This window comes from Gasterosteus aculeatus, chromosome 10, assembly GCF_964276395.1.
Source record: "Gasterosteus aculeatus chromosome 10, fGasAcu3.hap1.1, whole genome shotgun sequence".
NCBI lineage: Eukaryota > Metazoa > Chordata > Actinopteri > Perciformes > Gasterosteidae > Gasterosteus > Gasterosteus aculeatus.
The window spans coordinates 8249499-8393677 of record NC_135697.1 but is presented as its reverse complement, the minus strand read 5'-3'; the positions used below and the strand labels follow the sequence as shown (position 1 = coordinate 8393677).

The window sequence follows — 144179 nt, the reverse complement described above, 5'->3', positions numbered from 1 at the left end:
ATTGACGGATTTCAGAATCTTTGTAAAATCTGGTTTAGTGGGTTTAGGAAAACGATTGTTCTCAAGAGCGATTAGTGAATAAAGCTCAACGTTTCCGAGTGGTTTTAATCTGCTCATTTAAATGTGCCGCTTGGACGAAAAACACGAGATGTATTAAATAAAGTGCATGTGCTGAAAGAAAGAAAAAGACTGATAGACGTTGTGGAGTGAAAGCAGGAGCAGAGTCAGAAACAAACAAAAAACTTGGTGCCGGGTTTCCCTGAGTTCCAGCCTGTCTCATTGTGAATTCCCTCATTTAAAAAATGGTGAAATTCATTTCTCACACAGATGGGAACAGGCAAGGCTGATTTCATTAAAATACCCCATCTGTTGGAGTGGGGGAGAAAAAGAGGGAGCGAGAGAGAGAGCGAGAGCGAGAAACGGAAAACAAACAGGGGAGTACCAAACAAAACAGTTCTCATGTCCTGGAATAAATTGTCCCCTCTCGTGTGTGTGTGTGTGTGTGTGTGTGTGTGTGTGTGGGGGGTACTGATGGGAGCTGAATTTGAACAGACACGCTGCCATTTCTAGGGCGGTCCAGAGAGAGGGTGTCAAATGGAAATATGTGTACGGCACGGAGAGATGGTGAAGGACGTGAGACAGAGAAATGGCTCGCCGAAGCGATGGAGTGGGTGGAAGAGCAGAAGACATAGAGGGAGAAGGGTAGAGAGTCATAACTTTCCTGTTATTATGGAAAGAAGGAAAAAGAGCAGCCAAGAATTCAGATATCGGACGACTCAACTGGACCTTTGTTCACTAATAATGTCTTTTTCAATATTTTTACATCTAATATAAAAGCTCTTCAAGTTTCAGTTCTCGCTTCCTACAATATATGCCACGCTATAATGTCATAAGGTCTTGGTTATGAAAAATAAACTGTGTCGGTGGTTATACAACTGAAAGACGTGGTCAAGGTTCGAAAGAACCCATAGAGCGAGCTTGTCGTAAACATTCAACCACACGGGGTGAATGTGAAAACAACACCGGAGGCTGCACACGTCTCCGCACACCGTGAGATGATCAGGAGGTAGCTGCTACCCAACCGAGGGTCACGCCAGCGCTTCACCGCCGCAACGCTCCAAGGTCAAGGAATTTAACTGTCGAGCTTATTTTCAAACGGGGGAATGTGTCTACTACGGTTGAGAAACGGTATCGATAATCGTGGCGAGCAGAGCGGCGGCTAAACCAGCCGTGACCAGACTGTAGTTGCTCTCCGCCCCCCCCGTCCTCAGCTGATCAAAGGGAGATTAGGAAATTTGATTACGAATGCCAGTTGCTTTTTTTTTTTTTTTTTTCATCAAAATGCCCTGAAGATAGAATTTTCTAAATGATCTAACGCAGGCTGGCAATACTCTGTTATAGAATTAGCCAGACGTGCAATTTAATAACGGTTGGATGGATGGATGTGAAAGAATGAGAGAGATTCAGGGGGGTGAGAGACTGGATTTTACAGTTGATTTCAGTTTGCTTTATTGAAGCCTGGTCTCGTGTGTGTGCGTGTGCGTGTGCGTGCGCGTGTGCGTGCGCGTGCGCGCATGGGTGAGCGTGTGATTGATGTCGGGCTGGGAGTGAAGGTTGAGGTCAAACTGCTGCGCAATTCATCTCGAAATCCTTTTTTATTGCATTTGACCAACAGATTTTCAGTAGTAATAAAGTGTATCCTCTTAAAGGCATAAACCGGCGAGGAGGACTAATGAGGGGAGGAAGAAGAGGAACGCAGACGGAGAAGCGTTATTAACACCTCCTGCTTCTGAACCTTTGGCTCGGGTCAGCCAGCGTGTTCCACCTGCACGGGATCATCTGGTACAAGCCTGAAAATTCAACAGAGACGGCGAGTTCCGGCTCTTCAGGGTGAACCGGCGTGACCTCATTTTGCCTCCTCGGGCCTGGGGGGGAAAGAGAGCTGTTGTCCCATTTAATGCTTGTTTTCACGGACAGCAGTTCAGCTAAACGGTGTCTTCCTGTAGGAAATGGAGATATAATGCTGCAAAACAAGAGGAGAGGATGTTCATTCGCTACAAGCATCAACACGGGGAGAAGCTACATTACACTACCGATTACATATGCGTACACATACAACTTGTTAAATTTTTTTTTTTTTTTTTAATGAAGTTGTCATTTAATCAAAAGTATCCTGCACACATCAACATCACACTGACTAGAGTCAGCAGGACACACAAACTGGTCTCAAATAGGCTTTGGTGAATCAACTATTTTGACTTAAAACGTGATATTTCAGTTGCCTTGCTATAGTTTGCATACTTGTTTTAAACATTTAGGTTGGATGAGATACTCTGGGACTTCAATGCCAAGTTACGTATTACTACTTTGAACTTGAGGGGCTTGCAAGCTGAGTTTTTGTCACATACTTTGTTTTTACAGTCCAAACATATGGGTGGAGTATTTCAGTAAACATACTGCTGGCTCCACTTTGTATTATTTGTCCAGAATTAACCACTGCTAATACATCAGCTCTCTTAAGCTGACACACATCTGGAAAGCTCGTACTGCACGGTGTGTGGGTGACTCGCACAAGTTAAAAAAGTCCTTCTTTGCAATAAAATCAACTCTTTCTTGTTTCGCCTTCATCTTTTCTGGCAGTCGTGATACAGGGGCGTCTTTGTATAATGTAATGAACCTTCAAAACATACAAGAAAAACACCCCTGAATACTTCACAAACATCTCAGAAGGAAAAGACATTAAAATAAATCCACAGAAAAGCCCCTTGCTCTTTAACCTAAAAACTTGCCTTCACTTATTGCAGTTCCAGGGTACTATATTTCTCCCTCAACCCCTCATCAAAGGCAAATTCATTTAAGTATTTGAAAGTTTCTGACATGTCTGTCTGGGAGATTCCAACCTTAAGTTTCTTTGTTCCCCGGCAGAATCTTTAATGCTCCCCAACATGAATAAAAACCCCTAAAAAATTATGTCCAGGGAAAAAAAGATGGATGGATTTAAGTTTTCATGATCGCTAATAGGTGGTAAGAGCTGGTTTATAACATCAGGACCATAACCGTGTGTTGGTCCTGATGTGCTGACGTCATCCCATTAAGGAGACTGAGCAGGAGGGACAACACACACACACACACACACACATGCCAGAAGCCAGCCGCACAGACCCAGTGATAATGCACACTGGGCATTTATCTTTACAGTGAATTATGCTACACTGCGGTCTCATTGACTGTGCACAAATGTGTGTGTGTGTGTTGAATTATGGCCCACACTGTGCGGTGTGTTTGTTCAGGGCTGCGTGTGTGCATGAGTTGTGCTGAAATGAATTATGGCGTTGGACTATCTCATTGACTTCAACTTAATGTCATTCATCACAACTTAACCATGGAAATAGACTTCACGGACAAAATGCTGTTTTAGCACTGTGTGCGTGTGTGTGTGTGTGTGTGTGTGTGTGTGTGTGTGCGTGTGTGTGTGTGCATGAGCCTGCGCGCATAAACAAGTCTTTGTCTGCGTGGCCATGGAAACACGCCTAATGACCGTTACCTCATGGTTGTGTGTCACAGAGAGAAGGAATCCGTGTGTGCAGAGGAGGTGTACGTGCGTGTGTGCTAAAAAACGCATTTCACTCTACCTGCTTCAAGACATCATTTTCTTTCCAGCCACGATGTTATTACAGGTCAAAAACCTGTAAGTGAACACGCACACGCGCACGCGCGCACACACCATAAAGAAAGTTGGTTCAAATAATTCTGAGGACACACAAAAAAAGGATTAATGAAGCCGTAAACTAAAATGCATGTAGGTGTGCCTACACACATAGTACAGTATGTACAATCCATTCTCACTGACCTTTTCCTTTAATAATATAGTTGCTGTGTGTGTGTGTGTGTGTGTGTGTGTGTGTGTGTGTGTGTGTGTGTGTGTGTGTGTGTGTGTGTGTGTGTGTGTGTGTGTGTGTGTGTGTGTGTGTGTGTGTAAAGGTCAGTACGTCCATGTGAGGCTTGGAGACACTGCAGACGGCATAATTCATGCTTCCTGCAGTGTGACAAGGTTATAATTTTAAACTCAACATTTAGTGTCCTTTCAAAGAATTTAATAGTAGCAACCATTTCTGCCCCACCTCCACCCCCCTTAAATAAATACGCCCCGTGAGTTTTCAGAGAGATGACGGGACTCAGCACGACGAGATCACTCAGCGAACCAGCGTCTTCTGTCACTGACAGTGTATTTTCTGTACAGCGAGGAAATGTCAGCTGATGTTTTGCACGGTTACCTTTTTTTCCTCTTATTAATGTTGTGTGGGGGAAAAAAACAACCAGCAGTATGGGTTTGAATGGCACAAGGAGTATGTTTTTATTTAGAGTTTGCCACCACAGTGACAGCTGAATAGCAGCACGGGTCTCTGAGGTTTATGGTTGGCAGTACAAGCACACCTGCACTCTTCAGAGGCTCCGCTGTTAACCGCGGAGCCGTCGCTCTTCTGGAATCCTCAACTAAAGCCTCCTCTCATCTGTCCGTCTTCTGCGGTGGTGTTTATATCTTGTAAACTCCCCCGTTCCCACCTGCATGACGGCCACTGAGGAGTTTTCATTCGTCCTGTTGAAGCTAAAGTGTTGGTCGATTGGCCCTTACATCTCCATCCAATCTCTTCTTTCCCCCGTGTTTATACTGGCTGTTAAAACTCTCACCCCTCTTGTTTAATCTTTGAATCTCTTTTTCTGCAGGGGGGGATGGTTAAATAACGTATAGACTACTTGAATATAACATTCCTACAGAATAAAGTTCTTCTGAAGGATGAGGAAGAAAGATGAAAACTCTAAAATCCGCATCAATAAAAGTGTGTTTGTACACACTGAAAATATGATGGTTATCTTGGTGAGTTACAGGTTGTCGGAGAATAGACTTATTGTATCAGGCTGCAATCAGAAGAGATTGTCTGTGATCCTCAAACCGAGGAGATTACAAATTCTGCACTTTCCATTTAACGTCACGTTGCCTAAGTGGACTTTGCCTCAGATATGAAGACGTATCTGAGATTGAGATGAAGAAGTAAACCTTGAAATGTGTCCCAGGATGTAGCGCTTGATTCCCGATCGGTGCCTTTTGGGGACACAACGCTTTCTTCGGTTCGGAACAATTTACAGCATGTGAAAATTTGTACCACAAATCTCTGAACATTTATACATTGAAAAGAATAGGATAAAGACACACCCACACACACACACACACACACAGACGCTTTGTCTGTCTTTTTTCTTTTGACTTCCCCTGACCTCAATTTACCTGCTGCAGGCCTCCAAATGTGCAGCACCACCTCATACATACACACAGACAAACACAGGCGAAGACACAGGGAACGAGGAATGTGAGTGAAAGAGTTTGTGTGTGTGTGTGTGTGTGTGTGTGTGTGTGTGTGTGTGTGTGTGTGTGTGCGCGTGCGCGTGCGCGTGTGTCTTTATAGTTACTTAGTTTATTGTATGACTGACTTTCTGCACAACGTCACACACACTGTGCAGTGATGCATTTACCTCCGACTCTCTGCAAGTTCTCTGCCTCGTTCTCCGAAAGCTGTCAGGTCGCATATGCCCACTGATGGAACTGATCTGTGTGCGCACGTACGCCTGTGTGTGCGTGCGTGTGTGTGTTTGTGCGTGTACGTGGGCGCGATGACCTCTATGCCCGCTTAAAGTGGGTCCTCTGTTTCGGGTGGTGATGGCCCAGATTTGTCTTCCACTTGTCAAATTCAGCCTCCCTCGGAGACATCGAGAGTGAGAGGGGGAGAAGGGTGGCGAGAGAGGGGGAGAGGAAGACGGAATTGAGACTAAAAACAGTGGACATGTTTGTAAAAGTCAAAGTTTGCCTGCTGAAGCACCTTTTTCCGTTTGCAAATTCAATGTGTTGACAGAAATTCCTGTTTATCTACTTGAGCTGTCGGCATAAAACGAGAGGGATGAATATCTGTATTGTCAAATCAACACTAAAATTAATTTCTTAGTAGTCTGTAGATGATGGGGAGCGATTGTTGTAAACAGCTTAATGTGACAGCTTGATCTTTCATTTCACTGGTGGTAATTTATCAATTCATTACTAATAGTACATTACTGTGACTGATTTATATTAATGTTCACTTAGAAGTTAAAGTTCCGTGTATCTAATGTTGAGTTACAGAAGATCAGATACTTTACAATCCTGCTCATTTAGAAATGCCATTAGCTTCCATTAGTTCTGAGGATGTATTGCAACATTTTGCTAAAGTAGTGTTAGTTATTTGTAGTATACAATCGGTCCACCATCACAGGAGGAGCAGAGCAGCAAAGTGTAACTGTTCAAACCGTCGAGTGTAAACTAACAGCAGAGACGCTCCATCCATCACACTGGTACCAAACCGCTCCCCATGTTTAGTCACCATCTGGTACCAAACGCCAGGGGACTGTGTTCTTTGTCTCACTTCCGCCTTTGAAGCATGATGCTGTTTAGTAACCGTGTGAGGCGTGTGTGTGTGTGTGTGTGTGTGCCTGTGGATAATAGACAGCGAGATTGATTGTGTTTCCATTGTTTAGGTGTCAACAACACATGGTGGGTTATGCGTTTGCATATTGTTAATTCCCCCCCACTGTGCACGCTTCTGCATCTCTGCATGTTTCCACCCGATTTGTGTCTACATGCTTTTGCGTGTGTGTGTGTGTGCGCGAGCATGAGTTTGTGAGTCAAGTGTGTCCTGCCAAGTCGAGAGGTCCCTCCACATTGACTCTCGATCTGACAGGCCTGCTGACACTCTAGCATTTAGCCGTGCGCGTGTGTTTGTGTGTGCTTGTGTGTGTTTGTGGGGTGTGAGTGACAAGTTGTGACACACTAGCATTTGTCTCGTAAATGCCAGGACAGAGAAGTGACACCAAAGGGCAGGCAGACAGCGAGCGAAAGGCAGCGAGAGACACTGAAATATGTGTAACCATTGAGAAGTTCAGTCGAGGTGAGGAGAGAGATGAAGGGAAATTGTTTAGCTGTGATCTCACAATTAATTTGTGGTTTGCCCGTATTTTTTGATTAAAAAAAACAGAAAGTAAAAAGAGAGAACCTGCACACTGCAGATCACCCTCGTCTGCCGAGGTGTCTGTCTGGCTTACAGCACTTTTGCACACAAATCCTTTTCTCCCGTCTCGGTGCAGACACACTGCAACAAATCCCAGTCTTAACAAGTCTGTTATTCGGACCTACGCTAGAGGTCTTACTTTGTCACGCAGGTGAAACATCATGGCGGCGCACTGATTTGTATAATGTAAATGTTTCCGGATGTTGTTGCCGTCAGCAGCAAAGGAGCTCTCCGAGGTGCTCGTCTGCCCCTGTTTCACCACATACTACTCAATATAATCATGGTTAGTGCTGTGCATCTCTTTGTGCTCGGATCACCAAATCCACGGAGACTGCATACACACCAACAGCGTCCTGATCACAACAAATCCGTAAAAACTATTTGAAAAAAAATAGAAATAAAACTGAGCTGAGATGTTTTATTTTTCTGAACTATTCTCCGCCGTGCTAACATTGAATTCCCCCCTTATCCCAGTCATTTCAGTGTTACATGTGTACATATTCCATCTTGTACCTACATGTAACAGAGTCACGTGGGTCAAATGAGAGAACTCATTTAAAAGCTGCTTCCATAGTCGGGCTTAAATATTGCATGCGATGCCAGAGGCTAAATGGCCTCACTCATTCATGTTTAATGGACCGATCCATCGGTTCAAGGATACCACATCGGAGAGCTGTGCCTCTGGTCCACCATTTGCGTCTGGCGGCATCAGCTTCCAGCAACCTGCAAGTGTTCAAAAGCAATCAAGACATCCCAGCTTCCATTCAGGGACCTCGGATTGTGTGGCTGATGTGATTTGTACAAATGACATGAAGCTGATGTTTGTATAAGTAACGAGCGCTGGTGTCACACGTGTTCTGCTAACTTAACTGATTCACGTTCACCGCACGTGGAGAATGATCTGAACATACAGGACCGATTTGATGAATGAAATAGTACAACACCCTGTAACTTTTGAGAAAACACACTTTCAGAACTTTGACAAATCCAAGAGGCCCTTTGAACTTTTCTGTTTCTGCTCTGCCGAGACGGCATGTTGGTGTTGAACTGACTCGGCCGGTGCAGAAGTCATTTAAACAAGAGCCTCTCAGATCTCAGCCTGAGAGCCGTGATGAATAAATTTAGTCCCTCTGGCTGGCGCCGACTCATTAAAACATATTACTACTGCTGTGGTGCGGGGAGCCATACTGTGTAAATGCAGTCCCTCCCCCCCCTCCGGGACCGAGTCTCATTAAAATAGAATGGCACTTGTGTAATGTAGGGACTCAGCATACGCTTCCCATGACCCGTGTTGAGCTTGGATTATACGAAAGAAATGTTTCTACCTGGGCTGAAAATGTCTTTGAGTTCAACAAGAAACAAATCGGATACTGTTTGTAATATTATTTTAATTTGTTGACTACATGAATGAGGATCAAAATGCTTTTTGAAGCATGAAATTGATCAAATGCAACAGGAGTCACAAATTGAGAAAAGTTTGGTCATTTTGGTTTGTGCCTGTCTGTACAAACTCCTCCTAAGGTCCTACACCAGTCTTTACCACATGATTTACTCTTTATAATGGGCTCGTACAACAAAGAGCAGTTAGTCATTTCATTGAGGGTAAAACGATCTGTACAAAAAATCAGATGCAGAAGAAGCAAAATGTTTACTATGTTCTTTTTCTTCTTCTTTACTTTCCGCACATCATCTTCGTAGCCCACAAAACCTTTGCATTATTTTATTACACTTAACCTAAACCTAAGCTTAAGCCCTCTTCAACCTAAAATGTATTGATTTACTTTACTTAGAAGGTCCTGCAATTTTTCTTATTTTGTACCCAAAAAGGGCACAATTTGACACAGTATTCAGATTTATGTCCCTACAAGATAAATCCCTCACACAAACACACACACAGTGTGCTCTCCCTCTCTTTTCTGTGCGTGTGCGTGTGTGTGTGTGTGTGTATATGCTGCTGCTTTTATCCCATTGTTAAGACAAAAGTGTGTGTGTGTGTGTGTGTGTGTGTGTGTGTGTGTGTGTGTGTGTGTGTGTGTGTGTGTGTGTGTGTGTGTGTGTGTGTGTGTGTGTGTGTGTGTGTGACATTGCCTTAAGGAGACATGGGACAAAAATGACAAATGTTTTTTTAAACTCTTAGTGACAGACTATAGAAATGTGTTGTGTGTTTTTATGTGTCAAGAGAAGAGAGCACATACTATACAATAGATGTGTTGTAGCCCCAGTATGATCCTTCCCTAATGGGTCATGCTTAATCTCCACAGCCAATAGAAGTCTCTTCAGGAAACTGCAATATATCTACTGCCAACTTGAGCAACTTTGGGATGAACTTTTTAATATCATCCTCATCTTTTCAATTCTTAACTGTTATATGTCTGATGAAGCAAAAGGCCCGTCGCAAAATTATTATCTTTCTGAGACTCATTTCAAGAATGACCTTGAAAATTAAATCGTTATCATTTATTGGTGAGAAGATCATTGCTCCTCCTATTTCATTTCATTTCATTTACTTTCTAGATTCACAGTGCAAAAGTAAGAGCTGTGATTCAATTTCCTTTTATTATCCTCTTGGAAAGATTTCAGAAATTTAATTTCTCATCTATTTAAAAATAAAAATGTTTTCAGTAGAAGTGATTTTCACCCTAACATCATGTCCATGCACAGATATGTTTATAGTTGTATCTTATTCACAGTTATGGAAAATAAAAGAAAGAAATTTCTCAACCTCCTAAAAAAAAAGTATAAATAAGTATCTATCTGAGTTTACGTGTATTCTAATTGTTTGTTTTTAACCAAAGACTCATTGAGTTAAAAGTTCAGTCAACAGCCGTGATAGGCCCTTACAGCAAGGCTTCACTGGGAATAGTCCCTCAATTTTTCAGTTCCTACTATTAACTTACCATTTAAATACTGTGTCTGTGTGTGTGTGTGTGTCAATGAGTTTGAGTCGTTTTATATTTGTATGTGTGCGTCTGTAAAAAATGATCTAATGCAACCCTTAAATTTATGACAAATGTTTCATACAGTTAAATCGCTCAATCGCATTCAGTTTTCATAAGAAGCCTGAGACCACATGCACGCACACAAATGCACACAAGAATAATAACCCTTAAAAATAATAATCATCACTCATTGTGGCTTCCACTCCTCAGAGATTCTTGTGTCCACCGTGTGTGTATTTGTGTGTGAGGTTGTGCATATAATTTCCTTGTTAAACAATCACGTTTTGTGGTTCATCCTGTGTGCGTGTGTGTGTTTGTGTGTCTGTGTGCTGGTTTTTGATGTGGCTTTGTTCAACAGAAAAACAAGCTTTTAAGTTTCACAGAGAAAATCCTCAAATCCCCAAATGGATTGATAATTACAAACAGGACAAGACCAATACGTGTAACTGTGTGTGTGTGTGTGTGTGTGTGTGTGTGTGCGTGTGTGTGTGTGTGTAACTTTGTGTGTGTGTGTGTGTGTGTGTGTGTGTGTGTGTGTGTGTGTGTGTGTGTGTCGTGGGGTTGTAGCCAAACATGTTTTATGCGTTTCTATGGAACTATAATGACAAATTCCTGCCACCGCTCAAGTAGAAGTAAGAAAGCTTCAGGAGAGAGGACAGAGAGACGGCCGGTGATTTACATTGTGAGATGAGCAAAAACAATAGAAACCAAAGAGATGGAGAGAAAACCAGCAAGATGGGGAAAAAAACGTGATAAAGACATTCTAATAGAGAGGAAGTGAAAATCTTGAATAATATTAACTAGCTCTTTGATGCCAGATGCTAAGCCAGGATGGTTTCATTTAGAGCCATTACAATGTTTCTTTGCATTACCGAAAGCCTCTGCCTTGGCAGAATAGGCGATTCTTAAGTGGTTTCAATCTTTATATGAGCCAAAAATCTATTAATTGTAACCGTAAAGAGCTTTTGTTGTGTGCGCGTAATCTGTTTCCTTTCTCAATTTCTGTAATGTTTTGATTTAAATGTGCGAAACTGCAGCACATTCAAAAGGGCTTAAGAAGTATTGTTGATGGTTGGCTGTCATGCCGAGGAAGCATCTTTTGATGAGAAAATGAAGACGTTGCCTGAGAGAGACGGCGGCTGAGGGAGGGGAGAGAGAGAGAGAGAGAAAGAGGGAGAATAGAGGGGATTCTTTAGAAGAGACGTGTTGACGAATGAGCGGAGTTTGGGGCCAGTGGCAGTACAACTAAGCCAGAAAGTGATGCACTTCCAAACAAATTCACACAGAAAGAGAGAAAGATACCTTGAATTCGGCAGAATACAATAGAAGAGAAGAGAGCAGAATATAAAATAATATTTTGGAACATAGAAAAACGGGCGGAATAAAACACTTTTAAGCAGATTTAACAGCACACATTTAGTAGGGCTGGGCAAGTTATCACGTTATTAGCAATTAATTAACACTAATTATTAGATTGCTTGTTAAAGCAGTTTTTATAAACGTATTGTTAAATTGAAAGTCCCAGGAGGCGGGATGTTGATCAGGATTGGTTTGGGAGGGGCCTTATCACGCATCCCAACCAATGAGAGCAAGAGTATCACAAGTTTTGTTCTTTAAGCTTAATGAATTTTTTGCATATTCTCTCCCTAAAAAGGGTTATTTATTTTAAAGAAAAGACAATCCTTTAAAAACTATACATGCTAATACGCTATATTACGTTTGCATACAAATATACAGTATGTTTTGTCTCACAGTTTTATGCCTTTTTTTGCCACTGGAGGTAGCAATGGCCCACACATTGCCACTACCCCCCCTCTCCCCCCTCCCCTCTCCCTCCTCCCCCTCCCGCCTGCACCCCTTCACTCCCACAATCACATGGACACATGCACGCGACCATCCGTCAAGTGTGTGAAAGACCCTTAAGGCCTCGGCATTACTCTTGTTTGGTGTGATGGAGTGCTGGACAACTCAATCCCTCCCTCTGTTTAATTCTCTCCTTCTCTCGCCCGCTGTCTCTCTTTCATTCTCTCTCGTTTCGCCGCCTCTCTGTCTCTTAATCTCGCCTCCTCACGTACTCTCACCCTAAATCTCTGCGATGGCCCTGTCTTAGTCACTCCGGACCCCTCCATCGGTCTCCACCGCCTCGTCCACTCACTCTTCTCTTTTTCCTTTAATCCTCTTAGTGCTTCACACACAAATGAACACACACGCACACACGCACACACACACACTGGCGTGCACACCGACCATGGAAGGTTGTAGTAATCAATCATGACGATTATGATGTGTATCGTTGCAGTAACATCAATGAGGCTTTTGAGGAATGGTGACATCATCCATCTACGGGGAGCATCTCTGGTAATATGGTCTTCATTTGGTGCTCTTGAAGTGGGGAGGGGGGACAGACAAAGAGACAAAGAGACAAAAGCTCCATTCGGATGGGATTAGTTTCCTGCACGACGTCTGAGGTATAATTACTAACAAAGGGCGACGCTGCTTTCATGTACCCATTCAGAAGTGATTAGAACCACTGGGGCTTCCAACCATTATGAAAAGAAATCTTGTTATGTTTAGAGCTTCTGACGTGAAGGTGAAGATGCTTCTTGTGGGGACAGCGACTCTCCATCGATCATGATTTTGTTTTTTAATGGGCTCCGAGCCAAGCAGTGCAACTGGTTGCCATTTTTCCCGGACATGCGTTCAAGACGGTTGTTTCACTTCTATGATATTCAGCAAACTGTTGTTTTTTCTCCGCAGTGTTTATTTGTGAAGAAGTCTGTACTCACAGTCAATTATAAGTTTTGGCAGTTTTTTCTTTTTTGGCATGTAATCAGGATCATTTTCTAAAGTGTTTGTTGTTACGATGCTGTTGTTCTCTCAGTTTAATGCTTAAGTCCTGATTAAAAACACAATAATTGCAAAATATAAAAGAACAAGTGTCATTATGCCAAACACCATCTAGACTGGTTTTAGTTTTCTTTCGGGTAGTTGTGAATCGTGGGAATCCTGTTTGCATTAAAGATGGTACTTCCAAGTGCAAAACTAGGAAGGTTTTTTTTTTTACAGAGAGGGAGCATTAAAAACGCAAATATGGTGGTAATCGCAGATGTAAACAGTGCTATCAACTAATTCTAAAACTAAAGAAACTAAATATATCGTGAAGAAACCACATTTAGGCTAGAAAGTAAATAAATAAATAACGTGAGCCCAACTCATTTTCAAATTCATCAGGAAAAAAATGCTGAAATTCATCAGATTTGGTTCTCAGCTTTGGATCATTGTATTTTAGAGACACTTCACTGCCAGTCTTTTATTTTGAAGACAAGCTAAACCAAGGCAGAGCTAGTACAACAACAAAAGACAAAAAGACATGCAGAGTCTGAAAGGGATGAGAGAAAGCGAGACCAAACACAGACTGAGAGCGGGTCGAATGGGAAAGCAGGAGAACCAGACACCCAGTGAAGAGAAAGTGGGGAGAAAGTTATTCAGAGAGGAATGAACTTGTGATGGATGCTGCAGCAGTGCAACCTGGGATTGATTTGATGGCTGTCTGTCATCGAGCCAACGAGAGAGAGGAAATAGGTGGCAGTGGAGTGATGATTGATTACCATGGTAACGGCCATTAGTACTGATCAGTAAGTGTTTGGGTAGCAGTGCTGCTCTCACCTGAAGTCAGGAAATGTACTTTTATGTGCACGAGCTCACTGTTTGTACCGTTGTGTCTTTTCCTTTGTGACTGCGTTCATTTTCAGGACCATTCAATCGCTTTTGGGGAGAAATAAAATTTTACGACCATCATTTGTCTTAAATGTTTCTGTAAAGGTGTCCTCCTTTTTTAATTTATTTTTTTAGAGTCAAAGACATTAACGTGTTGTAGTTATTTCTCACTGTTGACACTTTCACGTTTACACCTTTTTTTAATCATATTTGATGAATTCAGTGGAATGGTTTGAATAGTTTCCATGCTGCTTTTGTTCCTCCCACTGTGTAAAACTATATTGCGCTAAAATGCAGAAATCATAAAACAGTCAACTTGAATTCCAGCCTTCGCATTTGGTATAAGATTGTTTTTTTTATCTTGCTGGTCAGGACTTTGAGGTCCTGCTGGTTTTCATTCCAGTCAATCAATGAATCCAGAAATGGGTCACATGTCGCAGGTAAATGCGGTTAACCAGGCGGTCGGATAGAAACGTAACAGTGCTCTGCACCCGCAGGACGGCGACTGAATTAATTCATGAAAACTAGGTTTGGTGGCTTTGATCTATTTCACACCTCTCGAGCTGACCTCATCTCGAGCCTGCAAAGAGAATATCTTCACTTCTCTTTGGCCCCGAGGGAGTATTTCACAAAAAATGAATATGTACATATTGCCTCTGCGTTATGCAGACGTGCGCCCTGTTTGCGTTTTGATGTGATAATGTTTAGAGCAACAAACTAATTCATTACCAGTCACAACAATCTTTTTTTTTAATGTTGTCTCAATTCGGGAAGACAGATACAAACACTTGAAAAAATTATTGATGCTTTATAAATATTTCCAGCAAAATAAGTTGGATGCTGCTGTATTTCTAATGATCAAATGGAGCTGCTTACTTTGATGTCGCGCTGTCTCCATTTTGTGTGTTTGTATTTTGCTGGAAGCCTGAAGATTTTAGTAACTTTCTCTATCTTGTATAGTGAAAGATAATTTAAATTGGAAACACACTATTGACAACATGTAAACCAAAACGGAGGACAACATATTTTCCCGAGAAAGAACAACATTTAACATTCAAAACGGATTGACTGCGTCGAGCTCTCTGGTCCACTTTTTCCTCTCAGTAAACTTGTTTATTTATATATTTTTTGTCTTTTTCTCAGGTGCCACTGTAAATATTTTCCATCTCTGCGTCTCTTTCTTATGTCTGATCTTATCTGGACCAATGTCAGGCTCCTCTTTATTTACAGCATTTATGGTAATGATTATGGATTTTCTGCTGGCGATGAGATTTCACTGCTAACTTTTCTGGCTGTTTCAGCACAAAAAAAAAATGCTTGGAGTTTAGAGTGACATTCCAAATGAAAGTGAGCTGTAAATGAAATGCTGCATAAACATGCTGTATCCAAATTAAAATGTTATATATCCATCCATCCATCCATTGTCAAACCGCTTATCCTGCACACAGGGTCGCGGGGGGGCTGGAGTCCATCCCAGCCAACTTCAGGCGATAGACAGGGTACATCCTGGATTGGTCGCCAGCCAATCGCAGGGCCACACAGAGACACACAACCATTCACACTCACATTCACACAACTACGGGCAATTTAAAGTCCCCAATTAACCTGATCCCCAGAGCATGTCTTTGGACTGTGGGAGGAAGCCGGAGAACCCGGAGAGAACCCACGCAGACACGGGGAGAACATGCAGACTCCACACAGAAAGGCCACTGGGCGGAATCGAACCCAGGACCTTCTTGCTGTGAGGCGACAGTGCTAACCACCACGCCACCGTGCCACCTATGTTATATATTAAATAAGTAAAAAGTTACTATTCTTAAAAGTATGCAAAGGCGCATTATAGAAGTAATTCCAGCAGCATGAAGACAATTATGATTTAAAGTTAGTTAATTAGGATTAATACAAATCAATGTGACGTGGAGATTAGAAAAGAAAACCAGATAAGTTATGATATTAGTAATTGGTCAAACAAAGTATATAAAACGCATACATTATCATTAAGATACTTTGATCGTTATTAAGTTCTATTCATTCTCCCTTGAGTCCACAGAGGAGATCAAAGGTCATCGCCACGTGGCGTTTGGCCACGATAGGACACAGAGAAACAGGTCGAGGGTGGCCGACAATATCTCCCCCGGATTTAAAACACAGTGAAGGAAATAATGTGTCCAGGAATGAAATAACAGTGCGCCTGTGTGTATTTAAGGAGGCGAGCTGGCATGGTACCTTGTCTGCTGCAGCGACCCGCCCATATGGGAGAGGACTGTGGAAAATCCATCTGGACCCAACACACACCTAATGACGTCACCGACGCACACGCTAACCCGCACACACACACGGGGTACAACCGTTTTATTTTTGTTTCTAAATTGGAAGTAAAAGTTTCGCAGACCAAACTCACTGAACCGAGAGGGAGGGAGGGAGGTAGGAAGGGAGGGAGGGAGGGGAGAGGAGAGAAGAGAAGGAAGATGAAAAAATGAGAGACGGGGACAAAGATAAAAATGAAACACATCGACGTAGAAAAAAAGACAGATGATACAAGTGGAAGAAGACAGAAAGGCTTGCTCTCATTTTTACACACACACATGCGCGCGCACACACACACACACACCTAATCAGTCTGTATATGACCACCCCGATCCCTTTTCTCCCCATACATAAATATCAAACTATGTTCTGCAGGTACAACTAATCCCCTGTGTGTGTGTGTGTGTGCGTGTGAGAGGGGGGGTTCTGGCACTGCATGGTAGTCATTTCCCTTCTAGACTCAACATCATACAGATAGACACTCACACACACACGGCAAGCGTTGGAATATCATTACCGTAAGAGCTGCAGTGAGCAGGCCCCTGACACAAGCGGCCCTTTGTTCGATTGCAGACGCGCACAGCAGCACGCACACACGCACACACACACACACACACACACACACAGCAGACCCAGACTCAGGCCTTCCATATCGCCAATATAATTACAGCTATTACATCTGACTCAAATATAACTTTACATCTCAGCCTCTCTCTCTCTCTGTCTGCGTCTCTCTCCTTCTCCCCCATTTTCCCTCTCTCTCCCCCCATGTCTCTCTCTCTCTTACTGTTGAGTCCCCCATGTTGGAGCCATGTATAACGATGTATGTGTGTTTGTATCTGTGTGTGTGTCTGTGTGTGGTGTGGTATAATGCTATATAAACATTACCTCAACTAACGAGCGGTAACTGGTCTGGCCCAAGCCTGTGTGTGTGTGATTGTGTGTGTGTGTGTGTGTGTGTGTGTGTGTGCGTGGTTTAACTTAATGACCTGTACAGTCCGTTTTTGTTCAGAGGCCTTTCACTGTGAAATGAGGGTAAAACTCTTTCTCTCTAAGTCAAACATGGAACAAGGGACAGCGAACGGTTGAAGGATTGGTGGATAAAAAAAGGGAGGACGGATGGACAGATGGACGGACAGTAGATTTTCTACCAAAGACGAATAAAACTCAACATTGACTTTTCATTTCTTACTTTCTCTGTCTTTATCTTTGCATCAGAGCTGATGTCTGTTTCATCACTTTTGGAAATTAATACTTTATCGTTGCGTTTGGGACCGAGTTTGATTCAACAAGTAATTTGTCACTACGAGATATTTCCACTAAACAACTATTAACCCTTCTATTGTTGATAGATCTGTTTCTATTTGCTGTTTTCAAAAGGAAGTTTTGTCTGTGTCCATCTAGATTTGAACTTTTTTGTGTATTTTCCGAGGGGACGTCTATATTTAATAATGTTGTTAATTAACGCAGGTCAGGGATTTACAACTCCAAATTGAGCTCTGCGTTTGAGAAGTTTGTACTACAACAAAAAAGTTTGTTTATTCAACACTCACTGAGAGAAAAACCTTTAAGACATCCATTAAAGAAATGACAAATATGAAAACCAGACACTGAGCAGCAACAAATAGGGTCATTGAAGACATCATATTCCAGGAATAGAGTAATCTGGCTAAATGTTCCATTGTACAGCCTATGACTCACTAGCTGTTTGGGAGCCAGCGTGTCACCACTAACCACCGTTAGTCAGCAGATATTCAACCCACCACCGGCTCTGCAGGACTGACCAGCAGAAAAGCTCAGCGCTTAATCCGCTGCACCTTGCGGGATGGTGAGTGCCTTTAGTTGAGCTCGAAGACACTGAACGCCTCCTGTTTGCTCCACCGTGTTCATTGACCAGTTCACACTGTCGCCACGACCAGTTAAAGCAGATTTTATGGACTGAAGGTGAAAAAAAGATATATTTTTTAAAATATAATGGGGGGACAAATGTCGCGCAAAGAGGACTCAGACGACCAGCAGCAGCCATGTGTGCCCGCCTCCCTGCTGGGATTTAAATAGAAACGTATGTCTTGGCTGCAACCCCCTTTAAATCCTTGATATTTAAACATCTCCAAGGCCTTTTCAAAAGCCACTTGGGCATCAAAAGAAAGGGGACGGATTAAACTGCAGCAGTGTAAAAAGCCCGAAGACAAGACTTCACTGGCTTTCATTCCTCCGGGACACTTTGCCAACTAGTAGCCGTGACATCTGACGTTTTCTTGCAGAGCGCCACACACATGTCTCCTGTTACGTCGAAAGTCGTTGGCTTGTTGTGATCGGCAGTTTAAGTTATTCTGTAATCTCTCTTTCCCCCTCAAGCTTTGCTTAGTTGTCTTTTTTTCCAGCGAGTTTCTACTGAGATGGCAGACTGTGTGTGTGTGTTGTGTGTGTGTGTGTGTGTGTGTGTGTGTGTGTTTGTGACAAATTAGTGGCTTGAGACGAAAGGCCTCTTCATGTGAGAGGGCTATGGGAGAGTGCGGGTGGGCGCTGATAATAGAAAACAGTCATCTACCGCAGCGTTTGGCAATATGTAAGATGATATTGTAGCGATATGATGATATGAGGCTAGAAACCTCTTAGATTTAGAATATCATTGTTGTATGATGGTATCAAAAAACGGTATTAAATGCTGCGTAATGTTAAAGTGATGTGATTTATTCACTTACCAGACGATGATCCGCTTTTATTCACTTAAGTAATTTTGTCCACGTTATTGATAATTGTTTGACGAAGATCTCATCGAGTAAATATTTATAAATCTCTGAATTACTCCAGTCCTCAAATCTTTTCCCCCACAAAATGTTTCCCTTATTAACATGTCATTGCATGATTTATCGATTGTTTTTTTCCTGCTGGTTTTGAAAATATTTTAGCTCCACAGTCATTGCTGAGTAGTTTAAAAAAATATATATTTGTTTCTGTTGCGTGTTTTGTAGGTTTTCTTTTCATTGAATCTTTCCTGACTGCTTCAGTTTATGTTGCTCAAAGCAATATATTTAAACAAACTAAACACGCACACTCACTCGAAATCAATAAAGCAGATAAACTGCGCTAACTTATTATTCATCAGCAACAGGTGTGTGTGTGTGTGTGTGTGTGTGTGTGTGTGTGTGTGTGTGTGTGTGTGTGTGTGTGTGTGTGTGTGTGTGTGTAGGTGGTGCAGGGGTTTGCCACTGGATTTAAATCCACAAAATGATTTGAACGCGCTGACAGATACGAGAAATACTCATATTACTTGGATAATGTTATGACTGATTGTATTGACAAAGGAATCAATTAACTTAATCCGATTTAGGTGATTTTATTCTTTGTCTTTTATCTTTGTGCCACTCACTTCAACTCTTAAATTTGAACTTTAACTTCTACAACAACCAGGCTCAAATATGACCTCACACTTTTCATGAACCAGGAAAACAAAGCATTGCTTTGTTCTGCACTCGGTTGCTCTTTCTTTACCTCTATTTCCTCTTTTTTATTTTCTAATTAGTTGGCACTTATTTTTCTCAAGTCATGCTCGAGTTGTTCCTGATGCAAAGGAACTACAGTGTTTCAGACATCAGCGCGGCGGTATTTAACCGAGTGATTCAAACACACATTCAATCTCCACCGATGCAGGTCCAAGAGGCAGCATTGGTTTAAAATGTCACTTATGCTTTAATCTTTGCTCCTCCTTTTCTTTTGTGAAACAAGATTTCTTGCTTCACTGATTCTGTTTGACTCTTTTTCTATGACTTTTTTCTTTCTTTTCATATTTAATGTGTCCAGGCCTGCAGCTTCATTTTCTTCTGCTTTTCTTTATTTGATTATTTATCCACGGTGGGCTCATTCAATAATGACTGTGTTGCACAAACAACACACACACACAATCAACACAGATACACATAAAACAACGCACACACACACACACACACAATGCTTGTGCATCTGCGTCAAATATCTTGACAAATCAATACTTTAATTAAGATGGTGTACTCTGATTAGATCAAATTGTATTCAATCTGTGGGTCATCTCAATAAATAAATAAATCAACTTGGGAAATAGGTGCTGTTGAAACGCACGTGTGTTCACTCTGAGCAAACTGTGTCGGCTCTTTAGTGTTTTTCGCAGTAAAGACGTTTCTTATAACCGCTGTGAATGTGTGTTTCACAGTTTACTGTTTTTTACTTTTATAGCGATCACATTCAGGAAATCTGAGCAGGGATGTTTGCTTTGTGAGACCTATGAAAGTGAAGAGATCTGTTTGCTTTCATTGGGTTGGAGGCTTTTTCCTGGACCAGACGCACACAACCAAATATTGCGAGGTCCTCTGGTAGGATGTGATGGAAGTACATAGTTTTGCGATAACCTCAACATAAAATCCTTGAAGTAATTTGCTGTCAGCTGAACAAAGATTTATCATAATGTTTACTGGTTATGTTAGCGCATGCATATGTGAGAGTGTGCGTCTCTGCAGGGAGCATTACACGCACACACGCACACACACACACCATCTGGAGTTCCGGAACAGCTGTGTGTGTGTGTCTGTGTGTGTACGTGTGTGTTGGTTTGCGTGTGCATGCGTATGTGCTATTGCTTGATTTGTTTTTCGTCATATTGGGATCAGTGTGCACACGTTCATCATGACGCACTGTATTTTACAGCAGTCGTATCAACTCATCAGCTACAAACTTAATAGCTTGATGGTACATTTCATTATTACACAAAACTGGTATATTTTCAATGATTTGACGGAGATAATCTGACAAACGGTCTCCGGCTGGCTGATACGGCTTATTTTACCAAACTCTGGTGCAGACGTCTTAATAGCTGATCGCTATAGTTGATCGCTCTCAGTGATTCAAATGGAAAGGACCAGTCGAGGTTCTTTGTAAATGTGTTGAAAGACTAACCTTTTTTTGTAAACTGGCTTTTCGGCTGATTTACTGTAATATAGACTGGGGGCTGTGTGGTCATTGCCTTCAGTTGTTGCCGACATCATCAGTCTGCAGCAATTAATATCTATAAGGGTTCTTAACCTACTTCCTCGCCTGCATTACCTCATTGTTATTGCTGTGAGGCTGACATTATTTATAATGCACATTATGCCGCTCTCACGTGCTCTGCCACAACAGGTAATCAAATCTTCTATTTTCCTTTTCTAATTGCGATTCTTATTATTATTGCCAAGCTACAGCAATTACACCATTCACCTCCATCCATTCAGCTGGTTTTGCCCAGAGGTTCACTCCCTCTCTCACTGAAAAGTGGTTATTCCGAAATGCGCGGTCGGAGTGGTGCAAGTTGAGATGCAGCTTTGCACTCTGTGATTTTGTTCTGGCAATAAGTCGGTCACACACTCATCCGATTGTGTTTCCAGTCAATCGGTCATTTCTCAAAGCGGTCAGTCGGCCAGAGAAACAACCAGCCAAACATTTTGCCATCAAGCCAGAGAGGGAATTACCCAATCCAGACAGACAGACAGCCAGACAGACAGACAGGCACAAGTGTAATTAGTGATAAGTGATTAGGATGTTCTAGTCATTGAGGAAGAACAACTGTAATTAGGGTATCTCCCTTTCCCCTTCTGTTTCTCCACTCCGCTCGCTGTTCAATACTTTCTGCTCTCCAGTTACAGATGTGTGTGTGTGTGTGTGTGTGTGTGTGGCCAGACACACACATCACAAACACAAACATTAGTCGGCTCTCTGGTGCACTTAGAGAAACTTCCATTGAGAATGCATTAGCTGCCAAGAAGCACTTAGACTAATTATGAATATAAATTGTACTGATGTTAGCAGATGCAGTGTCCATGTACACAACAAAAGTGTATTCATGAAAGAAAATATTTCACTTTTTGGGTCAGTGCAATGTTGTTTAATAACGGATACCGAAAGTAGAGTTCTGCTTTTAAATACATGAATTAGCAACTCAAAGGTAGGCTGGACTGTATCAGTGTTGGGAAATAAAGAAGTTATTCTTCAAATTATATTGTTTATTCAATTAATTAATCCAGCAATGGAGTTTTTTAAGTTGTTGTTGAATTTACTTGGACTTTGGAACTCAGAAAGACGTTTCATCTTAAAAACATACCTTTTCATGAATGCTCACTGTTTTTTTTCTGGGCCACATATCAACCTTTTAAGAGAAACAGTTAAGATAAAATAGTAGCAGTAACATTGTTAATTTTTGCATTTACACTTGATTTTGATTTGCGTTAAATCAATAAACCACACAGAGCATAATACCGACCCTTTATATAAAACACAATTTAATAACCCTTCCACTGATCTAAAAGCCTTAAAACATTTTTTATCCTGTTCCTTCTCATGTGTCTATTCTCCAATCATGCCTTTCTGTGAACCTCTTAACCCCAAAGTAGAAGAGGGGAATGCTGGAATATTGGGTTTCTGCTGCTAATGGGACACATTTTAAAAGGGCCATCAGAAAACGGCTTTTTTTTCATCTCCATTCTCTACTTACTCAGGTAACATCTGGTATCCTAAAGAGAGGAAGGAACAGCTTGATGATTTTAAGCTTAGGGAGTCATACGTTAAGATATTTATGAAAATAAATATGACTATTTTTGGCTTGCATTGCTGCAGGAATTTACATTTTTCTACCATCCTGTGCACAGTTGGTGTTATTTATCGCAGTTATTTGTTTGAGATCTCTCAATGTCAAGCAGCCACTCTATAGAGGTTTTATTGCTTCATCCTCCTCGCTCCCATGTCCACAGAACCCCCCTTGAAATGATGATGTTGTAAACACTTCCTTCAAATGATGTGTTGTTGATTCAGTACCAGAGCTTTTCACTTGGCTGCTCGTGTAACCATGAGAGTTAACCTCTAGGCTACAAGGTTGAGTCATTATTTGTTGAGGAGACATTCTGCTCATTCATTGAAACAGTCTCAGCCCGGAAACCGTTCTGGTCTGAGGGATGTCGCCATATTTACCAAACCTCCACACAGTAGTGAGGACAAACGTGCTTTTTTTCTCTCGGCATGATCGACTAAAGACTCCGTGTGGTCACAGGAGATCAAAACTGAGTCAACAGACGCAGCAGATTTGTGCCAGACCCAAATATAATGGGATTAAAATGTTCCTTCGTGAAAGACGTTAATGATCCCTGTTGACAAAAGACAGACGGAAAGATACGAGACAAGAGGACATTTGGAGAAAATTCCTAACGCAGATTTCAGTGTAACATGCACATGGTCGGATCGTTTAAAGCTGGCAAATCCCAAAGCTTTCATATCCACTCTCGTCCTTTCTCTCAGTAACTACATCACGGCAATAACACGATAATGTTGTTATGTTACAAACTGAATAAAGTCATTTTTACTCAGACCTCCTCTGTGTCTGCTGATAAATAGAGCAGATCGAATATCAGTGCTTTACGCTGAAGTACACACGGACAGACAAACATGAAAATCCGATACGACCAGTCAGAGGAATCGGGAGTGAAAGTAGCAGCACAACTTTACTGACAACTTTTTGTGCCTGGATCTTTGTCTCATCGATCCTCTGGCTAGTGACCCGGAAATCCATCTCAGTGTTGCATCTTGGAGGACGTCCCGAGTCCTAAAATGCATCTTGGGGGGAGAGCTGTAGGTGCTGTAGGTGCTGTAGGTGGGGTATCTTTTGTGAATGTGTTAGCGGCACCTTTGACTGGCGGCACCCGCCGCTGCTGAGAATGAAGCCAAAGGGAAACTGCCACGGTTTTGTCATCTAGGTGTCCCTGTTCATGTCTATAGAGGGGGATTTTTTAAATATTTCCTATCTTTAGAACACATTTAACTGTTGTAATTTACAGCGTACATGTCCACGTCAAATTATCATATTATTAGATCGTGCACTTTTGTGTATTTCAGTTAATGGAGAGGAGGCAGATGATAGTAAAGGTTATTATATGTGTATGTACTGATATGTGAATGTTAAATAATAGAATAACTTTGAAATAATATTTATATCTTACTCCTTAGTCTCATCGAATGTTACTCATTTTCTGACTAACAAATAAAACCCATTTTAATAATCTGACAGACCGACTGGGATGAGTAATTCCTTTGGCTGCATTCATCAGGCTCCTTGTTTGGCTCAACCTGTTTGTGTGAAGGTGTGGATGGGTTTGTTTGTTTGAGCCTTAGAATGTAACCGCCCTGAAAGAACCAGAATATTACCTTTTATTCCTAGAGTTTTGTTCTCACGAACGCCTGGTAAGCAGTGCATGCAGGGAAATTAATCGAGGATATAAAAAAGGGGAAATGAGAACGGCCTCCAGCCCATAAACAGGAAGGATACAGTTAAGGACATTATTTACTTAAACGGAAGAGGTCCAAACCAAAATGATTAGTATGCAGTAATGAAGTATTTAATGTGGCCTGCTTTAAACCACTTTGCAGAGTGCTATTTATACACATTGCAAGTGTCTTATGAATGTAAAAGCTAAAAGAAAAGGGATACATTCTGAGATTTACAAAACTCACCACAATAAATGAGTGATTAAGAAGTTTCTTTTGTAATGAAGTGCTCCTCTCTTCACCTTGGCTGAACTTAAATGACACAAGACAATGTTTTTTCATTGAAATGTCCTGCTACAGGTACATTACATCATTCATCTTAGTGGATCTTCTATTTTTGTATATTTTAGTGCATCAACATTGTATAAAAAACTTTGTTCATTTTGCAGTTGATTAAACCGTTCCATTAGCGGGGGGGTTAAAAGACTGGAGGGTTTTGGTGTACTGGAGGTTTATTTAAAAAATGTTGATGTGCTCTTTTAACTCCATCCCAACTCCAAGTTTGAGTTGTTTTAAAGAATAGCCCATTGTTTTATCATGAGGTTCATGGTTTTTTTCAGTGCAAATGAGGTGCAGTAAAGAAGAAATCAGATTTGGAAAGCTTTTGAACATACAAGCCCGTATTCTATATGTTTGTCTTTGTGTGTCTGTCAAATGCAGGTCAATGGGACATCGATACAATGTAACAAATGAGATATCTCGATAAATTATCATTATCCTCGCCCTTGATTAGTACTGTAATTCTGATATAAGGTGGAACATAAAACCCATCAATGTGCTCAGGTGCGAAGAGGGAGAAGGAAACCGAAAGGGGAAAACGGAGAATTGAAAATGCAAATCATAATTGGGCTATAAAGAATATTGTTAGCAGCAAATGGTCCACATAATGTGATGACTCAGCAGTCCTCGGATCTTCCAATGTGCCAGCAGTTCTGTGAATGCTGATGTCACTCTTCAATGGACACACAGGACTAAAGGTCAGAGCAGAAACAACTCAACCAACATAGTAAAGTTCTCCAGGATGCACATGAACTTCTGTGATGATGGTTTTGTTTGTGGTTCAAAAAGGCCGACGTAGAGACCCTCCGCTGAGATTACAGAGTTTATTACAACCAGAGTTTATTTATTTACAACCAAAGAAGAGTTCTCAACTTGCTGCTGGGAGAGTGCAGGATAAACCAGTTGTTGCAGATGTTCCAAGTTCATCTTGCCACCAGATCCCTGGAAGCTAATCTTCATTTATTTGTCTTCATTTGTCTGAATTTTAGAAGCTAAATTTTAAATGCACCAATTGCTCCTGAAAGCTGGAATCTTATACAGGAATTTTAAAAAAGTGTCTACAGATCTGTGTGTGTGTGTGTGTGTGTGTGTGTGTGTGTGTGTGTGTGTGTGTGTGTGTGTGTGTGTGTGTGTGTGTGTGTGTGTGTGTGTGTGTGTGTGTGTGTGTGTGTGTGTGTGTGTGTGTGTGTGGTGACATCTGCGTTTCATAGTTGAGTTTGTTTATTTGTGAGTTTTGTTTCATCTCTGAATCACTACCTCCTTTGGGGCGAGGCTGGCGGCTACTGCACATTCTTATTTCAATTAAATAAAATAAAAAATGTTTAATTGATTCCATCAATAAGTTTAAATACAGAGAGCGTGTTTACAGGCTGTAGCGCCGGAAGTTGTCTTGAGAGACAAAACATCTTGTAGCTTTTGAATGTGTAAACAACTGGTACAAGCATTAGAATGTGAATCCACGCCTTTGGGCCAGATGTTGGAAGTACAGTAAGTACTCTGTGGAAGGATCTCGTAGCCGGGTCCGTCCCTTATGATGGTGCCAACGGAAGCTGCTCTGGTGTTTTTTTGACCCCTGATCAGTTGGCCTATTGAATCATTTGTCTGGAATACAGAGAATTGATTTGTATCGGTGAGGGAACGCCGTGAATGGAGGCTTGTGAAAAAGATAAACCATCATCTGTTCATGCGTGTGTTTGTGTTGAATTCATAGAGGGCTGTTGGCTACTGAGGATATTCAAGCTGTTATTGTTGTAGCTAAACTGCATGAGATAATCACAATCTAGCGTGTATCAAATACCCAAACAGCACACACACTGCAGTAGAAATGAGTGCAGAAATCCCCAAATGGCTCCAGGTTTCGGTGTGACGGCGAAGTTTGAGGATAGCGCCGCATCCAGCTGCCCCCCGACACGCCTCGCGCACGTGAATCATTCACGAGAAGAATTATGACCGCGGGGACTCTTTATGGTCCAATGCAGAGCTGGCCGGCGTCCCCGTAAGCCCCTCGAGTTGGAAGTCGTGTCCCCCGCCGTATTGGGTTTGATGTCACAGCTCCATCTGGATCCAGTTTTCAGGCAGCCATTTTGTTTCTCTCATTTCACCCATTTAATTTGGATGCAGGAGGGGATTCGGGCCATATGGGGGAGGGGGAGAGGGTGGGGGGGGGGGTGATTAGGACGGGTTCAGACATTCCAGTGGACTCACCGGGTAATCAGTCCTTATGTTACCGCACTCATCTGTGTAATGTTTTGTCAAGAAATCGACTTTTGTACAAGTGGAATCTGATATGCGCTGCGGTGCTTTTTCTCTGCCCCGTACAAGCTCCGCAGCTTGATCCTTCATCCCCATTCTGTTTTTATTTCTCTCCTAATCCCTGAATACCTTCCCTCCTTCCTACGCTCCTTCTCTCCTATCCTCATCCTTCTTCCTCCCCTTTCTCTCTCTCTCTCTCTCTCCACGCCTCACTTCTCTGCAGCATCTCATTCACTCGCTCACCGTCCTCCCCTCTACTTCCACATGTGCAACGGGTCTCCACGGGACACGTCTCTGAATAATATCTCCGTGTCTCCATTCTTAATCTCTGCCGCTAGTTTTACCCTCAATTTGTTGCGCGAGAGACCAAAAGCAACATGGGATTCCCTGAAACGTGCACGGACCGCAGAGGATGCGATTACGGCCGATCCATCTCTCTTCCTGTCCTTCTCGCTCACTTTTGAAAACGACATGGGAATCGCGAAACGTGCTCCCACCTCAGACAGGATCACTTTTCTACTTCTCGCTCTCGTCTCCTGCTCCCCTCAGCCCGTCCCTGGCGGTTTTTGCCTCACTTTCTGTCCCTTTTATTTCATTTCTCCCCCCCCCCCCCCCCCCCCTCACCCGCCTCGATCCGCGTTATCACTCCTTCTGCCCCGACCGGTGTTTCTCTTCCTCTTGCCTTTCTCTTCGTCTGTTTATTGCTCCCTCATGCTCAGAGGTAATTCTCTCGCCCATCTCTCAAGTTTTTATTCATCATCATCATCATCATCATTATCATTCTTATATTTCTCCCTCTCTCTCTTTATCCCCGTCTCTCTCTCACTCACTCACTCTGTCACACACACAGACACAAATCCAGGCTGCATACCAGTGTCGAAGCCTCTAAACGATATAGAGGTCGATAGAATTTGGGTTTCGACGGAAGAAGAGAAAAGTAGGAGGGATCGGGATTAGAAGACGAGGAAACATAAAGAAATTCATATTTCTGAGTGGGCACAAGTTTGTGTGTGTGAACGTTGTTATCTTTTGCAACACTGTTGTCAAAAACCCATTTAAACAGGATGACAAGGATGATTGCAATCAGAGAAACAACAGAGACGGCAAAAGAGAAAGAAATGCTGACGAGAATTAAATGAATAAATGGCTTTTGGAATTGGTCAAATTCACTTAGAATTTCAGAAAAAACAACAACCGACGCAGAGAGCAAAGGCACTTAAACAAGACAGGGGGGAAATGTTTTTTATCAAACAAGGCAGTCATTTCCTCTCAAAGTCTCCATTGTAGGGGAATTCTCCTCATTTTAAAATGAAGAATCCTGTTTGTATGAAAGTGTTGTTAACCAAGCTCTTAATCATCTTGTAACAACAGAAAACAAATGAGGGGCTTCACGGGGAATTCTATGGCTGCATATTAGCAGGCAATATTGTATTCGGTTTAACCTTGATTGAATCAAAACAGATCCGTCTCGGGTGATTCTCCATTTCAGCGGCCTTTAATCATGACGTGCATGAAGGGGTTTAAGACGTGAGTCTTTTTTAATACACTGAAAAGATTAATAAAGGGAAATAACTGTATGAAGAGAGCAATGCACTCAGAATGGTTAACCAGTACAACTATGGAAACCGGACTTCTGTGTCATGAAAGTATCATCGCTCTTAGCCACAGATGTGCAACAGCAGGAGAATAAACACATCTATTTCTTTTGCATGAATTACCTGGTCATCAAACCCTAACCGTATATTTACAATACAAAAAACAAAAATTGTTTACTCGATTGTTAACAAATACATGGACCCACACCTATCGATCAAAGTCAGTCTATCTCGCTGCAGACCGATGATGTCATGAGAATAGGAGACACCGCTAGAAGAGCAGGGGATGGAAAATAAATGAGAAACGTATCGAGAAGACCATAAGCACACGCTGGGGAGGGATGATAGATTATCATTGTGTGTCGTCATAGACAGTTTACCCATGTGACATTAGCTAAGATGATGGATGAGCGCGGTTTATAGACAAAAACATGTCCTTGTGTGCGTACTTACAAAACAGGCGTTTGTGTGTCTCTGGCTTGTGAACGTGCAAATATGTACGTTTTTCCCCCACATTTCACAAACTAAACCCACTTGTTGTTCTGGAAGATATGTATTGTTGCACGCTGTTCTCCCCCCATTTTTCCCCCATACATCCAGCCCCTCGTCCCTTCTCACGAAGTTTGTACCAAATGCTTGAGTCAAATATTTCAGTCAACACTCTTTTCTGCATTAATAATTTACAATTATGAAATAGATCACAGCAAAGCCTTTTAACGCTCCCATACTGCATATGCCTGTGATGGTGTGAGTGCTTGAGTAGATCTATTAACAGGATGTATCATCAAATGTGCATTGAATCCATCCAGATAAATTAGCGAATGAGATCTTCAAGAAAACACCGAGACGTAAAAACAGTAATATTGTGTAGCATCGTGTGATCTATTTATAGCTTTGAGATTAGCTGCAACTGTTGAACAACTGAGCAACATCTGGTCTAATTCTTATCACTGACTCCAGATGACAACAGGGACCCTCTGGTGCCGTCTACCAAGGAGACGTCTGATTGGTTGTGTGCTGGTTGGTATATCTTCAGTATATCTACAGCAGTGTTCACAGTCATGGGCGCTGCCTCATTCTGTGTGTGTGCGTGTGTGTGTGTGTGTGTGTGTGTCCTATTCCCCCAAAACTGACAGTGGCAATGTTCATAAATATGGAAAAAGAGGTCAAGAGGAAAACATCCCAAGTCCAATTAACCCTTTTAAAACTGCTAATCCCCCCACTTTAAGTACGCAGTCTGAGGATAATCGTTTGTTTGTTGCACAGCACGTTGTCAGTATGAGCGGACTAAAAGAAAAGTGCTGCCGAACTTAAAAGTGAAAAAGCGTATTGGAGAGCTGAATTAGATCTTGCAGAAGTGGCTTTGATATCAATGTGTAAAAGCAGACACTGGTAGCGTGTAGACAGCTGGCACCACGAGACAGACAAAGACGGAGAGAGAGAGAGAGAGAGAGAGACAACCCATCAAGAGAGACAGAGACGTTGTGGTTTTTCTTCCCATGGATATATAATCAGTTTAAGAGGACAAGTTTTTTCCCTCAGCTTTGCTTTGATGCACAATCACACTGCAAGTCTCTCTCCCTCGTTCTTTTGTCGGTGTTTGATGTGGTGGCACCCTGGCATTGTTCTTGCTATTGTGCCAGTATGGAAAAAGGGAGGAGAGACAGGGGAACTGGACGGAGATAGATGAAGGGATGGCATTGCAGTATTGATGTGGCATTGTGGCCCCAGTAAAGAGGAAAAATCTGGATTTAATTGACAGCTACACTGGCAGATCTGGGATTCCCATCAGAAAGCAAAGGAATGTTCTAGAGTGCTCTGGAGTGACCTCTGGGAACTTTCTGGTAGGACCAGCAAGGACTCATGTATCATCATCACGAATACCCAGACATTTACGTTTCAAATGAGTCCTCCTGCTTTTCCGTCAGAGGGAAAGAGGGAGCAGCAGTCGGCAGTTTGTGCACCTTGTTGGGTCCTGACCTCCAAACTGTTGATGGCGAGTGTCCTACTAGATCTACGGACTGTTTGACCCCCTCCGTGTCCTCACGCAAATTGGGCTCCCGCATGAGCCTACGACTCCCCATTAAATTACTGGTCCATTATTTTTGCAGCCCCACTTTCCGTGTGTGTGTGTGTGTGTGTGTGTGTGTGTGTGTGTGTGTGTGTGTGTGTTTGACTGGCTGCTATTGCGTGGAGATTGACTGCAGAGATGGCAGACATGTTTTTCCATTGAAAATACATGCAACTAACACTCACTGTCATAAAATAATAAATAGAAACAGAACCTTTTACACTTGTTTTGCCTTTTGACACGGCAAACGTTTGTTCTTTGCAACCCTTTGTTGTTTTGTCCACTTTGGAGTCTTTTATTTGTGTCACATAAGACATTTTGTGAAAAAAGGTCGGAGTTTATTAAGACCTCATCTGTTGACACACTTTCTGATTGTTTTTATTTACAACAGCAAGCTGACAAATCTGTTTAGGCGCTTAGGCTCTTCTTCATAATGGCATACCATACAATGAGCAATCAGCGAGAGAACATTTGCACCAACACAAGAGGCAGAATGTATTTAAGGCTATTTGAATCAAGTCAGGCTGTATAATCCCCTCAGACCTTAATTATGAAACGATAGTCTGTTGAGTAAAGCTCCAGTTTCCTCTTCATGTCGCTCATAAACTTGTTTCCTGTTGGGTGTGTTGATGTGTTGATCCCCCGGTTCTCATGCAAACATTTATTTCCCAGTTTCACACTGATTCTCTGTTTGATCCCCTACTTTCTATCAACCTCGAGCAAATGACTAATGCCATTTAAATAACTGCGGTTGAGTACAAAGGAATCCTTTTACTGACGCATACTGAATACTGACAAGACAATCCGGAAAGCGACAAACCAGATGAATCTCTGTGTTAGCCGACACCAAATAAAGTAATAAAAGACAATACCAGCTTTAGTGAATACTGAATAAATCCAGCCAACAGATCTCGGTAGAGTAAAACCTTTTTCCTTTGGATAAAAGCCTCCTCCATTTTCTACAGTGAACTGGCTTTTTATCCGGACACCTTCACAGAAACTTTCCTTCAGTCAATCAAGGGGTTAAGTGTTAAGTGCCTTAAGTCCATGGTTCCCCAACCTTTTCTGTCAGAGCTCCCTGTGAGGGTAAAGGGACGTTTCTCTCCCTCGCTCGCTGCCTTTTTCCCCCGAACACACTGTATGTCAAGCCCTCATGTCGGCTTCGCTTTAGTTTTTATTTAGTTTTTAGGGTGGGCAGTTTGGGCACGACTGTCTTAAGTGTTACCAAGTGTTACCTGGGCTCTATCTCCTTGGCGCGTGTGCAACTTCGTCCTTCATTATTGTTATAGTGAAGAGATGGTGCAGGAATTACTCTTTTAGTTGAAGGAGCCCACTAAGCAGATACAGAACTTTTTTCCACCAAATGCGTAATGACACCAGGTAAACACACCAGATGGACCCTTTCAATGAGCTGGTAAAAGAGACCTAACTGTACAAAACAGTTGGTTCCTCCATTGTTGTACATCTTACTGTCTCAGGAACGTTTAATCAAAGCTGACTATGGAAATGCATCAGATGTCGTCTTAATGATTCCAATGTGTCTTTGCTCTGTCTTTGAATATACATTGAAGGCCTTTGTTGGTGTATACATGACATTCTGCTCCCTAGGAAAATATAAAAAGTCGCTAAAATTGTCACTTGTAACTGTCAGGCGTAACTGTGTTTAGTGTGAAATTCAATGGTTCAGTGGCGGATTCAAAAGAGGACACAAAGCGTGGTGAGAAAGATAAAAGGGGGTTGATGGGAGACTGGAGGAGAGAGAGAGAGAGAAACCCAAAGAGAACGAGTGAGCCCAAGAGGAAGGAAATTGAGAGAGACGGGGGAGAGAGGAGAGAGACCGATGATTGATGGAGCCAAAAAGGCGATTTCTTGCTTCATCTGATCTGCATTACTCTGCAATCAGCAGACAAGCACACACGTACACGTACACACACACAGACACAGACACACACACACACCTTGCAATCAACACACATACACGGGCTTAATGTCTCCCTCACAGACTATAAGTTTGCAATCAACATACAGTTTGCTGATCAGAGACTGTTGTCGACACACCTGCACGCACGCACGCATACGCACACGCACACACACACACACACACACACACACACACACACACACACACATGCTGCCACTGCTGGGGGAGGCACAGTCCAACGGAGACCAGTTATACACATGTCAATCGTAACACCTCTCACCTGACTTTACAGCTACTTTGGCAATTCAACTAATCGTAAAAGGATGACATACTTATGAAACTAGTTCAGCCAAATTAATGCTGGCGTCCTTTAGGTTTTAGGCAGACAGACGGCTGCACGGGAACCCCGGCCGAGAGAGCTCTGCTTCATTTGGTTCACTGACCGTCCAAGTACGTATGACTTGTGATTTCAAGCTGGTTGGATCTTTAGAATATACGCAACCTTTTCAACGTTGAATAGTGACATCTCCTGATGCCTTCTGTTCGTATTAGACCTTTACCATTAATAGATTTGCAGCTGCATACAAATACAGTGTTTCTTATTGTGCATTTTGCACCACAAGAAAGTGTTCAAATGCACACTCCGTTTACCAAATGTTGACCAAAGTGTGTTTGGTGGAGCACAGGAAACAACACACTTTAGTGCATAAAAATACATTTGCAGACACACAAAGCAATTAACCTGCTTAATATGACAAATGAATGCACGGCTTTTAAAACATTCAAAAGTCAGTGAAACAAATCTCAAGTCTCACTCTCGCTTTTAAGCCAACATCCACACACATGTACACTCACACACAACCACACACACAGAATGACTTATTAGTAGTCTAATGTATGTGAAGTCTGTCAAAGCAAATGCCTGCAAACGCACACACTCCACGTGGATGAGTGATTAATAACTTAATGTTAGTGAAGCGTCATCATTTTTCAGTTGAGCGCTGGAGGCTTGTTGGTATGAATTATGACCTCTGTATCGCCATACATCTCTGTTTTCACTCCATTCAGCTCTCTACCCCGATGTGTGTGTGTGTCTCCCGCTTCGCTTCTGCCCCCCCCCATTCCCTCCCCCATCTCATCGCTCATCTCTCCTGCGTGCCCGATCATCATAATCAGATATGATTTATAGCGACGCAAACACGCACACACGCGGCCTGCCGCGCACACGTATCGTTAATCAGGTAGTTGTCCCGCGGTGGGCTATCGTAATTCTAACGATAACAAAATCTCTGAGAGATTAAAAAAAACACACTGCAACAAGATGCTGTCTGATAAATGACTCGAGTGGTTAATATGCACACACACACACACACGCACCTGTTTAACAAACTGCTCACACGAATCTAAAAAACGACAATGTTCATGTGTCTGTGAGGGAGAGTGAGTGTGTGTGTGTGGGGGGGGGGGTTCATGCGGATGGTGACAGGTCACACACCTGTCACCATCCGCTCATCCTTTCGTGTTCTTGATACGCTGCATGCCGCCTCATGGTGAACGAATGGCGCTCACGCTGCGAGCGCGCTAATGACCAGCCGGCAGCCGATGTTAGAGGTGCAATCAGTAATATTACACCGGCACAAAATGAGTGTTATTTATGAGCAGGAGGGGGGGGGTCTGCAAGTGTTGCTAATCAATACCAGCAGCTCAGCAGCCACTGAGATAAAAGACAAGCTTTCAAATGTCCTAAGAGGCCGGTCTGTTTAGACAGCTTCCGTGTGCGAATATGAAAGTAATGGCATCTGGAGAGGTGATTAGGCCTTAGAGGGCTTCTGCACTCTATTGAACTGAATGATTTCATGTTCGAAAATGATAAAGCCACAATTTAAAAACAACTAACAACTGCCATCTCTGGATGCTGGTGGATGTGAAAATATTTAAGGTCTGTGTTGGATATTAGGTCTTTGCTTTGAGATTACCGCTGATTAGAAAACCACTGCTCCAGAAAATGTTTTCTCAATTCACTTGGATGAGAGCAAATCTAGGAGCTTTTCAGATATTCACCCAGCTTGAGCGGCTGGATTTTTTTTTTTTTTTTTTTTTTTTTTTTTTTACAAAGAGTGATTTGCAGAGACACTTCACACAGAAGCTGAACTCAATATCACCATATTGTCTGCATCATCTGCATTATCTACAGTAAGTGTGAGTGACGCACAGCAGAAACTATCCAGTGAGATCAGACAGAAGACGCAATCTCATGTCCTCCTTCTTCCTTCATCTTCGACCCGGCGTCGCCCTTTAGAGCGGGTTGCTTTTCATACATACAACAAAACTGATGTTGTGGTTTTTGAATTCTGTTAAGTGATCCCGTCCCCCTGCTTTCGGGTGGCAAACGAGACCATGAGAGCCAAGAGTTGAAAGCGTCCACACAGACAAGACTCTGAGCTTTTTGGTCAGCTTGCAATTCTCCATCATGTGTGAGAGCCTCGCCTCACGGAGCAGAGAAAAAGCCACACGCTGTATTTTACTAGTTAAATCTTGTCCAATGAAATTATCTCTGACCCCCTGATTAAAAAACTTGAGCTTAGTGTATCTTGAAATGTAGTTTTCCCTCTCTCTCTCCCTCTCACACACACACGTGAGCTGTGTGTGTGAGTGTTCCTCTCCTCTCTGTGGCTTCATAGCAGAGGTAAAATCATAGCAGGAAGGCGTGAATTTCAATCTCTTCTGCGATACCTCAGGAGAAGCCACAGCACTCGTTGCTGTGCGGATGGAGGATGGAGTCGCCTCTCCCACTTGACCAGAAGGAAATCAAAATCTCTCCTGCCGAACCCACAAATTGGAATTATCGGATCATGTTCGATAATTTCCTTTCCATTTCCTGTTATCTGGCTCCACTAAACACATTCTCACACATGAATGCACACACGCCTGTGTAAATCACGCTAACGCACAGAGGTTTTAATAGATCTGTGTGTACGTCACTCAAAGCGGTGATTTCCTTCCGGGTCAACTCCGAGCATCTATCTTTCAAGGGCCTCTAAGTTTTTCCTGATGTACCTCAGCCTCCTTTCATGTAGGAAAATAACCCTTGTTCTTCCTGACCATATTTTTCTCTTCCTATCACCTTCTGCATCTCTCTTTTTTCTTTCTATGACGTTTTCTTCATTCCATCCCTTCCAGGCTTCATCTCACTCGCTTCCATTCACATTTTCTCTTTTATGTCTCTCCCTCTCTGAGTCCACCTGTCATCCGTCTCTAATCAGGATTCTCTTCCCCTGGTCCACATCTTGGGAGCATGTGATGGAATTTTTTTGTTTTGTTTTGACACTTGATGACTTCATCTGCGTCTCATCACTGATGCTTGAATTCCTTGGGTCTCATATGTCACTTGCCAAGAGGTTCACGGGCTCACTGGACCGTCCGCTCTGCAGTGGATGAGTGTTGGACCATCGGATTACCACCTGACTGTCAGCATTTCATCCCCATAACCTAGAAACAGCATCTGATTAGAAGCAGCAATACAAAGCAAGTGAACTGAGTTTTTTTTCTTCTTTTCTCTCCATCTCGCACTCTGTGACACCGCCTCCTCCCACTGTGGATGTTGTGCTGCTTGGTTCTATTATGTCTATTTAATAGTCTGTATCTATTATGTTCTAATATACTTATATTCTAAGGCCCATGTAACTTGTGTATTTCAGGCAAGGTCAATTTAATAGTTATCTGGAACCGTTAATTCTCAATGCAGGGTGTCATGTTGCTTTTGATTGAATGTGTGAAAACGTTCTTCGATGAATGAAAGGTTTTTTGTTCATCTTAACATGTTAACTGGACTGAAACAAATAGCATGCTGTGTGCAAGAGAGAACACCACACACGACTCTGGCGAACGGTTCCCAGAGGCAGTCACTGCACGTTCCAGCCAGTGAGGAAGCTGATATGACCTCAGGGCTTGCGTGTTAATTTCCTCAGATGTAACAGATCTGCTTTTATTTGTTTGTTATTTGTTATTTGTCATGTTTGCAGAACTGCTTTCTTCATTCCAAGAAAATCTATTGTTTGCACCGTCAGTTGTGCAAGTTTCTCATATTTTTAACAACCACGTGTGTTGATGGTATCGTTCACATGTACATATGCATCTCAGCAACTCTTTTTTGCTTCCTCTTTTGAGGTTTAGTGAGAACCTTGGTTGAATTTTGGGTGCAAGTTAAGCTACAATTCATATTACTGTGTTTCGGTTGTATCTAGTGAGGACTTTCTTTATCCTGCGTGAATGAACACTTAAAAACTGAATTTCTAATCTAAATATTATTTGCGATCATTTTAAATGCATAACACTGATGACTGAACATACATTACCAGTCAAAAGCCTGTCAATTTCTGTCTGGACTCACCACATTAAGTCGTTACCAGCGTTTCAAATGAAATCTGACATTGTGAGAGCTTCCACTGTGGAGCGACCTTGGAACAACATCAAGACACGTTGGTAAAAACAAGTTTTTCTGCAGAACACAGACTGAGTGGTATCATAAAATGGGGCCGGCCTTCAGGGTCACGATGGTTCATTGTCGAGAGAGACAGTCAGGGACTAAAGAGAAAAACCTACATCAGAAAGGCGTAGAGACGGGGGGGTTGGGGGTGGACAAAACCTCACGAAAACCTAATTTAAAAACAGTTTTATGAGGACAAGAAGCAGAAAGAACGAGGAAGCGAGGAAGGCGTGGAGGCCGGGTTGATGGGCATGCATGAAAACAAGTACAAAGGAAAAAGAAGGAACTTTACCACAGAGAAGCCATGATCTTTAACTGGACAAAACACACAAACACACATCAATACATGCATGCAGAGCCCGGAACACTCAGAACCGGGTTATTCTAAGCGATAATGTCTTTAGCAGTGCGGAGGACTTTGGGGGATTTTACTTGTGTGGCTGGGAACCTCTGAACCCACAACATATCACAGTAAGCTACTTTTGAGACATGAAAAAGCGAAATCATCGCCGTTATATTGTGACAATAATGGACATGGCTTTTATTTCCCAAACAAGGCAGAGCAATTACACGTCGACCTATGTTTCTTTTTGCAGATTATAGTGCTCATGACAGACTGAACCTTGATCCAACAATACAATTACTTCTACTGGGCGTCTGACGTTAAATACTATGGATTATGCCAGTACCAATGCGACTAATACTCAAGGAGAGAGAGTCACAGCAAACACAGCGATATGGCAAATGCAAAACTTTACCACAGAATACCCATCAGTTTGATTACTAATGTAAGAATGCATCAGATCAGAGTGGAAAAAAACCTCCTACCTGCGTCTTTAGCGGTATGATAAACATACAGGCGTATTTCACTGTGCCAAAGGCCCGACGCTGGGCCTGAAATCTTTCAGCAAGTTGTTTTCTTCTCACTTCTGGTTGTTCTGCTCAAATGATTTATTCATGCATTTATGTATTACTCCTCTAATTTGGTTCCTATTAGTTATTTCACAGTTATGAATCTGAGATCGTGAGCACTCCTCTGTGATTGAGGGCCGCTGGTTTGCGTCTCTCCTGATCCTGATGCACAAACCTCAGCCTTCCACTTGACAGCCACCTTTGAAGCCTTTTGCTTCTGGGGACCAGTGTTGATCCAGTCCGTGTCCATTAAAGGTCTGTGGCCTCCATGTTGAGAATGTGCGTGTGTGTGAGTGGTTGTGTTTGAAAACAGCATTTCACAGGGAGGCCCTTTCTCTTTCCTGTGGTCTCTCTTTCTCTCTCCCCATCCGTCTTTTTGTGTGTATCAGGCGATCTTTTTGTGTGTTGTGGTTGCTGCTCAATTTAGCCTAAGGACACCCCCCACCCCCCCCCCCCCCCCTCCACACACACACTCACTCTCCCTCACAGACACAGTTTTTTGGCATAAAGCTCAAACAAAACCACAGTGGTCCAGCCCTTGGCAACACAGCCGAGATGAACTGACCACTTTGACGTCCGTCTGTACACAAACAGGGACAAACAGAGCTGGACACAATAGAATATTTTTCATTCCATTTAATCTGTCGGATGATACACACTATTTCACGTGGCCATCTCTCAATGGAGATTTCTAAAAGAAAAAATAAATGCACAGTTATATCATTGTTTTTGAATGTCTAGCTGTGAGAGGTTTACTCACAGCAAAGCTTTACGTATTTCTTTTTGGAATCATTTTTAGATATGACTCAAGCCTGGAAACACAAGGCGGTCCGATGGCTTTGCTTCGCTCTGAAGAAAAAGTAGTGAAAAGTAACCCTTCACTTATTGACGTGTTTGAGTAGGCAGACCACGCTGTGACACACACACACACACACACACACACACACACACACACACTTTGTGCAGGGCCCCAGCTAAAAGCAGAGGGGACTGTTTCCTGTCTGTCGAGCCACGCCCTGAGTGGAAAAGGGAACGAGTGCAGGGCACTCATACAGTTTATCTGTTTCCAGTGTGGCATCAGAGAAAGGAGCTAGTGTAGTACTAAGGTGTGTAAACACATATTGCGTAACGTGTAAGACATTTGACATATTCGTACTGTAAGATGTCAGACAATGTTCTGAGTGGGAAGGTGACAGTAAGAAGACCTTCAGGTTTCTAATGGAAGCTTTTAAATCTCTGTTCTCTTTTCTATATTTTCCATCTACGTTTCTATCTTTTCTTTTTTTACTTAAATGACCAAAAGTATGTGTATGTGATTGTGTTACATTGCTGTTTGGGCTAGGGGGGAATAATGATCGAAATTAGGTTATTTTAGGCAATACTGCCAGCTTTTATCCCACACGGTTTGGAAGACCTCTTGCTGCGATGACTTGGCAATGCCCCCGTGCATACAGTGAGGTCCACACAGTGAGGACGACCTTAGCCGGGCAGCTCAGAGTCCTGACATCACCCCCATCCAACACCTTCGGGATCCAGGCCCCCTATCAGCATAACATCAGTGGTCGCCCTCACTAATGCTCTTGTGGCTAAACGGAGTGAGTCCTTGAAGCCAAGTTCTAAAATGCAGCGGAAAGCCTTCCCGAAAGAAGGGCGGAGGCTTTCATGGCAGCATATTAATTTCCATGGTTTTGGAATGAGATGATCCGCACTCACATTTGGGTAATGTATCAGCTGGCCCAAGACCTGCCATTAGAGACATAACAGATGAACTGTTCTCACGTTTGTGTTTTCTTCTATGCCGCTCATCCTTCGAGGGTCGCAGGGGGGGAGGGAGGAGGGGGGCTGGAGTCAAACCCAGCTAGCATCGGGACGGGGTAAACCCTGGACTGGTCTCCAGACAGACCATCATCCACTCTCCCTCACACGCCTACTATCCTGCAGGAAGCCAGAGAACCCGGAGAGAACCCACGCAGGCACAGGGAGAACATGCAAACTCCACCCAGAAAGGTGCTGGGCGAGTTTGAACCCAGGACCCTCTTTACTGTGAGGCAACTGTGCAAATCACCACTCCACTGTGCCACCCTGTGTGTGTATGTGTGTGTGTGTGTGTGTGTGTGTGTGTGTGTGTGTGTGTGTGTGTGTGTGTATGTACAGCTAGTCTTTTTATTTCTATTATGAAGACCCCTCAAAGTGAGTACGTTTTTACTTGTGTACCTGTGGGTGTCCGTTTGTTCATATGTAGACTCTGTGTGAATGTAGGTGAGTTTGTGCGTGTGTTTTTGTGTGCGAGCGTGTGTGTGTGTGTGCGTGTGTGTGTGTGTGTGCGTGCGAGTGTGTGTGTGTGTGTGTGTGTGTGTGCGCGCACGCATGCTCGGGTACGTAGTGTATGAGAAAACGTAGCCATGTATAAAATTGCCTTTGCTGGCTGGTTGCTCATATTCACTCAACCAGTCATGTAGCTCCACAGAGAAACCATCGTTAAAATCACCTTGGATGGTGATTCTCTCTCTCTCTCTCTCTCTCTCTCTCTCTCTCTCTCCCCCTCCAGTTCCAAAGGGTGAGCTCTATTTTAGCAGCCAGCCATACGAGTGTGCCCGAATTCAAATTGAAACCTGCCCATTTATGAATCAAATTGGTTCCGCATATACATTTTCCATAGCACATTGCCCCGCATCAGAATGTGTTTAGATAAGTCTGCCTGTGTGTTTTTGTGTGTGTGTGGGTGTTTTTATTGGAGGACTTTACTTATAGTGTGTGTGTGTGTGAGCGCGTGCATTTATAAATCATGCCATTATTACCTTCATCAACTTTGTTTACAGTACACTTGACTTATGAAGCATATACATGCATGTATTACTTTACCCCAGTATGACATTGTTTATCCACAAAATAGTGATAATACATACGTGGCTTGTCATCGTTCCCTCAGTGGACAATATATTAGTTTCACAAAGCTGCACTGACCCCTAATTGGACTTAAGTTGAAATTCTCCCCAATTAGTTTCTAAACTTCAAGTGGCAACCTCAAAGGTTTTTTTTTGATGAATCACGCCGTATTTAATTATAGTCTTTCTTACAAACTTATGTTTACTCTTTTTTCTATAATGTAAAATGTCCAACAAACTGTTTTACATAGAAGAAATGACCTTTAGAATGTTACACACAGCAGTGGACATTAACCTCCCAATCCCAAATATTTCCACCATTGATTACTTTCCTCGGTACTTTCAATGTTGTCTGACTTGACGGATTTTGACAGTCAGACAGCAGCTTCCACTCGCCGTGATCGTTTTACTTCCTCTCCATAACAAAGCTGGTAGCCGAGTGGAGTCGGTTTAGGTTCCCCTCTCATATACATTCAGCTTCTTTCAATTGCAAATGAAGAACTGGGTGAGTGCACCAGCTTTGGGACCTTTTCCATGTGGACTTCAGAGTTTAAAAAAGGGGAATTACTTTGACATACTGGCAGGCATATTGGTTTGATTAAACTTGTTTGTGAAACACTTTTATAAATGAGGCCGCGGGGCAGGAAAAGCATAATCAAAGGGGCCATGAGTGATTAGTCACACAATAGACTCTAACTTAAGCACATCCAATATTCAGCCGTAACAATAAACACATCTGGAACACCGCATAATAAAAATAATTCCTCAAGGCCAATTACAGTAACTGTATTGAGTTTTATGAGCCCAGGATGTTATGTTAGTGTCCTGATTTTGAATGTGGAGTTTTGCTTTTTTTCTGAACAAATCAACTAACTTTTAGAAAAATATTAGAACAGCATGTCACATGTAACGCTGCAGGAAATTAAGACTTCACGTCTGTCAATCATCTCTTTTCTATACTCTAAATATTCCCCACTTTGCACATGTTTTTCAACCTCGTCAGTTCCTCCGAAAGAGAGAACACAGACAGAAAATTGAGGAATTAAGTGGAGATTATTAGTATTTTCAAGGCTTAAGAGAAAAACGAAAAAAGGAAGGAAGGGAGCTAAAAGAGAGTCGTATGCTCCCTCGCTCCTCATCTCTCCTGAGCAGGAAGAGACGGCGAGGGGAAAAAACCGAGTGGACGTGGTGGGATGGAAAATGTGAGGAGCGGAGGCCGTGGCCGAGCGGGCGCTTTTCACCAGTACAACTGTCCTATTGTCTGACTCGCGATCGGAGACCGAGCGCACGAGACACACAGACGTGCAGTTGTGTTGTTGTCACAACTGTCATCAAACGCTGAGTAAACGGTTTGTCCAAACCATGATCACACACAGAGAGAGAGAGGCGGGGGGGGGGGGGGCATGAGGATGAGCTGCTGTGGAAGTGTAGTAATTTATTGATTTACACATGGACCAATCATGACACACACGCCTTCTTCACTCACATTTCAAATCCACACGACAGCAAAAACAGACATTCAAAACGTGGAACTAAGTCGTCTGTTATTATTATTATTACAAATAATGCCCACCGCCATTGTTGTTATCTTTGGACTGATCCAGGCTAACTGTTTCTCTCCAGCAGCGGCGACCACTGAAACGGCACAATGAAATTCACTGTAACAATGACTCCTGTGTGATGGTTTCCCCTTTTTTTCGATCAAAATTGGACCGAGCCAAGTTTGGGGAAAAAACCTAATTTGGCAGAAGCCGTTTGGCCCGTTAATCCCCAGCCAATCGAGCCTGTCTGTCACCATAAATAAACCTGTAAACAGAATATTCCAGTCCAGCTGTGGTGTCCTGAGAACGGTTCCCCCCCCCAAAAAAAAGTCTGCAAATGACGGGTCTGCCAGCCGCTCCCTCTGACGGAGCGAGAGGTTCCTCCTAATGCAGAGGGAAAGAGTGACGACCCCAGTCTAGTAGCAGCTGCAGTCAGTGTGTATCAGCAGCGCGCTGTCTGGGACATCAAGTTAACGTTTGTTTGTATATAAATGTTCAGCACGACCCTTCGACGCAGCTCTCGAGTCTCTGTGAGAAGAAAGCGTCACACAGAGAAATCACATGAGAACAGGACAACACGAGCTAACAAATCCTGTTTCACCCTGTCAAGGGCGACGTATTTAAAAGGAAAAGGAAGAAATCTTGGATACATTGTGGGTGTGAGTTTGCACAAATGGCGAGAAGGAAAGGCGTAGAAAGTAAACCCTGATTGAAGCTGACAGTTAGACATCGTAACTGGTTTCTCAGTAATCTTAACATGATCTTAACTGGATTATTCTAAAAGAGTTGTGTTTCCATAGGCAGGTAACACAAGGGTCCACTTTTTAAAAAAAGGATCATTCTTTGTGTACATTTGGGCACTTTTAGCCAGGCGGAGCTTGGCTGCATGAGAATCCCAACGTCTGCATAACCACAGTGGTCGTGAGTGGAGCTGGATGAATGTTAGTGTGGTCATTCTAACATGGCAATGATATGTCACCGTGCATATGAAATGAGGACAATTAAATACAGCCAGTGTTACAGTTTTACTCGAGCAAAGGATTGGATTCCAAACAGGACAGCACATCAGCTCAAGCCATCGCATATCGTCCAAAAGGGAATTATTTCAATTCAATTTCACAAAATCTCTTCAGCAATAAATTTGATCTGTCCGTCTCTTATTTCTTCTCAATATTGCAGTGAATAAGATTTAAGGACACAAAGTACAAAGCTTTATATATTTCAAAACCAGAGCTCCCTTTCTGTCAGGTTAATCCCTCCGGTCACTGTGAGATTTATATCTGGACTTTTACAAGTTTCAAAACAACATTTTAAAATCTCATCTGAATGCGGACACAGAGTCTCTATCTACTCGCGTGTGTGTGTGTGCGCGCGTGGATGTGTGTGTCAAAGCGTCAATGGGACACAACAGGCAGAAAGAGCAGCGAGGTGGAGGGAGAGAAAAGGACGCGGACGAGCTGTTGATTTGTGAGCAGAAGTATGTACGTGAAATCTATAAAAGTCACACTTAACAGATGGACGGAGCAGCAGCCGGTCAGCGGGTAAACTGAAACCTGATCTACGCTTCCATTCAACAGCGTCTCCGTCATTCAGCTTCTCTCTCTTTATGTGGAATCTATTAAAACCTGCGAGCAACTTCAAAGTATGAATTCATTTTATTGAAAATCGCAAAGGAGAAAGAAAATGAGATGAATTTCAGTGATATCATTTAAGGAGCTGTGCATGTGACTGCAGGTGAATAGTAGATGTTCAGATATTGTGATGCTCCGTGGAGCCAATTTTATTTGATCCGGGTGTTGATGATGGATGAGTTTGAAAATGAAACCTCTTAAAGTTAAGCGCCTGTAAAAAGAAACTATCACAAGAGACGTATTGTGTGAATAACTACTTATTCTATTACAGTATTTCATTTCCAAGAGCTACTGTACTCACACAGGCACCGGCTGTGAATATAATCATGGATTTCAAAGTGCAATATTATCTCTATCGATATAATAGAGATATTGGAATAGTGCAAGTACTGTATTTAAGTAACATCTGAAATTCAATATAGTTTCTAGTAAAGACAATATAAGTAAATAAATATAAACTAATAACAAATAAAAAGGTTTTTTTTAAACTTCTCAGATGCAGATTTCGGTTTTTGTCTGTATTTAAATTTCTAAAGTTAAATTCAACTCATCAACAGTTACTTCTTCCGTCTTCCGGTCATAGAGACGCCAAAAGAATACAATTACTCAATCGTTTTTTAAAAGTATCAACATAATCTCTTTAATTTGATTTTGTGCAGCTACTACAGCTGCGTGTGTTTAATTAAGTAGTAGAGTATGAGCTGCAACAAAACGTGTTTAATACAATTGGTTGGTTGGTTGACACCAATGTAAAAACAAACTAATATGAAGTAAGTGTTACATGTCACTTTTTACAAAGCCATATAGAATATGTTGTATTGCTGTAGATTAAACTATGCGACAGCATGTGGAAGGATTCAAATGAGCACATGCTTAAAGGCAGTTGAATGCTACATACCTGTTATTACACCTGTAATATGAATCCAGAAGCATACATAATCTTTAAACACTGACATGAAATATTCCACCACACAATAAATCATTTTATATTTTAAACTCAAACTCTCAAAATGTGAGGAGTTGAATTTTATGTTTCTAAAAGCAAACGTTTTATTTGAGGGATTGTGTCAGTTAGAGAGAAAGAGAAAAAGCATCAAATTGAGGCACAGATCAGACAATGTGTTTCTATTCATTCTAGTTTTATTGGCTATGGTCCTCTTACGCTTACAGGCACACACACAAACGCACACACACACACACACACACACACACACACACACACACAGAGACATGTATGTCTTCACTCTGTTGCATATCTACTCTTATGATCAGGGAACTGATATGTTACGATTCCATCGGGACCATGATGTTCTATCCAGTATGCTCCTGTAACAAACTTAAATGAATTATGTGTACACTAATATTATTAAGGTTTATTCTTTTGCAAACATTTACATTTTCAAGAACAAATATGACACTCGAACTAAAGTAAAACATATTAAACACAAAAAATAGCAGTTTACTCACAAAGCGATATGACATCACCAGAATTGCGGTATCGTTGTTTTTTTTGTTTGATAATGCAAAATACTTAAGTTGCTTTTCTCCTCTTATACGTCTCTTCATGTAGAATAATTGAAGGAGCTCGTGTCTTAACCCAGATGGATGGTTCTTGGATGCATAAACTCTATGGGTTTTGTGGTGCGGTTAGTAATGCCTAGTCAAAAAGAGGATTGTAATATCATTATGCTGCTATTTAAGCCAATGTGTCGTCATCATATAAGTCACATAGTAATAAAACCATCCACTTTAAAATACCAAATTACAAACATTTAAAATATAGAGTTCTGCCTGTGCTGTTTTGGCCTTCACTGGTGTTCATTTATATTTCATCTTATTTTTCAGTGTACAGGCATTGCGTCTCCAAGGAAAACAGTCCCAAATCAACCTTTGACATCAAAATAACAATACAATTGTTCACTACGAGAAAAAGTAACACAACTAAACATTTGTTAAACTTTTATGAATAGCGTGACATCAATAAATAATGTTGTCAATGATTGTTCTAATTTCAGGAGTTGGCATCCATACAGGAGGTGCATGGTCTTATACTCAAGTGTCCACCCAAGCAGTATTTTACCTTTCTAATTCAGACCTTGACCTGTGTGTGTGTGTGTGTGTGTGTGTGTGTGTGTGTGTGTGTGTGTGTGTGTGTGTGTGTGTGTGTGTGTGTGTGTGTGTGTGTGTGTGTGTGTGTGTGTGTGTGTGTGTGCGTGCGTGCGTGCGTGCGTGCGTGCGTGCGCTGACACAGCTTTTATATGCCTAACCTTAGAGAAATCCACTCAATATTTCAAACGTTTTTTTCAAAGTTCTGTTGGCCTATAAATAAGAGATATTATTTCTGTCAAAAATAAGTTTAAAATCATGATGATAACCTCATGGTGCTCTGTGATCATTAGCAGTGCATACTAAGGAAATTAAAAGTAGACCTCAGTTTATAGTGTACATGTGAAATGAATGCATCTTCATTTAACTATGTGTATAATTAAACCAACTTAGACAGGCAGACTGCAGAGACAAATAGTAGAGTTGGGAGTGTTAAGTTTGTGAAGGTTGGGGAACTTAACGTGTCAAAACATTGATATTAATAAAAGAATGACCTCACCGAGGAAGTATTAATGACCATGTTGCATTAAGGTCTCCCTCTTTCATCTTCAATGGCACCAGGAAAGAGGCTTTAAACCTGATAATAAATACAGCGTTTGGCACCGTGGTGGATTTCTAACAGTACGGAAACCATCTTATTTGAATCATTCGGCTATGAGAATCCCTGCGTGGACACAATGACAAAGGCCATTTTCAAGATGCTCCCCATGGTGCAAGGACTATTCCTACAAAGTCTCCAAAGTCTAGTTCCAAAGATTCACAGTTTTGTGAAGAAGACGGAGTGAGACACCCATTAACCCCTGCAGTCATTCCCATGGATGTTAAAGGTTAAATTAGGGTTAAAACCCTTGCGTTTCTGGTGACTCGTCACTTTAAATCCAGCTCGTCACAAGGCTGCCACCGTTCATGTCTGCACAAGGCTGAATGTTTGAGAAAGAGACTTTGGGTGGAGTAACACGTCCATGGGTTTGTCTACGCCGGTGCCACGCCTTCCTTTATTTCGGCGACTTTTGTGAAGACACAGTGAGTCAGCTCATGATAATGTTTTTTTGGTCCGGTTGCTTCGGGCGTGATCCAAAGAAAGTGACAGATACCGCACCTCACCCACCGAAGAGTCTAATATGAGCCGCAGTGTGTGTGTTTGCGTCTCCTAGGCAACATTGTACATGTAAATACCTTCATTTAAAAGATGTGGTTAAATCCCTGTGCAGATACAAGTGCCATCGCTTTCAAATGTGTGAACACACGATATGTTTGATCAAAATTATCTTCATTGTTACTGTCAACATGCGCAGTGTTTTATAATAACACTGTGGCCACAAAACCACACGATGGGCTGCCCTACCCCCCCCCCGTTCCCCCATCAGCCCACTTGGCCACTTCCATTGGAGTGTTATGCTGACCCCAGAAATAAAACCCAAACGTTTTTTTCCTCTCCTCTCTCATCTGTAATTCTGCAAGAGGCTTTCAGTAAATGGTGATGTTCTTATGCAGCTCCAGGTCCCTCCTCAAAAACACATGGCAGGGCGCAGAGTAACACATTGTAACTGCACGGTAATCACAGGCGTCGTCAGTTCTGTGAGGGCTCCGGGACTCATTTCGGCATCTCTTTGCGCTGAAACTGGCACGTATTTAAATAAACACCTAATCAAGATGACGGCATTCTACATTATAGGTGCTGCTCTTTATAAAAGGGCTGAATTAATACTGCAGTCTTCAGTGGCCAGTAGAATGAAAACTCCTAACATGGTTGTTTCAGCATAAGCCGAGGCATGGCAACGTGACGTGACATGAAGGTGATGCTGTGCTTTTCAAATCGGGTCTCCACATTTACAATGCCTAATGTTCACCATATGTATTTTGGTGGAGGTTGATCATTAGTCATCTGTTCGGACTTCACGGAAAATAAAGAAATACATTGAATTATATGCTAATGTGCAGAAGGTCGTTCAAAACAGGTCGTTTTGGCTCAAAGTCTTCAAAGGAGATGACTTGGACGTGACCATGCAAGCCGACATTATGGTTGTAATAATTGAAACACCTACGATCATTGTTGGCACTTCTCTACAACAGTTGGGCAAAAAGCTTTCAGAACACACCTTGGAAAATCATCATCAACTAGGCTCTGATTTGTCTTCTGTGTGACATTGACTTCTCAAACGCAGTCACACACACTCAAAACGTGCAATAACAGTCGGCTACCATTTACCCAGGGAAGGTTTCTGGAGCACAAATAATTCATTTCAGGCCACTTTATGTAAAATGAGTTTCTTATTTTTATCTAATTAGAACAAAAACTATTCCAAGCTGGGGCAACTGCCCTGCCTTGCCTTGCCTTGCCTTGCCTTGCCTTACACAGTTGACGCCTATGATTACAGGGCTGTGCCTCCGGCTAACTACCACACTTACAGTGTGACGCAGCTGCCATTCTATTTCTCAAACAGGCTTTGCGAGTACAGTAGAGCTCAGTTTGCCGCTGCCACTTTTTATTTGGTAAATAACTAAATGTTCCTGTGCAGTTACCTGGTCACCACCTGTCTTCAGTGTTGCATGTCACATGCCGGTGGCAAATATCCAAACTATGTTCAATTGCAGAACTCCTCGGCACGTTCTGCAGAGACCGCTGCAGCCCATCGTTTCGGCAAAGGCCGACTTTTCTGTAGCTGCGACTCTGCGTTCGCTGAAAGACATGATCGGAAAAGCACCTCCTTAACTTAAGGTCAGCAGACGTCAAGATAGAGATCTTCTTGCATCTTCAACCGAAGGTCAGCCACATCAGAGATAACAACTCTGATTCTGAGAGACTCTGTTGTTATCCTTCCACATCTTGTTGACATTATGGCAAATTCAGCTGTGATGGCGAAGCTCCTTGACATGTTTTTGTTTAACAGACAATCGTATTTCCTTCCTGCAGGGGCAAAGAACAGACTAAAAGAAAGACTGTAAACACATCAGGCCTTCCTTTTTTGTGGTGATAAGGCACAATTGCGTATGAATCAGAATCGTGGGTGTTTGGTTCATTCCTTCCATTGGTCGAGATGGATGTGGTCATGCTACTGGCAACCATCTATTCGCTGGACCACAACAGGGAATAGTCATCCTTCCTTCAGCCTAAACTCTTTCAGATAAAGCACTTGGAAAGAATGTGAAACATGAAAGTCAATCTTGCTTAAAAAAAGAAGCCTGGCTGATTGTTTAACTGGACTTTCCAATCCTGCCTTTACCCCTATTTCAATGAAGGTACTTATGATGAATACAAGGGAGCCGTTAGTATCAGCTAACTATTAATTGATTGATGTTCAAAATGACTTTGCCATTCATTGTCGTTAAGGCTATTAAATAAATGTACTTCAAGGCCTAAAACATTTAGACCACACAGCCCATAAAATGCTTAACGGATTCAATTGGTGAATTCCTTTAGTCGTCTGATAAACATGTTTTGTTGTTATTATTGACTTTGCTGTTTTCTGTTGCTAAGGTTAGAGATGAAAACCATTGTTGTATTTATAGGTAATTAGGTAATTCATCTAATATGGGAAAAATAGACTGGTTTGAGTCGTGATGAGTCAAAGGGCTCTGGTACCAACTATGCAACAGCAATGTTCCCATTTTTGAGTCAACCTGACGACTTTGGTAATCAAAATTTTCCTGAACGTGACACATAAAAAAGCTAAACACTCCCAACACATTGAAAAATGAAAATGGAAGATTTTTTTATAAAACACCAGGCAGTTTCACAAGAAAAGTAGCTGAACGAGCCTCTTTGTTGGAGTAACTTCCCGTCTACAATACAGGCGTCTGCCAGAGAGCCACACTGACCAACTGGAAAAAATCAGCAAGCCGCCCCCAGACAAGCGGGCGTGGAAGAGGGACAGAGACAAATGTAAAGAACTAAGCGCAGCACAACAGATTTTGACAGCGTGTTGCTGTTGTTTCATTAAAGTCGTGCTGGTCTTCTGTGCACATGATCATCATTTCAAATAATATCACGGAAAAACGTGCTGTATTTTCGTGTGTGCTTGATTTTAGGACACTGTCAGGGTAGTACACACTTCCAGGAGACTTGTCCAACTCTGTCCAATTGTCTTCTACTTTAATTAATAATGGAGAGAGGCACTGTTATTTAAGCTTTTTTTCAGCACAGAGGTTTGGGTACAAACTCAGGAAACAAAGTATTTAATAATCGAAAAATAACAAAAGTAAATTATCTCTATATGCTGACTCAAAAGCTCTTGTTCTCACAGGGGTTGTGCATATTGCTGATTACTGAGGTATGGTCTGTTGTTGTGTATATAAACGCTCATTCATCGTCCTTTTTGTGTTCCATAATTTAGGTCAACTGCACCGAAAGCTATAAAGAAGAAAGCTGTATTGATCTAAGGACTTTTGCTTTTGTTTTTTCAGACGGCAGTCACAAAGGATTTTCTTTCCACCAGACCTCGTCATTAAAAATAATATATCTAGCGTTTTTTATTGCTGATGTAAATGCTAAATATCATTTTAGCCGATTTTTTAACCTTAACGAGCCTTACTTTAAATCCATTCCATATTAACTTTTTCTCTCCTTAATCAGACTCTCTACAGCGGATTTTCTCTCCTTCATCACTTTTTGTTTTAGACTTCAAAATATGGTCTTGTTTTTATGAATCCTATTACACAACACAAACACAATTGGCCTTTCCATTACCCAATTCACTCCTGAAAGATAGTAATTTGCCGTGGATCAAGTGCATCCGATCAATGCGCCCCTTGCTAAGAAGTAATAAAGACGGCTCAGGGACACTTCCTTTTTGCCATTTTGACTTTTTGAAAAATGTGTACTCTGTGACCACAAAAGGCTGATATTGTAAACCTGCTGAGGGACGTGACGGATGTACCTTGAAAACAGAAAGAAATGCCACATATTTCAGACACAACTTTGAGGAGGCGCGGGTGCAAAGAGGACTGTGACATGATTCAAACAGCACAGTGATGGCGGTGACAACGTGAAACAGAAGGGTTTGTGGCTGTCATCACAGATACATGTGTCCTCGCAAGCAGGATTGATGCACTTTGTTATTGCCTCTAACCCCTGTTGTTGAGTGCAGGAAACAAAAGAGGAGGGTTTTCTTTACCAACGGGACAATGTAGGTTCCCAATAAGAAGAGGAAACCACGCAACAGGGGAAAAACAATGTCTGCGTGGAAGGAATAGTTGAAGAAAATATTGGAGGAAGGCAAGGAAAATGGGACATTTCAAAAAATAAATCTGTGGAACGCATGTGTGATAGACTGGCAGGTGTATTATTTCCTCAATGTGACTTTTCCTCTGTGGCCCTTCCGAAGCCGGCACCACTGAGGAGGCGGCGTATCCAGCAGTGTGCGCCTGGAGGCTTTTGTTAGCAAGAAAATCGTACCTTTGCCTTTTTGAAGGGCAGTGGTTTGAAAACGAATGTTCACAACTTCCTCTCCTCCCCATGGGGCGTCGGGCGAGGGACTGTGAGGGGAAGGGTCACAGATTCCCTCCACGTGGCTCTCATTCAATGCTAACAAAGGCATGTATATTATTTATGTTATTTATGCAACTACATTCTTGTAAAGTAGTTTTTGATTATTTTGCATAATGGCCACCATTATAAAATTCCGAAGGCCTGACGGAATATGCAATAACCTATAAAAACATTGATGAATGTTTAAAGCAACTCTAAGGCGTCTGTTGCTGTTCAGTTGTACATTCTGGGTAAATAAAAAAACATCATTTTAAGGAACTGTGTTTCTGCATTGGATGGGAATCTTTAACTGTACAGTATTGAGTTTGTCACTTGACTCATTTTTTATGTTTATTTGCCGCAGTCGGATTCTCTCGGAGCTGCCGCTATTTTTTAAAGTTAATTTTGAACTCAACTTTCCTCTGCGTTTCATTCGGTTTTCCATTGAGGTTTAGGAAAAGTGTAAAAACACAACATAGGGCGTCATTTTTTGACTTTTCAACAGCAGCCCAGCTCAGTTCGGCTCTCCTGCCTGGAAAGAAACACCCTCATCAGGTGCAGTGACTGCATCTCAACAAGGGGCTGCCTGCCTCCTTCGTTCTACTTTAGACCCGGACGTCATGTTTTGAATATTTTGTTCACTCTTTGCAGAGCTTAAACAAATACATACAAAGTACTGAACAAAATAATGACAGTAAAACAGTGTCATTGTGGACTCGTACTGCCTCGTCCATTGGTCTACCCAGTGAAATCATGAATAATATCAAATTGAGTTGTAACTTTACCTCTACATGTCTACAGAGCATCACAGATGCACTTGCTATCCAAGACTTTGTAGATAATCATTTTATCATTTTACGTATCTCATGGAGATTTGCCCAGGTTTCCTATGTCCTCAGGGAGCGCTGATACCAGATAAGAGCTATTAATATTTATGCACATCTGAACTTGCAGTGTAGAGGAGAAACCACGTGAAAATTTGTTTAACACATTTATTATTAATCAGATCAGATAAGGTACACATGTTATTTAATTCTATGGTAAGATATTTGCATATTTTTCATTTTATAGATTTATTAAATGGTTTTCAATTCCACCAGTAAAACAATGCAGGTGGTACAATGCAAATAAACCTCAGTGCAAATTGCAGACGCATAGTGCAGAGTTTAGACGCTGAAAGGAATGTCCAATTTAGTAACAAGTAGTGTACGTTCACATGAAGCATCCTAGTCTGTTTTATATTTTCCATGTATGAATCATAATACTATGATACCATTCAACTCTGCTTCCTTTGTGACGTTTTCGGTGATGCCGTTTATTTTTTAATTTTAAAATATTTTTAACTTGAACTTTTATTCCTTTATTTTAAACTAACCCATAGCCTTATTTTTTATTTTATTCCTCTTGCAGTGTTGTCTTGTCGTCCAGCGTCGTACTGTCTGCTGTTACGCACCAACCTCAAAGTTAAATTCCTTGTATGTCTGACATATTATGGCAGATTGGATTTTCTTACATTTCCTGCTCGTACCTATTCCTTTCAAAGCAGGGTTTATATTTGTAATCGGGCATTTGTTCTATTAATATATTCATACTTTGGTAACAAATAGATAATCAGTGCGTTTTATTTACCACTTAAAGCTATGGAGTTTTCCCAGTAGCACTGTAGAGCGATGTTTTAATGAGTGGGTCCCAATATGTTTTTCATCTTGTCCTGTAACAGCTTAACGCTACAAGCTTAGGGTGCAGTGATATATACGTTCAATTTAACTCCAAAGCTTGCTAATGCATTTTAACGGTTCCATATACAACATGGAGAAAGAAGAAAACAAACCAACATAACAAACATTCAAAAAGTGTTAATTAAAAAGTGCATAGAATTTTCTAACATATGATAAATGCTACATTTCTTACATAATTCCTTTAATGAGCATTATGTAAGCCTGATGAAGAAGCGAGAATTGATGTTGTGTTTATAATTAAAACTTCCGTGTTCATTTAATCAATCCAGACGTCAGTTGAAATGTTAGCTTGGTCAATTCTAAATGACTACTCAACAAGTACTTTCTACGTACTCATTTCTATGAACAACATGTTCTCATTATAGCGCTTGTAGAGGCCATTAAAGTGCCGGTGTTCTGCATTTCAGTTTTACCTGTGTAATTACAGGTTACGTTGGCCTCACTCAAACTTCTTCTCGGGTTGTGTTTGTTTGAATTGTGCCCGAACTGCCCCAGAATGTGAGCTTGCAGTCGGCATCACTCTCAGGGGTCCGTTTTCTCTGCTTCGGTGTGGTAATTGCTTTTGGTTGGGAGTCGACGGGGTGAACGGGTGAGCTGAGGAGTGCGTGTCACTTTAAGAGCGCGTCTTCGGGTGGCTTCTTGATATTAATAGAGCTGCTGTGTCTTCCTCCTCCTGACGTCATGCCCACCGCGTACAGACAGACTGGCAGAGGTCCTGTCACAGCAGCGCGACAACACTGGGCTCAACCAAAAAGTATATGTATATATTTATATACACAATATGTCTGATAACGAGCTGCTCTGGTTTGGTTTGCAGAGGGCAGCAAATCCGGGCTGCAGCCGGCCAGATAACGTACTATAACATCGGAATATTGCAATACCAGAGCCAATCTCACCAACCAGTCGGTATCAGCCTACTTTAAATGTGTTACTCGCCGCGAAGCTTTAACTCGCTCTCTCTCTCTCTCTCTCTCTCCCTCCCTCAGACCAAAAGAAAAAAAAGAGACAGCCAAGACACTGTCACCCCGTCCGACATCATCAACAAACAACAACAACAAAAACCCCACAAAGAGACGAACCGGCCGGCCAGCCACCATCTTAACCAGGCTGCCGAAAGAGACACACACTGAGAAATACGAGGCTAATGCTTATTTTGATCAACAGGTAAGCAGCACCGAGAGCGACGCGACGCGACACACGCACGCACGCGCGCGCGCCGTGCACACGGCTCTCCCCGGCTACTCGGCGCGGTGGCTTCGCGTGCGGCACCACGACGTCGGCGATGCACGGTCGGAGTTGCAGATGGCTGACATGCATGCTCTCGGACCAAGTGTGGGGGGAGGAAGGGAGGGAGGAGGAGGAGGAGGAGGAGGGGGGTGAAACGTGTTCCGGGGGGGGGGGCGGCTATCAAATGTTGCGTTCGGGAGACAAAACGTTGCAGTTAGCCGCTAGGTAGTTTTACGACGGGCAGCAGTCGCTTTGCGTCTTATGTAACTAACGGCCCGAGCGCCGTCGGCAAGGAGAGAGGGAGCTGCTGAATGAGAGCGAGCGAGCGGGCGAGGGAGGGAGAGAGAGGAGCGGCACCACCACCGAATTCACATGGCAATTTACATTTAAGGTTAGGACACCCAAACGCTACTCAAATACAAAGTGGGGGGGCTTCTCGGGACGGCTACCGCTTTTGATTTGAGTGTGAAGTCAACGGCGAGGCGACGCGGAGTGACTTTAGTCGCCTCAAGTAGGTTTGTGTTTGTGTGTGTTTTTTTAACTAAGTTTGGTTTCTTGTTGTTGTTGTTTTTTTTTGGGGGGGGGGGGGGCATTCATTCACGATAAGCGGCATCCCGACTGGACTCGCTAGACAGTGATTTTTTTGTCACTGCGTAGCAGCTCCCGTGTAACTACAACGTGTTTACAACTTGTTTTTGTTTTTAATCTTATTTTTGACACGTCTTTTTTTGTTGTTTGTTTCATTGTGAACTTTTCCATTTACTGTAGTTATTCTTGCCTGCGAGCTCGATACCCAAGTTCAGATTGCTCGCGTCCTGCCGAGTGACGCACGAAGGACGTCTGCGCCGAAAAGGTGAACGCTAGTTTTTAGCCGCTCGCAGCAGTTTGTCTCGCGCAGAACGTGGGAACGCGCTGACACGCGAGATGAAAGAGATTGCGTTTGTCAAGTGGCTTTCACAGCCGATATGGCGCTGGCTTCTTTCTTCTTTTTTTCTTTTTTTGCACCTCTTTCATTGTTAGTAAGATGGTGGATGTGAAATGTCGTAAAAAAAAAAAAAACACCCCCCCCTCTCTCTTGTCAACTAACGTTTATTACTCACAAAAAAAACTACTTATCGGCCTCAAATATCGCGCGTGTATTGGATTTGTTTGTGGAACTTTTCGCGAGTGATGCCGGGAAGCCGGAGTTGCGTTTCCACTCAACTTTGTAAAAGTCTCCCCCCCCCCCCTCTCTAACCCCCCCCCCACCGTGTCGTAAGAAACTGTGATGTTCCTTTGAGATAAGGGAGCCGGGTAGGCATGACAACTCTGTGGGGAGAGCAGAGTATGTGAAGGCAGCACAATGAGACACACACACACACACACACACACACACACTGCAAGGGAGCTTTTTCACATAGTCCCTCGCAGCTCTGCAGGCCCCTGGAGCACCGCTTGTGTGTGGACCCGACTTTTATTCAACAGATAACCTCAGTGATTTGTGGGGAAAGAAAAGAAAAGCGGAGCATAGCGGCCTGGTCAAACTTAAGTCTGAGGCTGCACAGTTTGTGTTTTTATTAGAAGTTTTTCTTACGCCAGCTTTACCCGTAAGTCCTTTTCCAACGTAGAACGTGTCTGCGGATGATTTGATAATGTTGCCACACCGACTTGTAAGAAGTTGTTTTGAAGTGATGATCTTTACCTCACTCTCACTGTTGTGGCTTTGAATATTTCCTTGAAAAGTTACAAAATGTTTTGAAAGTTCTGTGCTTTCTGCCCACAGCGGCGGGGGACGGCGTACGCTGGGATCACTTTAAGGAAAAATAGAAATCCAAATATGTTTTGGTTTTGGAACTAGCAGCATCCAAACACACATCTAATTCGGAGGCTGTAGTCGAGCATTCGTGGCAACTTTTTAAGCACTTTGTAAAGCCAGCGTTCTCGACAAATGCTGGTTTGTATTCCATGATTTAAAAAAAACAAAGTGACAAAACATCCACCTTTTTAGAAGCTGCGAATATTCGTTCCAGTTAAAGCCCAGTTGTATAACTTTTTTTCCCCACAAATTCCTACGGATGCAATCCGGTTCTTTTACTTTTGAATTGTTCTCTCTCGCTAAGCTGCTACGTATGATTTTAATTGAGGAGTTTGATACATCTCAAGGCAGTTTACAAGTTAGCGCTTTAAACTGACACTGACTGGAAGTGTACTCTGAAACGTTTCTTCTCCCTCGCTGTCCTCTCATGCCACTTGAGTTCATGCCCCCCCCCCCCCCCCCCACCCGTGCACGAGTATTAGACGCTCATAACTTTGTGTGTTCTTATACTCCTAGATATCATGCCTTTTAATTGTATTACTTTGTTACATTTTTGCAAACATTTAACAAGCTCCTTTTTTTAAAAAGACTGATCAAACAAACGGTTCCTCTCTCCAGACACTGGATATTATTGTATCTCACGGCCTTGTTCTAGCTGCTATTAAACGTCAAAACAGTTGACGACTTCCTAAAGGAGACCTTTGCTTGTAAAACTCTTTCCCGTATGTGTGTAAGAGCGCGCACAGCACTTCTTCCTGTGTGTGTGTGTGTGTGTGTGTGTGTGTGTGTGTGTGTGTGTGTGCCATAGCTTACTCATATGGCTGCAACATGTGAAATCTCAGCGGTTGGAACTGGGAAGAGGGAAAGTTTTGAGAAAGCGAGAGAGAGAGCACATGGAGTTAGGGAAGTCAGACATGTCCTGTTGGACTCGCTGGAATGTCCCTCGTGTGTTTTATTGACGGTTTGATGCCCTAAAAGACACGAGGAACAACTGTAGTGATTTTGTGGGCTGCCACGCGTTTGCCCATGGTCGCTTCAAAGCGGGGCTTAGTGTGTCTGAGGGGAACGGGGGCCCAGTGAAAAGGACAGAGAAGCCACCTGGACTGGGTGAGGGGTGTAGGGGGGGTGTAACTTTAGTGATTTGCATATGTTGCATGTGACTGATCTCACTGCCTCAAAGCATCATGGTCAGGGGGTGTTTGGAAAGACAGAGACAAGTTTGTAGTGCAGCGTAGTTTCCTTCAAACGCGTAATGATGGTCATCATAATGGATTATTATCCAGGTGGGGAAGAGCTGGCTTTTTCTTTCTAAACCTTTTGGGATATTTTCTGTATTTTGAGAAAGGGCGAAGTTATCTGCAATTTGGACGTTCTAGGTAAGGGATCATTAAATGTCTCTCCATGGAGTTCTTAAAAATAAATTGAGATATCGTGATGCAAAATGGCCTCTTTTTGATTTCGCCAAAAAATGTGAAATCAAGCTATTGTCTTTAAATTTGTCTGTATCTGTGTGCATGCATGTAAACAGTCAGTCTGTAGCTGTACATTTTATTTAGTTTGTTTCTGTAATTTCCCTACAAACTGTAATTTCCCTACAAAAATACGCGCTATTTTTTAAATGTCGAGTAGTAGTAGCAGATTATTTGATCAAATTACCTGAAAACCTTCTACAATATGATATATATATATATATATATATATGTATATATATATATATATATATATGTATATGTGTGTGTTATTGATAAATGATGGTCGCATCGCTCTGCCGTAATTATTGCCAAAGAAAGAATGAGAAAATAGCGGCTTAAGTGTATTTGATACAAATATAAAAAAACTTTATAAATGGTGGGTCAAGACCTTCAGAAGTTGTAGAAACCTGGATGAATTGCAGAAAAATGAATAACCGATAAGAACCCAGACACCAAAAGAAAGAAAAAAAGTTTACAGGATTTATAGAAGTTTACTAAACTTTTGCTAAATCTGTGTGTGTGTGTGTGTGTTATATTTGCCTCACATTACCCGCTAAAATATTTCATCAGTGAAGAGATTTTTAAAGTAAGGACTCCTGCAACAACCCCTCAGTCGCCGCCGTGTCTCCTCTGTCTGGTCCGCGCTGACGCGGGTCCTTTCTCAGCTTGTTATAATGTTCAACAGGAGGAACACATGTCCGATCCCCGTTAATCTCTGCTTCTTATTGCTGCTATCATGCGAGTGTGCGCGTGTGTGTGTGTGTGCGCGCGTGTGTGTGTGCGTCGATGGGAGCGAATGATCCCATTCGCAGACCTGTTGCTCGCCACAGATGACTGTGAAAGTGAAGCAGCTGTCTTCCCGATCTATTGAGCTAACTTCCCTGAACTCAGTTGAGTTGAATATTATGTTTTGGTAAGACAAAAATAAAAAAGAATACGTTATTTATGCTGAAGTGGGACCAGGACTAGTCGTTAATAATATGTTCACAACTTATTGTTTTTTAGTTCCCTTGGTTATTATTTTTGTGCTCATCCTACTGTCCGAATGCAAAGCCTACGTAGCATTTCCTTCATGGACGCACCACACACATGCATTTCAATTCTACGGTTTATTTTTTGTACTGTAGCCACCGTTTCCAATAAGTGGGGAAAAAAATGATCATTTACAGTACCACGTCCGTTCTTTTGTGTAAGGCTCCTCTTTGCTCACAGCTCTGTAGCTCCCACTTCTGTCCTCACCGTCTCTTGTTTTTCTTCCATCTCAAGGACACAATGGGTCTGATCTTGTTCCACTGGCTGCAGGCATTGTTCTGCCTCTGTAATTGCTTTATTTCAGCTGCTTGGGACGCGGGCGACACACACACAGTTTTGAGCCCATTCTCATGTTGCAGTGGCTGGAAGTCCCTCTGGAAAAGAGTGTCTGCTTAAATGGCCCAAAATGTCGTCCCCGCTCTCCGTCTGTGGTTAGCGCCGCCTTGTTTAGGCTCGAGTATGTCTCTAATGTCTTTGGTCTTCTAAGCCTGTCTTATAGACAGGCCGCTTCAGATAACGAGCACATGGTCTTGGTTTAGGATGAAATAATTCCCCCTTTTTTTTTATCCCCCATTTTGTAGTTCTCTTTTTTCGGGCTGGGCGGCGGAGAAATCCTAAATACGGGAAAATGTTTCTCCCTTTTGATCTGAGAGTAAATAATCCCTCTGTCACGATACAGTGGAGCCTGATAAAAGTGTTGGTTGAGCGGATCCGGCAGAAGGTTGATGACACGGGCGGAGTGCGGTGTCGTGGTCCGAGTGACTAAGCCGCTGTCAAGCACCTTCTGGCCCCCCGTCATATCAGTCAGCCCTGTTAGAAACACGCGGCAAAGGCCGTGAACCACCTCCGGCTGGTTCTTGTTCTCGTGGTACCAGAGGTGGTTTTGGACACCATTTTCGGGCTGTCACGTGGTGCGAGTCGCCAGGTGTGACCGCTTTGACTCAACGTGTGCGTTTTCTGTGCACCCGGACGCTCGGTATGACTCTGTGCCTCGCGTGTGACACGCCGCGTTCCTCTGGCTTTCAATTCAAGCGAGGTCTCACTGGAAAGGAACCCGTGGATGTGCGTTGGGTTAGTGGGTTCGATCGGCTGCTGTCTGAGACGCTGTTTCTTTTTTTTGTCACATTTGCTCCACAGCTGGAGTTTCTCCCTACCAGGGAGGGGCACATTTGAATTCTTGCTTTTAGTCATGACGTGATACACATTTCCCGCTAATGCCAAATGTTTCTAGAATTGCCCTCCGCCTGCACCTTTCTCTGAGATACACTGCAGGTGTCCCAGGAAACACTAGAAGGTGCGTTTGGGCAGGAGAGTCCGATCAATCAATATTGTTGTCAGAGATGTTGATATGAAACGTTTGGGGGCACTGAGTTATTAGATGATGATGATGAAATAATGGATTTCTTTTTTTGAGTAAGTAAAGTCCATCAGCCTGTTTGCACTCGGACGTTGCTTTAAAATGTTCAAATTATCTTCCTGTCAAAGGTTCCTGTCAAAGGTTTCACATTTAAAAGTTGCCCCCCCCATTAAAATGTGAAGTCTATTAACTTGTGAGGATTAACATTGAGCCATAAAAGGGAAATACATTTAGCATTTGAGGGCACTTGGAATTTTTACGTTTTGAATCTTTGCAGAGGGAATTCAAACGGGATCCAGTCCTGCTTTTTTCTTTCTTTCTCATCGCGACAATATTTCACAAAGCTGTGGTTTGTGGAGTTGACCAAATGAACTCTCGAGTGTGAAGCCGGTGCGTGCACGGTAGCAGGTTTGCTTTTATTTCTTCTCTCTCTCTCTCTCTCTCGATAATCCCAATGGGGTCACTTTACAGAAGAGCGACCTCCAGCCTCTGCATCTACCTCTTTGGGTTTTGAAAGGTGATCTGTCACAGTGGAGGTGCAGCTTAAATCTGGTTTTGTGAGAGATTATGTATGTCTTTGTGCCAGTGTTTACCTAACAGGAGTATGTCGTCTCTTCAGTAAAGCTCTGCTTGTTGTCAGTAACCACGGAGACGACACCGGGGAGGTCGGGACCTCTGTGACACAATAACGTTGTCATGTGCTTCCTTATATTTTTTTCTGAGAAATAAACTGGCTCCAAGAAAATATTAGTCATAGTGTAAATCCAGAGTAGTTGTGAGGTTTCTTCTAGATGTATACATGTGATATTATTACCGGTGGGTTTAACAGCGTGGTACATCGCAATGAGGAGATGGAGTAGAGATTATACAAGCAGTTGTTATGAATACATTTTGTATACTCGGCTCAAGTGTTACCAGGAGCAGCCCTTTCTCTAATTTCTTCCAGTCTTCAACCGGCTTAGCAGACAGCAAAAATGATCTACGGAAACTGTGACAGTGACACAATTGGTGGGAAGTTGGTTTATGTTGTGAGCGTGCTTGACCATCTCCCGTCAGGACTGCATGCTCAATGCAGCACAGACCCTTTCCTAAATTTAGAGGTGTTTTTTTTTTTTTGTCACATGGCGAATGAAAGAAAGAGTCATTGGGATTTTATGCAGGTAGAAAAATTGCTCCGCCGGGCAAAAAAAGACACAGAACTAAGCGCGCTCCACTTTTACAGGTTAACCAACAAGTTCTGCTGAAGGCCAGAAGAAGCTGTATTTCATTTAATTTCACCTTAAGCACCGAAGCTGTATTTTAGAAGTGGCTGGTGTCTGTTCACAGGTAAATTCAAGCTTCCACAGCACATTGTATTCCATCAACACCACATTAGTTCCTGTTGTGTATCAGGAATGAATCTTCGGTGCTCAGCTTGTCATGTTTGGAGACCGTCCATCGTGGTCGGGGGATGTTTTGGCAGCAGGCTCGTCATTTCTTCTCGCTCGCCGCTCGGTTATGATTGAGTTGACTCACTGGTTCTATTTGTCTATTTCTATACTGAGGGGTCGACCGTCTGTTCTGTCAACAGTTGAACCAAGAACCCCTGCGCACACACTGCTGCACACAGACACACTCAGATTTGTTAGCCGTCGGTTTTATTCTTTTCTCCGTTTCCCTCGTTCGGTACTTTTCCATGTCTACATCTCTGCTTCTCTTATCCGCAGGCAGAGGTGCTTGATTGCTCTGCGAGCACTGTCAAAATACTGCATGTGCTTGCTCCTTGAGAGTGCAGTTTGGTTTCATTTCATGTGTAAATGGACGCTGACGTTGTGTTTGTATTTGAGCATGTGATGTTGGGAAGTTCGGAGCGATTCATTTCAAATCTGAAACCGTACATGTCGCTTTGTTTTAACTACATGCTTACTGAGGAATGGAACTCATTTGTGCAGCTTTAAAACTATTTTAGCTCCCCCCGGCTCTCACACAGACACACGCGCGCACACACACACACACACACACACACGCACGTGCAGCCCCATTAGTATTGTAGTCTAGGATCTGGCTAAAACATCTGGTGGCTGAGTAACTTTTCAAAGTAGCCTTTGTCCTTACTGTGCGCCTACATGCATGTGCCTGTGTGTGTTAAGTGTTATCTGTCCGTGCAATAAGGGGCTGACTTTTCACGGCGTCCCGTTGGCGTAACTCCAGTCCGGCCTTGTTGTGTGTCTATTTTATTGGCGAGTCGGGGGAAAGATATCACAGGGCGATATGACACCCTTCCAACTGGCCCGCTGGTCCAGCTCGACATGTGAAAGAGCCAGTGCAGGGCGGGGGTGGGGGGGGATGCAGCAGACAGTCACCTGCTGCTCAAGGGCTGGGCTCGCTTTTCCGTGTGTGTTGAATAAACCTGCAGTAGCAGAGCACAGCCCCATAGGCGCGTCGAGGCAGATGCCTTCAGGGCCTGGCTTCAAACCACACGGCTGCTACAAAAAGGTACAATGCAGTTTAATGCAATTGTCTCTTTTGACTGCTGGATCCTTTCACAGTTACATGCATTTTTTATATATATAGATATATAAATATATGTGTGTCAAAAATAGACATTTGATGGACGATTCTTTCCATTTGCTGACATTGTAGAAAACTACATTATTCAATGAATCTATTAAATCATGGTCAGATGATTTGATTTTTTTGTAGCAGCCCTATCCGATTCTCACGTGATTGGCTGTGCTCACAGGGGAGCTTTTGCAATTAAATGTTTGTACTGAACCATGTATTGTGAGTTTAGGAGTTAAGGATACTTTTATTACTCTTGTAAGCAAGAAAATAAAAGTAAATAATTCCCTGAAGGTGTCTGAAGGGTCATGAAACCATCTGCAATCATTTTTTGAGAGAAAGATATTTAGTTTTTCTGTCTCTTTGTTCTTCTGTTGGTGATAATGCTAGATTGTTAAACAGTTCCGCACTCTCCTGTAAATGATCCGATATCTGTCATGATCAGCTTTCACTTTGTTTTTCTCTCCAAATGTGAGAGAGGATTCTACTTGCTAAGGATTGTGTGTGCGCGCGCATGTGTTGCACTGCCCTGAAGTGTCTGCTGTGTGTATGATCAAGTGGATCCTTGCATAGATGGATGATGGAGGGAGGGAGGTCTTTCTTTTTTTCAAATGGAAATTAAAGGGGCGCACATCTGGGGGTCTTTGAGACTTTTGTGGAGGGAGAGGAGAAAGGTGGGTGTCAGAGGCCCACACTCAGAAGTGTGTGTGTATGTGGGAGTTGTAGGAGCAGTTGGGGGTTTAGAGAAGAATGGATGAAGGGAGAAGGAAGGGGGGGAAATCCTTTTTTTTTTTTTTTTTCTGGGGAGGTAGGCCGAAGATAAGGAACCGGGCTAAAGAGAGGTGTCTATGGTCGGGGTTGGCCTGTGGCTGGAGGGGTGGGGGGTTAGGACAGAGACGGGGATGGATGGAGCGAGGGAAGCAGAAAGGCAACGAGACAAAGGGTGAGGAGAGTTAATAAAACAAGCCTGTGATAGACTTGAGAAAAGAAATGCTTAGAACAATAAGGTGGAAATGGAGTAGGAAAGGCAATAAAGGAGGAGGGGACGGATGGACGGATGAGGAACTCATTTGCATGGGCACAGGAGTGGGAGGAGGAAAAGAGGGGAGAGCAAAGGGGGCAAAAGATCACTCCTATAGTCAAAAACTTAACGGCTGACAGTTGAATTTACTCTGAGCCTGTGTGTGTGTGTGTGTGTGTGTGTGTGTGTGTGTGTGTGTGTGTGTGTGTGTGTGTGTGTGTGTGTGTGTGTGTGTGTGTGTGTGTGTGTGTGTGTGTGTGTGTGTGTCGGGGTGGGTGGAAAAGCTCAGTGGGGGGGCACATGGCTTTTGGGCTTTCTCCTTTTTTAGCGCTTCGCACACAACTCGTCCTCTCCGTTCTTTCTCTAATGGCTGATTCCATGCGGCTGTGAGTATCTCTCTCTCTCTCTCTCTCTCTCTGCGGCTCTCTCAGATGAGTCAGTGAGGTGATTCGATTCTACAAATGCCAGTTTTAGTTTCTGCAGAGCATCGGTTGGGAGGAGGTAAAAGGAAACTGGGGCAGATGACGACGTGCCTTGACAGACCGCCTGAAAGCCTCCCCGGATCGACCGCTCCTTCTGTTGTCTCGTGTTGCTTCATTTGCAGGGACGTCCACCAGCGCCGTCAAACACGACAAGTGTGGACTTCCCGGTAGCTGAGCTGCGTTTCTATTCCTTTTTAAATAAATCGGGGGCTGCGGGGGGGGTGTAATGCGTCTGTCATGAGACGAGATAAAACAAGCGCTCGTTGTGCTTTTCAAATATTGGAGTGAAGGATTCCAGTAATATCGCACCGGGGGGCCCGGAGCTTCAGTGATGGTGTGCGCGTGAGTTTGTGAAGAGAAGTGTTCCAGGTCTCTGGTGAACGGCACTGAAGAGGGCGGCAGCGCCAGCAGCGCTCACCTTCACCAGCGGAGGAGACGGCACAGAGGGTAAAGGGAAGTTGTCGCGTGGGGTTGGAGGCGACAGATGTGAGCAGCTCAGGGAGCAGCGGTGGCTAAAGAGAGGTGAAGCAAAGCAGAGATTATAGTCATTTCTCATTCACTCTCTTTGGAATTTGGAGAAAACCTGCGGCATAGAGTGAATGTGAGGATGAGTGAATCAACCTGCCTGGAGCCTGAGCCTCTGCAGCAAAAGGAGGCTGCTTGGCTTACACTTGTGTCTTCGGTAATACTTTAATGTTAATGGGGTCCGTTGGATCTGAATAATAATCCTTGACTTCGCTAAGAGTGATATAGCTTTGCACTTCAGCAACGCATGACTGGAGACATGCCGCGCTGCACGCCTGGCCAGGGTAGGATTCTTTGGCCTTGTCATGTCTTTCCTCTTAAGCACTACAAGGTTGAAGCATTAAGAAAAACGTTTAATTTCTGCAATAAATAAATTACAGCGACTCGCTGGGGGAGCGTGATCGTACATGGCTGTGAATTCTGATTCAAAGTCCAGCGTCTGAATGGACTCCGGCGCTGCATTGATGCCACGAGGCCCCCCGGAAAAAAAAAAACCCTCCCGGCCTCGACTTCCCGGTACCGTCCGACGGGAAACGCTGCTCCGCTTGGCCAGCGTGCAGCTCGAAGGGCTCCGGGAAAAGAAATATAAAGTCAACATTGTGGCTTGAAAAATGTTCCGTGGTGTGTCCGTCCGTACGCACGTACGTGCACTTTAGTTTGTCCAGAAATTCTTTCCTGTCGAGCCGTGCCGCTCGAAGGAATCGTCCGATTCTGCAGGAGTGGAAAGTATGTATGTATGTACGTGTGTGTGTGTGTGTGTGGACATTAGAGAGTGAGTAGTGTTGCGACTGTGTAACGGTCTTGTGCATCAACGTGTGTGTGTGTGTGTGTGTGTGTGTGTGTGTGTGTGTGTGTGTGCGCGTGCCTGACGTAATGTTTGAGCCTACCCAGACTGAGACAAACCGTGTGTGTGTGTGTGTGTGTGTGTGTGTGTGTGTGTGAGATCAGATATGCTTGGCAGACCTGCGCAGGCTCTGTGAGACGTGTGCGGGTAAAGTGTGCGTCTCTGGCACAGCTGTGGTTTGTTTTCCGTATTTATTTTGGAGGGGGGGGGGGGGGGGGGGGAGAGTGTCAACAATCAACATGTTGTTTCATGCAGCTACCAGTTCCTTCCATTACGCCTACAACTACCACTGAGGCAAAGGTTGTTCGCCATTATTTTTTGATGAATGAGGGTCTTGGCTGTAGGGAGCAAGGTCAAAACCAACAGGCCCGTGTTGATTTATGCGCCTGGGTTTCCTGCTACCGACATGCATCAGGGAGGGACATTAACGCCGTCCATGCAGGCGAAGGCGGATGTCCTCCTGACTGTGGTCGGTCGGCTTGTCCCTACCAGCCGCCGCCGCGGTTATACGTATCATTGGCAAACTTTTTTTTGTAAATAAGCGGAGTGGTTTTAGAGGCACACTGGATCTCCCTTGGGACAGTTTTCAGATGCCAACTGGTGAAACGTTGGCCATAATGAGCTGATTAGTTACGCGTTGGACCAAGCAGACGCATCTCTGTGGATTACTGGAGGGCCCAGAGTCAACCTTGGGACCTTTTTGTTGCATGTCATTCCCCCTCGCTCTCTCCTCATCAGGGTCCATTCCAGGATTTGTTAAATGAGGTGTCACAGGAGGGGGTGGGGGTTGTGGGGGTGGGGAAGACAAGAACAAGAACCAGCCAGGGAAAACTGAAGGCAACCCTCCCCCTGCCCCTCATTGCTGACGCCATTACTACCTTTTTTCATTGTTAATCTACTACATCTGTTATTAGTTGGCATTTTGATCATTTTTCATCTCACTGCTACCAGTATACCGTATGGATCATTTCTGTCCTATGCATTGAGCGTATTGTAAATATTATATGTCCACTCCGTACACATGACATCTGTTGACATCCCAGGAGAGGGTTCCCTCTTCTGCCGCCCCCCTTCACCCCCCCACCCCCAAGTTTTTTCCTTCTTAGCCCTCCCTTTGCCAATGAGAGGGTGGTGGCACAGAGGACGTTGCATGGGTAAAGATTGTAAAGCCTTCCGAGGCCAATTTGGGGTTTTGGGCTATTCAAATGAAGTGGAATTGAAAGTCAAAATGTTCATGGCGGCTGCCTCGTGGACGTGTGCAAGAAGCCTCAGGCTTGGTATAGTGTATAGTGCTACATGTTCCTTCTAAAGGTCCCTCTGGTTGTTTAATAGGCGCTTATAATAGCACATCTGTTACGGGGAAGAGTGTGGGCGGGGCTTACAGTCCTAAATAGACAGGCCACGCCCTCAGGTCTGGTTGATCAGGGTTTCTGATTGATGTCATTCACGAGAGAGGAAAAGGATCTTGATCTTACAACAAACACAAGTAAGGCGGTATGTGCCAAACCCTCAAGACGGAATCGCATTACAGATAAACTCTGATTGGCAACGTGGACGGCTGATTTGTCTCTCGCTCCACAACCGTTAGCGCTGTGAATTTGCGTCGTCGGTCAAAAGGATTTCATTAGGAGCCGCTGGATACTCTGTATGTCACCGTGGTCCGCCATCAGCACCCTAATTTGACACGGACGTCAGCAGCTCCTCAACTGGTCCAGTCCGTTTTCTGTCATGTCAGCATTTTAACAGATGACACGGATGTGTCTGTTTCATCTCCACGGTCCAATCTGTCAGGAGGTGACCCAAAGGGGCATCTTGTTCACTGTCGATGACTGTAGGTGTCGCTGAGAAGAGGGTCTATTTTTTTGTTTTTCTCTTTTGAGCTTGTGATGTCAATTTTAAGCTGATTTGTTTGGAATGTTTCTTAATGTAGAACAGATGTACCTCCTCTGCCCTTGTTTGCCTGCTTCTTTGTTCCTTCATCTTTTGATGTTAAATCCATATTGAAGTAGTAATGCGTCAACTCAAAACAAGACACCGTGTTTAGATTTTTGTTGTTGTTTTTTTAAATCCAGGGCAAATATATTTTTTCAATACTAATCGCAACTAATTAAGAACTTTCAGACATTTTTGACGGCGATGCACTAGTGTGATCTTGTTCTTTTCAGGACATTTTATTAGTCCAACGTAAAGTCATCATTTTATAACCAAAAAAAAAAACGTTTGGAAAAAAAAGCGGCTTTTCCATTGAGTCAGTTTGTTATATTTGACTTCATGTGTCTCAAATATTTATATGGCTTTTGAACACCGCACTTTAAAATACAAATAGTCAAAAACAAGTGAATAAACCACTTTTTCCTTCTTTTTTTTTGATATGCAGCATTGAAATAATATAACCATGTGGTTTCCTGTCTGTCCGATGAGTAATCAAACGACATGATGTCCAAGAGCAAACCTATACACTTCTGATAAAAATCCTCTATATTAATCTGTCTGTTTTCATTGATACAAGATAAACTTCATGGTCACGCAAAGATCCGCTTTGTTTATTTGAAATCCAAACAACAAAACGGACTAAAATAATCCGTTTCAGATGGAACGGTTGAGTTAAGTATAAAACAATGTGCTCTTTGTGCCGCAATCGGTGGAACGTGGAGCTCAACTCTGTCGACATAACATCGAAGAACGCAGCGAGACACGCGAAGAAAGGCTAGAAAGAAGAAAGAAAGACTATCATTTTTCCCCGAACACGGCGAGGGGGGGATCCCTGATAGACGGGGAGGAAACAAGCGTAATTAATTTGACCGCCGTGTCATTTGAAACGTCATTAGCAGCGACAAATCATAAGACGGTTAAAAGATGAGAACAAAAATAAATGAAAGGGCCTTGTGGTTCATGGTAAGAATTAAATTGATGGTTGTCAGCGTGCATGAGCAGTGTGTGTGTTGCCAGGATATGGGTACATGCATATGCACCATATGCATGTGTGTGTGTGTGTGTGTGTGTGTGTGTGTGTGTGTGTGTGTGTGTGTGTGTGTGTGTGTGTGTGTGTGTGTGAGATTGGGGCAGGGAGAGTTAGTGAGTGGGCATTTGTGTGTAATCATGTGCGTCAGGCCGTCATGAATGGTGTGTTTGAGACAGAGCGGAGTGTGGAGTTCCTCGGGCTGGACCAAATTGGAAACAGAAAAACAAACATTCCCTAGGAACCCCTGCTCTGCAAACCCCCCCACCTCGGTCTGCCGGCTAGTTGCGCAGTTCAACCTGTCTGGGACAATGTAACGGTCTATAGCCGGACCGGACCACACACACTCGTGGCGGTTGGGGGGGGGTTGGAGCACAGGAGGAGTCGGCAGATCTCAGGCGTAATGACAGTTGGAAAAACAGACAGAAGACGCATATGAAAATGACTGAGGGCTCAGTGATGGATTGATGGGAAAGACGGCATGATGCCGGTGGTGTTGGGGGGGGGGGTTCTAGTTGGAGTGTTGACATTAGATTTGGAAATCCGAGTTGTTGCAGAGAGGGAAAACCGAGAGACAGGGAATGAAAAAAAAAAGGAAGAAAACAGATGAGTCGAGTGGAGAAACAAAGAAAAAAGAGCGTAAGGAGAAAAGCAGAAGGAGGGAAGGAGTGATTTAAGTAAATGAGTAAGCTGCCTGAGTCAGAGCTCCACGGGGAAAATCTTTGGAGCCACACTCACTCCTTATGCAAAAGAAAACTGCGCTCCCCTTTTTCTTTTACCGTTTAGAGCACCACCGCTGATTTTTCTAAATGATTTTGTGGTGATTTTTAGGTAATAACCGCAGGCCTGTGTGTCACGTGTGACGGGCGGGATTTCACGCTTTGTATCTTACATCCTGGAGAACTGATCACAATGAAGAGTGTGCACTTTGTGTTTATCTGGTGTTTTGCGTTGGGTCGGTGTAGCAGGGACATACCAGATGTTCCCAATGAGGACACCTAACAAGGTCACATTGGGTCTCAGAATAGGTTTCATCCCAGACGTCTACCGACTGTATTTATATCCTCAAAAACACGGTTTTAAGAGGGGAGGGACTCTTAAAATGACTCAGAATTTCAGCAGTGACTCACTATGTGCTTCACTTTTCATGGAAGCAATCTTTTTTTTTCCTTTTCAAACAGCATATATCCTCTTTCAAATAATGACGCGCTCCAGTTCTCAAACGGCTGGTGTGTTTGCTTGGACTATAGATAGAAAATAAAGTGAGACCTGGATGTGGATGTGGTGAAGGACCACAGTGAACCAGGTGAACCACTCAACAGGTATCCTGGAACAGTAAATACCACAGCGCTCACTTTGCTTGTGCTGTCTTGTTCAATTATACCCTGGAAACATAAAATAGTTCTGTCATGTCCAAGGAGGGACTGTATGATATGGACACTATTGGAATAACAAAGGTGATAAAACAGGGACCGACAAGTGTGTGTGTGTGTGTGTGTGTGTGTGTGTGTGTGTGTGTGTGTGTGTGTGTGTGTGTGTGTGTGTGTGTGTGTGTGTGTGTGTGTGTGTGTGTGTGTGTGTGTGTGTGTGTGTGTGTGTGTGTGTGTGTGTGTGTGTGAGAGACACACACACAAGTCTTTGAGACAAGTCTTTGACACACACACACACACACACGCGCGCTCTTGTCGGACTGACCCGAGGAAACGACTTTGTATAAATACAGACTCAGATTTAGATTTGCGGTGAGAGGGAGAGAGGTGAGCTGGATGGAAAGAAGAAGGGGTGGCAGAGGGAGGGAGGGGGTACAGACGCACAGGGTGTGGTGATTTTTGTGGTTGGGGCAACAAAAGGGGGAACTGAGAACTGGAGAGTCTTGACATTTAACACTAGAATCGCCGAATGAAGAAAACACAAATGTCACAGCTTCAGGAAATGTAATGTGCAGCGATGAATGTAATTACTCCTTCCCAGAAATTGCCTATCGATGACTGCTTTGTTCCGACTCATAAAGCAATCAATATTGAAATTGAGTGAGTAATAATTGTAGAAACGGGGAAAGAGTGTTGTAATTTGAAATAATTGCGTGTGATATCCTCAGTAGGGCTTTAGTGTCACACTGTCACTGGAAACAATATTTAAATCATTTTAATATGCTATTAACAATGTGCTCGTTTTGGGCTGCACCAACATCTTTGCCCCCCTTTCCTCCCACACGTATATTTAAGAGGTCACACACTTTTCAAATTCATTGCTGCTATAAATTGCAGATTCTTTTAGAGAAAAACATGATGCAAAAATAGAGAAGCTGCTTGAGGCTCTCCGCTGTCAATGGCTCGAAAGTTTTTGACGTTTTCCAATATATAATCATCGGCTCAGCTTTAACCAGGGGGCCTCAAAAAAAAACCTTCACATGCAGAGGACTTTGTCAGCTGTCAACTATGCCGATAAAAGAAAATTGGTACAATTAGAGAATTTGACTTGCTGGGGTCTCCGCAGGGCACTAAATATTTTCTCGTATCGTGCACCTTTGATCAGCCAGTCAATTTGGATGTCTGGACAAAATAGTTTCCTGTGCAACGTAAAATAGACACAATGTCTGGTATTCATACATGTTTCAGTAAATGCTGCATAACGTGCACTTCTAATGTTTCTGTCATCCATTCCAGGTTCTTACGGTGATGGTCGACACTGACAACCGCGACAGAGGACCTAAACCAGCACCCGAAAACGAACGGGGAAAAAGATTGGTCAGCGAGACGCATCGTACGTCTACGACACACGCGATCAGACTCTAAGCCGCGTTGCCCAGCTGTAAGGCGTTAAAGGAGCGGCGCCGGGCCAAAGGTCCCCAAACGCTTCTTAAACAAAAGTTCTAAGGCGCCCAAAAGGTTTTCGCTCCCAAGTTTCACGGACCTGTGTGGAGTTACGTCGACCCGATAAAGAAATGGAGGGATATTAGTTTGGGCCTCGACGCCTGTTTTCTGCTTCCCCATTAACTGCGTGGAGTACCGGGGGCCGGTGGCCGAACTGTTGGCCGCCGCTGGACGGCGCGGCGCGGAGCGGCCGGGGTCCAATCAGAGCGCTGCAGCAGAGCTGATGCCAAAGCCGGGAGTCAGCCATGATGTTTTTATAACCTGATGATCAGCAGAGGTAGGACAAAAAGGTCTTTATTCAGTCATTACTTGTGCACGAATCCCTCAACATTACAGTTCGTTTAATTTACTGTATATTTAGTATGAAGTAATTCAAACTAAATATTTATTATGGTACGCTTTTAAAGTACACGTCTGAATGCTTCAGTAATTAGTGGTGGGATTATATCCCTTTATTTGGATATATTACATCATACATCATTTTTGTACATACATCAATAATTGTTTTTATTAATTGATCATTATTTGAACATCTGTATTTGCTCTAACATTCTGACATTTAATAATTTAATACTTTTATTCATCATGTGAGAGTTTTTTTTTCAATTGAATTATTCAGGATTTATATTGAAAATATGAAAACAAAACGGCATGCGTGATTTTTGTTTGGATGAAAGATCAAAGTTGAATCTCTGCGTGGCTTCTCTAGATTAGCGCTGTTGCCTTTAGCGAGAATGGCAACGGGGTGGTGGGAATTCAACTGCTGATAAAATGTTTACGCGGAGCAACAATGTGGTGAGCAGTTCTATGAAAAGTTGCTCTTAGTCATCACTGTTAGAGGAAGTGACTGTGCGTTTGCTGCTTTACCCTCCACGCAAGGGTGGAAAGCGTGTGTGTGTGTTATTCATCGAGAAAGAGTTGAGGAATGGCTTCAACTTTACTGAGCAGTTGGCTGCAGCGTAACGCGGTTCAGCGAGCCTCATTAGCAGCACAGCTCATTAGTTCCTTACCCTCTTTAAAGTTGAGTGGCTGCATCTCGCTCAGCCGTCTGATCGGCGAGGTAAGATCACATGCGCAGGAGGCCAAGTCATTTCTACCAGCCGCGTCTCGTTAAGTGAACCTCCCTCACATAACTATGTCAAATTGTCACCTGCAAATACTGCAAACTTTTACTGCATGGGGGTAATGTTGATAAATATTAGCGGTGTCAACCTGTTAGATTAGTGATGAACCAGATGCCCCTTTGCCCCCGGCCATCGTTATTTGAATATAAAAAAAGGGATTCTAACTTTCATTCAGTTACGCTGTGTGTGGAAACATGCATGTGAGAGACGTGGTTTTTGTAGAAAAACGTATGATGTACTTGTACAAACCATACTTTGCTGGATCCAAAACATGTGCACGCACACACATGCGCGATATGTTTAGGACCGCTTTGACTTTTTTTCCCCCCTTGGTCAGCAGTTGCACCTACGCTGCACAACAAACTGCTGTGTTATCCTTCGACACCTGTGTCACCACATGCACACTGAGGCGCTCTCCCACTGTTTCCTCTCTCTTTTTCACTCAACCGCATTGTCCTTTTACTTATTTTCCTTCCTTCTCATACAGTTTTTACTGTAAAATAAAAATGAAGAATAAAATTGTCCAAAGTGAGGCTTTGGGATATTACTTCTGGAAAGAGATTGAGTTTTACAAATATATTCATAAAAGTCCATTTACTCTAATGCTATTCGCGTAGTGGCAGAAGTCACAAAGTTATATTTCTCCAAATCTCCTCAAATAAAGTGTGAGGCCAAAAAAATAATTGGAGAAAAATGTTTTCTTTGATCTAACCCTTTCAGGGGGATTCATTGGCTTACTTGCATGTGTGCTATTGATTTTTTGAAACTGCCTTATTTCTGTATTTAAACAGAGTTTTGGCGTATTTATTTAAAAAAAAATTATTGTTCTGTTATTTGTCTGCATAGTCTGAGTGTGTGGCACCAGCTACCTACGTAGAAGCGTGTGTGTTTGTGTGCGTTTTTCATTATGTGGCTTTGCTGGCTGATGTTGTTCAGCGGGGAAGATCGTCTTTGAGCAGCGTGATGCTTTTAGCTGTGGTCTGTTTGTGCGCGTCCCGCTGTGTCTACCCACATCTACAGTATGTGTGCATCCCTTCAACCGTGTATGGATGCATGTGCATACACGGCTGAAAGGATGCACTTAAACACACACGCGTCTTAGAAGGCTGAAGAATGCGGAGTAGAGACGATTCAGTCAAGTTTGACTTTCATGCTACACACAGAGACAGCTTTCAGTCTATAGTTGTGCGTGTGGGAAAGAAACAAATAGCCATTCATCATTGTGTCGAGAGGGCATTACATTTCTGTCCCTCAAACCCACTGACACAGCAGGTTTTCCCTCTTTGTCCGTCACATCCAAAAACAACTATTAATTCCAATTAGGGCTTATAAATTATGCCAACAAGGATTAATACAGGAGGTGTCACCAGATGCCATGGCAATTTATGACTTAATTTGTTGGTGTGTTAATGATCAGCTTGTTTAAAGGTCAGCGAATCAATCAAAAATCAAAGTGGTGTGTGTGTGTGTGTGTGTGTGTGTGTGTGTGTGTGTGTGTGTGTGTGTGTGTGTGTGTGTGTGTGTGTGTGTGTGTGTGTGTGTGTGTGTGTGTGTGTGTGTGTGTGTATGTGTGTGTGTCATGCCCCGGTGGGGCTCAATTCATATCGGGTGACGTTCCCTTCGTCCAGTTACAACGGATATACTCACACTGTCTCCAAGTTTGCACAAATCTTGCGTTGACCCAGCACACTCAACACAACTTGTCCATGCGATTCATTTCCACATCCAAAGTGAATACGAACAACAAATATATGCTGTTCAAAAAGTAGTACATGTAATACAGTGATTATGTGATTTGAAAAACAACACAACACTGTCCTTTTATGGAGAAGTTTCTCTCCAGCAAGTTGGCAGCTGAATATAATAATAATGAGAAATAATAATAATATGTATAGTAATTATAATATAATAATAATAATAATTAACAATAATTGATCTTGACCACTACATTCCTTTGAGCCTGCGGTCATGGCAACAGGAATTATTATTGTTATTATTTAGTTAAACGCCAGCTCCGTTTGTCCGTTGACACCCTCACAGTCAAAACCGGCACTCGCTGCTAAATTTTCCACCGCTGTTTCGAGCGGGCCTTTTTTCACTGTGGGTTTTCCTCAGGAAAGAAAAAATCCAATAGTCCGATAAAGAACAGTAACTAGGCAAAGCAGGAGTAATGGAGCCAACCTAGTTTTCAGAGCCTCCTCCCATTTATCTTTGTCTCTGGCTGTTTCTGCGTTTGAAGCAGAGTTGGGGTTAAAATCCATTATTCAGATTAGGTTAACAACTGACCACACAGCTAAAAGAAGCCCAGACGCACAACTATTGGTTCAGTGTTTCCGTGTCCTTGCTGTATCCTCCGAGCCTGTTTGTGGAAAAGCCCACAGCTCCGCCTGTGTATGTGGGTCTAAATGAGACTCCAACACTCTTAAGTAATGCTGCAAACTGAGTTTTGTGTTGTACCACAGCAGCACTCAAACCCTTGCCTGATCAAAGGAGTATAAGAGTCTCTATGTATGCTTTTGTGTGCTTTCCAAGCCGCAAGACCTGCGTGTGTGTGTCACTACTCGCTCCCACGATAACCAATGCTGCACCCATTCAGCGCCAAATCCCCTCTTTAGGGAGGTTTCCTCGTGTGCAAGGCTACCTTTTTGTGTGCATGAAGCTTGTGTGGGTGTGCAAAGATATGGGTGTGTGTGTGTGTTATGTTCAGTTTGGCTGCAACAGCGTCAGTGTGTTGTAGCCAAGTGAACAAGTGTTAACAAGCTCGGTGCAGACTGTATTTATTTAATCCATATGCTGGTGAACTATACAGCTGTGTGCGGCCTCTGGTATGTCTGGGAAGAGAAATCCCCCCACAGATACAGGCCCGTCTCAGAGGTAAAGTCACTGTGGCCAAGTCAGCTTAAATGTCACTGCCTATTTTGAAAAGGTTCCAGAATTTATTATTCAAAACAACAAACAAGCATTATCAACGGAATGGGAGGAAGTAATGTCACTAACGTCCATGGTTTAGATAAGGTAACTACTGAAATGAGCGTGCCAACTGTTGAGTTGATCATAGAGGTTTTTTTTGAGGGGGGTGAACATCAAACTCGCGTGCGGATGACCCTTTGTGGGGGACGACACTGTTACTGTTGTCCTATGTTTTAAACACTCCCCATGAACACACTGATGCCTCTAAAGACCCAACCCGACGTCGCTGTAATTGGAGCTGAGGCGTGACGAACACCGACACGGCGCCGCTGGAGGCCCGGGCTGTGTTGTGCGCGCAGGTCTGGCTGGAGGGAAGGGAGGCAGGGAGAAGCGGAAGCTGGAGTGCGAGGGGGCAGACAGTTTGACCCCGCTGCAGTGAAGCCCAAAGGGACTCTGGTGCTAGCTCTGACAAACACTGGCGCTTTTGTCCACGGGGACGGCCAACGTCAACACAGAATGCTTTTACACGGGATGGACGCTTTCTCGCCATTACCCGCCCTCATGGCTCGTCAGTGAAGCATCCGTGGTCTGTGTACCTTTTTTTTTTTTAGTTTGTTTATTAGATTTATTCCAAAGGGTCAGAAACGGGAAAACCACCCGGACTCTCGCTCCTTGCTGATGGAAAGCTGCTTTACCGACAGGAGGGCCGGCGGCTGCTCCGAAAGATGTGCCGTAGCTCGAATTCAGGCTTGGCAGACCCCACTGTGTGGGGGTCTGATCTCAGAGTTTCAGCAATTTGGATTTGTCTTGAGCGGTTTGTATTGCATGGAGGCAGCAGAAGAGGTTAAATGCTGACCACGTGGCTGCATCAATGCTGATTTGCCTTCGCCGGCAGTACTCTCTTTCTCCATCCACTCGTCTGACATTGGAGGACATGGAGTTTGGCCGCGGATCAGCCAGCTGCTAATTATACATGCACAGCGGCTGTTATGGGCAACCTCACGTTCTACAACGTGTCGTCAGAATCTATGCAGATGTATGTGAGCCGCAGTCCCCTGCTGAGGAGACGCAACAAAGACAGGAAGCGCCCCGGGCGGCCGCTGGTCATCGGCAGCCAGATCGGCAGCACCAGCTCGGCTAACCCGGGGCGATAAAGACGGCGGCCGCTGGGAGCGGATAGGCTAGTGGCTAGCGGTGGTGATGCAGCGGAGCGGGCCAGAACAATACAAACAGAGCAGCTGGGGGCGGACAGATGGTTCCAACCGGTGGGCTTCTCTCAGATCCAGGTGCCCGCCGAAGCCAAATGTGAGCGAGGCAGCCACGACACCGCGGTGAGATTCACAGCACGGCGCCACGTGTCCTCAGTGTTTTGGCGCGCAGGGAGCACTGATGTGTGTGTGTGTGTGTGTGTGTGTGTGTGTGTGTGTAGAACAATGCAGGGACAAAGTGGTCCTCAAAGGTTATAAAAAGAAAAGGTAAATATGCATTGCACCTCTTCTAATAGATTAACAATGTTTGCAATAAGACATTTTAACGGTATTTTCTGTACCTGCATGTTTTTGCCATCAGCCATGTAGTTACATGCTAAATAAAATGGTACAGATATCGGCTTGTGTACAGAAGAACGTACACAAGCCGATATCTAGTTCCTTACGTCTTGAGAGAGGAAGTTTAGCTCTCGCTGAGATGATGACTCAGTGCTGCTCTCCTTCTCTGCATTGTGTCTTACAGAAGTCACTTATTGGGTCTTAATGAATGACGGCTGAGTAAGCCGACCTGGAAATTTGGACGTTCTCGCTGCTTTGAGTCACTCGGATATGTTTGACTGCAACAACAAACACTGTTGAATTTGACTCCTGAATCCTTTCAAGGCCAATTGTCAGTAATGGAACTTGCATCATTCCATATTGTTTTTGAATATTGGCAGACCTGCTTTGTTTTTGCTTACAAGGAGGAAAAGGGACTTTGAGAACCTCTCCCGAGAAGTAGACTTAAATACCTTCCCGGATAATACGGCTGTGACTAAAAGACTGAATACGAATGTAATAAATAAAAAAGTACTTGAGCATTGGCCATATTCCATACGCTAAGAAAGACTGCACTGACGTTAACTGAGAGTAAGAGGAGGGAAGAGCGGTAAAAGACTGGCGGCATCAGGTTCATGTTCTGATGATCTCCAGCCAGGCTTAATAAGGAGGTGTTCCTGCTTTGTTTATTTAAGATCTTCTGAAGTTTGGCATGTGATTCTGTGCCAGAAGTGCTGCCGTTAAAGTTGTCACGTAGTTCAATTTGAAGAAAAGCTCCTATATACAGGATTCAGAGGAGGAATATAGCAGTGATCTATTTGCCATGTATAGACATATTCGGACATCAGCTCCGCCCCTTGTTTGTCTCGCTGATTTCATTTGAGACTCGGTGATGATACAGTCCATGTGAGCTAAAGCGAGATGCTACTAGCACTACGGGAATCCGTCGACGTACTATAAGCGTCACCGTGGCAGACCACTGCAGATCTCTGATCCGAGACACATTTTCCACCTACTGTAAGAGTCACATCGTGCGTACAAATGCTTCATTTTGGCAGAGCTACAGGAGGTTCTCATAGAGTTGCTATTTGACTTACTTTTCATTTGGGCTGTTTTGAAGGCAACATTGTCTGAAGCCAAGCAAATGAAATATTAGCAGTTCTATTAGCCAACGCAACTGCTTGTATTCCTAAAGACATCTGCCCGAGTTGCTTAATGGAACAGATTTACCACCGTTGGAATATTAAGTTGAATACCTACTTTTAGACTGGGGAAAATAACTAACCCCTCTAATGGATAAGTGCCCTAGAATGCTTAATGCTGAGCCGCTGCGTGTTTGTGTGTGTGTTTGAACAAATGTGTGTGTGTGTGTGTGTGTGTGGTAATCTCCATGGCAGGTTTCTTGCCATTAGTGCACCACTGAACAAGGCAGCAATTCATTCAGCAGGTTTAACTGTCCGTTGTGTGTGTGTGTGTGTGTGTGTGTGTGTGGGGGGGGGGGGGGGGCAGGTTTCTAAGTGCAGAGTGTGTGTTGTTTTAGAGAATTGTTTCCGTGCGCCTGTCTGCACCATATGGCCCAATGTGGAAAAGGGCCCCTTTAGGGGTCTGTGTGTATGGGAATATATATATTTATATACGTGTGTGAGAGAGAATATATGCATTGGTCTGTATGTGTGTGCATGTGTGTGCGTAAGTGTACAGCGGTCTGGTCTGCCCAGAGTGAAGCTGTAAAAACAAAAATGTCTCGAGATGTGGAGGGAAAAAAAGAGACGACATAGCAGTAGGGATGTCAAATAACACACCGTTATCTCACACTAATATGCCTACACACACACACACACACACACACACACAGTCACCGTACTGTAGTTCTTTTTATGTTATTTGATATATTTCGTTTTTCTCCTGTTCTTTTTTGTTTCTTGTGATTTTTCTTTTGCCGGTGTCTTGCTGTGTTACTCCAATAAGTTTCTGCTTTTACTTAAATGAGGATTTTTTTTTTTTTAGCAATCATTTTCTTGTCATTGGCGTCGTTCTCAAATTGGGGATAATATGATCACTTTAATTTCCTTTCAATTAATCAATTTCTTTTCTCCCGTTTTTAATTTGTCTGTTATGCTTTCGCTCGTTGTTTATTTAGTCAATTCGGCGTAAACCTCGTGGCTGTGGTAACGACTTACATGCATCCTTGAAAGTCCATGCATGTGCAGCGTACACCGTATCCTCAAAAATAAGCACATTCTTGCAAGGATGTTCACAGGTTTACACATTTGAGAGCGCCTTACAAAATCTGCAAGCATTGACATTGTCGCATGAATCGGGTAAGATTTGATTCATGAGTTAGTGCCGGAGATAATCGCTCATTTGCACTAAAACAAAAAGCCGATTAGATTAAGGTGTGATTTCTGCAAATAATTCTTGCTGGCCTTTTCTGCAACATGTAAGGAAGACCCTCACTTTTTATTCAGAAATATCTCAACACAATCAAGTTAGAAAGAAGAAGAAGAGATGAACGTTGCTGTCTGAATGACACATGAGCTCCTGTTAACTTCTAGGGAAGGATTTAGAGCCTGATTCACGTTTGCTCTCTGGGTCAAATATGATGAAATCGGCAACCATTCCACACATTTCTTTTCCCAACCGCAGTGCAGATGTAATACCTACTGGCATGATCTGCACCTCAGACCAACGCATCGCAGAAATGGCGGCTCAGTATTTTAGTATTAGTATTCTTGTTTGTAGTAAATGGGACCTTTTACGAGATTTGTTGAAAATAAAAAAGTTCCGCCTCGAGAAAGGGAGGAGTAAGCTCCGTTCACTTTGAAATAACTCTGGTTCATTTCTAATTCCCGTATCATCAACCATCATGTGGTTTTTGAGCAGCCTTCAATGATACGTTGCAAAATTTGACCATTTTCATTATGGACATGATGCAATAATAACTGTAACAAAAGAGACAACTCCACCCCCTGCATTCAAAAGGAAGTTCATGAGATTGTAGCCGTGGGTGAAAACACTGTTTTCCACTTGGAATACTTTTTGTCAGGCTCCGTAAGTATTGGTGAACTTAAAGTTTATACTGCCTGCCTGTCCGCACGAAGCCCCGGAGTGACGCAGGTCTGTCCGTTCAAACTTCCTCTACACCGGGCAACGCATGAAGGATTCCATAAGGAGATGCATAGCTTTAAGGTGCTTAGTTCCACTAAGCTTTATTGATGACTGGAGTCCTGCTGACTGCTGTCTCTCCTGCGAGTTCTCCTGGTGTGAACTCTGCTTTAATCTCTCTCTCGCTCTCTCTCTGGTATCTTGATATGGTCTGTGTTCTGCTATGACTTTTAAACATTTACATTTCTGCTTTCAAGTGCTGTTTATATATGGCTCTTATCTGCTATCTAACACACACGCGTGCACGCACACACACACACACACACACACAGGGGAACATTCAGACAGGGACGGACTGTGAATCAAACCGTAGGTCGTCCTGACAGCAACGCCGTTGCTATGTCCATAATAGGACAGGAGGAGAGAGAAGAGAGGAAGGCCGTAGGAGAAAAGAGTGCCACATAGACAGAAGGAGGGGGAGGCAATCATTTGCCACCAGAGTGTTGTGTGGTGAGGTGAGGCTTGGCACTTTGGTGACTTTAGCTCACAGGCTGATTGTCCATTGATCCACTGAAGTGAAATTACCCCCTTGGATCGTAGCCTTCGCTTCAGAACAGCACCCCTGGGAGTTGCTCAAGGACACTTTAGCAGGAAGGATTCTTGCAGTCACAGGGGAGATGACTTGGCCTTCTGGTTGAAGGATGCTGTAGTCTGTAGTTTACTCTGCTACCTTGTCCCGGTATCCTTGGCTTGTGTGCTTGAACGCCGGCATAAGTCTGAAAGAACGCCTCTGGGACAGGTGGCTGCACCTTCCTTTTCATTCAATAGGACAAGAGAGAGAGGAAAGGCTTCCAGAGCTCTGCACTATGCATACACGGGTGGTTAAATAAGAAATCCCATTATACTCTGCATGGATCTACCTTGGAGGCTTGTTGAGAGGAACCTGACTTTTCTGTGGACCAAACAATCGGCACCGAGGCAGTGATCGCAGCTGAATGCCAACGTCAGATTGCTAACATGCTGACAATGACAAAGCCACCCTGCTGTGTATGATGTCCATCATGTTCCCTCTCTGAGTTTAGTATGTTAACCTGCTGACATTTAACAATTGGTGATGAACGCAAAGTACAGCATAGGTTTGTGGGACAAATAGTGTGTGTTGACCAGAAGGTGGCGCAGGATGAAAAATCAGCATTTATTTTATTTTTTTCCCAAATCGAGAACTACTTTGGGTTAAGTTAAATAAGTCTTTACTGGCTCCAGCACAGCTGATTTCGACCTCTGACTTTCCTTTTTACTCTACCATAAGATGAAGGCCATTTCTATTGCAGAGATCAGTGGAGAATAACATCCGATAGGACGGCTTTTCATTTTATCACCTACCGAAGTGTTGCCAAATGGCTAAAAATCAACAATATATTTGTTGTTAACTCTGTTTGACAGCCCTAGTCCGTTTCTTTTATTGAGGATGGTTGAATTGATGGCTTCAGGGAGAGGGGTTTGCAGGATGAAAGAGGAGAGATGGCTCAAGGCGAGCAAGAGCGTCTGAAAGAGCCTCCTTGAAGTGGAATTTTGATGGAAGTAAAACGGTGCATTTGGGCCGGTTAGATAGCAACCGGATCGTCCTTGACCACATGAAAGTACAGCTGTTAATGTGCCCCAAAGTGGCATCCAAACGGCCAAAACATTTCCAGAGAGGTGGTCAGGGCCGCGCCGTGACCACACTGAACACACGTTCCCTTGGATTCACCGTCCACACACAGCAGCTCCGTAGGCTGGCGGGGATGCGCGGGTCGACACACAGCGCACTGGAAAACATCTGGTCTAGGTCCTGGTCTTCGTAGAGTCCCACTTTGTCGAGCCGGAATGTCAACGGGGATGCTGAGGACATATTGTAATACTGGGTGTGTATGTAACCTGCTTAAATATTTAGATACATTCTGGATACAGGGAGATTTGCGATGCTACGTTTGAAGAGGGCAAGAGCGGAAGGAAGTGACACATAGGTGCAAAGAATCGGATCCCTGCTCCTGTCAAACACTGACTTTCTCTTTTACAGTGTCTCAAACATTTGCACATTTTACACACACACACACACACACACACACACACACACGCCATAATTGAAGACTTCTTGTCTGCTTATCTCTCCAGAGATTCTAAGTAAAGATACAAGGAGTGTGTGTATGTGTCCCTGTGTGTCTGATTGTTATCACATTCTTTGACTAAGAGCTGCTTTTAAGGCAATGAATTCCCCTCTCGTCCTTTTTCTGTCCCTCCCCTTTCTTCACGTTTTAGCTGTTTGTCTCAATGCCTCTTCTTGTGTTCTAATCTCGCTCTGCGTGTGTTGTATGCATGTTGCTCTCTCCGTGTTGCACTGTGTGTGTTGCTGTGTGTGTTGCTCTGTATGTAGCTCCCTGTGTGTTGCGCTCTGTGTGTTGCGCTCTGTGTGTTGCTCTGTGTGTAGCTCCCTGTGTGTTGCACTGTGTGTGTTGCACTGTGTGTGTTGCACTGTGTGTGTTGCTCTGTGTGTAGCTCCCTGTGTGTAGCTCCCTGTGTGTTGCACTGTGTGTGTTGCTCTGTGTGTAGCTCCCTGTGTGTTGCACTGTGTGTGTTGCATTTTGTGTAGCTCTGTGTGTAGCTCCCTGTGTGTTGCTCTGTGTGTTGCTCTCCTGCTCTGTGTGACACTGCCTGCAGGTCTGTCATTCAAACCTTCTTTCTCTTCCACACTCAGTTTGTATTACATCTTAGTGTAAATTTACGTCCACCTGCAGAGTTGCAGGTTCAGTGTGGGTAACTTTGTGTGGTGGGGGGGCAACAAGGTTTGATGGGTTGAGAGATTATACTTTATATGACAGGCTTCACATTTGACAGCTAGTCAAGCCTGTTGCAGGTGTGGTTCCCATGTTAGGGGAATACAGGCTTTTCACTTCCTTTGAACTTGCAGAGTTCTTATTTTTTTCATGGGTGGTCTGTTACGTTTGCCTCGTCCATCACTGATGCATAATACCGCAGACGCAATCATTCACTACAGACAACCGGTAGTGATTGATGGAGATATTAAAGGCAGATGGAGGAGTTGTACCACTGGCTAATTGCCCCATTGATGTACAATTGACGTTTGACACTGTGGACATGTATTGTTTTGCACAGCAAAGGTATGCAGTTTTTCTTTGATCATTCCTCTATGGCGTCGATCAGACAGTGATTGGAGAGAAGACTAAAAAAAGATTGAAAGACAGTGAAGTCCGAGGGTGGGGCTGGGTGATATAATGAAAGGATTTAGGGTGCAGTTAGATCGGTTTAAGCACTGAACATTGTGTGTTTGTGCGTGCCTATGCTTGTATGTGTGTGTTTTTAAGGGTGTACCAGCAGTTAGATGGGCGTGAGAACTAAATATGACATGCCTATCTGCTTGTTACTGATCCACACCCGAATCTCTGGTAAATCCTTGACCTACATAATATGTTCTGATCTAGTTGAGGTAGCATGACTTATCCTCTGCACGCCTTCAAAGAGGCTGATAAGCTCCCACACAACAGGCCAGCTACGCTGCGTTAAGGTTGGCCTTTTATAGCTTTCTTTTTACAAATGGGACCACAACATTTATTTTGAGGGCCTGGCGAACACAATTTGGGATATTAGAAAACAAAGCCACCCAAGACGAATTATTGCTCAATACTCTGAATGCTATTATCAGTCTTTTCTCTCCAGATGTTTTAGTTTTTGCAGCTAACAGGCATTCTATGTTGCTGCCTGTTTATATTCCACAATCCTTGTACTATATTTGACAGGTTAGGTCGATGTACATGAGTATTAAGAGAAGGTCCAGTGGTAATGTGGAGAAATGGTTATCAGCATTGCTGTTCTTTTTAAAGATTCCACGCTGCACCAGTGATACATGATGCAATGTGCTTGGACAAGGGTGATGCAGCGTCGCGTCTGCCCTCGGGTGGGAACACGGCGAAAAACCCAACTGATGTAAGAATTTCCTCATCAGGTGTTTACAGCGGCGCTCTGCTCACGTTCCGCTGCTGGCTCTGTTCCTCAGTTATTTATTTATATATATTTATTATGTCCTCAGTTATTACCCAGAGTGCATTGCAGAGGGGATGCCAGCGCATGCTCCTTTATGGACTATTGAGGGTTAATAACGTTCTGTCGATATTTCAGTTGGAGGACCCGTGTCAACAGTCCCTGAATAACTGCTACCTTCATTACAAAGGCCTCTGCTCCCCGGCCCCCTCTAGAATCACCCAGAGACGGATAATCACGGGGGATCGATTTCAGTTCATCACGTTGAGAATGCAGAATAAGATCAAATCAGGTCAACGTACGTTGCGGTCACCACCTCTCTCTGTGTGTGGGTGTGTGTGTGTATAAATGACTGTGCAGTTTGATGGAGGCTGCAGTAACTCACTGATTTCAGGTAAACTTGATATGTGTGATTGGCAGCTCGTGTATATATAGAAAACGTATTGCATGACATTATTTGTTTGATTTTACAGTATGCCTTCAAACAATCCTAATAATAAACTATCAAAAGCCATCTATATGTGGAGAGTATTTGATGTACTACTGCTTCTGCATTGTCAAATGTGAATCGGCTCCATAAGTGAGTAGGCAATTCTTTATTCCCTGCTGGTAAAAGTCACCTTGGGTGGAAATGTCAGACGTGTTCGGCTCTGTGGATGAAACGGAGCTCCGTGTCCCGGCTTTAGAGGAATTCTCACTACACGACCGCATTACGTCTCCCATACGTGTACATGTACATAGGTGGGGTGAAAACACTCTCCTAAAATGAAAATACTCGTGCACAGAGTACTGTGATGTACGAACATGGAGGATTTAAAAAACAGACCATCCAGCTTTGTGTGTTCACGTGTTCGCTTGCAGCCTCGTCATTCATTTAGAAACTGCTGTTTATTTACAAAACTCCATCATCTGAAAATAAAGTTTTTTACGGAGTCCCTGTTTGTGTGCGTGACACTATATACGTGTGTTAAGGAGCTTTCCGATGTCGCAACCACTTGCAACTTCCCCTAGCACAGGAAAGTTGTGCGTGCGCGCATGCGTGCGGAGATGAGGAGGAGCAAGAGGGGCTGTAAACCATTAGAGATGGATGTGAACTCACGAAAGCCAGAGGAGAACCATCACCGCTCCACCGGGCAACAAAATAGCGGATTTAATTGGGAGAGAAAGAGAAAATATTTTCTCTCTAAATGTGTCGTGGTATCACCAACTTTCTGTTGTACGATGGATGGGCTGAAAACGTGACATAATAAATAACACCAATAATTTAAACTCCTTCAGATTTCACCTGACAGAGTAACCCTGTTGTAGTCTGTCTGCGACCAGCCGTAGATTATATATATATATATATATATATATATATATATATATATATATATATAAAATGAATACATGATTCTTCTGTTTTGTTATTTCTCTAATGTTTCTAGTTAATTTCATCCCAGCCAAAATAAATATTGTTCAGTCTGTCTTATTGAAACTAGTCTTGATTGTTTTAAATCAGAATGATCTTCTGCAGTAATTGTCTTGGAGCTGGTGGTCTTCAGTGCCACTGTCGCCCCTCTGGGCCAAAAGTCTCATAACCATCCGCTCCCTGTCTATTTGTGTGTGTGTGTGTGTGTGTGTGTATTTGTTGGTTGTTATGCAGGATAGAGGAAATGAAAGCTCAGACTGAGCCTCAAGGCTTTCTAAACCGTCTGTGTCCTTCACGTGCATGTGTGTGTCTGAGGCTGAGCACATCTGCTCCCATGCAAAAGTTTGGGTGAAAAGACTAGTTAGTGACAAAAATGAGGACAGAATACACTCAAGTTGTGTCTCTGCAATACTCACACATGCACACAAATCCAAATACACACACACACACACACACACACACACACGCGCGTGCATTCGAAGTGATTGAATCTCAGATTTTTTTTATTATGAAATTCTAAGAAGTGCTGCCACCTCCTTCCCGTTTTTTGTTCTTGTTAGTGTGTCTTTGTCTTCTAACTATTTTTATAAGCTTAAGAACACTCACACACGCACAGGGATAACCATTTTGCAGCACTTTCCATTAACGCTTGCCTGTGGGATGTTAACCTCCAAGCTCTGTCCAGTAAACGTGACTGTTGGGTTAAAGTAAATCATTGCGTAGTCTTCCTTTTTTTTTAGTATGAAAGCAAATATTTGAATAAAAATGCAATTGTTCATTTTATAAACATTTGAGTTGTGTGGGGTTTATTGAAATGACCACTATAAGTGACAATAACATTGCATTTGTTTTGCGTTAATAGTGCTCTGAATACCCAATAGATAGATAGATAGATAGATATTGATCCCTCAAGAGGGAAATTTTGGTATCACAGCAGGATGTGCAAGAAAATAGAATAAAAATATACAAATTATATACAATATAATAAGATAGAAATATTAAATTATTAAATTAAATTAACTAAAACTGAAAAAAAGAATAACCTTCCAAAAGAGACAATATAACTACAGAATACATCCACAAAACAACAAACACACACCCTTATTCTGCAGTCTGCTCACATTCCTACGACCCGCTTTACAGTATGTGTGTTTATGTGTGCAATTTCCTGGTTGTTCCCCAACGAACCCAAAGCTGTGATCACAGGACGTTGAGCGGAAGTTGTCGGGTCTCCACCACACACACACACACACACACACACACACACACACACACACACACACACACCATGTCCCCCGCTTTAACGCCAATAGGAGGGACGGTCGCGGTGTACAAAGCAGCAGAAAAGGGAGGGGCCGACGCACCGGTGTGATCGTCCCTTTTCATTTCTGTTTTCACGTCCTGCTCTCTTTCCTCATCAAGTGTGAAAATTCCGTCTGTTCCTGCGCCGTCTTTGTCATCTCTCCTGCGCCCGGTCCTTCTCTCCTTGTAAACGGGTATATGGGACCTGCTGTTGCAGCCCCGGCGTCACCCGCGTCACCTTCGGCAGTGCGAAAGCTCCACAGTGGCACTCGAGGGGGAAAGTTGGGGGAAAAGGCGTGACTTCATGCAGATGTCTTCTCACGCACAGCGGGTGACGACCAGCTGACGTCCTGCTCATCGGGGGGATTCCAGCGAAACCAGCAGCAAAGGAAGAGCTGTCCCAGTTGCTCTCCTGCTACATGCTTCGCAACATATACACATGCACCGCACGCGCAAATGTAAATCTCTTTGAGAGGAGTCTGCGGTGGGATGATAGGAAACTAAATTAAATCCTAAAGGAAAATCTGTTTGAAAGATGCAGCTTTGTAGCTGCGTTCTGGCGCCAAACTGTTGGGGACTGTTTTTGATCGGTTTCCGTGGCGAGTTGAGATTGTTCCCGATAGTTTCACTGTAGATCAACGTCATCACGCCGACTCAATCATTCTGTGCTCAGGAAGTTTGGGAGCCTGTTATGAGATGCCTTAGAATACTGGAGTGCTCTGTAAAGCAGGTGTTTCAGGGGTTGTGACACATCCTCGGTATCGTGTACGGGCGGGAAAAGGGTAACTGTGCAATTGTGTAGTGTGATGTCGTGGGTTGTTCTTGATTGAGTCTTGGATTTTTGTTCCCCATCGTACTTTAATTTTGATACGTTATTCTCTTGTGTGCATATAATGAGGCTGTTTTGTCTCTTTATATGGTTAGTTTATTTCCTTTGGTAACAAGAATGTTATTTAATACCTTTTACCATGGCAGCGTACAATTGCTTTCTTTTTGCTTCGAAGAGTTCCAACACATTTCACAAGAAAAACGTCTGTTTGTTTATGGGGTTTGCTCTCAGGCGGCAACAGATTTTCAACTGCTGATTGGTGTGTGTGTGTGTGTGTGTGTGTGTGTGTGTGTGTGTGTGTGTGAGAGAGACGTGGCGCTTTGTTGATGCGCAGGAAGAAACTAAATGAGGATTTAATGAAGCTCCATTGTTTTTAGGTAATGTAAACGATAAAATGCAAATGGGGGAACTAATCTTTTAATATGGTTTTCAACATTAATTATGATGGTATAGAATATAGTTAAATGTAATTCTTGTTCTTGTGTAGTTAATCAGTCCTTTCTGGAGAAGTGTTTTAATGTGTGTGTTCCATGCAAGGCCCTCTTTTTCCTAAATACACTCTGAATGTTAAGAATATTTAAATGTATTTTTCTGTGTGTGTGTGTGTGTGTGTGTGTGTGTGTGTGTGTGTGTGTGTGTGTGTGTGCGCGCCACACTGATCATCAATCTCTGACTCCTGGCAGCGAGTAGAACGATATTTAATGACACACCCTCCTTGCAGTCGCTGTGTGTGTTCTTCATAGGCAGCGTGTGTGAAGCTGTGCTCCCCCCTAACAGTAGTGGGATTTATCACTCAAGTTATTAATGTGATTTCACACACACACACACACACACACATATAACTGTTGACCACGACTTGTTTACCTCAAATTTTGGTTACGGTGATGTTGTCAGCGATGGTGAGAGAGAGAGAGAAAGCGAGAGAGAGATTTTCGATTTCTTAGACGTGACCACACACACATGGTATGCTCCACAGACACATTCACACACAGACAGAGTGCGCTCTAAGGACCACAGCAGGGGAGCTGTGTGTGTGTGTGTGTGTGTGTGTGTGTGTGTGTGTGTGTGTGTGTGTGTGTGTGTGTGTGTGTGTGTGTGTGTGTGTGTGTGTGTGTGTGTGTGTGTGTGTGTGTGTGTGTGTGTGTATAAAGTTAGAATCCAGACAGTCATTATAGAGGCCAGACTATTGAGTCTTATAAACTCTCAGGTCAGAGATTATTGAAATAGCAGAAGAGATATATAGTGTGTGTGTATGTGTTGCACCATTTTACTAATACATTGCAAATTGTGTGTGTGGATTTGGATTCATGGTGTGTTTGAACTTGCAGCTTAGATCTGTGTGTGTTGTAATACTGATTTATTTGAGCATCATTTATTGTCCCTTTGGGTACTGAACCAGCAACCTTTTGGCACTCACTCACTCACTCTCTCTCACACACACACACACACACACACACACACACACACACACACACAGGCAGCCTGTTGTGTAGGCCAATCGTAACAACATGTACCTTGCTTTAACCTAATAACCTCCAGCAATTCGGATAGAACAGCTTGGACAGCCTAATAAGGTCCCCCACTTTCCTCCAGACTAACTGAGCAGCCCCTTTTTAAACTCCTCTGACCCACCTGTGGGCCCACACTTCAAAATAAAGTTTTATAGAGTGCGGCTCCCAACCAGCTGGTGCCGCCCAGATGAAAACATTTAGTTTGTGTCATGCTGAGTAAGTCGCAGTTGGAGAGGTGGGGTTTCTCTCGCTTGTAACACGTTCTGTTTCCCCGTCTCGCGCGTGTTTGTATGTTGTAAAGTTGAAACGTAAATTGAGCTTGAAAGCAGAAACGCTGCTGTTTCTATTTGTACAGCAGTTGGAGAGCGTCTCCCCCCCACAAGTGAGGAAAGCTCTCCCCGTCAGGACGTTTTTGAGGTGCACAAAGAAACCCCAAAGCTCCCTGTAGCCAAAAGCCCACGGTTATACTGGACATTACACTGGGCCGCTGTGTGTGTGTGTGTGTGTGTGTGTGTGTCACACAGCCCTCACACTGAAGTGCTTCCCATGCAGACCCTGTGTGGTGCAGTAATCCCAAGCATGTAATAGTGGTCAGACTCCTCTTTTAATAAAGTTTATTTGGGAGTTGAGTGGGGGGGGGGGGGTTGTATTTATCTGCAAGAAGGAGTGATGCACAAGTCTTCTGTGCGTTTTTAGTGTGTCATCTATTGTCAGGTTCTGTATCATTTCGTGAAGTGTAATCAACAACATTGAATTAACAAGGCAGTTTCTTCATATTGTTTGTCAAAATCCAATTATCTTGTCTTCCTGTAGAACAAGAAATGATGTCTTCCTGCATGAGCTGGCATCATCCAATTTAGTCCATTAACACCCCGACATCCATTCATCAATCAATCTGCAGCACGAGAGCTTTGCGTGGAGCTCCGTATCACGCTGCATTTTAAGCCCGCCCACTTTCAAATAAGTCCTATACTGATTACAAACGACACACACACACAGGCAAAGACATAAGTCTCAGAGTCTCAGCTTGTTCCGTTCATTGAACATTTATTCGCTATATTTAATGGATGGATTTCCGTCAGTCAGTCACACGGAGCGAGTGAAGCTGTCATCCCAACGCACACAAACACACTCACACTCCAACCGACACAGCAAGGTTAATGTAAGGACAGCACAGAAGTATGGGCAGGAAAGAATTCGAGATGGAGGGCGGGAAGTGCATAGGAGCTCCGGCCTGGCAGCGCGAGGAAGATCCCAGTGGTGCAGATGGAGGCAGCTCGGGTGAAGGGGGGGGTCTCATAGCGAGAGGGAGAGGTATTGAAATGTGAACCTCTGATTAGGTTTGACATTTAAGAAGGCATATTTCGCATGCACTTACCCAATTACAAATGAGACCTACACAGCCCATACGTGCGCGCGTGTGCGCAACTCGACTTGATCCGCGGCTGGAATGAATTGGGCCCCCGCTACCCAACAGATGAAGAGCGAGGCAGAGCGAGCGAGTGTGTGTGTAAGTGTGTGAAACTGCTTCTGGCAGCGATTAGGGGCCTAGCAGGCAACTGAAAACTTTTAGTCTTAAAATGGCAGGTGGACTCTGTCTCGCAGTGATTTTATGTGTCCACCCCCCTCCTCTCTCTCCCTTCTGGTTCTGTCTGTTAACCCCCTCCCTGTCTCCAATTAGACTCCTGCTTCTGCCAAATCAATTCCAAGCTGTTACTTACCCTCCGAAACTGAAATGCTCCCTTTAGCCAATTCTGTCCATATTGTTTCACCCATCAGGCGTGGAACTGAGCCCGGCCGAGTCCCATTATTATCCCACCGCTCTAAATAGGCTCGGTTTCACGGCCTGATCGCTTTTGTCTGCGCGGGTACTGAAGCGGTCGCGTGCGCGCTTCCATTAATATTTTCCTCTGCTGCTTTCATCCACCGTCACGTCACCCGAAGGTAGCATCCAGTTCAGCGTGACTCCCATTTTGTGCACCAGTGGCCTTCCTGCAGCTAGTAATCTGTGACACCTTCATGGGAATAAACGACTGCTGCGTGATCCTGAAAGCTTTAACATTCGCAGCCATCATCACAACAACAACAAAAACAACAAGAGCAGCAGCAGCAGCAGGCGTCTGCCAAGTCCTCCAGGGAAAAATCCTTTCTAAGGACAGGAAGTGATGTGTTTCCGCTCCCTGCGAGCTACTTGGCAGCAGTGGTATTTATTTGGTGTAACAAGGCATTATTTAATCACGGCTAGCAAGCCGCAGGCTGAAGATACACAATGTTTTCTTATTTGCTGCCATAATTGTCTCGTTGATTCCTCTACATATTAAGGCTTCTATTGAGCATTCTGTTACAGATCTGAATGGGAAATGAAGTCTGTAAATAAGCGATCAATGATATCCTGATCATAATACACTGGATGCAGTTTTTGTGTGTTTTTTGCTGTCAAGTTCCTCTTTCGTTGATCCAGCAGGTTCAACTAATAGAACACACAGGGTTGTCGCTGCAGAAGCCTCCCTGAACTCTCCATCTTCCACGTTTTGGGCAGATCAAACCCAAACTGTGCCCAACACACGAGCATGTGTTGATGAAGTGTCCAGTAGGTCGATCGAAACACAGCGCTCTGCGTCCGTTGGCGAAACTCAAACTCACTTTGGGGATGAAGGGATGTTTTAAAGTAGACATAATTGTAGTGGGGGATGTGAAGCTCATATGCCGCTTTCCCTCCTCCTGAACTGCCTCCCCAGACCATTTCTTTTCTTTTTTCTACACCCAAAAAATATCCAGTCTTTCCTGTCTCCTCCTCTCTGAGCTCCTCTCCTTCCATTTACCCATCTTTGTTTTCATGAAGACTCCTTTACCTTCTTTCTCCCTTTGCTCTTCCTGCCGCTGTTAAACATACTCTCCCCCTCGATGCACCGTCACTTTTCACATTCATCTATATTTTCATGAACCCACAATGAATCAGAGGAACGGGATTACATGGAAGATTGTATGAAACAAAAGAGAAAAGCGTGGCGGATGTCTCTGTAAGGCCCGGCCTTCGGCATTGTTTCTTCACATGTCACCCGATAATCCTTCTGTTTATGAAAGTACTGGATGCCAATTAAGGCTCAGCCACAAGGCGGGGAGGAACAGAGCTATCTGAAGGCAGCAGTGATATGTGACTGTCTTAAGACTATGTATGAAACCCATCAATTACAGTGACTTTATAATTAGCAGCCAGAGAACTGGTTTGGAGTTACTGGATGTTGACAGATTTACTGTTTATCTATCGTTTTGCATTCGGGAGGTCGTTGGTGTTGTGATTAGTCGAGTGTTATGTGATCCTGTGCGATAGTTACTCCAAAGCCATCCCCGAGAAACATTACACCGTATACTGGATAGAAATCCTTTTACTTTATGACACAATCAAAATGTCCAAAGACCAGAAATACCCCACGGAGACGTACCCCCCCCCTCTCCCTCCCCCTCCACCTCCCTCGATACGTCCTTCACCGGATGTCTTTGGGGCGAGTATTGGCCGATTCAGACCCAGGCCTCACTTGCGTTGGTGGTAATGATTAACTGTCACATTGGTCGTGTCTGTGGCATTGGGGCCATTGTGGTGTGTCGGGGCTAATTGTAGCTAGTAGCAGTAGTTGCTATGTGGTATGTTGTGGTGGGTTGCACCTAATTGTAGTTGATAGTAATGGTTCCAGTCTGTGTATACAGCCTGAAGCGGACAAAGGCTGTACTACAACACACACACACACACACACACACACACACCTTCTTCTTTCCCACATACTGGATTCATGCAAGTGGTGCCCCAGCAGTATGCAAACAAACATGTGATGCCAGTGTAAATAGATGTCACTCTTATAATTTACCTTTCCGTTCCCGTCACCAAAGTCATTTCTAGTTTTCATCTTGTTGCTTTGATTAACTTTTAAAGTCACTGCTGAAATGATTCGGGGCAGATGGAAACACTGTTAGGTCAGTCAGTGCTTCTTACTGTAGGTCGGGATTTCGGCTTCAGCGCTTTACCACAAAGATCTGTAGTTTTCCACTGTGTGTGTGTGTGTGTGTGTGTGTGTGTGTGTGTGTGTGTGAATGATGAATTCTGACTGGGTGTGGTGAACATCAGATGAGATTTTCCTCTCTCCCTGCGCACACACACACACACACACACACACCCACAGTGAGTGCCAGGGCTGGTCTAGGCGTGGGCCCTTTCAGACATAAATTGCTTTATTTTAATAGTTGTATGGTGGGGAAAGAAATGGTAAAATACTAGAAAAGGCTGTAGAGAGAAAATTGGATTGAACAAAGAAAGCAGCCCTGCCTCTGTCATTTCTCTACTCGCTTTCTCGTGTGTGCGTTTTATTTTCTCCTCTCTTCCTAATCCTCTAGATTACATGACAGGGTTGTTACAATATGTTGCTTAAATTTATTTGTGTTTGTTTGTGGTCTGTATTCAACTCCCTTTGTACTTATCTTTCTTCAAACGTGAGTGTGTGTGTGTGTGTGTGTGTGTGTGTGTGTGTGTGCGCGCACCGATTCTCTCGTGATTCTCTTTCACTGTTTGCGGTCTGCTATCAGTAAATAAAAACTAGTGTTTATCTCTCACGCAACAGCCACATGGTCGCACGCATGCTCCATCCGCTTCTAATTCACACACATCCTCAAAAAGGCATTACACACACACACACACACACACCACACACGCCCTACTTATATTGCATTGATCTAAAAGTGATCAGCTGTTGGCGTCTATCAGGCGTACTTTGGCTTTGACTGTTTACTACCGCTCACACATACAAACACAGCGCATGGGTCAATGGGTTGACTGTGTTTACAACTGAATATGAACGGCTACAAATAAACACACACACACACACACACACACACACACACACACATGGTTGCAAAAACCCATCTCTCTGTCATGCCGTGTTGTGAACAGAGTGACCACAATTGTTCTCTTTTCAAACAAAAGAAACATGGGTTTAACCTAAAACACATGGTTGGTTATTTGATGGCTTTGTGGAGCGATTACAAGGGAAGGAGGGAAGAGATGGTGGGACAAAGCAGGAACCGAAAGAAATCTTTAATGATGGAAATACTCAAATTATCGTAGCAATGATTCTTACATCTCAAAGAGGACAGTGGAGATCAAAACGTGACTGAAAAGTACCTTTTGAGTCTTGTTATGTTGATTCTAAAATGAGAGATTTAAAATGGAAAAGAAGAGCCGAGATTGAAAAATGAGAAGAAAGGGTCAAGAGGTGACACAGAGGGCAATGAGAGATGAAAAAAAAGAATGAAAGGCGCGCAGAAAGAGATGCAAGAAAGCAGGCGAGAGGGGATCGCTGGAGGGGATGAATTGCAGTCTGCCGCCTCCCCTCATCCATCTCTCTGATACGGCCAGTAGGGTTTGATGTGGTTGTCTGTCGTCCATTCTCTTCCCGCTCCTCTCTCTCTCCCTACCACCCCTACTTCGCAGTCCCTCAGATATGGTTTTGGGTTTTGATGTGGTCCGGGCACAGTTTCCCACGGATGGTTTCCATAACGATAAAAACGATTCACTCCCGTTTGAGAGAGGAAAGAGAAATAAAGTTGCACTTTAGGACGCAACAAACATCCCGAACACACATCCCTAAGAAACCTCTCACAGCTGAGATGTTTCTGATGCTGGGGCTGCTCTTTGACGAGGTCCGCCGTTGAGCATCGTCACACACATTTCTAAATCAAATCAAAGCTATTCTGTACACAGACATCATTGTCAGAAAATGTTATTAGCGTGTGTGTGTGTGTGTGTGTGTGTGTGTGTGTGTGCATGCAATCCGCTGTAGATTATCTGAGACACTTTGTATCTGTTAATGTCAACATATCAGTCAACGATGCAGCAAAAAACAATTTATTCTCCCCATGTCTCTTTCCAATTCTCAGAGATGGTGAGGAAGAAGAATCCCCCTATCCGGAGTGTAGGAGGAGAGGAGGAGGAGGAGGAGGAAGAGGGGAGGAGGCCAGCGGGAGAAGAGGAAGAGGAGGGAGAGGAGGAGGGGAGAGTCGGAGCGGAGGCCGAACGAATAAACCGTCCCTCTGAACCAGAATCCTCTGACCGGATCAGGGGCGATGAGGAGCAGCAGGAGGAGGAGGGCGAGAGCGAGTGCGCATCCTCATCCATCTCTCCCTTGTCTGTTGGGGAGGCCTACAGCAACGAGGAGCGAAGGGGGAGGAGAGAGAGAAGGGGAAGAGCCAACCACGGGGGAGCGGCGTTAAGTGACAGACTCGAGAGCCACTCGGAGGTCGAGGACGGTGAGAAGGGGTCAGATGAAGGAGAGAGGAGGGAAAGAGGCCGAGGGGAGGCAGATCACCTCGCTGCTCATCTCCTCTCCGGCCCCCACCACCTCCCCCGACAGGAAGCAGGGGAGGAGTCGACAACTGACACCCCGCCACTTTCTTCCAGCCCCTCTCCTAAACTGCAGGACTTCAAGTGCAACGTGTGCGGCTACGGTTACTATGGGAACGACCCCGCCGACCTGGTGAAGCACTTTAGGAAGTATCATCTGGGCCTGCACAATCGCACACGGCAGGATGCCGCCCTGGACACGCACATCCTGGCCCTCCACAACATGGCTCCCCAAAACACGCCTCTAGGTAACTCCAGCGCTCGACATGTAATGATGCTCAAGGTGTGAATTAGATTGGAGTTTGAAATAACGCGGATCCAGAGCCTTAAAACCACATTTTTTTTAAATTTTAGTTTTGTAAAGCTTATTGATGTATACTCCAGGTCGACCGGTTCCCTGCAACAACAACAACCTGCTGATTGTCGATCTGAATGTTAAGTTTCTTCCTGAGAGGTCACACGTGTCCTCTGATTGTTGTGCCCCTGGCAGTCTGACCTCCCCTTTGTTTATCCGCTTCGAACCGCTTCTTGTGTTTTCTGCTCCCAGATGTACAGGCCGGACAGGGGCAGAGGAACCAAGCCAAAGAGTCGTGGAAGACCAGACCAGATGTGCACATTCAACAGCACAGGGCCGTCATGATGAACGGCACATATGACGTACAGGTGAGCACTCGCCGTGGTTAATGAACACAGGTTCTCTTGGTGTGACGGCATTGAATAAATGGGAAGGAGGGTAAAGTGGTCAGTGATCAACATTCTTTTGCAAATTTCATGTCATGGTCCAAGAAAGCCTCAATGACATAAGATATGCAGAGGATACAGTGCTGCCCCCTTTTTTACTAAGCTCGTCTCAGCCAACAGAGAATTGGGAATTTAAATATCTCAGAGAGAGAAGGTTTTATTTTGGTTCAAGAACCTCTTTAGAGATGTGCAGCTCTGAATGCATCCCTTTTACATATTTTGCATCTGCTTGTCATGAATACAAATGTTCTGTTAGGAATCAGGAATCAGGATTCTGTTTTGTTAGAGAACATTTTTAAAATATTGTGTTCTTTCAGTAGTGTTTATTTCAAATGTGCTACTGCAGACGGTACTTGGCAAATTCATTAAACCTTTACAATCATTTCCTGCACATTGTTTAATGCTTGGGAACTCTCAAAATGAGGAACCAATTAAACGCTAGCACCAACTGGTAATACATCTAGGCCCATTGTTTAACTGAGCAATTTATTGGGTCGAACAATCTGCGAATGATTTGTGCCATAAGGTGTGTGTTATTTGGCAGTGAGGCATTGTGGGCCATGTTATGACATTTTATAGACTGGCCTAGAAAGACACTGACAAATATTGCACCTGGCAACACACAGGTGGACACACACACAAACACAGACACACAAACGGTCTACTTGGTATTGTGTTGTATAGTGTTGTACATGATGGCTAATAAATCAACATTCATTGCTCATCCCTTATATTCAGCACTAAATTTGCATAAAAAGGACAAGGTCCTTTATCGGACGGGAGCTACTGTGCAGGATAAAAGCAGAAATTTAGAAAATTCATATTCCTTCAAGATAAGTGCCGTCCATGTACTGAAAGATGATTCAATTATACCTCAATTACTGTAATGATATTCCATCATGCCACATTAAAATGTCAGTCAGTAATTTGCACCTGCAGTCTGGACATCAACAGATGAGACAATCAATTCGGGTCTTGGTGATTTAGTTACAGTGAAACAGCCGTAGAGTTTGTTGAGAACAAAAACCTGCCAAGTGTCTACTTAACATTGTACACAGTTTAATTACGTAGATATTGAAGCCTCAGCCAAGTGTATTTATATGTTTATCTTTGCTCTGAAAATGTTATTTGAAAGCATGCGAACACAACATTTATTGCCTCGTGTAAACTCATGCAGATCTTTCGAGCTCCTTTTTAATAGCTCATTTCAATTGAATTAGATTAGATATAACTTAAATTAACTAAGTCGTCTTTCGAGGGAGAAGTAGAAGTGAAAAACCTTTAACAGGTCATTATTTGTAAATGAGGAAACATTGAGATCCTCTAATGTGAAGTGTGCGCATGCATTTTATATACCTTGTTGAATAATTAGTTGTATCTGATTTCAGTGTTTCATGAGTCCAGAAGCGTTTGTCTCATCATGGCATGTGATTTCATGAGAAAAAATATTCACAATGCAATGAATATTATTGAATAGAATTTAAGACAACCTTCCAGAAAGGTTTTCTCCCCTAAACGAAGCTGTGAAGGCTCAGTTTGTGGAGGCTCGCCCCCGGGCATCTCCTCACCACGTGGCCTGTGTCTCTGCGGCAGGTCAGATGTTTAGCCCGCTAGTCGACGCATCGGCGATCCTCCCGACCTTTAATTAAACAGCGAGCGCGGAGCCGACGCCAAATAGCCTCTCACCTGGGGCTTTCGTAGGAAGCCTCCAAAATCTGTGTGTAGACGAGGCCCGAGGCTAAAGACGTGCCGTGTTAAATAATGGAGCATTCTCAGAGGCCCGTGTGGGCGTCACGGGGGCCCACAGTTGTTGCTTGTAATTGTACGTTTTTTTTCCCCTTGGTCTACTACAGTTATTGGTACACTTGCACAAGATTTAGGACTTTTGTGTGAACAGTACAGCTTTGTCTGGAATGTTTAAACGAGTTGATTTAATAAACATGTAGATTTTTCAAACTGTTTATGTGTGTATGAGAAATTGTCGAGGAGTTTCATTCCACTTAAATCAGGACTCTGTAATGGCCGCAAGTCACGTAATGGACATACACACACACACACACACAGTCAGAAATAGAAAATCCGGTGGGTTTAAGTCGTCATCATGGAGTGAAAGTGAAAATATATATATATTGAAAAAAAAACCCAATGAAAGGGCCCTCTATTCTCTCCATCCCTCCTTGCTCACTTTTTCTCTCTCCCGCCCACGTTTGGAAAATTCCATGTTGTCATTTGCTGAGGTGAGATTCCCTGTCAACCAATGACATTGCGGGGAAAAAGCACTGAGAGATGGAAGAGGAAAGGAGAGTAGGGAGCTGAAGGGACCGCTAGTAGGAAGCCTCTGAAACCAGTAGTTCTAATCGACTGTTAGGCTGTGTAATCAAACAGCTGTCAGACACATTTAACTTTCTTTTTCTGCCTCTCTTCTGCAGTTGTGTTCCTCATCATTTGTCTTTGTCTTTCCTTCACCTTCAACTCAGCTCTGCCCTCTTTGTTTGCTCACTCTTTTCTTACTCCAACTCCCCTTTGCTTTGCTCTTGCTTCTCGATTTGCTTTTCATCCATCTGTGGCCTCTTTCCTCCGCCTTTCCCTCAACGTGTCCCACTTGTCCTCGGCCTGTCTTCTCTCCATTTTCCCTCCCTTGTTCCTCTCTGTGTCTTTCTGCCATAATGACTTGATGTTTGGCTTGTCTCTAATTGCCTGGGCCTGGTCCGTGGGACGTGATGATTGGATGATTGCTTTTATGAGATCACACACAGTAATAGCCCTCATTTAGCCTTCTGAAGTAATTCTCTTCCACCAAGCTGAAATGGACCATTTCACATTTTTATTTTACTATTTGCCCTGTTTTTTTTTTTTAGCATGTATAAATGTTTTTCTCTGGCAATAGCTGACAGTTATTATCATTGTTATTGTCCTTGACACTCAAAGAGGGGGAGGTTTATTTACCAAGATCTAATTGCAAAAAACTGAAAACAAATTATATCTCCGTGTTAGTATCCCAAAATAACATAATTAGGACCTAGATGGAGGCATTCATTAATGAATAGAATATTTATTGGGAGTTTTCAACCTCGTATAAGTCCTAAAAAAACCCAACATAATGTGTAAAATTATTTTATAATAATGATTGAAATAATTATAATTTCCATTGCAAAAATCCAGCTGAATGCCCTTTTATGAAATGTGAAATTATGAAAGCGTATGTCTTTGCTCACTAAAAATGGTGCTTACCAGTTGCATTGCATTCTTGCCAAACCTCCATAACAAGACTGCCCCCAGTCAGCACCGATCCACATATCCAAAAGAAACCAGTCCATTTCGTGCAGTAGGCCTAATGTATGTCAGCCCAAGACTTGCCAAGTTGCCGCCTCACCGATATAACAAGCTGCACAAAATAATCTCCTTCAGTCAAGGAGCTGAACTAATAGAAAAGCAGGCTGCTGGCTCGGTTATAACAAATCATGGCTCGTTGCATGCCACAATAGAGCCTGATATGATAATAGTTGGTTGGTTAGAAATGAATGACCTTTAATTGTGCCAGCTACATATAGAAAATGATGGATTGTGTTTGTTTTAGCATGAAGCATGGATTTAATATCTCCCGCATAGCAATTAAAAATGACAATTTCATTAGATTTTTGTAATTATGTTTAATCCCCTCACTGTAATGTATAAGGAAAGAAAAAAGGTGGGTTCTCAGGCAGAAAACAACGCTGTTACTACATTAAAAAGCTTATTTTGCACCCCTTTTAATCGTTGTGTGGTCCAATCCACAGTGTGAGGCTGACGTCTGAATTACATATGGGCTTTAAAGTAGTCCATGAACACTAAAAGTAAAATGTCCTTAAAGGTCACCAACTTCTGACCTAAAAACAACAACTTTTGCAAAGTTTCAGGTAATACTACACTGTTGATTGTTGGTTCGTCCTCTTGCATCCATAATTAGTCTTACTGCTATTTTTTCTCATATGAATAATGGTTTAATTTCACCAATGGAAGTGCACCCCACTGTAGACACATTTGCAAAATAAGAAGGCTCAGGGTCCGGTACAGTGCAGAATTCATTTGTTCAAGACACCTTTGTTTTTACATTACATGTCAGTCTGTCATCCATTATTATAAGTATAAGTGTCTAAATCCAGACCCAATTGGAGTAACGATTGTGGTCGTGTCGTTGCCGAGTCACGTTTCTTCATCAAGTTTGAATCATCTGTATAATATGTATATAATATGTAGCTTGTTAGGATTTCACTTACTGTTACTGTACTGTTAATTTATATTGCACACATTTCATTTCATTTAAGTTTTTCTTTTACAACCTGCTCAGTTTTGCACTTTTCCTCCTTACCTCATTTCTGCCTTACCTCATTTTTATTTTTATTTCATGTACATTTATGTAAATATTGTATTTTTAATTTTATTTTAAAATTGGTCGGCTTTGCGGAAAGGCAAGGAAAAGAATGTCAATACACGGGGCGTGTGTATCTGACCATAAAAATCTTTGAATCTTGAATATGTATGATATTCAGAGATTGATTTTCACTCCCACCTTTAACAGAATCCTCTTTGCCTCTTTCTGCTTGTCGACAGGTGACGCTGGGGGGGACGCTGATTGGGATTGGCCGGAAGACCTCTGATTGCCAGGGGAACACCAAGTACTTTCGCTGCAAATTCTGCAACTTCACGTACATGGGCAGTAATTCGTTAGAACTCGAACAACACTTCATGTCCTCGCATCCAAATAAAGTGAAAAGCCCCTCGACCACGCCCCAGCTGGCCACCAATAACCTGGCAATGCACGACAACCAGGGGAAGGGAGGGGGTCTGATCCTGGACGGGGCGGAGAGAGTGGCGGTGCGAGCGGACGATGACTCTTTGGTCGGTTACTCCATCCCGGTCAGGGGGTCCCCAGATTCCTCGAGCTGGACTGGGGAGCCCGCTCGGGACGCTGTGCAGACGTATTATTGGTGCAAATGCTGCAGCTGGAGCTGTGAGGGGTCGGGAGGCTCGGCGAAGCTTTTAGAGCACTATGAACAAAGACACCGGATGACCGCGGGGGGTACGGTGAGCCCCGGCCACTCTACGCCTAGGGCGGTGGACGGAGAGAGGGAGAGAGGGGGGAGACGGGATGGGGGAGAGAGAAGCCGAATGTCATCCAAAAGCCGCAAAGATCCGTCGTCCAACACATCCAGCACCAGCCAAGGTAATGAAACGGAGAGAAAGTATGTCGCAGCGTGGTTCTGAATTTCTTTACATGCTTGGCCGCAGAAGATCAACTCATTATTTTTATTTCCTCTAGTACTATGATGACTTTTACTTATCTGCTGCTTCAAATACCCCCACCCCAATAGGTGGCCCTACTCTCTCTCGTCAACTGCGGAGCTTGATTCTACCATCGCAGGAATGGTCTTTTCAACAGGCCTTTGCGCTTTGTTTTTCTGCTCCCAGGAGACCCCAACAGCAGTGATTCAGAAGCAGTCGTGACCAGTTACAACTGTCAGCTGTGTGACTTCCGATACTCGATGGCCCACAGTGCAGACGTGATCGTGGTAGCACCTTTGCTCCTGCACTACCAGCACAACCACTCCATCCACAGATGCTGCATCCAGCACTGCATGTACTGTCCGCAGGGCCTCTGTCAGCCACACAAGCACCTGGGCGAGGTGAGACACAAAGATATATTCAAATGTGGATTTGCTCTGTGTTTTGGGGGTTACTTGGCATTCGGGAGGAGAATTGCACTATTTTGCAAGCACAGAGATAAATACAAATGCAGTATATTAAACAAGTGTAAAGTTAATTGTTCCAATTTTCCAGCCTAGTTAAAATTCCCTTGCTTCGACTACTCCGCCCACCCTCGCCCCCGCCCTCCTTTGTGCCAGCTGCCAAGCGGTGCCGTTGCAGCTGTTAGAAATGAACAAAGAAAGAAATATGGGGTTTGGCTTCGTTAAGTGAATGATCCACATTCACACCGTGTCATCAAATCACAGCGGAAGAAAATAAAATGTTAAATTCTGAACTCCAGTTCAGTGATGACCAGAGCGCGCTTGTCTTCAATGAGCTGCGTCCGACTCCGTCCACACAGGTCTCTCACCCCTTTGCGTGTCGGAAGCCCAGCTGCCCGAAATGCTGTATCAAGTTCCCGCCGTCCACCAAGCAGCAGCAGCAGGACGCGGTCGGATCGAAACCTGCCGCCGCCAGCTCGCCCAGCATGACCCCTCATAATCCTAGAGGTGACCTCGCTGTGATTTCGGGATCGACTTTTTACGCCTCCAGCCCAGCCCACCCTGTTGTCACACAAGGTATTCAAGGTTACACTTCAAGGTCACACCTCATCTGCTTTATTGTGTCAATAAGATTCCCTTTGGTCTCGTGCCTCCTGACTGTGTCCGGCCTTCTCCTCTCTAAATCCAGGCGTCACCCACTTGTGTGACCAGTGTGCGTTTGCCACCACCGACATCGACGTGTTGCTGCAGCACTACGAAGGCTGCCACTCTCTGATCAACCTCAAGGGGGCGCCGCCAAACGTAAAGGCTGAGGAAGAGGCTGGCGGAGACAAAGGAGGGGGGGGAGGAGGAGAGAGGGAGTACTCTTGTACAAAGTGTCATTTCATCACAGAGGTGGAAGAAGAGATTTTTCGACACTACAGGTAAGAGAAATTCGCATATAATGACACATTGAAGTCTGCTTTTTACTCAACGTAACAATAGAGACGCAATTGATATTTAAACATAACGCTCGCCAACTTTTCTAAAACAGGTCGCTGAATGTGAAACTTGATCGCCAGCTTTAATTTTTGTTTCTAAGTCAGGCAGAGGATGAAGTATTGCTTGCCGTGGATATTTTGACAGAGCTCACTCATTTTCAGCATCTACCCATTTAAACAGAGCATACACCTTAGACATCCACACCTGGAAGCAACTCATTGATGCTCACAGATCTTTCACCACATAACTGAGTACCACGATACGTGTGATGAGCTCCACTTGACATGAACATTTAGTGGCTCTACACTAATAAGTTCAAACGCGCCGAGACAATTTCTCCTATTTACCGGAGAAATATAACGAATACTATTCTATATTGTTCCTCCAGAATTTTAACAAGCGGCCTTCCATCTTTCCTGTGACTCTCCTGTGCTATAAGCATACTCTAATATGTTGTACAACTTTGTATCCACTACAATCCAAAGCCTATAAAGCGTTGGGGAATGCTACTTGAATTATACTGCACAGGTTGTGAGTTAGTAAACAGACATTTTGAAATCGCTTTTCCGTTGTTACAACTATCAAAGTCTAAAAACTTTCATCTAATTGATTCACCAATTGTCATTCTGTGTCTGAAGTATTTCTTTAACAGCGGCCTTGAGGTGAGACGGGCAGTTTAGAAAAAAAGATTAAAAAGATTGCTGCAGGAGAACCAGAGATATCTTTTTATCCCCAACATGCCGCCTTGCAAACTACGCACAATGCTACTTGCCTGGCTACATTTCAGTCAGAGATTAGGGGGTATTTTATTAGTGGCTGCAAATGTAGCCTAGAGCCGCAGGCCTCAAGCAAAGATTAAAAGCAGACACCAAATGTCAGAGTTTTTGTTTCATTTTCAAAATCGTACTTTTCAGTTTTCCTCAACTGATGCAATTAGATTCCATGCAGCTCCTTCTGGAGACACAAAAGGCTTTATACAACTTAAATATGCAGCAGTACTCGCCATTACTTTTTGACAGACTTTGATCTGTGGTATCTGGGGTTCTGCTCTACTTCAAAATACTATTAGTATTTCTTTATTCACTATCCTTCCTGGAGCAGCTTTCTCCAAAAGAGATAAACCACTTTTTGGCCTCGCCATTTTTTGGGTGAGGGTCAGGCAACTGATGCTAAACAGTAAAAATGTTGTTTCTTTGTACTGTACATGTGTACCCTGTCTGCTCAATAAGACTGGCTCGGTTCCAAAGACATTTAAGAGCCCGAGGGCTCAGACAAGACTCCACAGCCGTGAAAACACGCATGCACATGTTCACTGGGCCGTTTGTGACATAAGTTTCGCTACAGAGAAAGAGAGCGAGACTAACGATGGAGACACCAACGATTGTGTGAAACATTTTTGTGTATATAAGTATTGATCTGGATTTCAGATCTGGATTGCTCATTAATACAGGCTCTCACACACACACAAGATTTAAAGGTGTGATTCATTTCAGGGGAGAGAAGATGGGTGAAAACGGGATGGATATAAAGGCAGAAAGCAAAGTTAAATGGAAAGCCAAGCCATTGGAGAAAAATCTAATAAAACTGAATATAGCCAGAAAGCTTTAGACTGCCACTAAAATCCACCAAAGCAAAATTCAGGATTGGCTTGTAGCTCGGGACAAAGAACCATTGTGTTTGGGGGAGAAAAGTTACGGCCTGAAAGAAACTAATCAATCTTCCTCCCAACTTTTACCCCCAAACCCTCTAAGTGAGGTTCTGGCGCGTGTGAAAGGCACAGGCACACAGCAGCTGAGAATGTGCACCATCCAGTATCATTACAATGCTGGTAATTGTTGGGCTATTCATGTTAAAGGTCTTTGGGTTTCAAAATCAGATGAAAGGAATTTACTCCACTTTCTAATCAAACGTGTAAAGCGTATTCATAAACTGTGCTCCGATTTCAAGCACCACGGGAATACGAATGTGTCTCGATAGACGTGTTATGTGTTGACCTCGGAGCACGTCGGGTTCTACTCCTAATCCTACCCCAGGGATTGTTGTTCTGGAGACTTAGTTGATATGCACGTGGGAAATGTGTGCGTTATGCCTGCAGCCTGCTCACCAGTCACAGGTTAACTCCCTTTATCCACCTGGGGAAAGCAAACCAGATGCAAAGCTGCTTATTTAATGCTATTAACATGTACATAGGTCAACAACAACATGGTTCATTGCTGTAAAACGAGACCTTTAGAGACCGTTATTTTACATTTGATGCCCTTGTTGCTATGAGCGATCCGTGCTTGGCCCCCGTTCATGGTTGTGAGGGAAATACAGCTGACCTTTCTTTAACACAGTCTTCTTATTGATTAGTTTTCTTTTACTACAGATAAATTGTGGGAAAATAATGCAGTCGCTTCTCATACTTTTGGGATGCCAGCTCACTGTAAAAAATAACTTTTTATTATTTTTCATAGATAGACCGAGTTAGCTGTTTAAACTTGTACAGTGTACAAACTTCATTAGGGCCACTGGGTCTTTGGGCAGCACCTGGAGACATTCGAGTCCAGTCCTTCAGCCACACAATAATTGTCACACGTTTTGATATGACCTCTAGGCTAGTTCGATCCGATACAGTATGTATACATATTACAAATAATACAGGTAGTGTATTAGCTCTGTAAAAGAATACAGTAAGGTTTTTTTTTTCCTGCATCCTGTTCTCAAGATCAATCCGCATGAGAGCGACTTGAGCAGATAAATGACAAATTGAAAGATTTTACATGTTTGCAATGAAATTGTTGGCATGATTATATTCCACTGATATAAAGCACAGCCAATGCAATGTGGAAGCATTGTGAAGTCACTGGTGAGAGAAACTCAAAGCAAAAACAACAGCAGTGTTGAGCAAATTGCTGCTTTTGGATGAGATACGAGTGAACTAAGTGGAAAAACTGTTCATCCTATTCTGAGTCAAAGCTGCACACTTGACTTATTTGCCAAATAATTGTCCAACTCAACTCCTACCTCTCACGCATGCCAAATACATCAGTGAGACTTGTTTTTCTGTCATTTGCTTTAAAAGCCGTACCCTCCCAGGATAATCAGTCAGTACAACAGTCAAATAATTTGATTTTCTCAGTCCAAACAAAAAATATTCGATTTGTTCTACTAAACATGTGTTAACGTGTTTCTAGTTTTATATTCTGGCAACTTTCTTGCTATCATCTTTTCTATATTTCTAAATTTGAAGCAGCTGCCCATAATGCGCCCACCAAGAGCCCCACAAACAGGGGTCCAAGTCCTCGTTACAGATGCTCCATTGATTCTGCTTGGTTGGCCCCCACAAGAAGCATCCAAACAGGTTCCTGAGCCAGGAAACAGCCGGTGCCGTGTATGGTGTATATGGTGTCTAGCATATTGTGTCGTGTAGGTTGCTGGTCAGTCAGGGCCGTGCCAACAGGAAACCGTGGTGGTTTGTCGATGGGTGATTCATTTCTTGTCATTCAGATTAATTTACGTTTCTCGCCGCTTTGCCCCGATTGGCGGGCGATTTATTGGAACGGCGAGTCACTTTTTGGCTACATGCTCGGTGTAGTGAGTAGTTCGGGGACAAATGCACTTAAATGTGATTTAGTCGATTCAGGGAGTGGATTTTCATCAAAATTTGATCAATGTAAAACTTTCTTATTGAATATCTGTCAGACGCAGCCTATTCAAAGCTGTTGGAAATGAACACTTTCAAATTTTCAAATCGATGGAAAGTGTGGAGGTATTTTAAATCTCCTGTATATGAATGTTGGGATTGATAACATACACAGTACAAGCGTATGCGGAGTAAACATAAATGATATGAATACATATATTTCCAGCTTTGTTGTGACATTACACACACCGGCATTCACGGATGAAGTGTGCGTGTGGCCAGACGCACTCTGGTTGAATGTGGTTGACCTCAGCAGGGTCAACTCTCATCTATATAGAGCGCTGTGTCTTGCACGCCGGACCATCCCATATATGGACTAATGTACCTGTGTTCAGCCCCCCTCCCAGGAATGTGAAGAGCGAGTCCGTGTTCACACTGAAGCAGCATTGTTGCATGATTGAGCTTATTGAAAGGAAATATCCCCCCCATCTCTCCGCAGGCGGGTCCACGCGTGTTGCCGTTGCCGACGCTGTGACTTCACGGCACCCGATTCGTCGGCCCTCCTCGACCATTTTAACTCGGCCCACTGCCACGAATCCTCTCCCTCTCTAAGCGCATTGACAACGACCTCCTTACCCTCCTCGCTGACTCCTCCGTTAACGCTTGCGGCCAACGGCTGCTCGGCTCCCTCTACCTTGGCCATCAAGGAAGAAAGCAAGGGGGACCTTCGCCTCCTCTACTCCCTCGCACCACCTGAGGGACGGTTGGCCGAAGGGGGCAGAGAGGAGGCCGGCAGGGTGGTGAAGAGTGAGGGAGGAGAGGAGAAAGAGAGAGAGCGGGAGAAAGGCTGGGTGCTTGGGGAGACGAGAGGATTAGGGGAAAGAGGAGGTGAGCAGGCCCACGGCCTACTCTGGGTGCCCAAGGAGCGAATGGGACCCGAAAGAGAAGTAGAAAGAGGATCAGGAGGAGGGAGTCCCTCTCTTTTCTCCTCCCCCCTCTCTTTGTCGTTTGTTTCAGCCAATCACGAGGCCTCGCAGCAGAAAAGAGCCGTGACTTCGCCCAGCATGGTTTACCTGGGAGACACCAAGTCCTTTTTGGGAGATACCAAGTCCTTTTTGGGAGATGCCAGGTTGTATGGAGCAGGGAGGCCAGGAGGAGCCATCGCAGGCGGAGGGGAGAAACCGAGCCGGATGTCTCAGCAGTACACAGGAGGAGGAGGAGGAGGAGGAGGAGGAGGGAGTGGCGGCGGCGGTGGCGGTGGAGGACAGGAGAAGGGAGGAGCTGCTAAAGAGGAGTCCCAGTCCCTTCTACGGGTAAGTTGTGCACACCCTCCTCACCCCCTCCTACTCCTCCCATTCCATGCCTCTGTCTTACATTCACCTCATTCTTTCATTCAGCCTAATCTGTCCCCTTTGTCTCATTAACACGCTGATTTGAGCTTCTAGCTGCGACTGTCTGATTGAGGGCGGATCTCTATTCCCAGATTCTACCTGCTGAGAGCATTAGTTTTGCGACGGCTTCCATTATTACGCCTTCATCTTCATTTCCTTTGAATCAGATGTGAGGATTAAACCTCATGCAGAGGGGCGCTTCAATGACACCAGTAATTCATCAGTCATTTGAAGTGCTCATGCAGATTGTCATTTGCTAGAAAAGCAGCGCTCCCGTGCATGCGAGTGTTCAGATCTCTGCGCTCTTGTCCATGTGCTTGTGATTCCATGACATCATGTCCTTTCCAATAAGTCGCATTTGTCGCCCTTTAAAATTAGATTTGAACTCGCAACGCGGAGAAACTGGCCTGTTGCTACAGCAACGGGGAGGCAAACTGACAGTTACCATGGCTGCCAGCTGTCAATCACTTCCGTCATCCTACTTTTCAGGCCACTATGCTTCTCACTTCACAGTGATGTCATGGACCAGACTGGTTTGCCAGTGCTGCACAGCTTATTAGCTATGATCACATTAGATTGGAATAGACTGAACCGTGTGTGTGTGTGTGTGTGTGTGTGTGTGTGTGTGTGTGTGTGTGTGTGTGTGTGTGTGTGTGTGTGTGTGTGTGTGTCTGCGTGGTTTCAGGGCACTCACATGGGTCTAAGTAAGTGGCAGTAATGAGTGTGAAGGAGTTTTCATGAGTTTAGTGTGTGAGCTGTTGAGTGTATGGCGTGTGTGTGTGTGTGTGTGTGTGTGTGTGTGTGTGTGTGTGTGTGTGTGTGTGTGTGTGTGTGTGTGTGTGTGTGTGTGAGGTGTTGGCAGTCACTTGGCAGACTGCGCTGGGTGGGGCAGCAAGAGGTTTACTCATTATCGTGGGTGGGGCAGTGTGTGTCTGTGAGAGAGTCCATGTGTGTGAGAAGAAGGGAGGATAAGGAGATGAAGAGGAGAAGTCATGGAGAGATTTTACATCCAGCTTTCCCTTTTCTCGGATAAGAAGCACAGGCGTAAGATACAAAATAAAGCAAAAGGACATATTTCACTTTCCAGCGTTCTCCTTTGGTTCGCTCTGTAGCGGCTGGCTCTAAACTTGGTTGTATGAAGGCAATTATTACGCTTCAACCCAAACTCAGTTGGAGTAAATATTATCATCGGGGATCCCCAGCTGAGTTACTCATACAGTTGCGCCGACTGCACGTGAGAACATCTGCATACACAGGCACCAAATGTTTTATTCACTTTTTGGGGTTATTCCAGAGCATTGAGGAGTAAATGTGCTCGCTGAAAGAGAGAACCAAAATATAATAAAAGTGATGTGGAAAATACAAAAGAGGAGGCGTGGGAGGGAGCGATTTAAAAATGTATTAGAGAAGCTGAAGATGACTTATTACTTCAATGGCTCGGTATTATATGACCTTTGCTACTATCTGTCTCCCTCTCCCTCCTCTCACTACACAATATTTATTCTCTGTTTCCATGGCATGCTCAGACATGTCCAAAACACACACACACACACACACGTGATGACTCATCAATGGGCTTAGTGTGGGAGGGACACTATCATCTCAAATAGCTGAGTACACACACACACACACACGCACACGTATATTGACACATGCAGGCGTTTTGTCCAATACAATGTGTCATTTTGACGTAACAGGGCCCAGTCTTTCTTACAAAAAGGTGAATCCAGCCAAAATGCAAATTGACTCTTTGCAAATGTCATGTGATAAGTAGGGAGCGAGTAGGAAGTAGGGCTGAATGGAGAGCAATGAAGGGAGGATGTTGGGAGGGTGAGACAGCAGGGGGCAAAGAATTACAGAGACAAAAGTCCTATTTCATTCAAAAACTTGTGTGTGTGTGTGTTTCTTTTCTTATGCACTTGTGTGTGTCTCCCGAATCTCCACCTGTTCTTTCTTTTTCACCCCACCATCGATCCATCTCTCCCCTTCATTTCTTCATTCTTTTTCTTTCTTTCTTTCATTTGCCTCCTTTTCCTCAAAGGACAAGTCACCTGATGCACAGGGATCGATACACACCTCGACAAACACACACACGCAATCAGAGTTCTTAGTATTCTTCAGCGTTTTGCTCGGCAGACAGATGAGAATATTTTCTTTTGAAAGGCTTGATCTGTAATTGTTGCACCGTGTTTCCTTGTTGAGACATTGTCCAGCTATATGATTAGTTTTCAAAGTGATTTATTACATTGCAGACATTTTCTCAGGCTGATTTTATTCCTCTGACATTTTGACTGACTATATGAGGCAAGGATGGAAAGCTTATGAGGTTCAGAGATGAAATTAAAGTAAAAGCTTCGGTTAGCGTTTCAGTTCATAAATGGAATGAGACAGCCTTTGAGTAATGGTGTTTTTTTCGAGTTCAGCGGGGCTGAGAAAGGTCCGCCTCTGAGCCAAACATATGCGAACACGTGAAGATACGCAAACACATGTGGAATCGACCCGAAACTGGGATCATTTAATAAATTCCAGACTGCGCTTTCAAAGGGAATTCCATGTCAAGGACAGCAGGGGAGAGGAGATAAATTGACGCAAGCAGGGAAGGAAGAAGTTGTGGATGTGACCTTACAAACACAATGTAATTGTGTTCATCTGATGTGGTCATATTGCAATACTGGAATGTGGACCTTCAGGGTTTTAAAAGTCCCATGCGTGACATTCAATTCCATACGAGTGGAGGGGCTGAAAATAGAGGGACGAGAGATAAAACGTGAATATGTGCTTTCAGCAGATCAGAGAGAAGAGTTTCATTAAAGTTTCTCTCGTTTACATTTCTGCCCGACAGAGTTAATTAGGTTTTTAAAGAGACACACACACACACACACACACAGATACACACCCGGCTGTATTTCCATAAAGTCTTCATTACTTTGCGTTCTATTTCCCGTCTCCCCTCTTTCCTTGCTAAAATTCATGCGTGTCAGTGTGTGCGCGACTCACTGCTTATGTACCTAATTATGTGCGACGCATCTGCATTTGCATTCTCTCTGAGTGTGCAGGATTTCTTGTGTACGTGTGTCTGTGTTTTGTATGGAAATTAAAGCATGAATTGACTTTTTTTTTTCTTTTCCCCGTGCTGATAATTTAACATCACTTCATATCCGCTACAGGAAATTATGGAGCTTAAGCTCAAGACCGTGTACGTGTTTGTATGTGTGTGTGTGTCATGTTGCTGTGTTTATGTGTCTAATGTTTTTTCATCGACAAAAAAAGAGGATATAGAACTTTAGTGACTAAAGCTCTACATCCCTAACTAATAAGTTGCAGCCCTTATTGACTGAACTGCTTTGCTATTTGAATCTTCTCTATTCTATTTCCTGCACCTTGTTGCCATTCTTTTCAAACCAATCCTTTGTAATTGCCTTTATTGTGTATTAGTGCTTTGTACAGTTTCTTCTTTTGGCCCTATACTGTATATCAAAAGATACCTTGAGGCTAGAAAATATCTAAAATAATTAATAGTGATACAAGTGTAATACAGGCTTGAAACATGCATACAGCACATATCTAGTTGACTAAAATCCCCAAAAAGAAATCCGAGCGTGTGTTGAGTTTACATTGAACTTTTCTTCTCAGATGGTTTCTCATTAAAATCCGGGCCACAGTTGTCCCTAACTTCGGGACTACATTCCTCACTTTAATCAACAGGTAGCAGGAAAGACACCACCAAATACGATGCACAGCCACGTTGACAGCTGTAACGTTTTTGGTTTCTTATTGAGGCTCAACTATTAAAACATAAAGCCTGTTCGCATCAAACTCACACACACACATTCACACAGCGTTGACTGTTCTGGGCCGTTCAGTTTGTTTGTGGAGCAGTCACATTTCCCATCAGTACGCAGACTTAAATAAACACGGCCATGCTGGAGAGAAATATAAACGTGTGTGTGTGTGTGTGTGTATGTGTGTGTGTGTGTGGTAAAATGACTGGTAAGGGCTGTGTTTAGTGTAAGAGAAACATAATCAGACAACCGGTTTGCAGTTATTTTGAACCACATGTTTGTGTTCTTTGTCTGTGGAGATACTGGTTGACGGGCCCGTGTGTGCGCATGTGTGCATACTGTTCATATGAGTGTGTGTGTGAGAGTCACAGTCATGACCGGTGTGTGTGTGTGTGGCTTTACGCTGTGTGACAGTCCACAGCAGTCTCATTGTCTGCTAGGAACATTACATTTGGCTTGAAAAAGAAATGACACCGTTTTGCCCACGTTTAGCTCCGTTTGGGAGACCTGCCACGCTTACCCGCACACGCTGCAGCTGACAACACGCGAGGTTGAAAGGTGACATCTTGGCGTTTTTGGGCTCCCACTATTTAGTATTTGCATGACTGTATCTTGGCTGGCGTTTGGACGTTAATCCTCTGTTCCAGTGTGCTTTGAGTTGTCCGATTGACTGATTCCAACTCGTGTAAAAAAATAAATAAATAAAAAAAGCAAGTCAAGTCCTTCTCAACCTGCTTGGGGAAACCGCATCATACCACTTCCAGAAGTGTTTGTCAGTCGTCAGTGACGGAAAAGAACATCAGATTGACTTTTAAATCCCACGTTTTGGCAGTTTCTTCTCCTTGGGCTCGGGCTGGAGTGTCCTTGAGCGTGACGTTGAACTATTAACTGCTCCGCGGCTGCTGCTGCTGCTGAGTAGTCGACCCTGCGTTCTGACCTTCCTGTGCGTGGCACGCTGCATCGTCTGACACAAATGCACCAATGTTATACAAGAATCTTCATCAAAGATCAATTTTTACAAAAGTGCCGTGGGTTTACGTCTAACAAGAATGTCACGTAATCTGATATGATTAGCTTGACTTTAGACTAACATGCCGTCCATTCGCATATCTCGTCTTTCCGCCGAGTGTTTCATTGGTTCAGACGCACATCGCTTCCACGCACCCTGCCTTTTCATTGGCTCGACCAAGGCACAGATGTTCCACCCTCCCTGCCAGTGAACGAACCAGGTGTTTTTCATCACGTCGACATGGCAACGGGTAAAACACAGTGGTTATTTTAGCTTCTATCTGTAATTTAGACGTTTACATCAATTACTGTTACAATCAACTTACACACTCACACTACTGGATCTGTGTGTGTGTGTATGCGCATGCACATTTGTGTTCTTTTCATGTTCCTCTGTGTTTTTCTGCAACGGCTCAGTGCTTGTACACCCCCCCCCCTTCTACCGTGTGTCTAATTTGGGAACAATTCACTACAGGCTTTGTGTGTGTGTGTGTGTGTGTGTGCGTGTGTGTGTGTGTGTGTGCACACATGTCTTTGTGCGTGTGTTTACACATGGAACCAATATTGAGACCAGATGATCATTTTATCTACAACAAGACCTCTACACGCAACACGCTGCTAGCCAGCACCCCACACACACACACACATATATACCATTCTGGCAGCACTTGTGTAATTAGGAAGCTGATTGGTTAGATTAAATGTCCATCTGACCCCTGACCAATAGATAATTTGACAACCCAGTTTTTGTCCGTATCCTAGCGGTCCTTGCTTTGTCTCTTTTAATCTGACGTTGTATCACCCAATCACGCCTTTTGTTTGGGGAAAAAGGGACTGATATAGTTTGTTCATCGAGATAAAAGAGGCTGGAGAAAAGGTATAGTTCATATAAAAGTGCTAGTACATTCATAAATGGGCTTTGTTGTCTTAAATGTCTTCCCTTTTTATCCTGTTGTCTTCTCCTTTGTATTTTGTCCATCTCCTCTGTACTTTACATCTGATTCACTACTGTGCTTTTGTAGGAGAAACATTTCTAAACGTCAGTCGAAGGATGCGCCTCGTAGCACTGTAACATATGCACGGTGAAATAAACGAAAAGTGGCCACTTGTTTAACTTTTGAGGAGTGCAACTGTGCAGATCACCTGCCAAACTACAACGGTAAAACAAGGAATGATAAATCCAGTTAATCCAATCTGCATTCCCACCTGCACTTTATTTCCTGTCAGTTGGCAGACTCTCTCCTCCCTCCTGACAAATCTAATATCTTCAGTATGTCTCACTGTTTGGCAAAGTTTGAGGTTTTAAATATGGGAGTCATCATCTCGGCAGCACAACATCTTTTGGTGTAAATATAAATTGCAAAAGCTAATGGCAGCATATTCAGATTCACATAAGCAGACGCAATAATGTAGCAGAGTGTATTCACACACTCACAAACTCAACCACTAATTTGAATCAATCTCTCTTAAAGGAGATCTAGTCGCACCTTGTTTTGGTGTGTGTCTGTGAGATAGACAGACATTCGGAACGTGTGTGTCGGTGTGTTTTATTAGCAGGCAATGCCATGGCAACCTTGGCGGTCCAAGGCCCTCTCGCCGAGGTAGCAAGATGGCTCTGGGCATGTGCGCGTGCAACAGACTTTACCATCGCTCTGAGAGGGAGAGAGAGACTGTGCGTGTGTGTGTGTGCGTGGAAGCGTCTGAGAAGAATGTTAAGTGGGGATTTTCACTTTTAACTCTGGGTGGACACGCACATCCACCCCCAAACTTCTAATTCGCTCACAGTGCCATGCATACTTGATATGAGGCTGAAAGCCGGAGACGGATACATCGGTTCTTCCCTCTCCGTCTGTCTCTCACTTAACTCCTCCTTTTCACTCTGTCTGTCTCCTTCTCCGTGTCCCCTGTGAGCTCTTCGCTCATTAGGAATTCTCCACTAGTGTGCGTCTGTGCGCGTGTGTGTGTGTGTGTGTGTGTGTGTTTATGAATTCTGCTCCACTGGCATGATGCATCTTGTATATTCGATTTCCCTGAGGACCATTTCTCTTCTGTTCTTTCTGTTCCCCTCTCTCTCTTTCTCTGTCTGTACAAGACAACAGGACCAGCCTCAACTATTCGAGACTTGTGCGCTCCCAGTTGTATACCCAAGTCCATTGTGGTTTCGTGAGCTCAGTGAAGAGAGCCAAAGCTAAAGACGTTATGGAGCGGCTGGGCCTGGTTTTCTTCTTTGCAGCTACAAAGTTTTGATGGGAGCCAGAATGGGACTAAGTTAGCTCAAGTTGCAGTGTGAACAGAAATGTGGGCTTTCACTATTAAACCGTGTGTGTGTGTGTGTGTGTGTGTGTGTGTGTGTGTGTGTGTGTGTGTGTGTGTGTGTGTGTGTGTGCGTGTGCGTGCGCTAACAAATGAAGCCAGAATGATGCAGGTTTTAATATGGACATTTGGATGTCAATTCAATTTATATACAGTCCAATATCACGAATCACACAAAGGCCTAAAGCAGCTTTACATTCACAGCAGACAAGCTGTCTAGATGCTCGCTTCAGATGAGTACAACTCCCCCAAAAAAGAGAAGTGATCAACCGGATACATCTGATGCATTATGGGACATTGATACCTTGTTTCCATGGTAGTGGACGCACCTCTGTCTCATGCTCGTGAATACACTTCTCAGGAAAGCTTTGAGGGGATTTCTATGAATTTGACACCCTTGTAAATAACATCTTTTTAGGATTAATGTTGTTATTTTTTCAATTTCACTCAAATCTCTACTATATCAGCTGAACCACTTCTGAATTTGAGTATTTGTGTTTGAATTGTGATTGTGCGTGCTGTTATTTGCGCTGATAGAAGTTGAAGTGCGTCATTGCTGCAGATGTTTGGCTTCTGAGGATGACACACACACACACACACACGCACACACACACACACACACACACACATATGTGTACACACTGACACTAACATTCACACAGTCAGGTCCCCTAGTCCCATCTATCCTGTTCCTTAATAGACCAGGTGCAGTCAAACAATGGTGATGTGGACGGATGCCCGTGTGTTGTGTGCTTGAGCTACTGCTGTACTCGCGTGTCCTTCAGCATTATTTGTAAAAGCATTTTTTTATGATTTTGTTGCAACAAACTGGATGTAACTTAAACAAGAAGACACACACGTGTTCACACGCACATTCGCTCGGTGTCTATGGAGTCTGGCTGAACCTTAAAATCGATGTTTGTTTGCCATTGGAGGAAACTTTGTGTCCCTTTGCAGCAGATCAACACGATTACAGCACTGTTATCTCCTCCCAGATATATTGGAACTGTTTTCCATCTCTCTCAATACAACTGAGTATTCTTCCGTTATTTACGTTTGATAAGATCCACTTTCAGTCCTAAATTTGTTTCTTTATATTGGGTTAGGGTTTATATTAGGGTCACCAAACCCTGCCGCAGAGCACATCCATGTTATTCCTTTGATCCTGAACAGATCACCGATTGAGAACATGAATGTGGGTTGCTACCGGGAGACACGAAAAACGTACAGATCAAATTCAGCTTGATGAATGACTTGAAACAAGAAATAAATAGGAGGCTGAAAAAATAGTAGCGATAGTACTGTTCATCATCTAGATCTGAATTTATTTTTCATTTGCCATGTGACTATTTCTATCAATAACAACGGCGCTGTACCAGCTCGCTCTCTTCATTCCCGAGACCTGTCCCGATGAATCATTTTGAAAATGCAGATGCTTTTGGGTCATTTAAAATGCATCGCTTCATTTGTACCTGTACGCGCACATTGGTTGACTGGGACTCCGTGGAGTCCTTTACAAAGAAACTGGGGTTCACTCGTGAAAAAAAGCACCACCTCGTCGCGCTGCTAGAAGTCCGTGGACACCTTCGGGCACAGGTCGCTCTTATGTTGGGGTTGGAGGGTTAGACTTACACAATTTGACTGTGCAAGTGAACGTGTTTCATGGCGCATGCAGTAAAAGGTTACACACAACCACGCATGCATACGTTTGGCAGCACACCTTGCAAACAGATGAACATATGTGAAGGATCACCATTATGTAAAGCCGCCTATTTGCAGATCAACAAGGAAACAAGTGTTACATTACCTCAAGACCACCGAGAGAGTGATCGGTCGACCGTGCAAGGAGAGAGAGAAGGGGGGGGGGGGGAGTATGAAAAAGAAAAAAGAGAAAGCCAAAGTGACGAGAGTGAGACACAGAAAGAGCAGAGAGACAGGCGGGAAGATGAGAGGGAAGACGCAGGGTGGAGAGACATGAAGGCAAACAGAGAGAGAAATGGGAGCAGCTGCCAAGCTCTGAGTGGGGTTAAGCATCACCACAAGTAGAACCTAATAAGGTCCGAAAAAGAGCGCACGCACACACACACACACACACACACACACACACACACACACACACACACACACACACACACACACAGACTTGGCTAGTGTTCAGAATCTGTTACTGCAGTAAGTAACAGTGAGCAGTAACTCACATCTGCCTCCTGAGCCTCCAAAGCTAAATACTGCTGTGACGCATGGCGCTTTCCCTTCCCTTCCTCTTCTTTTCCGTCCCGCCGGCATTTCATATTCATTATGCCGTTGCTCTTGAACAAAAAGCACAACCAACTACTACGAGGCAACCAGCGTCTATTCTGCGAAATGAGTGACAGGCCCACGGGACAGAGCAGGAGGAAGACGCCATGCAGGTCGTACTGGCACATTGATCAGTGTGTGTCGGGTCTGCTGTGCTTTGGTGCTCTAAACTAGAGCAGGAGATTGCTGTCTCTCTCTTTCTGTAGTATGCGTGTGCGCTCTGTTTTTTCTTGACAAGGCACAGTGTTTGTCAACACTACACAAGTGTGTCTTTTCCCCTCTGTTGAAATGAAATTCTCAAATGTGGATTTCTGGGATACAAGTTTTTGGGAGCACAACATATTCCTGGAGTTTGCTTTGAAATGATTACAATGTCTGCGTGTTCCTTATCTTCACCATCTCCTGAAGTCCACTCTCCTCCTCCAGAACTGGAAACTTGAGCGAGGAGAAGAACCTGTCACTGCTTCGTACTCCGTTAGAAATCTAATTCACTTGTCTGTGCATTAAGTAGGGATCTAGTTATGAGACTGTTATTGTTTTAAAAGTTTTAGTTTACGCTCCCACCAACTCTTTGTCAGTTTTGGTTCTCAAAGTAATGTGAAGTGATTGCAAAGGCCAAAGTATTAGACGAAAGGTTGTGGTGTGTCTTCACCAGTTCACAGGCTGGCGACACGCTGGTCTCCCACCACAAAGACCACGACGCGCAACGTCGGACCGACCACTGTGAAACGCGAGCGTCACGGGGGCTGCAGCGCTGCAAATGGGACAGCAGCAGTAGCAGGGAATGTCTAAAGAAACCCTGTAAGCAAAGTAAGAGATGTTCAGCCCCGCGTGCGGAATGAGTGTTGTCAATGCAAGTAAGCTCCTAAGTGGGCCAAAGATGTAAATGGTCCCACAGTGTTCAGACAATAAAAACAAATCACACAAACACGCATGTAAACTAAAGTAGACAGCTCCTGCTCACTCTGCCTCCCTCCCCAAACCCCCCCCCCCCACCTCACCCCCCCGTCACCAGGCAAAGGAGCTTTGCACAAACAATGAATAATGCGCGGATGAAGAGATGGGGGGATGAACTTTGTGTCTCCTATCTCTCACCAAGTGGCTCTCTCTCCCCCCCTCTGTCTGTCCCGCTCTCCTCTTCTGCTGAATGAGATTAAAAGCTGATAGGAGATTGCAAAGACATGTAGCACTCCTGTTTCTGACACACACACACACACACACACACACACATAAAACGGGTAACATTAGCTCTTGTATAGCTGGGAGCTCCTGATGTAAAACACATGTTCCTACCTCGGAGTGTGCCGGCGTGTCCACGGCTGTTTAAACCAACTTTATCGCTCCATCAGTTCAGAGACAAGGAGCGATTCATTCAGGGGAGAGAGGGGGGGGTGGAGGTAGGAAAAAGAAGTGTGTGTAGATGTGTGTGGTTGGGAGACAGTGATTGACAGAATTCCTCCAATTCTCCCTCCGGTATTACCGAAATCAGACCTTTGGAATGTCAGACACACTAACATTCAGCCTGGATTATCCCAACACTTGTTTTAATTCTGTTTAATGGTGAAAACGCCTCCTATGTGTAGTGAATCTAAAGGCTTCTATCAAAATCAATTATGTCAATTCTAAAAAGGAACACTTAACTGTTGCCAATTATCTTTCATCATCTCTAACAGGTCTTTGAAACTAACAATATGAGGATCTCCTCCTGTGAACCCCCCCCAAAAAATGTCATTATTAAAACATCAGATTCTCGCAGCAGTAATCACAGAGAACAGGATGACTGTTGTGGGGAAAATGACCGGGAGTCTCAATTACCGCCGTCTGCTCGCTTTCTTTCCGGCCCCGTTGGTAAAGCGATTCGCCCGATCTTCACAGTTCTTTAAATGAGACGGCACAGCGGAGGCTGCGATGGGTTGCTGTGGCTTCTCTGCGTCGGGAGCTGACTCGTGGTGCCGAGGTTCTAACTATGGACTCGGCCAACGAAAAGAGCAGCATCCCCGACTCGGCTTCAGGTCAGCCACCAGCCTGGGTCCAGTCTGGTGGAGAAGAGCAAAAACACCGGCCACTTCAACATGGACGAGCGTTTTTCTCTCGCCATGCTGTGTTGCGTCAAACCTCCGATTATCTCATTGTCTCTCTAACAACCAACAGGGACGGCTGACTCCATCAGAGATGAATCGGCGGACTAACGTATGAACTGCTTTCTTTTTCCGGCTCGGTTTAGTTCCGTCTCGGCAATTCGACGGCAGTGCGTCTCCTAAAACTGTAGTCGCGTTCACACGCTCGGCCTTAAAGCAACAAGACGCACGTCGATAACGTTTTCTTAAAGCTCATGCCGGGACGGTCAACCGCGGCGGGCGAATCAGAAGGCAAAACCGATTTGCTTGACAAAGGTTCCTTCTTACTGCTGCCAGGCGTTCTAGCAGACTGAACTCATCTACATTTAGATTCACCGGGCAATGTGTGTGGTCATCCGTGCCTTTGATTTAGAACGTGTGCATTTGTGTGTGTGTGTGTGTGTGTGCTTTATTGACCAGCAGATGAAGGCTGTGTGTGTGATGAGGAACAGGCGACCAGATGGACTTATGGGAAATAAAAACCTTTTATTTATTTATACTCTTTGATTAAATGGCATTTGTTTCTGTCTCTTGTTGCGTGTGTGTCCATGCGTGGTGCTGTGTGTCTGTGTGTGTCTGTGTGTGTTTGTGTGTGTTTGCGGGTGTGGGCCTTGTGTTTAATGACAAATAGAATAGAGGGATCAGAGCAATCAGGTTTGAATGATTACTATGGGAACGGGGGAGAGCCACCGATGGAGAGGGAGAGGAAGGCAAGGAGAAGAGACAAAGTTGGATTACAGAATCCACTAATTCCTACAGAGCAGAAATGATTTGCTTCTGTCTGCCATGTCTCCTTTAGTCTGTGTTCTTAACTTATCTATTGATTCACGTCAGTATTTCCCCAATTCCTCCCCTCATTTCACTCCTGTCATGGACGCGTATAACGCTTTTCTCTGCGTCGGTGCTTCTGTAATAATGCCATGCCTTATTGTATAGTTTAAAGCAATCATCCTCACTCTGGAACAAAATAACGCTTTTGTTTCATAATGGAAATAACAGTAATAAACGTTCAGAGCGTCAAAGTGTGAAGTTCTGCCCAAATGCATTTGTTTTCTTCTAGTTTAATATTCAGGGCACGCTCCCGTGCTTTACAGTGCAGCCTGCAAAGGTCAATACCCATTCTTGCCAGTTCATAAATATTGCTTGTATAAGGCATTAATTCCAGGGGAGAACGGAGATGTGTTTTATGCACCATCATGGTCAGGCTGGAACTGGGAGGCCTTTTTAGAACATATACATTGCTTTGTTGTTTGTGAAAGTGTTAAGACGCGAGTCATGCATGACAAACGTTTAGCAACTCTCAGCACGTAATCCCAATGGAAGTACAACACTTTCGTCCAACAAACTGTGAGGCGCTGTAAACGCGGCTTTTGAACATCACGTCTTCAGATAATTTGAGGTCGGACAGTCCTCCAGAAAGGGTTTCTGGGTTTGTTAACTCAACGAAATGTGCTTTTCCCAGAAGAACTACAATGTGTGGCTGTAGCTTACAGGGTACGCAGTGTGCGACTGCACAACCTGTACCTGTCCACTGTACACCTACTAACAACCTGCTGCTTGCTTAACACACTCCGTCTGGAAAGAACGTGGGTGTGTGTGTGTATGTGTGTGCCCACTATAAAGAACTGAAGACCAGGAGTGTCTGCATATGTTCTAGCACAAGCTCATAAATCACTTCAACTGGTGTTCAACAGTCAATCTGCCCCCCCCCCTCTCTCTCTCTCTGTGTAGAAACACAGTACTTCCGCTGCCAACAGAGAGATTTGTGTTCTGTGTCTCTGTCGTATAGGATTAGAGAAGAGACGGAGAGAGCCGAAGGATGGAGAGGCAGGGAGAGAGAATGCGAATGAGGAGGAGCTAGATAGAACGGGTGGATAAAACGGAGGGAGGAAGACACACACACACACACACATACACACACACACAGGGAGAGAAAAAGGCAAACAAGATGTTTGCCTTTTTCTTGGCAGCATGTGAGTTTGTACTCTCTTTTGGCAAACTCCTTTCTTCGACATAATATCGGTACTTCACGCTTACTCCGCTTAGTCCGTGTGTGTGTGTGTGTGCGTGTCCTAATCTGTGCCTGTGTGTTCTGATGTTATCCAGATGTGCAGCTACAGCGTGCTGTAAAACTCAGTTGTCGTCAAAACACCCCCCTGTGTGTGTGTGTGTGTGTTGCTTCCTGTCTTTTTCCTTCCCCCGTCACTTACCTGCTGGGGAACACGCGGACCCACACTCTCTCACTCCCACGCACACTTTACGCACGTGGACAAACTGCGTGATCAAACAAGTTTCCTGCGGTGTAATTGGCTGCGTTATGGATATCTATATATAACAGGCTCTTTACTCCATCTGTTTCCAGTGTGTCCAGCTCCTGCTCTATTTGACCATCTGTGTTGGTAGATTTAAGGCAACTGGCAGGGATTGGGAATCGACAGCTCATTGTCTTCTGTACTGTGGCTGCGTCAGAGCGGGGGAGCAGACCATTTTGCTTTCAAAGTTATCATGGTAAAAGAGGGGCATTTCTAACCATCGAGACGAGTAAGTTGTGTGACAATGCGTAGCCGTCTCCGGCAGTCTCCTCTGTGTGTCGTCCTCGATGCGGCTCACCGGTGGAACCATGCAAGTTGTGCTTCCCAATCAGACGGGTTCTCTCCCTAAATCACCAGAATCCAGCTTCCGTGCTGCGTCGTTTCTCTCCCGCATCTTTACTTGATACTTGTTTACATCTTCCCACACTCAGGAGAAGCCTTCTGCTGCCTGCATTCATGTTCCATTTGTAGTCATTAATATTCCAGCACTTTTGCCCGACTCCGCTAACTGTCAATCATTTGACAGCTGCAGGTGGAAAGTCCCTGCCCTCAAAGTAATGTGTGTTTCCACCACTGACTATATTAAAAACAGAAGCAGTTCATCTCAATTTTGGTCTGTCGCCTTGAAGGCGGGGGTTTTGGAATAATGATAAAGTCACAAACACTTTCAGCGCAAAAGCGGTGGAAAATTTAAAGGCGGAGCTAATCGGCGAGAGTCTTTTGGGTCACGTGGCCCTTCAACCAATAACCGCGGCGCTCCCGAGTGGAGTTTTGAACCACCAGAGGGAGCAACAAGCTCTGGCTTCCTGCACAGATAAATACAACCAATAGCCCGTGTTTGCAGAGAGAGAGATGTGTCTTTGTCAGCGCTCCCCGTTTTTGACTGATGCAGTCCGTCCATTCAGCGCAGTGACACCAGAAGCAGTGAACACACCGCCCAACTGGTTTCTGGTTTGGATTTCAACTGCCATAAAAAAACACACACACACACACATTTTCGGGGCGTCGTTACATTGGCGATTACCTCTTCAGTCCGTGCTGTTTTTCTGATGCGCAGCTGCTCTTGTAGATGATGATCTGTATCTGTGCCCCTCTCCCTTCTGCTTTCTCCTCTCCAACCTGGAGGCTCTTTTGTTTTTATTTGTTTTCTGGCTTTGAAGAGATGAGAGAAGCAATACAGCAGGAGATGGAATAATGAAAGGGCAAAAATAAGACTGAAGTATCTGCTCCGCTCTGCGTCTTCCTCTCTATCGTCCTCTTCCTCATTTATCCCTCCCTCTCTCCCCCTTCTCAATGGCAGCAATGACTTGGTGCTAACTACCACTTTGAAGGCCTTGGTATTGGCCAGCTGTAGGTGTCTTTAGCAAGAGTGTGTGTGTGTGTCTCATTATGAAGAGTGTCAAAGTGTGAGGAGAATAAGTCAGCCCTGCGGCTGTAACCAAATGAATGATTGTGTGTGTGTGTGTGTGTGTGCGTGTGATATCAAGCTGTTAATACAAAATTCTCTTCACTAGCAGTAATTTGTTCGCGCTCTCTTTCCCGGTTTCCCTCTTGTTCTCTGTTCCTTTCTCAAGCAGATTGCTCTCGGCAGGGTCGGTAGAGAGGAAGAGAGGCGGGGAGGAGAAGTGAGATTCCTTGTCCTTCGGTGACCCTGTTCCATTTCTCACTGAAAATGAAAAAAGTCCCCTCTCTTCAGCTGCCGTTTCTATGAAAAGGATTTTTCCCGTCTTCCGAAGGAGATTGTGTTTTTTTGTTTGTCAGCAGGAGGAAAAAAGCAAACAAAACGGTGCCGCATGGGCCATAGAAGAAGCCATTAGGTTTTGGGATGGAGAGGTCTAGGCTGAGGTCTGCACTCTCCAAGTGTCCTTGGTTGTTTGAATTCAAAGCCTTTTCCTCTGTTACCCCTCCCCCACACGCCCCCCCTTGTTTCTGAATGTTTATTGATGCTTTAGATCAATCCAGGATATGAATAATTATTGATATTGATAATCAAACAATCACTGTCAGAGTGATTGTTATTTAAGTCACATACCATTTTTTGTTTCGCTTAACTGGGCTCGGGCCCTCCGCTGGAGGTGTCCATGTCTGCCTTAAAACCCGTTGATAGATCTGACTGTCTGACGGGGAACGTGTGATAAGGCGCTTCTTTCGATGTCCAATTTAGGCCTCCGAATAAGATGCTCGCCCCGGTTTTTTTTCGAAGCGAGATAGGACACCGTTTGCTGTCCTGTTCTCTCATTGGATGGAGAAGCTGTTGGAAGCACAACAGGGGGAAAATAGGACGTCAGGTGATATTCCCTAAGAAACAATTTATTTCACTCTGATACCACGAAGGTTATCATACATGCTGCTGTCTGGAGCAAATGGAACAAAGATGAGACGTTGATCACACACACGCTCACGCTCCTTGGAGGGCGGCTGATCTATTTCTTGACAGGTAGAGCGTGCGCATCAACGCGGCACAAATGTGGTGTGGGCGCGCGTGCTTTGCGTTTGCGTGCTTGTGCGACATATTGATGTGTTAGGCTCTAACTTCACCCCCAAGGGCCTGTCAAGGTAGAAAATGTGGAATGGGCCCCGGGTCGCACCACTTAGCATCGCTGCAGCCTCAATGGCGACAAAGACCAAGCGCACACACAAAGCGACAAAGAGCTGCACTCAGGGATTGCATTAAGACACACAGACACACACATGCACGCATTGGCACATCTTTGGCACATTTTTAAGGAACTCGCATGCAAAACGCAATTGTTTTCAGCCTACAAGAATTCTGACTCTTCTGTTTTTTAAACAGAGAATAAATCTGCTAGATTCTTTAATTTGAGCAAAAAGTCCAAACAATTCAGTAATCGTATATATATATATATATATATGCATCTTTTGTCCCTCATGTACAGCTGTGAACATTTCCAAAGTAGTCCGTCTTCCCCAGTTACAAGTGGTGTAGTACCACTGGCCCCTCCCCATTAATACAAATAATTATAATAAGCTTCCTGAGGATACTTCATACACCCATCGCTGCCTCTCACTCACTCACTCACTCACTCACTCACTCACTCACTCACTCACTCACTCACTCACTCACTCACTCACACATACACACAGACCTAAACCTGGTGGATCATATAAAGCAGCACCTACTCCACAAACAGACTTTTCTCATCATTGACACTGCTCGGGGCCACAGCACTGCAATAATATTCTGACGGGTCGCTGGCGATTGTGCGCCGCCATATTGAGACTTGCATAACGAAACGGTACAGCGCTGTCAGTGCCACAGTAATGATGGTTAAAGGTCACAGTGTTGCATTAATTTCAGGCCCCCTTCATAACTGGCGGTGGTACTCTTGCTCCCCATACTGAGTGACTGTGGCGAGATGGAGCCCTCAGACAGCGACAGAGGGAGTGAGGAGGATATCTGAATTGAACATATACTTGTCTTTTTCCCAGGCTGCTATTTATTTTCAAAATGTTACCATGTTACGGCTGAACTCATCTTTGTTATTTTAAGATTCAACTCATTTGTGTACAGCCGCATATCAAGCGCAAGCTTGTTTTTGCTCTGTTTGTGCTGCGGAAGGAGAGGGGCTGCAGTGGGGCCGCTGCAGAGTGGGCCTTGAAGAACTTAAATTGTCCTGGTTTCAATATCATGGTGCACTTTGACAATGCCAAACTGTCTAATGAGCCTCGGAGCCAAAGATAAATATTTTCTAAGAATGCTCATTATTTTCAATATAGTATCCATTAGATATAAATATAAAGGGGTTCTTCATTAGTGACTGAACACTTTTAATAACTAACATCTCGTTATTATTGATCACATAGACGTGTAACCGCTCTATTTTAATTGTGTGCATGTGGGCCGTCCAGCCCTGTGTGCACACATCCTACTGTCTTTGTGTGTGTGTGTGTGTGTGTGTGTGTGTGTGTGTGTGTGTGTGTGTGTGTGTGTGTGTGTGTGTGTGTGTGTGTGTGTGTGTGTGTGTGTGTGTGTGTGTGTGTGTGTGTGTGTTCTGTGGTGCGTGTCTTCACCTTGACCTCTTGTGCCCACTCAGTGTTGCTCATTTCTCACCACCACAACCTCTGACAGTAACAAGAAACACACACATACACATGCTCACTTACAGCAGGAAAAAATAATATGCAGAGGTGTGCCACCATATACTGCGTATATATTTTTCTCATTCTTTTTTAATAAAAAATGCTGTGTTTAGTCCACTTGTCAATGCTTGTATTGACAGCACACAGCGGAACTGACAGGCAGGTTGCCGGGTGGGTGGACAGGTGGAAAAACTTCTAAATTGGGTGTCAGTGAGAATAATTCACTCCGCCTTGTGGAGACGTGAATTAAAGGCTATCATGGAGAGCTCTTTTTACGACCCGCTGTGGAGTTTTAAATATTAAAAACGACAGTAATGTTGTGCGATTAAAAATCCCCTTCTGTACTTGTGGATTCACCATTCTTTCCCTGTACTCTCCCGTTCTCCTCTCCTACCATCCGACTCGTCCCCGCTAGGGCTAACTGGGGAGATAAAGTCATTTGGCAAGGCATTGTGCGTGTGTGTGTGTGCTTGTGTGTGAGAGGTTATTTCCAGGTGCAATACTCTAAAGTGCCATCCATTATGAAGTTCGCTTTGAACACTCCTCATCCCCGTACTCACTCCTCTGTCCTCATTTTCTTGTTCATTTTTCCGCCTTCCTGGCCGAGGTTGTTATAGGCAATTAAGACACATTGCCGTTGTGTGCGCATTACTGCACATCCTTACCTCCTCTGGACCTAAACAATAGAAAGCATGTAGCGGGATTAGGTACCATTAGGTAACATTTAGGTACCAAAAATCTAAAGTGGATATTAGAGAGGTTGTTTTTGTGTCAGTGTTAACAGGGAGAAATGTGTTTTTGCACGTTTGTGTCTACTCTGGTTTTGGTTTGAACCTTTTACCGACCACAGTTTATTGCCTGTCAGGTCGGCTTACAGCATGAGAGGTATATTATCTCATTCATAAATGTGCACGTCACGTTATTACTTGACCACCAGAGTTCAACAATTCAACCGCAATAATCATAAAATCCCAACAGTTGCAGCAAAACAGTTTTCAAAGGAAGAGAATGGAAGGTCCTGGTGATTATGCAGCTTAACATTCTCTTAAATGCTGCTATGGCTGTGACGTTGAATCAGTCCGCCTCCGGTCAGACTTATGTACTACCAGAAAATCGCCACCTAAACTTCATCCATGTTTTGATTGGTGTTGCAATTGATAATTCAAATGAACTAAATGCGCAATAGGATGAAATGTGTATCTTGATCTGTAATCTGTCAAGGGAAAAGGCCTGAATTAAAGTTGGATGCCGATAGGAGGTGAATACTATCTGTTGCCTGTAATTAAATGGCACATGTGTTTCAGCTTAGCCGTTGGAATCCAACAGTACCTGAATGGCTCGTGTGGGTCTGTCTTGTGTGGGAATCAGCCCCCTGAACCATTCTCAGAAAAACAATAAAATGGAGTCTGACAGAGTTAATAAGACACTTAATACCGGTGGATAAGACTACAGGTATTAAGGATGCACATTATAATAACCACCCTGCCCCCCATCCGAGTTATGATTTCAGTGTTATGCGTGTTTGTATGTGAGTGCATATTGCAGCAGTGTGTTGTGTTGAAGCCAACCTGCGGGGCGTTCCCACAAAGACACACACACACTCATTGACCCTCCCCTGCTCTCACACACTCACACACTCTCATGGTGATTTACTGGTTAGTGTGATGTGGGTCGCTGTTCTGCAGACAGATAAAAAGCTTGCTATCCTTTTCACGTAGTGATACCCACAATCTGAAGGAAGTGTAAACACAAACCGTCCTTACACAAAAGAATGCAGTCAGGCTTCAGGTCCAATGAAGCAGAACTTTTGAAAGAAAAGCCAGGAGCTGTGATGCTTCGCCCCGTGTTTCTCTGCACGCAGTCCGAGGTGGCATCTGGACGACTTCTATTACAGCGAGAAGAAGAAAACACCATCTTTTGCAATCTCATCCCAGTGATAAGTTTCAGCTTTTTGTAATCAGCTGCTTGATAAACACAAAATCCATGTGACTGGACATCGGTGGAGGAGAACACTGATTGCAAACACACAGAAACCAGCACACTCACACACGCACACTGGTGCAGAACCACAACCACACACAACAAATAGTACACAACGTAGTCTCCAGGTCCACGGACTTGATTCTGCATGCATTGAGGCTCTTTATCAAAATTAGATAAACTTGGAACAATTTCCGAGGTAATGTGCTTTACCCCCCCCCCCCCCCCCCCCCCTCTCTGGATCTCTCTTAGTTCAATGGTTATCAGCTTTTACCCAGAACATGGAGCTGCAACCGGTCCGGCAGCAGCCATGAGAAGCCTCTGAGGCCTGACACCTCACAGTGACCACCCCAAGGTGCTGATACGGAGTTTCACCGTCGTCATCATCACCACGGTCTCCACGGCCATCAGCGCGGACCGGTGACAGGCGATCATCACTTTCCTCCTGCTAATACCATCAACGTAGAGGCCAAAGGCAGGAGGGATGAGGGGGTCGTTACACTTGATGATGTCGGCAGAAGAGATTGTGGGGACGTGGCTTGTGTGGCCAGCCCAAGTGGGCGATTTAGGAGTTATTTATGCTGTCATATATGGAGCCGATGGGTGTAACCAGAACAATCATTGAAGTTTTCCCCGCCCCTCTGTGGTTTTGCACTCAGGGAGCTGTAGCAGTTTTAAGTCAACCTCTCAGGGTCGGCGCTGGCCTCCAACCCGACTGCATCGCCACGCAGTATTTAAGAGCGGGAGGAATCGCTCACCGGTGTTGTTGCAGTAGATTACTATAAATCCAGCACAAGAAGCCCCCCCCCCTCCAGCTGGGAGCGTAAGGGCTGCCGGAGCCGAGCGCGAGAGGAGCGCCGCAGGCGGGATGCGGAGGGGCGGCCGCACACCGAGCTGAAGGTCGTGCCCGGTGTGTTCGGGCAGCATGTGCTGTGTTAGGACACAAACTGGACATTTTACTCTTTGCCAGGTGCCCTTTGATATTTTCTCTTAAATGTTTTTATATTGTATTTTTCTGCTGCAGAAATGTGACATGAACTGGCCGGTTTGTGCTGGACTAACTTAAGCTTGAATAGGATCCCCTAATACGTACTATCAATGTGTGCAAGTATATACAAGATTAAATTGAATTTCAAGAACACCACCACAGCCCATTATGTTGTCATTATTCTCTTTTTAATAGCTGTGCAGAGGGATTTGTAGTCACCCCTTCAGAGAGTTAGTTACCTGCGGGGAATCTTTTGGTTTGCTACTGGATTAGTTCATGCCCCGACACACCCTCCCCCACCCCCCTCACTGATAATGTCCTCTGAGTAGACAATCAGCAGGAAATACAACCTCTGTTACATGCTGGGCTTTGTCCATTTTTCCAACAGAAAAACAGCAAAGCCGAGACATTCAGGTCCTCATATCACATCTGTGTCCACCACGTGGACTTGAATAGTCTTTATCTGGCCTGTTTGTACCTCTGCTGCTCAAACCATCTACAGGTTTATTACTATTAGGGCCTGAGCCGACTGAAAGTCGGGGGAAAGCCTTATTGTGGTTCGAAGAATTTCTTTATGTTGTTACTCTCTGAATATGTGGAAACCAGCAGAATAAATTAAGACTCCTTTCAGTGCTTTCAAACTCAATTATTCTATTAGGGGAGGCAATTTAAATGCACACAGTAGTCTGAGAGTGAACCACACAGATGGACTTCTGCAGCCATATGGGTAGTACACCACACCCGCACAGGCCCACACACACACACACACAGTTGATGGTTAGTAGCACCTATATGTCAAGGTGGATTGGGGGGGGGGGCTCTGATCTGTTCCAGATGTGTGTGTGTGTGCGTGTGTGCGCCTGTATGTTGGGTGGATTGAATTGCTGAATCTTTATCTGACTCCATTCTTGTCTTATTTCTTCATTTTGCGCGCGCGTGTGTGTGTGTGTGTGTGTGTGTGTGTGTGTGTGTGTGTGTGTGTGTGTGTGTGTGTGTGTGTGTGTGTGTGTGTGTGTGTGTGTGTGTGTGTGTGTGTGTGTGTGTGCGTGCGCGCCTTAGAGAGGCTGATCCAGTGTATAGGATATTGGATTTGGCAGTATGGAATTTAGTTAATTCCTCCAGCTAGTCTTCTAGCTTGATTAAATAATCGCTGATTTAATGCAAGTCAGTGCGTCTATCAATGCAAGTGTGTGTCTCTGCGTGTTTAAAGCAAGGCTGACTTACTCTTTAAGTGAATTAAATGTAATTTCGTTTTGAAATACTTTGTTTAGAAAGCCCTCGCCTTTAGTATTTATCTTAGACCACAGAGCGCCTCAATCTATTTCTCTGTGATCTTTCTTAAGTTCTCTCTTTCTCTGCAGTTTTTCCTCTACACATTTCTCCTTTTTTTGCCACTTAGCACCAAGGTTGACAGCACTTTGGGATTTGAAATGTTGATGTGTTTAGTTTGCTTTAACCAAACACAGTGTGCAAGATAGAAAATCTGGATGTTTTTGCAAACTGAATGCATCGTTGTGACCCGTCTTGTCGACACAATCTCAAACATTGGCACTTCCACTTGTGCCGTCGGCTCAGAGCATTGGGAAATACTTTTCTTATGTCCTTGACAACAAAGGTATTCAAATAGCTGTATTGACTATGGATATTGGACATTTTAAAACCTGGTTGCTCTTGCTTAGACCACCAATCTGCCTCTCCAGACTAGTTAAAGGGAAGCTGTAGCACCACTGCAGGTTGAAGATGCCCACGCACAGTGGTTGCATTGGTTGGAAGCTAAAATAAATGCGAGGGGCTCGGCACAGAAACCTAAATAAGTTGACGCTTATCTGTTTCGGCCATCTCCCCCGTTAAGATGTGAAAGAGCATGCAGTGTAAACAGTTAAATGACATCTGTAAATGGATGGCTTCAGCAGTAGAAGGGCTCAGCCACTGTGCGGTTACACCATCTGTTTTCATGTAGGATAAAAATGTAATTCCCCAGAATGAAGTTATAATTTATACTTTTTATGAGTAGTCACGAGAAAGCCACTGAGAAACGGCTCACAACGTGTTTGAATTTAAAGGATGCCAATCACTTTAACCCATTTAATGAAAAGTCTACAAACAAAGAGTTTTAGAGCCGTTCACAGACACGGAGACAGACACAAGGGGGGAAAAAAAGCTCTCTGTTAAAGCAGTTTGTGCGTTGTAGCTGATGATGAAAGCCATTAAACCCATAAATGCTGTTTGATGTGCAGTCTGCCACAGAGTAGATTGTAGTCCTGATTTCTGCGCCCCCCTCGTGAGCACTGTGAGAAATCCGGCGATTTAAACTACTTGCCACTCGCTGTATTTTAATGCACCCACATTGTTTACACCGGCCTTTTCAACAGGAGATTGAACCATCCGTTATTTACGCATTCCAGTACACAGAAGTCAGGACATTGCTCAGTTGGTACATGGCCTGGTCATGATACGCCAGTGTTTACATTGTTTGCTCAAATACACACCCTGCTAAGAAACATCACTTTGTATCCAAACATCAAGTTTAAAGTTTGTGTGCTTGATTAGGAGGAAGTTGATAAAGACTTTAATTTCCTGATTAATGAATGTGTGTGTGTGTGTGTGTGTGTGTGTGTGTGTGTGTGTGTGTGTGTGTGTGTGTGTGTGTGTGTGTGTGTGTCAGAGGGCGTTATTGGCGGTGCCCGTTGAACGGTATCATAGGCCGCAGATAAATAGATGTCGTTAAGAGCGGAGCTCTAATTACCTGCAGCCCTCCTCTGTAGGCTGAGGTGAGTGGGAGAGGATAGGTATACGTCATCCATCAGAAAGAACACACACACGCTGTAAACAAACACCAGTACACACAGCAGCACACATGTAAGATTTCGTCCCACTTACAGCAAGCGCGTGTTTAACTGTGGACGTATAGAGCCGAGTGTGTGCAGGCCAACCAGCCGATGATTGAAAGGGAAGTTAAAGATCATGAGTCACATTTTTGTCATGTGTGTGATTGTGTGTCCGTCCGTGTGCGCGTTCATAAAGGCGGTGGGGCCTTTACCTGTACTTTCTTGTGTAATTGACACTTGACACTTTGCTCTCCTAACGACACACAAATGCACACACTCTTTGATACCCTATGTATTGGCGTTTTTGGAGTAGCCAACCTTCACCCAGCACACACACGCGCACACACACACACATCTTGGTTTGCGGCCCCTGATCCAAATCTTGCATGCCTTCATTAGCCAGGGGAAGCAAATATGTGCAGGTGTGTGCGTGTCTGTGTGTTAATGTGAGTGTGTGTGTGTGTTGCGATGAGGGGCAGCTGTGGGGCCATATGTGAGTGATTTGGGTGCTCAGAGGGAAACTGAGTTCTGATGACAGATGCAGTGTTTGGCTTGCAACACTAGACACACACACTAGTTCACTAACACACACACACACTCATGCACAGAAACAGGAAACGTACATCAATCAATCACCTGGCTCTGTCTCTCTACATGTGGTGACCGTATGTTGTGCGCACACACACACACACACATATACGGCAGAGGATGTAACTGTTCTGCTGTCCGATGTCCAATGGATGAAAACACATGTAGCATAACGACTCTAATATTAGCTCAGGTGTTTATTACATATAACATCATAAAAAGAGGATGTTCTGTTGTACACATTTTGAGATTCAGAGCCGTCCCAGTGTGAATAAACACATCGCCAGTGTTCCTTTTATATTAAATCCTTGGACAATTTTAAAAGTTTGATTTTGTAATCAAATTCCATTCAGCGTGAAGAATGCCGTCGTAAATGTCTGTTTAGGGGCTAGAGATTAGCAAGGAAACAAAAGAGCTATTAAAGGTCTTCTACACATGTTTAATTGTTTTCCGATCCCTTGCTATTTTTATGCTCATGTTATTTTTTTCTTTTTTGTTAAATCACCTTTGAGGTGACCTACTGCAAGTTCCTTATACATTTTATATATATATATATATATATATAATTATGTTAATTGTGCTGTGATCCTACAGTGCATCAGATTGCAAAAAAGCTGAACAGTGCCGTGTCCACTGGGCTCTTTTGCTTTTGGCTGTCAGCCTGAGACAGATGCTCAATGGAAGTGCTGCTAGTAGCTCCATCTGTAGCTCTGAGAGTACGGACAGCCTTGATTGAAGTGCGGCGCACCTTCGTGAAAAATGAAATGTTCCTAACTTATAGCACTGAGTGCTCTGAACCAAAGACTGTCCTGCCATGAACATAGAACAACAAGAAACCAGTGCTGAAAAGAGGGAACGAGCGAGGGAGATAAACAGATTGGGATAAAAGTGACACTACAAGAAAGAGGGGAGGAGGGGTTTGGGTGCGAGGGGGATCTGGCGCACAAGAGGTCGTTTTTAGAGTCGTACCCATAGGCACAGCACGCAGACGACAACAACAACCCGTGAGGGATTATCAGCGCGGACGTCACAATCAGTGAAGGAAATGTAAAATCGGAAAATGAGGATTGGATGGGCAACAATGCTGAGATATTGAGACAATTTAAGAATTAATGCAGGGGGCAAGAAATGGTGGAATAGACCGGCGGATGGAGAGGGAGAGAAACAGACGGGGCCGTGGAGGAGAAAGATGAGGTGTGCTGTCTTCTCAGGGTCATAAAGGTGGTGAATGGGGCCAGAGACTTAATGGGATGGAGAAACGTTGTGATTGGCTCATTACTGTGATGGAGCACGTTGCCACGACAATTGGCCTTTTCACCCCCCTACAACCTCACCCTCCTTCTTTGCACACACTACTTTTTTTATGCACCAGTACTCCATAAACCACAGAGGTGTGTGTGTGTGTGTGTGTGTGCGCTCTAAAACAGTAAAAGTTGCCTGTAAAGTGCATCCTGCACTTGAGATATACGCATAAACACTTAATGCTTCAAGGTGAAGAAGGCGTTACTACTTTTTGTCCATCACATCCAGTAGCAGTTGCCCGGCCACATATTTTAAACACAAACCCGGGATTCAACGCAACAAGAAGTTGCATTGAAAGTATCTTGTGTTTTATTAACCTCGTTCCCCACAGAAGGAATCTGTGTAGAGCAGAACAATGGTCTCAATAGGATTTCCCATTAGGCATGATAAATGAGAGCACATCATCCCCGTGCCACCAAGCCAATCTGTTTCCTCTCTCCCTGCTGACCTTACGTCAACGGTGTGAATATTAAAAAGGTATCAAGACTAGAGTCTGCTTTTTCAGTACCCCCCCCCCCCCCCCCTCCCCTCCCTCCCTCTGTTCTCTCTTTGACTTTGCAGCGTTCCGTAAGTTTTCTTCATCGGTCTTCATTTTTCCTTCACGCTCTAACGTTGTCCTTCCTTCTCCTCCCGCAGCGTCGCAGAGGCAGCGGGGTCTTCTGTGCAAACTGTCTGACCACCAAGACGTCGCTGTGGAGGAAGAACTCGAACGGAGGATACGTCTGCAACGCGTGCGGTTTATACCAAAAGCTACACTCGGTAGGTCACAGGGTTACAGGGCGTTTCTGTTTGTCATCCTATTTTATTAGGATGTCCTTTCAAACAAATTAGACGAGACGCAAGAAGGAAGCTGTACATTTAAAAGACAAATATATATATAGAAGGACAGAGAGGAATCCCTAGAAGTGAGCTGTAACTCAAGTGAATCATCACACAAAAGGTGATTTGCTTTGAGGGTTCCTATATGCACGTAGGAGACCTACAAACACTCATAAAGGTTGTACTGGATCAGGAACACAGTCCTTCAGACTATTTTATAGACTGTGCTGTTTTAATACATCCACGAGGTGATCTTGACCACTAATTATCATTCCTCCTGTCGGCCCGATTAGAATCCCACGCAAATCAAACGGTGCAGTCAAATTGCTGCATACTTTCTGTTCCCGCTGTGAAAACGTAATACAATGGAAAACGCATATTTGATTTAGACGGAGGTGGGCGTTACAGCCCATTTCACCAGTCACTGTGAGCCAGATCCGTGAGAGAGATGACGGAATTAAATAACTTTACCATCTAACCCAGGGGAGCTCTATGGAAATCTCAAATGTAATTAAACTGCATGAATTACAGATAAGAGCCTGGAATTTAGTATACGTTAGAATATACATTTCTCCCTTCATATGTTTCTAAGGAGTTAAAACTATTTTCACACTTCAACATAGCTATTTAACGCAAGAGTTTAGGGCAAATAAGCCCCAACAGGTATATGTGTATATGCCAGATTCATGCTCGCATACTCAGCCTGTAAAATTTCAAAATGAAACTGTTTCAGTGTAATAAATCAGTGTTAGTAAATGCATCAATGGGTCGACCGTGTTACAACCCAGAGATCCGAGCTGCAATTATGGAATGGAGCTTTAAAGACCTTTCGCAGGACGACAAGCCGTGGCGGTTTACTCCTTCCTGCCCCTGCCGATGTCCTCGGGTCAACCCGTTGGTCTCATCTGCTGCTCCGATCACGTCCTAGCCCCCGCTGCTCTTGACAATCTTCACGACAGTCATATTTTATATCCCATAATAAAAGTTTTATATGCTCTACACACATTATTAGAGAGGATAGCAGCTAGTAAAACACTTCAGAGTGAGCGAGGGGAAGGGAGAGTTATGAATACACAGGGAGAAGACGGTAGACGTGAAGGCCGGGAGGGAGGGAGACATGGGATGAGAAAAGGAAGAAAGAGAAGTTGAACATAATGAGTGAGGAAAGATGTAATAAGAGGGGGGGTGGGGAGTTTCAAGAGTTTGAGACTGGGATTGGGAGAAAATGCAGATGTCAAAGTAGAGATGAGTTACCGTAAAGGTGTGCGTTTGCGTGGCAGTTAAGGTGTCTGCCACAAGATTGTAGACACAGTAAAGCTTCAATTGATGAGCATCATTTTTCTATAGACAACCCGATCGATAACTAATAAATGAATTAAATAAATTAAACATAATGTCTTTTATTGCTTCTCGCCTTTTTTCCTCCGCCATCGTTGTACCTTTAATCCAGTCAGACTCCCTTTATTTATTATAATATTACCAGTTCTGCTGCTGAGGGAGGCACCTGTCCAAAAGGCAGGTGTTTTAATGGATCATTGAAACGCAGCGTTGTCCCTCCTGAGGATTTGTGTAGAGCTCGTGTCGGCATGACGACTGTTGATCGTGAAAACGACCGTTGTTCTCATTTGTTTGTTGCAGTAATTGCAGCAGGACACAGCTGGGTTGACCTTAGGCTAGACGCATCTCCCCAACACTTAGCAGCTCTACAGCGACTGATGAGGATCCGGCACACATGAGCACGCTTTTATACACTTTGTAAAGGACCTTGAGTGACACACTTAGTTAGTCACAGACATATACACAAAGGTACACCAACAACCATGAATGCATTCACGCAGATACATCATTTACAGCAGAGACGCAGCAAGGTTTAATACTTTTTCTTTCCTTCAAAGGATTCTTTATGTTTGTATTTCATCTACTTCAAAACTTTTTCATGTTCCTCTATTGTAACTTCTACAGTATCTGCCACGATGTAATTATGTCGAAGGCCACGTGCAAATAATGGATTACTTCATGACAAAGCTCTTAGCATTTTTAACTTTAAGATTTCCATTACACTTTGTTTTTGCTAGAAAAGCTCCTTCAGTTTTCAATTGAGGTTACTAGTTATGCAGAGAAGAGTCCGTTCTTCAATATTGGAAGATAAACAGTTCACTTTATTTTACTTTAGCTAATTTGTCAGGAAATATTTGTGATTTGTGTTTTAGTTTTCTTGGCATGTGTTTAGTGAGACGCAAAAAGCTCATCACCTGGCAATCTTTATTTGTACTTCCTTATTTCCATTGGGAAATTAAATGTGTTTTTAATTCAGCTTTAATTTTGCCTTGAGTATAAATACCGTATACTCAAATAATCTAGAGATTAATTGATGAAATGAAGGCGAGTTTGTGAGGGATCGCTCAGGTTAAAGTTAAAAGTTAAGTTAAAAAACGTGACTTTTAGTCATAACCTCAGATGTAAGCGCTCCCTCTTGTGGTGAGGGCAAAAAAAACAGTCCTCAGAATTGCTGGACAGTTAAGTATTTTATAACTATGTCACGGTTTATTACATTTAGATCAAGATGATTTGAGACTTTTACAACTTTGAAGTAGAAAGTTACGAGTCACTGAGTACCCTTAAATTATTATTAACGGTTCAAACCAAGACAATGAACCCTATTAATCCTCTTCCGCGTTGTTCCTTGTTTTCCTCTATTACAGACACCCAGACCTCTAAACATCATCAAGCAGAACAACGGTGAACAGATCATCCGCCGCCGGACCCGGAAACGCATCAACCCTGATCCGCTTTCCTCTGAGACCCCCGCCCCCAAACAACAACGCATCACCAGCGAGGAGCGGCTGAATGGGGAGGAGTCGGACAGAAGTTTTGCATCAATCAAAAACCAGCAGCCTTCACCTCGCTCGCGCTCACCCCGATCCACTCAAGCCTTCCTAGCCAATCAAACATTGGAGATCCACCGACGAATGCCTCCCCTGCTCCTCCCCTCACATCCCCCCTCCTCATTGGTAGCCGAGGGCAACGGAGGCGTGGTTGAGGGAGGAACAGTGTCAAAAGGAGACGGCGGTAAAGGAGGAGGAGGGTCAGAAAGAGGCAGCCCGATTGAAAAGTACATGCGTCCTGCCAAGCCATCAAGTTATTCCCCTCCCGGATCACCCATCGAAAAGTACCAGTACCCTCTCTTCTCCTTACCGCTTCCATTAACCCTTTCGCCGGATTTGACCCCTGAGTCCGATTGGCTCAGATTCTGGACCAAGTATAAGATGGCGGCTGCCTCCGGGGTTCCTGGCAGCATCAGTAATCTCAGCAGCCCCGGTGGCCTCGGGAATAACGCTCTTTACCTTAGCGCAATGGTGGCTCCAGGGCAGCATCATCAGCAGAGCTACACGGTGCCTTACTGCGCCTCTCCCTTCTCTCCTCTTCCCCCACCGCCAGCCCCTCCCCACTACCCTCCTCCTCCTCTTCACTCTCAAACCTCATCGCCGTCGTTAGAGAACGATGCCCCTTTGGATCTCGCAATAAGACAAAGAGATACAAGTGCTGCAAATGCACAGCTGTCAACAAACGGTCCAGAGAGGAGAAGGCAAGAGGTGCCGGTAGCTGAAAGGTTAAGAGACAACTGGAAGGGAGAGAGAGAGGAAGATGAGGAGAGGATGGAGGAAGGGGGTAGCTCAAAGGAGGAGGTAGGAAGGGAAGAAAAGGATGATTTGACAAAATGTCAGCCAAGTGTCCCGTCGACTCGCGCCATGGTGCACGCGGCCACGCAAGACGAGCTGACCAACCGCTGCCTCCACTGTGGCATCTACTTCCTGGACGAGGTCATGTATGCCCTGCACATGAGTTGCCATGGCGACCAGGGACCATACCAATGCGGTTTTTGCCTCCACGTGTGTGTAGATCGCTATGATTTCACCACACACATACAGCGGGGCTTACACAGGTACTCAGACAAAACGCCGCATGAGAAAGGTCCCGAGCAAGATGGCCTCACTCAGGACGTCACACCGATGTCGGAGCAACAGAATGTGACGTCGGGGGAAAACGATAAAGGGGATCCTAGCGAGGTCGCGGATGGAAGCGATGATGTCGTCGGTGTTTGTCCTGACAACCGAGCAGATGGAACTACAGGCAACGAGGCCACGGACGATGAAACAGAAGTTGAAAAGGAAGCCAGAGAGGATCATGACATCACAAACCAGGTGTTGGGAGATGAGATGGTGTCAGAAAGTAATGATGTCATCGCAAAACCCAAGGAGGTAACGACTGTTGCTGAATCTGAAAATGTAGATGAAAACACAGAGTAGTTAATCGGATGCCTTTGACTCACGCAGACCTTTATTGAATGAATAAGCTGTCGGCCTCCGCGTTCCTGGAGGCTAGCTCACGTCACAGTGGGAACTAAATGGAACACATCCTTATGCTGGAAGCACTCGGCTGTCAAATGGTCAAAAATCATTGCAGGATCCTGCTCGACCGCTGCAGGGACAGTTGGGAGAAATAGCCCCCAATCCTACGTTGAGTGACAGCCACGTGACCGCTGGGTGGCAAGCATTCAAAGCCGGAGTCCGGGCACGCAGCCGAAATCACCTTTTTAACAAACAGCCACTTCGTGTGTTTACTGAATCGGAGGGAAGCTCGAGGTTCGACTGCTCTCATTTAGGGTGAGTTTTACGGAGCTCAGCACTTGCACAGCCCCCATACAACAGAGCAAACGAAATATGTAGAAGCAAAACACTTAAACTGAACTGGGCTGGTGTGTTATGCATCGTGCTAACCTGATCCCTGAGCTGGTCCGGTGCATCACCCAGACGGTTTTATCCTGGTACGACCAGATGGGATCTGGGTTATCACTTCCTTCCTTCCATGTGTGTTTCAGACTATTTTATCGCTGTGCAGATGGATCCAAAACCAAAAGTTTATTTTGACTCTTTGAACCTGGTCAGAGTTGGACCAGTTTAATCTGCTGGTTTTACCATGATACGAAACGATCAGGTGGTTTCATTCACTCGTGCCCTTGTTTCTAAAACAACACCGGCTGCAAAGTGGCCCCGACTGTGAGACCGATTTGGGATTGATTTGACCGAGACTTTCTGAACTTCTTGAAGCCAGTTTCAACTGGTGAAACCGGAGAAATCCGGACCGAAGTGTTCTCTCCATCCATTTGGATCAAACCAAGTGACATTATTTTCTACCTTCCTCTGTGCCATCATACTAGCTACGTGCCTGGCTGCCTGCCTAACAGAACATTCATCTATTAACCTGCTTAACATTTATAATGATGATAATGGTAATAATAATAATAATAATGATTATGATGTTATAGGACAATACATGCAATTTGTTACACCCTTTTTCCTATATAATATGTTATTTTCTAAGGGCAAATAATGCTTCTTTTATTTGCAGGAAATGGTACTATACGGATTAGTTTATTTGTGTTTTTCGGTTTTCTTTTGGTCTGGTGTTGCCATGGAGAGTTGTTACATCGATCACGGCCGTCTAACAGAAATGGTACAGCAAAAGACGGGGGTTGCGTGTATGTGTGCATTTGTGTAGTAGCGTTTGTGTGTAAGGAACAAAGGATGTGTCCGTCCCAAAACCGAGGATTTAAACATTATGAAGGCTTGTGCTCGATATATCTGTACTCAGGGGTCACAAGTGTTGCACACCAACCCGCCTGTTTCATAGCATGTGACACGTTTTTTTTTTTTGTTTTTTTTTACAAGTACAGCGGTCTAACGGTTTTGGCATGTTCCATAACATTCTTTCTTATATGTTCCTATTGTGTTCTTTATGTGTCAATAGGTCAAAATGGACTTAGTATGTAACTTTTTTTTCTGTTTGTCTTCACATGGTTTTATAGGGAAACTTACCAGACCTAAACGTTCTCATAAGGATCAATTATTTGCATTAACTGAATGAACTTTTGCTCTGTATTGAGTCTACAGAACTCCTTGCCTACAGCGTTTGACGCAGCCTATCGTGTATATCTGCGAGTGTGAGGTTACCTCTATGTAGCATGTTAGCGTCTTATGAAATCTGCAGAATACGTTGCCTTTTTCTATGGATGGAAGCTGTTCCACTTTTGACCTTAATAATACTGAACAGACACGAGACGTCATTGTAAAGTTACATTTTATATTTCACTGAAGGGAAATGACCATGTTGCTAACTCATCCCACTTCTCTGCCATTCGATACCAATGTTTGGATTCTAAAATGTTCTAAATTAAGAAAAAGACCTGCCTGATACCTCTTCACCGTTTGTTTTCAATAGTCATGACAGGCAGGTCCTCAGAAAAAAGGAGCAACACAGTGGCCATCTTGTTTATTTTTATAAAGAGAGAATCACTCCTTCTGCCTTGCTGCCTTAGTTTGCAAAAAAAAAATGAAATCACCAAGAGACTCTTTGAAAGAAGTGTTAGTAGGCCAAAAGAAAGACAAGAAGCAAGAAAGAATGAGAACAAGATATTTTTCTATGCTTATCCAAGAGACAAGAATGAAAAATGTTCCGCCTAGTGCCTGTTAACTTGTACAGTTTTTCTAACAAGTGTAACTTTCTGTGTCTAAAAGTATTGTCATCAGTCGGCTGATGAGACTCACGAGAAGTCTGACTGCTATATTTAATTCCCACGTACCGATACTATCATTATAATGCTTGATTGTCTGCTGTCTGGTTGATCAAATACTTATTATTTCTAAGTATTTTCAGCCTATGGGAAGATCTGTATGAGCATTTAAAAAATGAAGTTGGTTGCTATGGTAACTTTCAATCGCTAGTTATCTGGATGTAATTTTCTGCATGTATGTACACGAGTCTGTGGAAATGCTGAGACACACAGTACGCCTTGGTACCTTTAGTGTGAAAGTTGTTCTGTACTGTGGGTTTATATGCAGATGAATTATGACACGCAGTCAAGGTACCAGAAGGCCCAAATCATGGTAAATGTTTCCGTCTGCATTTTTGTTCTCTAAAGAGTTTGCTTAAAATCTTTACCATTCATGACTCTTCACACCGATGAAACTAATTCAAAAATGATGATTATGTAAAGAGAATCTGATTCAAATGGTGTTCAATCTATAGGAAATATCTTGTGCCAATGTGTTTAAGTTTATTTTATGTTTTTGGGGCTGCTAGCATAATGAAATCTGTTTACATTTGAAAATGTAGCAAAAGAAAAGAAGCAGGAATGAAGCAGTGCTTCCTTAAAAACCAGAACAAAAGGAAGGGCCGGCGGAGATGGATAGAACGGTGCCTTTGAAGAAAATATGAGCAGACGGTAGATAAAGAGTAGCTAACAAATCTAGGTTAATGGATCCATTTAGCCTTTCCTCTGTTGTCTTGTATCCGTGTCATCTAATTTGACCAAGACTTCTCCATCTCATCTTTCCTCATATCTGAGCACCTGTTTCTCCAACCCACTGACTCCCTCCTCTCTTCTCCCGAGTAATGCACGTGGGACGGTATTTTGGTAATTCGGTCATGCTGTTGCTGACTGGCAACAGATTTACCCCAGAACTGACAACCTTTGTGCTCGTGTTTACCTTGCTGAGTTGCATCCCACTCAAATGGGCCGTGGGTTTGTTGAAAGAAATCTCAGATACTTGGCGAAACAAAGTTTTCAGATTTAGGTCAATTTGTTTGCCAATGGGACTCATCTAAGATACGTATTCCAAAAATGTCCTCCTTTAAACAATGAAACGTCCTTTTGCTAAAGATTGTAGGGGGATTTCTAGGAAAAGTAGGGCAAAGATATAAAAAACTGGATGAACTATTTATGTTCAATCGGAGTGATTCTGATGCCAAAATGTTTTAGTAGTAATCTTTTGAAACTTTCTAAGTAAAAAGAAAACGGCCTTGATAGAAGAAAAAAAATGCTCAAACACACACTTTTCATATAGTTGGTGCTCTGCAGAACCGTTTTCTATCCAGATGTCTTCTTCAGTGTTTATGCCAGCTTAGCATTAACGTCTCCCAAAGGTCAAGGAAGGACACCGCTTATGTCAACCATGCGTTTGTTGATGATGAGAACATTTCAGCTGGCTGTGTATGAAAATAGACAACATCATTGTTTATACTAATCCTGCAGTACACACTTAACGCCGGTGTTTTGGGTTTGATGGTATTCTACATCAGCGTTTACATGGGGGGGGATGGGGAGGTGGGGGGGGTTGACAAGTGTTCATTTTTGTCTTTCTCAGCATGCGTGGTGGAGAAGCATGCTGTTGCTTGCACTCCAGTTATTATGTTCTCATTGCAAAGGAACACAGAGACGCACGTTGGCTTGAGTGTACATTTTGGGGATGCACAGTAATAATCATGGGAGACAAGGGAGCTACAGGCCAGTTTACTATTGGTCAGACACACATGCATGAACACACATCGACTATGTACATTTAACCAATATATTTTACTAGAATTTTGTCTCCTTTTAAGTTGTATGGCTTTGATATCATGTTTTGTTTCTTTAGGTTATTTTCTTTCTCATGTGTTTTATTCCGAACTCTTTCTGTACGTTATGTTTTCTGGTTTCATTTCATGCGAAAATGATATTTCAACATTTTTTTTGACCGCCAAGAAAAAGTTTGTTACACAGCTAAACTTGAAGAATAATGTTGACGATGATGACGATAATAATTAATAAAAGTAATAACAAACATACTGAAAAGGGGCAATATGAGTGGTTCATTCGTGAGTGATTTACTGTGACAAAGAGAGGAAGAGAATTAAATCCTGGATCAGGTTGAATCCACTCATCATGTGATCAAAGACTGGATAGATGCAATAGAACGATCCTAAAGCTTTAAACGTATCTCCTGCTGCGCCGCAGCATGTAGCCACGAGCGCCGCCTCTTTTTCCCACTTCACTTTTTCTACTTTACAAGCTTGCTTTTCGTCCTCGTACACGGTCAGTATTGGATTTTTTGCTGCTCACCACGTACCCCGGAGATCAGATGCATGTAGCACCACATCACGCTGTTCGTTTCAAGTGTTTTTTCGAGCAGAACACTCTGATGTGTCGTTAACATCGGCCGTGCTGTTTGACGCTGGTCTTAGGAAAGACAGTGGTTGACATGTTGTAGAGCAATTTATTGTCCCCGGCGGATGGATCCACTTGGTTTACTATAAATTTAGTATTTGATGTACACATGAACATTTTTCTGTACGGTCAACATTTTTTTTTTACAAAAAACAACAAATGTTTGCGTCTCAACATCATTTTAATGTCAACCCTCGTGTCCCTCAGGATACATTTCTATTTTGCCTACCAAGTCAACCAAGGATTTCAATATCCAGATTAGACATAAAATTCACTATTTAAATAGTAATTTACTGCATTTTACAGTCAAAAGGTCAACTCCCCAAACAAGACAATAGGAAGATTTCTCTGACGAAGAGGATTTTACCGACCCGGTCATCTTCCTCTGTCATTACAACGGCACAGAAACTTCCATTTAGTGCAACAGAATATCAATTATTTACATGTTCTGGGGTTACTGTTTATTTCATGGCAAAGACCTGAGAAAGCATTTGGACCTCAGCCAGAGGCTCATTTCTCATCACCGCACACAGAATCTTTTCAGAGGCTGTTTTAATTCTCCCACAATCCTCCTCTGGGCACGGGTACCATGACAGACTTAATCAGAGCAGCGCTGCGATCTGTCAGACTTGTAAGACTTGTAATCTTCTCGTCTATACAATGTTCAGCATTATCAATCTATCTTTGTGTTCAGAAGATGAACGCTGA

At 43.8% G+C, this 144179-nt stretch overlaps 1 protein-coding gene across 8 annotated transcripts; it reads left to right on the top strand.

Annotated features, from left to right (window-relative positions):
- Positions 1-53934: 53934 nt before the first annotated feature.
- trps1 (trichorhinophalangeal syndrome I) lies at positions 53935-142306 on the top strand. 8 transcript variants are annotated; one of them, XM_078081432.1, is made up of 12 exons: positions 53935-54161; positions 54246-54423; positions 71181-71664; positions 95066-95776; positions 96076-96191; positions 100860-101472; positions 101718-101932; positions 102355-102571; positions 102684-102918; positions 107101-107914; positions 134246-134368; positions 137131-142306. In XM_078081432.1, the coding sequence occupies exons 3-12, from the start codon at positions 71652-71654 to the stop codon at positions 138733-138735; spliced, it is 4662 nt and encodes a 1553-aa protein (XP_077937558.1). In that variant the 5' UTR covers positions 53935-54161; positions 54246-54423; positions 71181-71651; the 3' UTR covers positions 138736-142306. The 8 variants fall into 8 exon arrangements, with proteins under 8 accessions (XP_077937558.1, XP_077937557.1, XP_077937560.1 ...); XM_078081431.1 differs by having other exon boundaries at positions 53938-54013; XM_078081434.1 differs by having other exon boundaries at positions 53938-54013; positions 71181-71677.
- Positions 142307-144179: the final 1873 nt, after the last annotated feature.

Coding starts and splice junctions, on each gene's coding strand:
- trps1 (XM_078081432.1), top strand. Junction 101,473..101,717: donor CACATCCAGCACCAGCCAAG/GTAATGAAACGG, acceptor TTCTGCTCCCAG/GAGACCCCAACAGCAGTGAT. Junction 107,915..134,245: donor AGTCCCAGTCCCTTCTACGG/GTAAGTTGTGCA, acceptor CTCCTCCCGCAG/CGTCGCAGAGGCAGCGGGGT.